General features: G+C 46.4%; 3 protein-coding genes across 6 annotated transcripts; all 3 read left to right on the top strand.

Annotated features, from left to right (window-relative positions):
• Positions 1-4,936: 4,936 nt before the first annotated feature.
• Positions 4,937-33,207, top strand: RAPGEF3 (Rap guanine nucleotide exchange factor 3). Of its 4 annotated transcripts, none has more exons than XM_064490918.1 (28): positions 4,937-5,164; positions 12,645-12,857; positions 18,236-18,289; positions 18,377-18,483; positions 18,676-18,797; positions 18,947-19,115; positions 19,739-19,823; positions 20,154-20,214; positions 20,309-20,385; positions 20,577-20,723; positions 21,232-21,344; positions 21,633-21,721; positions 21,995-22,073; positions 22,274-22,424; positions 22,503-22,585; positions 23,333-23,372; positions 25,967-26,048; positions 26,325-26,471; positions 28,393-28,490; positions 28,967-29,092; positions 29,185-29,366; positions 29,632-29,722; positions 29,863-29,913; positions 30,833-30,920; positions 31,261-31,325; positions 31,764-31,818; positions 31,920-31,991; positions 32,789-33,207. In XM_064490918.1, exons 2-28 carry the CDS (start codon positions 12,765-12,767, stop codon positions 32,905-32,907), a joined length of 2,646 nt encoding a protein of 881 aa, XP_064346988.1. In that variant the 5' UTR covers positions 4,937-5,164; positions 12,645-12,764; the 3' UTR covers positions 32,908-33,207. The 4 variants fall into 4 exon arrangements, with proteins under 4 accessions (XP_064346988.1, XP_064346989.1, XP_031318558.1 ...); XM_064490919.1 differs by lacking the exon at positions 4,937-5,164 and adding an exon at positions 6,260-6,277; XM_031462698.2 differs by lacking the exon at positions 4,937-5,164 and adding an exon at positions 11,816-12,168.
• A 9,330-nt stretch (positions 33,208-42,537) lies between these two features.
• Positions 42,538-58,173, top strand: ENDOU (endonuclease, poly(U) specific). The gene is made up of 10 exons (XM_010997473.3): positions 42,538-43,068; positions 47,727-47,849; positions 50,009-50,080; positions 50,569-50,703; positions 51,158-51,329; positions 51,714-51,913; positions 54,797-54,910; positions 55,528-55,634; positions 56,347-56,489; positions 57,061-58,173. Exons 1-10 carry the CDS (start codon positions 43,014-43,016, stop codon positions 57,179-57,181), a joined length of 1,242 nt encoding a protein of 413 aa, XP_010995775.2. The 5' UTR covers positions 42,538-43,013; the 3' UTR covers positions 57,182-58,173.
• A 4,646-nt stretch (positions 58,174-62,819) lies between these two features.
• Positions 62,820-92,026, top strand: RPAP3 (RNA polymerase II associated protein 3). The gene is made up of 17 exons (XM_010997474.3): positions 62,820-62,901; positions 65,607-65,790; positions 66,484-66,624; positions 67,855-67,977; positions 68,806-68,933; positions 72,827-72,948; positions 73,672-73,742; positions 74,919-75,044; positions 76,099-76,226; positions 79,298-79,419; positions 80,763-80,833; positions 80,951-81,052; positions 85,633-85,868; positions 86,891-87,077; positions 87,903-88,000; positions 88,456-88,556; positions 91,552-92,026. Exons 2-17 carry the CDS (start codon positions 65,638-65,640, stop codon positions 91,635-91,637), a joined length of 1,995 nt encoding a protein of 664 aa, XP_010995776.2. The 5' UTR covers positions 62,820-62,901; positions 65,607-65,637; the 3' UTR covers positions 91,638-92,026.
• The last annotated feature ends 32,517 nt before the right edge of the window (positions 92,027-124,543 follow it).

Below are 124,543 nucleotides of genomic sequence, written 5' to 3'. Positions count from 1 at the left end.
CTCATCGTCTAGTTGGGGAGGCCCAGCACACACTGGCACAAAGTAAGTAGCCAATATGCTTGTTTGTTTTGTTTTTTTGCTGCTGTAACAAACTACCACAGATCTAGTAGCTTAAAACAACACACATTTATTACCTTATGGTTCTGTAGGTCAGGTGTCCAAAAATGGAACTCAGTGGGCTAAAATCAGGAGGCTGGCAGGATGGCCTTCCTTTTGGAGGCTCGAGGGGGAAATCTGTTTCCTTGCCTTTTCCAGCTTCTAGAGCAACCCACATCCCTTGACTCCTGAGTGTCTTCCTTCTTCTTCAAAGCCAACAATCACATCACTCAGACCTCTGCCTCTGTTATGACATCTCCTCCTCTCTCACTAACTCTGCTGTGTTAACCTTCTTGTCCCTTAAAAGGACCCTTGTGATTAAGAACCTGGATAGTTTGAAATAATTTCCCCATCGCAAGGTCTTTAACTTAATCACATCGGCAAAATTCCTTTTTGCCATGTAAAGTAACATAGTCACAATTCTGGGCATCAAGACACTGACGTCTTGGGGGGCCGTTATTCTGCTACTACATCCCTCCACAGTGTAAACTCCATGAACAGAGACTGCCTCTTTCATTCACACCAACACATAGAAAAGTTCCTGGCACATAATATTCCTCAATAACCATTTGTCAAATAGTTTGTGAGTGAATGAAGGTAAGGATTAAATAACAATGAAGGGGATCACACACAAGAAATATAGGGGGCATAGTTGATTGCCCAGTGAGTGATGCAGACCACATTTGCTTCACTTCAGAATAGTCTGGGGAGCTTCTTTTAAACAAAGACCCCCCCCCCCAGACTCCACCCTTGGCTTATTAAATTTAAATCTTGGGAGTATATTTTTTAATGAGAAGTGATTTTAATGTAGTGAGCTCAGCATCCAGCCCTCCTTTGGGAGCCGCTGATGGAGAGACTTAGTGCTGGCCATTCAGGGGAGGGAGCGAGCCCTTTGGTCCAGAGTGTACTGCCATGGATGGCTTCAGAGCTGTCTGGTTCAGATGATACTCCAGGCAGTGGGAACAGCATGTGTGACAGCCCAGAAGGAAGAAATAACACGGCAGGTTTGGGAAACTGTAAGTAGTTTGTGGTCTGTCGGTGGAGTGATGGGTTTTGAGGTTTGTAATACTCTCAACATAACAGGCCTCACACGCTCTACTGAGAAGCCTTTTCCCCTCTCTGTGGAGCCAGGGGAGGGAAGTAGCAGTTCTGCGTCTTAGAAACGTGGCCAGGGTATTAGGGTGAGGGTGAACCTCCTAAGAAAAGATTAGAAAGCAGAGGAGTCATTTGGGCAAACCCTTCACCCAGTCTGTAGAACTGGGCAGCAGTGATGTCTACTTCAAAGTGTTGCAAGGAGGAGTCAGTGCTTAGAAGAGTGGCTTGTACATAGTAGGCACTTACTAAATGTTGGCAAGGATGGTTAGTAGCAACAGAACAGCTGCCACGGCAAGAGATGATGAGGGGTGTCTGGAAGGTGGCTGAGGCAGTGAGAATGGGAGAAGGGGGAACTGAGTCAGGAGTTATTTAAGCCATTTGAATCTTAACTCCAGGTAGCAATTAATTAGCTGGGCTGACAGAAAGGACGAGAGCAAGAATATTATGAGCGGACCTGTCAAGAGCACTGGAGAGGAGTGAACAAACTTGTTACGCTGAAGAATGAGGTTGTGCAAGAAAATAACGAGAGAGGATTATGTAACAGTCGCCTGGGCCCAGGCTCTACATGAAGGTTAAGAGCCAGCTGACACTTCTTCTGAGTCATGGAAGCAACATAGAACTGTTGGAGGGTTTTACACTCCGATGGGGTTACCACGTACTGTGTGACCCGGGCAGGTTTCCCCTAGCTCAGCAGAACTTTCTGCCAAGAGGAAAATATTCTGTATCTGCCCTCTCCAGAATGGCAGCTACCAGACACACGTGGCTATTGCATATTTGATATGCACCTAGTATGACTGAAGAACTGAATTTTTGATTGATTTTAATTTAAATAGCCACACGTGGCTAGTGGCTACCATATTAGACAGGGCAGGAACCGCTCAGAACCCCTGTTGTTCCACATACATAGCCCAAATGATGATAGAGCGTCTGCTTGTTGAGATATATTGAGATACTGCAGTTAGAGCACTCAATACAGTAATTCAACAAATTATTATTGCTGCTGTGGAAGTTACTGTTATTGTTATTGTTGAACAGTAGTAGCATGACATAAACTGTGTCTTAGGAGGATTATTTAGACTTCAGCCTTCAGATTAAATTTGATGGAAAAAGAAAATTGCAGAAGAGAAAGCATTCACAAGGGTATTTCAGTGGGGAGGTGGGGGATAATTAAGATCTTATCTGGAGAAAGGCCATGAGACGGGGAAAGAATGGAAGAGTTATGAAGCTGCAAAGCACACGAGTGTGGACCACACATGCTCGTCTTCCCCCATCAGCTTCCTCTGCAAGGTACTTTCAGAGGGAGCACTTTCATCCCAACCCAAGACAGACACTACTTTGCCCCCATCCCTAAGTCAGACAGCTGCCCTGCCTGCCTGTGGCAGAGACCACCAGTGCTCACCATTAGCATCTCTTCTGGCATATGACCTACTAAATTGGAACTTTGAACACTTCCCAGCTTCCTTGAAGTTAAACTGACACCATGAGATCGAGTTCTGAGCAACGGAATCAAAGCAGAAGCAATGTGTGCCAGTTCCTGACTGGACCCATAAAATCTCCTTTGCATCCTCCATTCCCTGTTCCCATTGTGTGATGACTGTAGAGGCCACAGGTTGAAGATGGCTGCACCACATGATGGAAAGAACCTGGGACCCTTGAATGAATGAATGAACAGACCCTCATAGGACTGTCATATGAATGAAAAATACGAGGGGAGGGTATAGCTCAGTGGTAGAGCAGATGCCTAGCATGCCTGAGGTCATGGGTTCGATCTCTAGTACATCAGTTAAATTAAAAATAACAATAATAAATAAATAAACTTAATCACCCCCCCAAAAAAACCCTTCAAAAACAAACAAACAAAAAAATGAAGAATACCTTTTATGCTAAGCCATTAAGATTTCAGGGTTGTTGCAGCTAACTCATTACCCTAATACACCATCCCTCATTCCATTTCAGGTCACATAAACGTGCCTTATATGGATAAACTGAACTACCAACCTCTCTCAAGTCACTTTTAAATTGGGCCCCATCAATATCAAGACAGACTCCTAACTCCCACCCATGGACATCTTGCCTCCTAAGACATTTCTTTCTCACTCCCGCAAAGTGGACACATTCCAGACTTACATCTCCTCCCACAATGTTACATCAAGGATACATACCCCTTCTGAGCTGTATGCCAACTGAGTGAATTTATTAGATGTGTCAGGGCTTCCGCCTCTCTGCTTCTTAATCCCCCCACAGATGTCCTTTGGGGTATATCCTTGCTGACTCCGGCTCCAGCCCCAAACCTAGGCACCATTTCTGATTCCTCCCCTCCCTTCACCCTCTACCTGCAATTCACCAGCGAGCACAGCTGGGTCTGCCCTGTTCCTTTGTCTCCATCCCCTGCCACCACCTGCGTCCATCCAGCCACCATCATCACCACCTGCCCACTTGCAACAGCTTCCTAACTGGTCTTCCTCTTCTCAGTCCTTCCCCTCCAATCCATTCTCCAGTCAGCAGCTGGAATGATCTCTTAAAAATAACAACCAGAATTCGGTACTCTCTTGCTTAAATCCCTCCAGTAGCTTCCACAGCAATTCGGGTAAATAAATCAGAGCCTTGCCAAATCCAACTAGTCTCACCTCTGCCCATTTCACTCCAGGCACTCTGGCCTTCTTTCTGTCCCTCGAAAGTGCCAAGCTTGTTCTTGCCTTGGTGTCTTAGTAACTTGGTGCCTGGAAAGCTCTTCTCTGAGTGCTCACAAGATTGGTGCCTCATCCTTTCAGTCTCAGCTCAAATGTTACCTCTTATCCTCCCTATCTAAAGCACAATCCCCCACTCGGGCTTCTGCCTTTCATAGCACTTATCACTATATGCAATTGTCTTACGTACCGTTTATCCTTTCCACCCACTCCGTTGCCATCCCATCGGGAGTATAACCTCCACGAGGGCAGGGGCTTTATCTGTATGGGACCAACTCCTCTCAGTTTGCCTGGGACTGTCCTGGTTTTACACTACAGGTCCAACGTTCCAGAAAAACCCTTAGTCTAAGGAAAACTCTGATGGTTGGTCACCCTATTGCCTGCCTTGATCACTTCTGTATTCTCAGTACCTAGTCTCATGCCAGGGGCATAGGTAGGAACTCAATAGGTATCTGTGTAGTAAATAAATAAATGGCTGGCTGTCCTAAAGAATTCTTCAATCCTGACTCTAGGGGGCAGCCTTCTCCAACCTTGTGCCTTGAGACCCAGCTCTGCCAGGTTGGACTAAAAATCTTGTGTGCACGAATTTAGGTGGTGAGTTCCGCGAGATTTCCGCTAGACTTTACGTGGTCCCTTGCCCACCCTCAGCCCTTGTGGAGTTCAAGGCAGCCCGAGGCTGTGTTTGACATGGAGCAGGATCCCTTGGCCCCAACTCACCTCAGCTTGCTCTCCTGCAGCTTCGTCTTCCTCTTGAGGTCAGGCTTAGAGACCACAGAGCAGAAAGGACTGTGCTAGAGACGAGGAGCAGGAGCAGGTGGCTCACTGTGGGGAGAAGCTGGCCCCACCATGAGCATCCCAGCTGCCCAGGCTGCAGGAAGTAATCCCAAGTTGAGGATCCAGAAACAGGGGGTCACCTTGGCCCCCCCAGTGCTGCTCCCTAGGACTGTGGCTGCCTTCTGCTCCTAGAAGGGGACATCTTCACTCCTTACAGCTAGAGTGAAACCACTCACAGTCTGGTTTCTCACCGAGACCTCACTTCCTCTGCCTGCCCACTGACAACCTGGAGGTCCACACAGAGGGCAGGATGCTGAGTGAGAAGATGCTGAGCGGAAGCAACAGGTCTTTGAACTCCAGGGCTAGATGAGCAGAGACAGCCAAGGGGGAGCGGGGGGAATGAGTGTGCACTCGCAGCTGCAGCAGCATTTAGAAGGGCACCAACAAGGGGCCTGCTCGCCTCTTCCAGTCCTCCGGCGACCTCCACCTCCTGATCTGAACCCTGACCACAGGTACTTATTCCAACTCTCTTTTCCTTCCCCTTTCACTGGGGGGTGGTTGCCGGGTGAGGGGAGAGAGAGGGAGACAGAGACAGAGAAAGACAAAGGCAGGAGTTAACCCTGCATGGACTGGAGCCTGGAGCTGTGGGGAGTGAGAACACCAGGGCTGAGAGGGCAGGAGGGAGGGCATTAAGTCTCCCTAAAGGACACAGCCTGCCACAGGGATTAATACACATTTGTCCTTTAGATTTGGGTTTGGAGCTTGAATTTACCAAATGAGAAAGTCACTATGGAGACCTGATCAGTACACGTGGGTGCCCCTCTAGCCCAGCTGTAAGGGAGCAGAGTGAAGTCAAGGGACCGGAAATAACACTGTCACCTGAGCTTAGTCCAGAGCGTGGGACCCACGCATAGCACCCTACAGAGGTGTCACATCTGAGGGCACTTCCTGGAGGAGGAAGAAGATGGACTAGAGACAGACTGAGGCTGGGTGAGGAATGGAGGTGGGTCAAGAGCTGGGTGGAAAGGTGTCAGAAGCAAAGACAGACCTGGGGAAGCCCCGAGGGAGGTGAAAGGACCCAGGGCAGGAGAAAGGGAGATGACTTTGCCTATTTAACTCAAGAAGCCTCTCCTGAGGGCCTTCGGTGCCCATGGCCCTGGCTGTGCCAGGCATGCAGCCTAGAGCAAAGCAGGGCCATGTCTGCCTGCTGGGGGCCCACCTTCTTCCAGAGGAGGAATCACTACTAAGAAACAGGCAATGTCAGTGAAATTTCTCATTTCTGGTGCAGTGAGTACCAGGGGTGTGGCAGGGAAATGGGGCCCTGAAGGAGGAACGGACACGGGCTGGGCTCTGTGGTGGGGAGAGGAACGGGGCTGGGGTCCCCGTCTGCTGAGGCCTGAGGAGCTGGGGCCTGGGGGTAAACAGAGATCAAGTCAGGATCCAGGCCAGACAAATCCTCCGTGGAATGAGAAGGGAAAGGCTGAGGTGGGCTCCATGCCTGCCCCTGCCTGCAGCAGGTTCAAGGGGAGTCTGCAGTCTTTCCATTTCTCTGGCAGTAAAGCTCCTTGAGGAGGCGGCGGAGGAGACGCAGAGGCCAAGAGCAGGAAGGACTTCCTGAGGCCCAGGTGGGAAGTCTGGGCAGCTGGGGGCTGCCTCTCCATCCTGGAGCCAAGGACTGATCCCAGGAGGGGAGGGCGTGGCCCGCCGCCCTCTCTGTCAGCCCTGCAGACTCCCCTCTCTTCTCTGTTACCCTCTCTGGACTCCATCTTGGCAACCTCCCCCAGGCTTTCACTGTGTCCTGTGTGGAGTAAGGAAATGGGCAGTGGGGCTGGTGCTAAGTCTTTGAGCTGTTGAGCTTCCTGTGGCCCCAGAACTTCCTCAGGGGGATTTGGGGGCAGGATTGGGGTCTGCTCTGATGCTGGGAAGGGGGTTCTCTGCCTGGCCTGCTTGCCTGATAACTCACAGCCTTGCCCTCTCCTCAGCCAGGGCTCTGGATCCAGACAGATCCCTCCCTCAGGCTCCTGCAGCCGCCCCTGCCAAGTCTCTAAAACATGAGGGTCAAATGGGTGCAGAGTTGGAGTCCTGAGCCCAAGCCAAGGGGCTGGGGTGGGTTGGAAGATGGGGGCCCTTGAGAGGAGGGTTGGGGGCAGGCTGGGAACATTGGGAGGAGGGATCATGAGTGGTGAGCCCCAGGGAGAGGCTGGGGAGCGGTGTAGGGTGGGGTGAAGGCAAGTGCAAGCTAGAGGTTCCAACAAGGGTGCAGGAGTGAGGGCAAAAGAGAGGTGCTCTGAGCCTGAGGGAAAGTGGGCACAAGGGGGCTGGGGCCACCATTTCAGAGCATCGACCACTCAAGGACAGATGCAGTGTCTCCTGGGTATTTGGAACACACACACACACACACACACACACACACACACACACACACACACACACACACACACACACACACACACACACACCCTCCTTGAGAAGCAGAAGCTGGAGGGAGGGAGCACCTCCTGCACGTTCACATGACACCAAACTTGCCTGGTAGGCAGGCCTGTTCCCCTCCCTTCAGCGCAGCTCCAGACCTGCCCCCGCCTTCCCTCCTGCTCTCCCTGACTCTCCTCCCCCTCTGGTCATCACCATCAGCACCACAGGCCTGTTCAGCGACCGTTTCCTTGCCCCTGACACACATGGGTAGCTTGACCACCAGCCAGAAGATTTTGCCTCCAGGAAAGTGTGGGGTCCACGCTCTGGCCTCAGTCAGCTGCCCGCTGGTCCCCAGCCCTGGCGAGCCTTCACGAACCGAACCTCCCTCCAGCTTGCCCGGCTCCCTGGAGCCCATTTCTCTTCTGCCTCCCAGCTTTCTCGCTGTCAAGTGGCCCATGAGTGACTGGCTGTGACCTGCTGGTCTCAGGAAGGTTTGGCTTTGTGCCCATCAGTGTTCCAGCTCCCTTCCTTGGCCCCCCACCCCAGGAATGGGCAGGGGAGGGGATGGGGGAACTGGATTGGAACCATCACCCTTGGGGCAAGGAGACTGGACAAGTGCCAGAGGACCTTAAACCTTCCAGAGCCAGGAGGCATAGCCCAGATGAAGGTACCTGGGCTCTCTTCTCAGCCCCTCTCTATTGTTGATAAAGCATCTCCATGGCCAATCTCAGGGATGCTGAGGGAGCCTGCCGCGGGCCAAGGTACCCAGACCCAGCACGTACCTCCTCTGGCCTCCAAGCTGGCCCTTTTCTGCAGTCCCATTGGAGCTGTTAGCTAAAATGTCCTCCAACCTTTCACTCCCATCCCACCAACCAACCTCAAAGGACATAGCTAAGCCTCGTGAGCAGGAAAAGGAGAAAAGAGTAGGAGACAAGGAAGCAGCCAGGACAGAGGGAGGGAGGGAGATGAAGCAAACTGTCCCAAAAATGAGCTGGAAAAGCAGCCCCTCTCCCTTCCACCTCGCCCTGGGTAAAGGCCCACAGCAGGCCCCAGCGGATTCCCCAGTGTCCCCATCCACCTCATTTCCACCCAGAATCATTAAGCACCTACTTCATGGCACGCACCGTGCTGGGCAGGGAGACCTGACCAGATTAGTGTGTTAGGGCGATAACAGAAAATTCCAGTAGGCTCTGTGGCCCTGGAGCCCAGTATCTGCCCAGTTTTAGATCTCCAGTTTCCAGCAGAATTCCTGGCAATTACAATAAATGCTGTGAAAAGAATTAAAGATTCTTGTGGCACTGCATAGGAAGGATGGAGGGACGCAAGGTTGAGAGTAGTGATCAGGGAGGCAGCACAAAATAGCAATTAAGGGTGTGAACTCTGTGCTCAGACTGCCTGAGTCTGGCATTACTACTTACTGGCTGTGTGACCTTGGTCAAGTTACTTCACCTCTCTGTTCTTCAGTGTCCTCACTTGTAAACAGTGATTGTTCTGAGGATGAAAAGCAGATGTCTACAAAGTAGTAAACAAAGTACCCTGCACATAGTAAGTGCCAGAAGAGACCACCATTGGGCTAGAGCGGTTTCGGTGGGGATGGGGCATAACGGGTGCATGCAAGAGGTTATCCATTGGTTGAATCGACCAGAATGGAGGCCGATTGGATGTGGGAGAAGGAGGGTTCTTGCTTAGGCAGTAGTGGGGCTCCTGGAGCTGAGAGAGGCAGGGCTGGAGGGGCAGCTGGGGTGGGAAGAGAGTTCCAGAGGTGCCCAGTGAGAGGCATCTGTAAAGGTCCAGGAAGCTGCGGGCACCACAAGCATAGAGCTCAGCAAAGAGGCCTAGGTGGGGGGAGTACAGCCCAGGGTCCCAGCTGGCCAGCCGAAAAGCCTGCCTTCCCCACGGACCCGCCTGGACTATTCCCTGGGGGCTTCTGTAGTCCCCTGCCACTTGCCTGAAGGGACTGGGGCAGGATTCCAGGAGGTTTAGGCCCTGGCAGAGTGCTCACTGCGTGTCACAGGGCCTGCGATTCAGCCTCCATCAATCTGTCCCTCCCCCTACCTCTGGAGCCTGTGCACCCAGGTGTGGGGGAGAAGACTCTGGATGGGGGCTTCTCCCCCTTTGCCCAGCATATTTGAGAGGCAGGGTTGAAGAGCAATAAGGCACATAGATTTGTAAGCAGCCTGGGAGAATCACCCACTGCGCCACACCTTCTTAGCTGTGGGACCTTGGGCATGTCAGTTAACCTTTCCATGTCTCCGCTTCCTCCTCTGCAAAATGGGATAACAATAATACCTATCTCATAGGATTGTTGTGATGATTAAGTCAGTGAATGTGTAACAAGTGTCAGAACAGGGCCTGCTGCATGTCAACTATTGTTATTATTTATCTGTTCTAACACACCTTTCAGGCATCTAAAGATAGTCAGGGGAGGGAAGAGGCTGCGCCAGGCCATGGCACAATTGTCCCTATGATGACTCACCAGCTGGCTTAAAGCATCTTCCTCCGACACACTGACACACTCCCCTAGTCCCCTGCCTGCTTCAGGCCTCAGCCTCCATCACATATCTACTGAGTGAGTAGTCATTCCACTGGCCAGTCCCTACCCAGGAATCCTCAGAAGGGAACACCTGCTCCATCATCTGCCTTGGTTGGAGGTGGGAGGCTTTGCCTCCAGTGATAAGAATGAGGTCAGTGGAAGGTCTAATCCCTATGGTCTCCCTTGGCTATGAGTGAACAGGTAATCACCCCAGGGCCTCTTCTCAGTCTCCCAGGAGAGGTGGAATGAGAAAGAGATGTGAAAAAAGAAAGGCAAGGAAAAGGTAGCGTTGAGGGGGGAACAGAGATGGGGGAATGTGGGTTTGGGACATTTTCATTTACACCAATTTGAATGACTTTCTTTGGATCCCTGCACCTCCCCACCCCCCACCAATTTCTCTTTCTGTAGCCCCCTCTCTTAGGCATATAGTCCAGATTAGAAAAATGAATATGATGTACACACAGTGCAGTGTAGCCTGGGGGTTAAGTGGAGCCAGGCAACCTGGGTTCCAGCCCCAGCTCTGTCATGGATGAGCTGTGTGACCTTGGCAAGCTACCTGATAACTCTGAGCCTCATTTTCACCATCTGTAAAATGGGAATGACAATAGGATTGCTTCATAGGGTAGCAGCAGAGATGAAATACCTGTGAAGCACTTGGAACAGTGCAAAGCACTTGCAGGTTATTGTGGCCTCTGGAAGGTCTACAGGGACATAGATGTCCTGCCTCACTCACTGGCTTCTTTTCCATCTGCCCAAAGTAGGGGCAGTATGACTAGGAAATGGGGGACCACTCTTTGACTCCACTGCCAATCTCTGGAAATTCCTCTGCAAGAAGTTCTAGATCAGGTCACTGGCACCAGGAACCTGAAATTTCAGCTCACTCCCTACCCTTACTCCAACTCCCCTTCAACTCTCTTCCCGGAGGACACCTGTGACCCCAGCCCTTTATCCCTTCTTCCGAATGCCCAGAACTTGAGTGGGTGGGTTTTGTCCTGGGGCCAAATACATTTTCAGCAACCCCACCCCCTCCCTAAGGGGGCATTTAAAACTCCATCATTGTTTCTCAAAGTGTGAAGCCAACAGGTAACCTTGGGACATTTGTTCAAAATGCAGATTTTCCAGTTCATGCCAATAGAACTGAATCTGAATGGTGGGGGGGAGATAGAACTTGCAATTTGATAAGCTCTGGGGAGGATTTTTTAAATACACATTAAAGTGGAGATTTTAATCAATTAAAGTCTCCCCAAGAAAATAATCATCGGTGGAAAATGGGAGCTGGCGTCCCAGAGCAGGCAGGATGGATTGGTGTAAATATATTTTCCTCGGTCCAGGCAGCCTCAGCCACATAAGGGAAAGCGACACAGATGGGGCAGAAAGGGAGTGAGTCCTAGAAAGCCAGAGGAGGGGCGTGAGACTCCTTCCAAAACCCTCAGTGACGTCCTGAGCAATTAAGAGGTGCCGGGGGAGTTGCTCCCAGGAGCTAAGGTCTCTCCGCCCTCTCAGAAGTGGGAGTGGGGCGACGACGGCGGCGCCGGGGCAACAGCGCGGTGGTGGGAACTGAGGCCCTGGAGGGCGATGGCCCTTTGAACAGAGCCTGCCTAGGATTCTGGAATCCCGGCTCGTCCGTCACCCGCCGGGGGCGTGGTCCTTCAACCCCCCTCCTCTGGAAGTTCTGCCACAACCCCAGCCCCCAGCATCCCGGGTCACCATCCTTCCTCTCCAGCCTCAATTTCCCCACCCGCGCTCGGTGTGTGTCGGGCGGGGAGAAGGGGCAGATGGGATGTGTGTCTGGGAGCACAGCGGTGGGAGGCTCGGCAGCGGGATTCCCCACGGGAAAGCAACCCAATCCCTGCCCCCGCCTTTTCGAGACCCTGAACCGAAACAGGAGGCAGGACGCCCCCAGCCGGGAAGCGGCCCCAGCCCGGATTTCCCTCCCGGGTGGGGCCGCAATGACTCACCCCCTTCCCCCTTCCCCTGGTTTCCTTGTTTGCATTTCTCCTCCCGGCCACGTGGCGACTGGTGCAGCCGCTCACCGCCCCTACCCCAATGCCCCTGCCGCCGCGGCCCCGGCACACACCCCAGGGCGGCTCCTGCCTGCCCATCTCACCCCGGGCCCGACTCCGCCCCCTGCCCGTGCCCGCCCCTTCCCTACCTTACAGCCTGGCGCCTCCTCCCCGCCCCCTCTGTGCGTCCCGGGAGGGGAAGGGGACGGGCCGCGCAGGGGGTGTGACAGCTCCCGCCCGGACCAGTGCCAGCTGCAGCCTCGCTTCAGAGCCCGGTGCCAGCTGGCTCTTTCGTCTGGGACGGAGGGGAGGCTCGGGGCGCCTTGTGGCTTGGGAGGGGGACGCCCCCAACCCCCCCAGCTCTCCCCTCACCCAAGAGGAGCCTCTGCATCCAGCCTGGCTCTGGCTGCCCTGGCAGCGGGTCCAGTTGGGAATTGGCCTGTTCATTTAGCCTGAGACTTGCAGCCCAGAAGCAGACGGGGGCTTGCTGGGGGGAAGGGAGTCCCCCCCACCCCCAGCCTTTTGCTAGAGCCTGCTCGGCTGTGCAAGCTGGAGAAGGAACATGAAGGTGGGTATGGTGGGGTCAAGGGGGAGGAGGAGCAGGGGAGGAAGCTGACACGCTGGGGGAGATGGGGTGGGAGAGAGAGGGTTGGTTGGTCAGGGATGAGGAAGGAAGGGGAAAGAAGGGTTTGAGCTGAAGCTGCATTTCTGGGTCATCCAGTGAGTCCCCAGCCTCATACTGGGAGTTGGTGGAGACTCCTGCAGGGACATGGGTGGTGGGGTGGGGCAGAGTTCCAAAGAAGTCCAGGAAGAAGGGCCTGATTTCTGGTGCACGAACCAGCCGGAGACCCCTGAGTGCGCCAGACCGGCAGGCCCCGGTGAAGGTCTTCCTGTCCCTCCCCCGGCTCCTGGCAGGGTTGCAGCACCTCCTCCTGACCAGTCCGGAGGACTCTAAGGAAGTGATTCTGCCTGGGGCAGTTGTGCCTTGGTCCAGCTGCCCCCGCCCCAGCCTCATGGCTGTCTGCTTTTCTCCTCACGTCATAGGTGGGCTGGCCAGGTGAGAGCCGCTGGCAGGTGGGCCTGGCTGTGGAGGACGGCTCAGCTCTGGGAGCACCGCCGGTGGGAGGCCTTCCGGACGTGGTGCCAGAGGGGACTCTGCTCAACATGGTCCTGAGGAGGATGCACCTGCCCCGAAGCTGCTCCTACCAGCTGCTGCTTGAGCACCAGCGTCCCAGCCGCATCCAGGGGCTTCGCTGGGTGAGTGTCTCTCCCCCGCCTGGGCCAGGGTCAGGCACTAGGGCTGGAGGGTGCCCTGGATGGGGAGAACGCGCATGCTGCTGGAGGCCCAGCTGCTCCGGGGGCATAGGGGATGCTGCTGGGGTGGACAGTGGGTCAGGCAGCGTGGCTGCAGTGTGTGGGTGGCTCACACAGCTGCACTATGTGTGCATGTGGTGCCCAAGTCCCCCCATTTGGGCACAGCGGGGAAGAAGAGAGGGATTTGTCATTTATCTGTTGCCTCTGTGTTCCTTGAGTTAGGTGCTTGTGTGTCCTCTAGGTCGGGGTGGGAGGCATGTATGAAATGCTGGGGGCCTGGTCAAGTGGGGGTTGGGGTAAGCTAGGTTACCGTTCTTTAAACATCACCGTGGCAACATTCCTCCTTACTAAGGACTGAACTGCGTGGGGTCTGCTTTTTGATCTTGAGGTGAGGTGGTCATGTGAACATTGCTTGGCATCTGGGTTTGGGGGCTCAGGGGAAGATTCTGAGAAGTTTGGAGACAGATGAATGAAGCTCCCTTTGACAGTGAAGAATCTCTCTGGAGCTGGAGGAATGAAGGAGAGAGAAAAGGGGAAAGGATGGTGGACGGTGGGGAGGAGAATTGTTGCAGGATCCCATCTGCGGAGAAGCTGTCCCCAACCACCCAGAATTAATAGGGTTTCTTCATCTGAGATTCAGTGTTGTCTATTAAGTGTGCTCACCTGGAGGGTGTGGGTAGGGGGCGGGCACTTGGACAAAGCAGTGGAGGGAAAGCAGGAGCAGGTGACAGACTTGGGAGAGCTCCTCTCTCATTGGCAAGTCCCTCTTTTTTAATTGAAGTACAGTCGGTTTACAATGTTGTGTCAGTTTCTGGTGTACAGCATAATGTTTCAGTCATCCATATACATACATATGTTCCTTTTCATATTCTTTTTCATTACGGGTTACCACAGGAGTTGAATATAGTTCCCTGCACTATATGGTAGAAACTTGTTTCAGCAAGTCCCTTTAGGTAGAATGACCACCACCTTCTGTCTCCTTCCTCTTACCTCACCCAACCACCATTTATATTTACCAAAATACGAAGCTGAGTTGAAAAAACTGAAATGATGGGGTCCTACTTGCAGTCGGGATTGAGGGGGAAATCTTGGTGTCAGTCCCCAGCTCTCCCTTAACCCCTCCCTCCCTAGACCTTCCTGACAAGGGGCCTTGTGGGCCTGGGTCCTGCTCCAGATGGCACTCTGGAGGGGACAGGGGAGCCACGTCCTTTCTGGACTTAGCTGTTGGCCCCCCCAGGTCACTGGCAGTAGCTACCACTTGGAGCCAGTGGGCTGGAACCCTCCCTCCCTCCTTCCCTCTCAGGCTATAATTACTTGTGCATTTCCTGTCCCCTTCCCAGCTCCTACAGGCAAGGTGGGGAGTGGGGGGAAGGTCAGGTGCCAGGACAATGAGGTCACTGGAGGATCCCCTGGGACCCAAAGTCTGGGAAGGGTGGAGGACGCCGCCAGGCTGTCTCCTGACTCCCTCATTCCCCCAGAATTGAAGGGGTGGTATGCATGGGGAGGCCCGAAGGGTGGGGGTGAGGGTTAGTGGAGTGCAAATGGGGCCAAAGGCACAGAAACAAGGCCCCTCCCTGCCAGGTATGTATGAGTAGGGGGCAAGCAAGGGATTGATGATTAGAGGGAGCTTAGATTTTTAGGGCTAGAGGCAGAGGCCACACCCTCTGCTGAGGACCATCTCTGGGGAGTGGGGTTGGGGTAGCTTCAGCCCATTGCATCTGGGTTTAAGAGACCCTGGGAACCTGAGAAGCTATACTTCTTACCCCTGGATGAAGCCTTTGGCCCAGGAGGGGCTTACACGAGGGAACAAGTGCCTGGCACAGTGTGTACACACAGGTTGAAGGGTGGATATTGTAAGGAGGTGAAGCCCAGGGTCCTCAGAGGACAGTGCTGGTAGTTATTCAGGCTATGCCCACTTCTTAGAAACCTGAGGGGAGAATCCATCACCCTTCTGAGGTGTAACGAGAGCACCGTCTGTTCCTGCTGGACCAGGACAAGAGAAAATGAAAGCAGCTTACAGCAGGAAGGCCTGAGGTTAGATCCAGAAAGGACTTACCAACCATGGCAAAGGTGTCGCAGGAATAGGATGGAAGAACATCTTTGGAAAACATGAGGGGGAGATGAAATCTTGTCTGGTGTCTGGGAGCCAACAGAGGGACCACTCTGTCTAGAGGCAGGTGCAAGATCAGGATGACCCCTGGTGGGTCCCACGAGCTCAGAGAAGCCTGGGATGCTTCTCTTGGAGCAATTGATTTTGGAGAGATGGCTCTATTCTCTAACTCAGAAAATGCTTTCATCCAACCTGTTCAAATAGTGGTGGTAGCTAATAGTTGTGCAGTTCTTATGTCCCAGGCACTATCATTACCTTTGTCATATCAGATAATCTCATCATCTCATTTTGTAGATGCAAAAGCAGTTGCACAGAGAGGCTGTGACAGGTCCAGGGTTACACAGCTGCTAAGGGAAAAGCTGGGCTTTGGTTCAAGTTCAAGAGTTCAAGTTCCTGGTGTACTTTCTCTTGCTGCAGATGGTAACACTGACACCCCAAAGCATCATCGCCACTCACTCAACCTTTCCCCATCTCACCACACACAGCCCTGGCCTGAGACCCTAGCTGTGGCCTAAGGGAACTGGTCTGACGGGTCCCCACGTGGCTATCTGGCTCTGTGCCTGCCCCTCCAGTGCGACTCTGACACTCAGTGACAGGGAGGGGTTGGGGCAGGCCATGGCACTGGTGCCAGGGAAGCTAGCTAGCTCCTCCTCTTCCACTCTGAGTCCTTCCTGTCCAGGCATGAGAGGAGGCGGTGGGCGAGGGCCTTCTCCTGCCCATACCAGCCCCTTCTTTCCAATCAAGAACCCCTCAGCTGACACTCGGGGTCATCAGATCAGGGACAGGGTCAGCTGGTAATGAGGAACTAAGATTTGAACCCCGGCATTTGGCTCTGGAGTTCACACACGTGACCACTGCCCCTGAATAGCACCTCCACCCAGATCCTGGGAGGTCCTGTGCACAGGAACATGGTAGGCACCCAGAGGGACTATGATAACAAACCTATGGAACTTTGTCTAACTCAATATTTTCGAAACTTCCTTGCCCATGGAACATTCCTAAGGGCAGAATCCGCTTCAACTATCTCTCCTTCCATGGCACACAGTGGGGGAAACAAGAGGCCATGGGGGATGGTAGGGCGAAGTGGCTAAGAGCATGGCTTTGGAATCAGACAGGCAGTGTGAATTCTGCTGTCCCTATTTACCCGCTCTCGAGGCAGGTTACATAACCTCTGAGCCTCCTTTTCTCTAGCTGTGAAATAAGAGACAAACGCCTACTTCAGGGGCAGCGTTGGTAGCAGGGTTATGCAGTAGGATCTTAACTTCCTAGCAGTTGTGTGCCCCTGGGCAAATTCATCGCTTGGGGCTCCCGTTTTCCTTGGCAAAATCAGAGGGATGCCTTTAGGTCCCTGCCTCAGCTCTGACGGGCCAGAGCCCCCAGCCTCTGGTCCTCGTGTACATCCCCTGGGGCAGGACAGGAAATGGTTTGAGCGAGGCCTGCAGATCTGAGATCTGGGTCGTGACCAGCCTGGCCACGTGACCGGGCACCTCCCCCCTCCTGGTGTGCCCTCCGGGTCAGAATAATACCAGGAAGGGAGTGTGTGCTGGAGCCTGGGTCTTGGGCACCAGAGGGAGTTGGGGCAGGGACTGGGGCCACTTGGGCATGCTGACATGAACAACAACAAGTCATTAGCACTCGGCACTGTTTGTTCCAACACAGGAGGCTGGCTGGGTAGCATTCCTGCCCTTCCTTCTTCCTTGGCTCCTCCTCCTCCTCCTCATTTCCTGTCGCTAAGTCTCCAGGGCTGTGCGTCTGGCATCAGGATGGGCCCCATGACCGGGGCAGGGATACCCTTGGGACACCTAGGGACTTCCGCCTGTGCTAGGCCGGGCGCCTACACACGCCAGACCTCAGGCCTCTGCGGGCACACAGTGGGAAAATGCTGAGACCAGGGCAGGGGGCTCTGGCCCCAGGCCTGGTCATACCCTAACCTCCCTGCCAGGTCCTCTTCAGAGTCCTGAGTGCAGGTGGGAAAGCAGCAGAGAGAGCGCAGTGACAAGGGGAAGGGAGAGGAACCGGGCAGGTGCGGTCAGTGGAGGGAGACCAGGAACATGAGCGCTTCTGGTAGGAACTTGAGCTTATCCGTGGCTGTCTGGCTGTCCCAGGCAGGTGTGTGACATGGGCATGTTGCCTCCGGACTTTCGTCTCCTCCTGAGTCAGAGAGAACAGACAGTGCCCGCTTTGCCTACTTCCCGTCCCAATCAGGTGAAATCACGGAGGTAGACACACTTTGTAGACTGTGAAGTGCCTGCCTTTGGGCGGGCCAGGAGAGGGTAGGGCACACAGGCCCCGGAGTCCTGGACGGCGCCATTGATGCCAAGGACAAGGAGACCTCATTAACCAGTGATTCTACATAAAGCCCGTCTTCCGGAGCCGTCCTGTGTGCTGCCAAGCCTGACTCACTCCTGCAGGGTGAGGGACTTGCGGCAGCGTCTCTGGGAGGAAAGGGGCCTTCCAGCAGGCAGCCTGCCCCCTGCTTCACGTTGAGTAAGGACAGCTAACGTGTACACACAACTCCATGCATGCGCCAGGCGGTGCTTTAAACATTCCATATCTATTAACTCACGTAATCCTTCCCAAAGCCTGACTTGGTATCATGAGCGTTTATAGATTTTCTAGCCATGTGTGAGAAGTTCAATCACACATTCAGGGTCACACTGTTAGTAAACAAAGGAGCAGGGATTTGAATCCAGGAGTCAGCTCTGGGGTTTGTGTTTTTAACTACCAGGCTGCACTGAGGCCCACAGAGGGAAGATTTGCCTGCAGTCCTGTGACTGGGGACAGAACCTGGCTTGGGAATCAGGCCTTGCAACCCCAGTCCTCCCTAGCCACTGGCTTCCTGACCTCTCACTGGCCTTATCCCATGTCCTTGTGCCCCTCAGCTCCGTCGTGCCCCTCCCCTGCACAGGGCGTTTACCTGGGGGCATGGGCACACCTGGCCCCTGAGTAGGAGGAGTGGGGAATCTCATCTGTGGGGGTGCAGCACTTGGGTCGGGAAGACAAGGGGCTGGTGATAGGGTGGCCAGGTGGGGATGGCGGGTGCCTGGTGTATGGGGGTCTGCTCAGTAGGTGAGTATTTGCTTGCTGAAAGAGTAGCTACCTGGATGCCTGGAGTCAGGGACTGGGCAGGGGGTGAGAGAGGTGGGGAGGGGGCGCAAGGGCTGGGTTTGAAGGCCTAGCACTAACGTGCAGACCCTCCCACTGCCCTCAGACGCCGCTCACCAGCAGCGAGGAGTCCCTGGATTTCAGCGTGAGCCTGGAGCAGGTACAGGCCATGAGGGGTGGAGTCGGGAGCGGGCAGTGCAGCCAGGGGTTCAAGGGCCCGAGCCAGCTGTGCTGCTCGCCGTCCTAGGCCTCCACGGAGCGGGTGCTCAGGGCTGGGAAGCAGCTGCATCGACATCTCCTGGCCAACTGCCCCAACCTCATCCGCGACCGGAAGTACCACCTCAGGCTCCACCGGTGAGTGGCGGCCTTGGCTGCTGCCTCGCCCACCCCCGCTGTTTTCTCCCCCTCTCGCTCTGTCCAGGCACGTGGGCCCAGCCCTGCTTCTAGCCTAGGAAGGTGCCTTTCCGTTGGAGAGTTCCTCTCTCTTCCCTCCACCCTCCTGCCGTTTGATTCTCCTTCCTCTTCCCTGTCCCCTTCACCTCCCAGGCAGTGCTGCTCAGGCCGGGAGCTGGTGGATGGGATCTTGGCCCTGGGGCTGGGGGTCCATTCCCGGAGCCAAGCCGTGGGAATCTGCCAGGTGCTGCTGGATGAAGGTGCCCTGTGTCATGGTGAGCCCGAGCCCTGGGTGGGTGCCCGGGGCTGGGCAGTCCTGGGGAGCAGGCTTCCAGGGATGGAGAGGGGGTGGGCATTGCAGGCCTCATACCCACATGGCCTCAATTTCCTCTCCTCCCCCCTCATCTGGGCCTCTGCCCCCCAGTGAAACACGACTGGGCCTTCCAGGACCGAGATACCCAATTCTACCGTTTCCCCGGGCCGGAGCCAGAGCCCGCGGGCACCCATGAGCTGGAGGAGGAGTTGGTCGAGGCTCTGGCCCTGCTCTCCCAGCGGGGGCCTGATGCCCTGCTCACCGTGGCACTTCGAAAGCCGTAAGTCGGGAGCCCTGCATCCCGCAACCCCGCTCTCAGACTCCGGGCTTTCTCAGCTTCGCCTCTGAGGGGATGATCCCTTACGTCTTGGTGGGGCGGGGTTAAGGACCCTGACTGGACCAGAAGAGGCCTGAGCGCTGGTCTGCATTCTGCCACAGACTTGCCTTGTGATCGTGAGCCTTCCTTCCCCTCCGAGCCTGGTCCTTCTACTGTGACTGAGGCTGGGGGGGCACACGGCCGCGGAGACCCTGCCCACTCTGAGATGCAACATGTGGCTGAGAGACGGTGGGATTTGAACTCTGCCAGCAGGCCTGGGTTCACATTCTAGTTCCATTGGCTAGTAGCTCAGTGACCTTGGGCCACTCTGTGCCAGCTTCGTCTTCTGTCAAAAGATAGCAATACCCACGTCATGGGGTTGTCGTGAGGGCGGAATGAAGTCATACATGTAAAGCACTTAAGCACGTGTCTGGCCCGCAGTGTGCACTCAGTAAAGGCTGGCCCGTTATTGAAAACAGTTGTTAGTGGGGCACCGGCAGGCCCAGGCCCAAGCTTGGTGTGTGCAGTGTGCGTTAGGCTGGGGCCCACAATTCATTATTTGCTTCCTGGCCCTCCTATACCCACAGCCCAGGTCAGCGCACAGATGAGGAGCTGGACCTCATCTTTGAGGAGCTGCTGCACATCAAGGCCGTGGCCCACCTCTCCAACTCGGTCAGTCCTCCTGCCCAGCCTTGCCCTCCCACTGCCCCCAGCCTCCCTTCCCTGTGACCCCTCCTGTGACCAGAAAACATTCCCCTCTCCTTCTGCTGTGGCTTGGAAACTTCAGTCTAGTTTCTTGCTGCCAGCCTCCTTGTCTGAAAATCCTTCTGCCTCTCTTTGTCCATTTCTTCCCCTTGCTTTGTCTTCTGCTGAATCCTAGGTCACCAGACCTGGCCACATCGCTGTCTCCTGAGCACTCGTGGCTTTGGACCTAACCTCACCCCTCACCTGGCCCCCTGCCCCTGGACTCGCCTCACTGACCCTCTGCTCCCTGCCCTGCAGGTGAAGCGGGAATTAGCCGCAGTTCTGCTCTTTGAACCGCACAGCAAGGCAGGGACCGTGTGTAAGTCAGGCGGGAGAGGAAGCTGGACATGGCGGAGGCCACAGGGGAGGAGTGGTGGGTGCCTGGGGGCATGTCTCATCTGTGCTTCTTTCAGTGTTCAGCCAAGGGGACAAGGGCACCTCGTGGTACATTATCTGGAAGGGATCTGTCAATGTGGTGACCCATGGCAAGGTCAGTCTTCCCTTACTCCCCAGCCCCCGGGCTGTGACTATTCTCTGGTCCTTGTCCTCACGGGCAGTGCCTTTAATGGACCCAAGGTCCATCTCCCAGGTCTCCTCCTGCCTTGGTGGTTCTACCCACCATGGGTCTGTCCCAGCGAGGGCTGGAGGCTGGGCTGGGCTGTGACTCAGGCCTGGGTGCAGGGGCTGGTGACCACACTGCACGAGGGAGATGACTTTGGACAGCTGGCTCTGGTGAATGACGCACCCCGGGCAGCCACCATCATCCTGCGAGAAGACAACTGTCATTTTCTCCGCGTGGACAAGCAGGACTTCAACCGTATCATCAAGGTGCTGTTGCCGGGGGTGGGGATGTGCAGGGGACATGGCAGGGACATGTCCCTGGAGAAATGGTGTGGGGCAAGGAGTAGGGACCAGGGAGAGCCTTTAAGGAGCAGGGAGAGGCCGGAGATGGAGAAGCTCAGGGATAGTGGCTGGAGGTGGGAGCCCAGCCCTGGGTGTGTGAGATGGTGCATAACGTGCTGAGGAGGTTCAGTGAGACTGGGAACCCCGGCTCCGGTGGGAGGCTGGGGATGGGGTTATAGAGGGGCGGGGGTCTAGGGTGTGAGGAGAGGCAGTGTAATGGAGAGTGGGCTCCATGGAGGGAGCCCTGGGAGGAATGGGAGTGGAGGGCAAATCCAAGGTCATGGGCATTGAATGGGGAGGGAGAAGGGCTGAGGGTCCTTGTGGGAACCTTGTGGAACTCAGGGTCTGGAATGGGGGAGGGAGAGGGAGAGACCCTAGAATGGAGAAAGGAGTGGTGGTGTGTGTTGAACACTGGCTGTGGCTTGTTCTCCAGGATGTGGAAGCAAAGACCATGAGGCTGGAAGAACATGGCAAAGTGGTGCTGGTGCTAGAGAGAAACTCTCAGGGTGCTGGCCCTTCTCGTCCCCCAACCCCAGGCAGGAACCGGTAACACACCCACCATGCTCCCTCTCCACACCGTCTCTCTCGCCCACATTCTCTTCTTCCGTTTCCCAGACTTTACTCTCTTCTCCGTGTCATACCCCTGCCCTCTGGCCACCTGGGGGTGGAGAGGCATCAGGCACTAAAATGCATCCCCTGAGTTGGTCCCCACTCTACACCAAGATGGAATAGGGCTGGCAAATAGGGAAGAGTGATATGATTGATTAGTGATGTCTGCCCCGGCTGTGTGAGGGCGAGTAGTGGCACAAGTGCTATGGATTGACTTTTTGCTAGGTATACGGTGATGTCTGGCACCCCAGAGAAGATCTTAGAACTGCTACTGGAGGCCATGCGGCCTGATTCCAGTGCTCATGATCCAACAGGTAGGGGCAGGAGACACCCTGCCTGTTCTCTGACTCATTGGGTGGTCAGTGCAGCCTGGAAGAGGGCCAGGCACCCCGCATCTGACCTCACTAGGGGCTGGATTGGTCTGTTTGGTCAGTTGGCAGGAAGTCCTCATTCCTGTGTTCTTGGCTTGGGTGGGGAGTGCTGTCACAGCTGGACTTCACTGGTCCTTTGCCCTGGGTTGTGCATAATCTGGTGCTCAGGAGACTTGACCACTGAAGCCCCTGCCTGTCCCCGTCCCTGCCCTACAGAGACATTCCTCAGCGACTTCCTCCTGACCCACACCGTCTTCATGCCCAGCACTCAGCTCTGCGCTGCCCTCCTGCACCAATATCCTTCCAGCTGTGGGGGTTAGAATGATGTGTGGAGTGGGGAGAAGGAACCCCTCGTAGCCTGGCTGAGTGAACCCTCCAGAGTACCTGCGTCATGCCAGGCCCAGCTTGTATGTGGGCCCTGGGCATCCTGCCCCTTTGCCTGAGCCATGATGGGTGGTCCAGTTGGATGCTGCGTTTCCCTTAACTGGTGCCCACCTTCCACGCGGAGCCCGCGGGAGGCAATGAGCAGGAGTGCAGCACCTATGTCTGCAACAAGAGGCAGCAGATCCTGCGGCTGGTCAGCCAGTGGGTGGCCCTGTACGGCCCCATGCTCCACACTGACCCTGTGGCCACCAGCTTTCTCCAGGTACCTGGAGGTGAGGCAGGGCTGGACTGGGCTGCCCGGGATGGACAGGAAGTCTCAGTGAATCTTGGCTCCTCCCAGAAACTGTCAGAGCTGGTGAGCAGGGACGCCCGGCTTAGCAACCTGCTGCGGGAGCAGTGGCCCGAGAGGCGGCGACACCACAGGTGATGCTTTGGCTCAAATTAACTTGTCACCTGCGGGACAGGCAGTGCAGCGGGGATGGAGAGCACTGACTGGGGTCAAGCACGTGGCTTAAATCCAGGCTGCACCCCTATAGCGGTGCCGCCCTGAGCCCGTTACCCCTTCAGGGCTTGGGCTCTAGTCTGTAAGGCTGGGAGCACACCTACCCGCCACAGCACCCGACGAGCGCAGGGCAGGGTGTGCCGTGCTCAGCTGCCTCGTCCTGCTCGCTGCAGTTAGTGTCCTCACCAGTCCCCAGCCACTCGCCCTCCAGTCACGCGTGCATCCAGGCTCAGGCAGCACAGTCATCCGTGTGTCATCCTTCTATCCCGGCACACCTGCCCTTCTCACTTCCGCCTGTTTGCTACGGAGCACCCTTGGCTCCTGCTAGCCCCCGGCCGGTTAGTTTCCTAGCGTTTACCTGGCCTCCCCAGGCCTTCCCGCCTTCCCAGGCTTCCCAGGGGGCAGCTGAGGTCCAGGCAGGGCTCACCTGCAGCCCGCCCGACCCGACACCGGGTCCCTGTCTCCCTGGAGCTCTTTTCCCTTTCCTGCTGGTCTGGGAGAATCAGAGAATCCAGGGGCCAGGTTTCAGGTTTAGCCGGTCTCTGGGACTCTGGTGAGGGCTGATGGGACCCATACCCTGGCACCTCTCTGCTCCTGACCCCAAATGTCATCCTGCCCGCAGGCGGCCCTGCCCTCCAATCTCACCTCCCTTCTCACTTACTCCACAGGTTGGAAAACGGCTGTGGGAACGCATCTCCTCAGATGAAGGTGTCCGCCCCAACGGGCTCCTCTCCCCTCTGCCGGGCCCTAGCTTCCCTGTCCGCAACTGCTCCTCCAGGGACTGCCTGGCCCCTCCTTTGGCCCCCACCCGAGGGGCTCTGCCTTGGAAGGCTCCCCACGCACAGGCACACCCTTGGGTCTGGGATAGGGGTTCACGGAGCAGGGGCTGCATGTGGTGCTGGGGCCAGGCCCTGCAGGGGAGACACAGACGACGTTGAAGGTCATTCCTCCACCCCTCCCCTCTACCCCACCCCAAGGGGCTTTGATTCCATCTGGGAGGTAATTCTTGCTCACAGGTAGAGCCAGCTAGCAGTTACCACCTAGTGGGAGGGGTGGTGCCTGGAGGCAGCCTCTGAAAGACCAGGGTTCCCAGAGTCCAGTGCAGGGCGCCCAGGGGAAGGCAGGCCCCCTCAGGAGTTGGGGGAGTCGGGGAAGAGTGCTACTCCCAGCAGTGGGGGAGGAGACAGAGATGTGACTGGAGCTGAGATCTGAGGAATGGTGGGGAAAGGACTGGGAAAACAGGTTGGGGCCGGTTGTGGGGAGTGCTGTGCTGGGCATAAAATTCCAATGCCTCACCTGGGCTTACTGGGTTCTCCGCGCCCAGCTGCCTCTCCCAGCTCGCTCTGCCCCCCTCCTCTGTGCAGCCCCCTTTTCTGCGGTAGGTGAAGCATGTTCCCTCATCTCTTGCTCTTAACTGTTGGCCCCTCCTATCTCCCTGTGAGAGTTCCTACCCTACCAGCTCCCCTCCAAGGTGTCCTCTCTGGTTTTCCTCCAAGCATTTTCCCAGTGGAATTATTTTCTTTGCTTATTTGTCTACTTGCTTATTGTCTGCTAGTGTCTGTCACGTCCCAGTAGAATGCCGGCTCCACCCATGGGGGGCCTTGACCTCCCCTGGCCTTTGGCTGACACTCAGGGACCAGAGTGGAAACACCCTCGCAGGCAGCACTGTCCCGGGTGCCGAGGATGTGGTGGGGGGCCGGACAGCCACCCTGGCCTTGAGGGGCTCACAGTGAAGCGAGGGACGGAGCTGCGGAACAATCTCTTGCTGTAGAGGGGCAAAGACAGATGGGTTTCTGGAGGCAGGAAGGGAAGGGCTGACGCAGGGTCAGGGTCGGAGAGGGAGAGCATCTTGGGGAGGTGACCGCTGATGCTGAGAGCACAGGGTGCGAGGGGGAGGGGCAGGTGTCGGGGGAAGGGAGCCTGCCTTCTTCACGGAGCCCTGGAGCAGCGGGGAGGTGGCAGGGGCCAGAGCGTGCAGGGCCCTGTGGGCCATGGTCAGGGCCTGGCCTTCGTCCTCAGAGTCCTGAAAGCCAGTGGAGGTGTTTGAGCTGAGGATTGACAGGATCGGATTTGTGTTTTGAATGGGTCGGCTGAGGATCCTGCCTGCACTTTGTCCAAAAGACAATGATGGCCTTGAAGCCGCGATAGGAAGCTTAATCTAGCTTTGGTCAGGCAGACTGGAGTGGGAGGGAGGGCGGCACCCAAGTGGTGAGGGTGGTGGAGAGTGGGGCCTTGTATGCTGATAAGGAGTGAGCTGACAGGGCAGGTGGACCTGGGGTTGGCCTGGGCTGGGGAAGGGGGCGCAAGGAGACCCCAGAACTAGAAGACAAGCTGTGGGGACACGGATGAGGTCGGGGGAGGCAGGAACCTTGAGCCCAGAATGACCGGAAGAGTCACCTGGGAGGTGGGCTGAGGAGAGCGGAGGGATGTGTTGAGTTTTCAGATGATGGAGGACAGGTATGGGAGGATCCAGGAGGCATTTGAGACCAGGGCTTGGAAGAGTTCAGTGCTGGTGATACGGTTTTGAGAGTCTTCCATATGCGGGGGGTGTGTGAGGCTGGGAGGAACTCTGAGAGGAGCTGAGAGATCTGGAAATCCCTGGAAGAACCGTGGAGCGGGAGTAGGAAGTAGGCTGGGGGAGTAGGAGGGAATAGGCGGTAGTCAGAGGAGCTGTGTGAAGGAGGCCTTCGGCCAGCAGAGGCTCCCCATCAGCCCTCTGGTGGGGCCACGGAGGAAGGGTTGTGGGGCGACAGGCAGCTGACACCACTGAGTGTTGGTGGACAAGAGTACAGGGTGGAGGGGCATGTTAGGATGCCCCTTAGGCCACTTAGCAGCTGTGTTGCTTTGGGCATGTTACTTAACTTCTCTGAGCCTCACTGATTTCATCTATAAAATGGGGATAATTATAACATTTTTGTCAAAGGGTTTTTGTGAATATTTAAATACTTAAAGTAAACATGCACTTAGTCTTACATGTAGCAAACAGCAAATGGTAGCCGGAGGAAAGAGGAAGAAAAAACCGGGGTCAACAGCTGAGGTGTGTTCTTATTAGAACAGCTGGGGACCTACTTGGCAGAGAGGGTGACACCCACGTAGAAGGGCACGGACTCAGGCCCTGCTCTGTCTCTTCTTCAGGAGCCCGGTCCCCAGCGCCTTACCTGGCCCAGGTTCCCATGGCAAGCAGAGCCTGTGGGTGGCATGTGTGCTGTGTGGGTCCCCTGTTCCTGCTGACAGAAGCCCCTCTCCGCCCCTGTGTGCTCTCTTCTGTGTCTCCTCTGGGCCTTACTTTCTCTTCCCCTCAGGCCCGGAACATGCCTGTTTGGCTCCCCAGCCAGGACGAACCCCTCCCCAGCAGCAACTGTGCCATTCGCGTTGGGGACAAAGGTTGGTGGTCCGAGCCAGCCTGGGCATAACTCGAACCGTGCTGTGCCTGGTCGAGGATGCCATGCTGGACTCCTTGGGGTCCCTGTTCCAGGCTTCCCCTCCCCTCGGCCCAGGGCCTTGCACCTGCTCTGGGCAGCAGACCCACCCAGGCTTCTCCTTAGTGCCCTTGCCTGCCTCCTTGGGACCCTCCCGCTGCTGCGGTCACTGCTGTGTCCCTCCGGGGGTGGGGAGACCAAGAAACCCCTTCCCACGGCTCAGCCCAGTCTTCCTTTCCAGTCCCCTATGACATCTGCCGGCCAGACCACTCGGTGTTGACCCTGCAGCTGCCTGTGACGGCCTCGGTGAGAGAGGTGATGGCGGCGTTGGCCCAGGAGGATGGCTGGACCAAGGGACAGGTGCTGGTGAAGGTCAACTCTGCAGGTGGTGAGTTGTGTCTCTGGGTCAGGGGGTCCCCAGGGATGGGCTCCCCTCAGAGCCATGCTCATCCCCCAAATTAAGATCATCATCATATTTATCAACATTGATGATGGTTAGTACTTATGTGAGGTTTATTACATCTCTTCAGAGTGCTTTGCATGTCCTGCTTAAGAGCATGAACTCTGCAGACTGCTGCCTGCATTAGACCCCAGCCTTTCAGTTCCCTATCTCTGTATCCTTGGGCAGGATGCTTAATCTCTCCATGCTCTGTTTCGTCATCTATAACATTGGTATGAAAAGGGTGCCTGCTTCGTAGAAGAACTGAGGATTCAGTGAATGAGTCTATTAACATGCTTAGAATGATGTCTGGCCCATGGTCAGCACTTCATAGGTGTTAGCTTCTGCTATTTTTACCCTGCTTATGTATTCAGTTAATCCTAACAGCAATCTTATGAGGTAGGTGCTTTTATCCTTTTCGGACAAGGAAACTGAAGCTCAAAGAGATTCAGCGATTTCCCCAAGCTCACACAGTGAAAACGTTGCTAGCCTTTGAATTTAGGTAGTCTTTGTTCATTTAGTCTGTAGACATCTTTGAGGGTCAGCTGGGGGCCAGCGGTGTGTTGGGAGCTAGAGGTACCGTGGCAGGTAAGATAGAGCAGCTTGATGGTTAAGAGCCCAGACTGTGGACTCCCAGACCTGAGTTGGAATCCTGGACCCACTGCTTACTAACTGTGTGATCCCAGGTGAAGTGTTTAACCTCTCTGAGCCTCTGTTTCCTCGTCTGTTGAATGAGCCCTATAACCCTACCTATCACACAGGGCTGCTGTGGCTGTTAAATGACACACTATGTGTAAAGCTCTGAGCATGGGACTTGACACAAAGTTGGTGCTCAGAATATGGCAGCCTAAGGATTAAGACCCACCTTTAGAGAACTTGGGATATTAAAATCCACAGTTGTCCATGGAGGTCACAGCCCAGGTCTGACAGCTGGAGCCCCGCGTAGACAAGAATTAGGGGCATCCAGAGAATAATGGCAAGGAGTGGCAGCCAGGAAAGCGAAGCCTCCTTCAGGAAGTGGGAAGAGAGGATGAGGTCACCTGCACCTGTGTACTGCTCTGGGAAACACTGCCCCCTCGTGGTCACTTGGCAAATTGCAGTTGCCGGAAGCCAGTGTTATATTGAGACCCTGTGTGCCAGGGACTGTTTAGAGCGCTGATGGTTTTGATCAACACCCATGTCGGTGAACAATATTTTATTACAAATTCCCTAATATGTGTATATTTGCTTATAGATCACATACACATATTCTTACCCGAATGTTATGTAATCATAAAGCAACACAAAACAGAAATGCAAAATAGGTGAGAAAAATCAATATAAATAGAAGAGCTAATATTTTTTCCTGGACACATGGATGGTCTTGTATACCTTACTTTGGAGGCTATGGGTTAGGGACTGGGGACTCAAACATGACTGAAAACACAGTCCCAATCCACCAGAGCTGATGAAAATCCACACAGAGACTTCTGTAGGGCACTTCCCAATGTTCAGATGGCTTGTGTATGTATCCTATACTGTTAGCCCCTATTTCTATAAATTATTTCTTTTGACTTATGAGTAGTCCAGGAAAATCTTCGGTCTCCACTTGACAAAGGCGGAAGCTGAGGCACAGGGTCCAGCCTTGCCCAGGGTCAGCCTGTCTCACTATGATCTATGATCCCCCTTTCATCGTCCTTGGGGTGCAGCTGTGTGTTTGTGGATGTGTGGGCATGTGCACCTGTGCATCTAGAACACCTGCCCGGGACTCCAACCCTGCTATTGGGAAAAAGGACCTTCCAGCCTCCCAAACAGTTCCTTCGCTCTGTCCCCAGTTGCTCCCTGGCCTCCCTTCCTTCCCCACCCAGTGCAGCCTGTGCTCTCTTTGCAGATGCCATTGGCCTGCAGCCAGATGCCCGTGGTGTGGCCACATCCCTGGGGCTCAACGAGCGGCTCTTTGTTGTCAACCCACAGGAAGTGCACAAGCTGGTAGGGACAGGCAGGGCGCCAGGGCTGGGGAGGAGCTGTGTTTTGGGAGCCGTAGGGGTGGGTGCTAGGGGAGGGTCACACAGAGAACAGATGGGGGCCTTGCTCTGGCTGCTGCTAGGCCTTAAGGGGGAAGAGGAAGGAGTGGGCCTCAGTTGATGGGAAGTCTCAAGGTGGGAATGAGGAGGGGAGAGCTGGTTGGGAGCTCTCAAGGGGGAAGAGGAAGACCTGCCCTCAGCAGGGGCTCCCCAGAGGACAGGAACCCTACAAGGAGGGGCCCCAGCCTTGGGGAGCTGTCAGGACCATGCCTCCTTGGGAAGCCCTGTCCTTCAGAGGCCGCTGCACTCCCTGCAGGTCCCCAGCCCAACCTGACACTCCTCCGACCAAGGACCCTGGGTCTTTGCCCGAAACTCTCTCCTCCCATCCTGTCCCTTTTCCTGGGATTCCCAGGCCTGCTCTGAGCACTCTCCCACCTGCAGACCCCACACCCTGAGCAGCTGGGGCCCACTGTGGGCTCTGCTGAGGGGCTGGACCTGGTGAGCACCAAGGACCTGGCGGGCCAGCTGACGGACCACGACTGGAACCTCTTCAACAGCATCCACCAGGTGCAGGGCAGGGCGGGGAGGGAGCAGGCGGGCGGGCGGGGTGGGGGAAGCCCAGCCGGCACATGCTGACCTTGCGTGCTGCCCCTGCCCAGGTGGAGCTGATCCACTACGTGCTGGGCCCCCAGCACCTGCGGGACGTCACCACTGCCAACCTGGAACGCTTCATGCGCCGCTTCAATGAGCTGCAGTACTGGGTGGCCACGGAGCTGTGTCTCTGCCCTGTGCCAGGCCTGCGGGCCCAGCTGCTCAGGAAGTTCATCAAGCTGGCGGCCCAGTGAGTGCCGGTGGGCTGGGTGGGGTGGGTGGCCCTCTGGAGGTCACCTTTGCTTAAACCCTGAGCCGTGCTCAGTATGTTGCCAAGTCTGCCATCCCCTTGCTTCCCTGGGTCCCCTGGAGCCTCCCCACCCTCTCCAGCCCCAGTCCCTGCAGGGGCAGTGCTGGCCTGGCCAGCTCCTGGGCCCCAGGCCTGGCTGTTGTCTGGGTGTGGGGCTCTGTGTGCAGCTGCTTCCTCTGAGGGTCTCTGGGTCTTCTGTTCACAGCCTCAAGGAGCAAAAGAATCTCAATTCCTTCTTTGCCATCATGTTTGGCCTCAGCAACTCGGCCATCAGCCGCCTGGCCCATACCTGGGAGGTGGGTGCGATCTATAGGGGCAGGCCAGGGCCTCCCCCAACCCAGTCCTGAATGAGGCCCCTGCCCATCCTGGGAGTCCTGGCTGGGGATGGGGCTCCCACCCCAGAGCAGTGACAGCCCCATCTGCCTCTCCTTCACAGCGGCTGCCCCACAAGGTCCGGAAGCTGTACTCGGCCCTGGAGAGGCTGCTGGTGAGTGCCCTGGCTCCTCCCTCCAGAAACCCTGATTCTGGAATTCCCAGCAGCCCCTCTACCTGTCCTCGGCCACTTCTGAGCTCTCTAACCTTGGGTCAGGGCCTGACTCCCTTTGGCCTATGAGTTTGGGCAGCTGGCAGAGGAACAAGATGTTTAGCACTATAGGGAGCGGTGCAGAGTATTATATCTCTCAGTGTGTGTGTATGTCGGGGGTGGGGGGGTGGCATCTGCTGTGACTCTGAGGTCCTGTGTGAGGGGCAGTGTCCGGCCCTGGGGGCTGAGATGCCAGGGGACCACCAGGGGGATGCTGGTTTCCAGCTGACCTGCCTCAGGGCTCAGGACGCAGGTGTTAACAGCAGCTCCCATGTGCACCAGGGCCTGTCTTGGCCCCTCAGGAAACTCAAGGAGCCGTGGCCCAGCCTAGGACCAAAGCTGAGGAGTTAAGGAGCTGAACCCTCCACTCCCAGGAATCACTGTGGGGTTGGAAGGCTTGCGGTATTCGGGAGAGAGCAGTGTGGGTGGGCCTTTACCAGCAAGGGCTCTTGAGAAAACAGTTCTCCTTGTGGGGCTCAAGAGATTCAAAGGGATTTGCCCACTAGGGAGAGAGAGACAGAAACAGGGGTAGGGACAGAAAAGAGAGTTTTCCATGAAACCTCAGGGCCCTGTGGTCATGGCTGTGAAGCGTCCTTGGGGGCCAACCGGAGGCTGCGAAGCCACGTCGTGCAGACTGGCAGTCACAGCTCCGGGCCCATCCGCTTGCCCCTGAGCCTGCGGGGATGGGATCTGGGGCCGAGAGGAAGCTGAACCCCAGGGGATGGGTGCAGGGCCTCTCCTCGGTGGGGTGGGGTGTGACGGCTCATGGTGGGTGAGGGTGTGCGGGACCCTCCCTCTCTCACTGTGGCCTCTTCCCTCTCAGGACCCCTCATGGAACCACCGAGTGTACCGACTGGCCCTCACCAAGCTGTCCCCTCCTGTCATCCCCTTCATGCCCCTTCTTCTCAAAGGTAAGAGCACCGGCACCCACCTCCTGCCTGCATCCCATCCATGCCCTGTGTGTTCCCCCAGCCCCACCGTCCCGACACCCAGGGGGCACGGAGATGGGTGAGGAGTGCGCAGGATAGAAGCAGAGTGAAGACATGCAGACAGATGGTGGTGATGTTAGGTGGTCTGTGATACGAGGCCTAAGACAGACAAGGAAGTTGCTCCAGGAGGTTAGCGGGGAGGAAGAGGGCCACGTGGGTAGGGCCAGGCCCACGCCTCCCTGCTATTGGCCCTTCCCCTTCCCTGGGCTCCTGGAAGGGGAAGGAGTTCGGGGACCTACAGGCCAAGCCCATCTCTCTGCAGACATGACCTTCATCCATGAGGGAAACCACACCCTGGTGGAGAATCTCATCAACTTTGAGAAGATGGTGAGTCCAAGGAGAGGAGGCGTCGGACACTGGAATGGGCTGGAGGGTAGGACTTTGGCCTTGGAAGGGGCAGAGGCTGGGAGATGCTCTGAAGTTGTTGTCAATAATATAAGTATGGATGATTCCTTTGAAGAAGGCCCTGCCTTACTGCACTGCCTGCCCTCGGAGGGCCTGGTCTCCACTGGGCAGTGTAGGGTGATGGCCTCAATGACCTCACCCTTCAACAGAGCCCCCTCTGGGCCTGTTCCCCTCTAAGCCCTCCCTGTCCTCTGTTCTTCCCACTGCCTGGTCCCCGCTGGGTCTGTGGGTGAGCTGGGGTGCAGCAGACATGACCCCGTGCCCTACAGCCAGCAGTCCCTAGGTGCATTTAGCCGCCCCACGGGCCACACCAGGGTCCCTTCCCTCGCCCCAGCTCTCACATCCTTGTGATGCCCGCAGAGAATGATGGCCAGAGCCGCGCGGATGCTGCACCACTGCCGAAGCCACAGCAATGGTGAGAGGGCGGGATCCCTGGGTAGGAGCCCCCGACAGATGTCCCCTCCGAGGCACCAGCTTGGCCCTGTCTCCCTGACTCCCACCTCTCACCCCACCCAGTGCCTCTGTCACCACTCAGAAGCCGAGTCTCCCACCTGCACGAGGACAGCCAGGCGACGAGGATTTCCACGTGTAAGTGCTGGCAAGTTAGTCACGGCTGGCATTTACAGGCACGTGCACACACACTGTGAGGCCGGTGGAATGTCAGCCCGACTGACAGATGGGCAGGCAGGCTGGAGCCTGGAGGGAACGTGCGGAGGCCTCACAGTTGGACAGAGCTGGGACCCAGGCGCTTTTAGTGCGGACCTGCGTTTTTTAATTGGCCTTCAGTTGCATGAAATGGAATTATCCACAGTTCATATCACACTGTCGTCATTGGCTCTTTATTTTAATCTATGTTTGTCTCTATTCTGATAGTGCGATGAACGCCCCTAGACTCAAGCCAAATATGCACACTGATAATAACTAAATTTCCCTGGTGGTATCCCCTCTCCTGTCCCCGTGCCCTTCCCTGCCCAGGGTAACCGCCACCCTGAATTTTGAGTTACTCATTTTCTTGTTTTTTAAAATAGCTTTATCATATATACACATATGTGATAAAATACATACACACACCTACATACATATATATCTTTAAAATACCTCATCTATATTATGACAGTGAAATATTCTTTTGTTCTGGTTGTTTTTGAACTTAGTCAAAGGGGTGTTACGCTGTACATGATCTTGGGGACCTGTTTTCTTCAGTCTGTGCTCTTAACCACTCTGCTGATCTGCCCCAGAGCGGGTGTCTTCTAGGCTGGCCGTGGGTGATGGCCGGTGGTGGCAGGCGGGGTGGCGGAGGATTGGAAGGCTTATGTCCTTCTGGAGGGGGAAGGGATGGGCTCTCCAAGTGCACGGCACCCTCCTGACCGCTCTCCCCCCGCCAGGCTCGGAGCAGTCCCTGATCACCCGGAGTCCAGGCAGCACCTGGGCTTCCATCCAGCAGCTGAAGGTCATCGACAACCAGCGGGAACTGTCCCGCCTGTCCCGGGAGCTGGAGCCGTGAGGAGGGGCCGGGCTGGAGCAGGCACTTGCCGCCAGGAAAGCCAAGGCGTGCCGGGCCGGGAGGCCCCCAGGCTGGCCAAGCCGGGCAGGGCGGTCCGCGGAGAGGACTTGAGGCCCTGGAGTGGGTGGCGTGGAGGCAGCTGTCCCCCGTGATGACTGGTGGCCAAGGAGGACCTCGGAATGGAAGGAGCCGGGGCCCAAGGCCAAGGAATGGGAGACAGAGGAGCCCTGGAGTGGGTGGGAGAGTGGGGCGCTCTCTCTGCATTCAATAGAGAGCTCTCCACAGCAGGCTTTTTCCAGATTCCGTGCCTGGTGGCTTTGTTGTCCTGCATCTCCGGGCCCCTGGGGTGTGTTTCCGGGGTGGACTGAGCGTCTGCATGTGTGTGGCCTGTGGGTGGCAGGGGCAGGCCGGCTGCCTGGGGAGGCGTGGGGGCCGCGCTGCTTTGCTCTGCACAGCTGTGAGATCAACAGCTGGGTGTGGTCCGGGCTGTTTGTCCGGGAGTTGTGGTCCCGGAGGAGCCTTCTTGTGACCCTAAGTGAGCAGAGGGGCTGTGTTCTCTGGCCAGCCCCGCGGGGTGTGGCAGGGAAGGTGAGCCCTGCCCCCCGCCCCATGTCCTTGGAGTCCCCTGACTAGCCTGATCTGAGCCCCCTGGTCCCAGGAGCTGCGGGAGCCTGGAGGCCCTGTGTGGGGCAGACCCAGTAGCCCTCAGCTCTCCATGGTGGTCTAAGAGGTCTCTCCTCCCACTCCCCCCACCCCACTCCACCTCCTGCCCCTCTGCCTGCAGCCTGAGTGGTGCTCTGAGAGGTGGCCAGTGATGGAGACACTGAGACAAAGGCTTTTGAGGGGAGCCCATCCATAGCTGAGGCCTGGCGGGCCTCCAGGAGTCAGATTTCTTCCTGGTGATGAAAACAGTCCCAGCAAACTCTGTCAGCATTGAGTCCTCTCTCCCCCGCCCCCTGGGAAGGGGCTGCTTTGAGGACCCCTCCTGCCTAGGGACCTCACTGGAGCAAGCTCCAGGTGGGGCCCGCCCTCCTCTCCACTGCCTGTGGCCCGGAGCCTGCCTGGGGGAGGGCTACTCACTGTCTGAGCTCAGGCGGGACCTCTGGGCCTTGGGGATGACCCAGAGTGGGTACTAAGCAGCAGGGCCCTGGGGCACGGGGAGGAAGTAGGCTCCCACCTGGCGGGGAGGAGGCAGCTGGTACATCTGCCGGGACTCAGGCTGAACAACCCCCGCCTCCCCTCCCCGCTGCACTGCCAGACCTCTCATCCCTGTGGTCGTGGACACGCATGCAGACTGCTTCCAGAAAGGGTCAGAACCCTGGGCAGGAGGCAGCCCCTCTGGGATTACACTTTAGGTTTCTAAGTGAATCTGAGCAAGTCGGGAACAGTTCTTTGCCTCCGTTTTTCCAACTGAAAGATGGGTGTGAGCATCTCAGGTCAGCTCTTAGTGACAGACAAGTCAAACTGCAGCTCCGCCTGTGGACACAGCTGCGGGCAGCCCTGTGTCCTCCGCCTGCCGGGGGCAGCATCGCCAGGGGGATGTCGGGGAGCCCACTCCCCCAGGGAGAGCCTGGGGTGGAGTGGACAGCACGGTCACCAAGCCAGTGCCCTTGCCCGTGGGTGGAGATGGAGGACCATGGGCATGGAAGCTTCCAGAGCTGAGCAATCATGACATGAGGTGTGGGCCTGGTGAGTCAGCACTTGCAGGGCCTTTCTTCTCTCCTAAACCTATTGTCTGCCAGGGTTTCAGCAAAGGCCTGCGCAGCCAGTCTGGCGACCCTTCTCCATCCTTCCAGGCCCAGGGCAAGACCAGCTCTGTGACGAGGAGCGGAAGCCTAGGGTGGTGGGGCAGGTGTCCTCCATCAGCATTTCTCCTTTTCTTCCCTGTGGGCACAGCCGTGTCCAGGAGGAGCCTGGGCAGCGCTGGAATCTCTTTCGCCTTGGACTGCCTGCTATCCTCCAGTGGCCTAAGTCTCTGGGGCTGGACACCTTTTGAGCAGGCTGGGAGAGGCCTTGGCAGGGGATCAGTGCCCAGGGCAGGCAGGGGCACACAGACTGGGAGACAGAGATCCCGGTGACGGGCCAGACCACCACCCAGGGAGAGGCTCCAGGTCACGGTGGCCTCTGGCTCTGGGGCTGTCACTTTCTGTCTCCCTGACTGCCCAGGCATGGGGCGGTGGGAGACAGGCACTCCTGGCCCTTCTGGAGCAGACCACCCAGCTAGGTAGATGGACACAGAGCAAGGCCATCAGAGGGGACCAGATACCACAGAGAGCAAGTTCAGAGAGTGGTGGATGCCTGGGGCCGCAGGGTCTCACTGCTTGCCCCCAAGCATTCAGGCCCACAGCTGCTCCATGTTGGAATGCAGGCTCACGGCTCCCCAGAGCCCTGCACACCGCCTGCCTGCTCAGCTCTGCCTCCCAGAATTGGGGTGCTTTCAGCTCACCACTGGTACAAGCCACCCGAGCATCAGCACGGCGGCTGGTGGCTGCGACGGTCTCTGACCGGGCCTTTGTTCTAGTTCCCCGCCTCCCTTCCAGGCACCTGTAGGCCAGAATATGAGTGCATTTTCCAAATTATGTCCTCAGACCCTGCCCCGTGCACAAAGTTCTGGGCTTCTCACACATGTGCCAAGGCCGTGAGCCAGACGTAAGCATCCTCTCAGGCCTGTCTCGTTGCTCTAGCCAATCCAGTCACCCGTCTCTGAGATTCTGGATTCCAAGCGCCGAGCCTAGCCCAGCCTGACAGGGCCCTGGAAGGGGTGGCTGCCATCTCCTCCCGGTGATGATGAAATGGATCTCTCTGAGAAACCAAGCCCGACTCCCCTGGGCTTTGAGAGCCCTTGATAGGGGGCCTTGATGGGGCCGGAGGGGGCTGCTACTTCTGCTGCTCAGTGGGACATCACAGCAGGAGCATGGGCTTAGGCACCCCCAGAAAAAGGAAGAAGGCTGGGCTCAGAGCTGAGGCCCACTTTTTGGGTGACAAAGTATGAGATTTTGATTGCTTGTGTGTGCTTAGATTCTGATCAGTATGGACCCCAGGCCAGAGAGCCGAACGCTGTGGCCTCGCCCAACCCCGCCTGCCACGCTGCTGTCCCCTGAGGAGGGCTCAGGGCCTTTTCTCCCTGGGGTGTCGGTTGTGGGCAGAGCTGTTTCCTGGTTGCTGAGTGGAGGAGAGTGCAGGCTTTCCTGGCACTCAGGGGACTCTAGCCGGCAGAGTGGTGGAGAGAGACTTTTTGCTGGGGCCATGGCAGTAGGACATTTTAAACTGACTCTCCCTCCCAGAAAAGCGCTCTGTAAACCAGAACTTGAGACAGTACAGGCTGGCAGCAGGGCAGCCCCTCCTGCGAGTGGGCGGCTTGTTGTGTGGGAGCCTCGGCCTCAGCAGCATGTGGGTTTGGGCAAGTCCCTTCCTCTCCCTGGGCCTCAGCTTCCTTATTTATAAATAGGGATTTAGACTAGAAGGGTTTGAGGTGTTTCCCCACAATTGGTGTTTATGACTTAGGCAGCTCAAGTTGTCAAACGGGGTGAAGCGGCCCAGACCCCTGTTGGTCATGAGGCTGCAGACCCCCTGAGCATCTTCCCAGTGGGAGCCCTCAGCCAGACTGCCCATGGGAGGGAAAGTCAGCTGCAAGCCAGTTTTGTTGGAAGCGTTCTCAGAGAATTCCCTGCCCGTAACAGCCTGCCTGAGTTCTAGTTGTCTGCAGAAGGCCCCTTTTACGTAGGGGCATAACTCGGGAGGATTCTAATGGTCAGGATTCTAATGAATGCTTCTAATGGTCACTTTCCAGGTAAGAACAGGAAAGGAAGAGCCCTGAGGCAACAGCATAAGGGGGGTTTTCATGACATGCGGTGAGGGGTAAGGTCCAGAGTATTGTGTAAGGAATACTGCAGGATCCCCAGGGTTAGAGTTGGAGGGTGAAGTGGGTAGCCAGGCCCACCTGCTGGGCTTCGCTGGGGCCAGGCCCTTCAGGACAAGCTGTGTGCGGGAGGGAGAGCCTGTGGGTCCAGGCTGGACTCTTGTAGCCTACAAAGGAGGCCGGCCTTCTCTGTCCCTCCTCTCTCTTGGTTCTTGGCTTCTGGGCCAGGCAGCTGCTGGCAATCACGTCCAACAGAGCCAAGGCCCAGGAGGCCAGAGCCATGATTGTTTCCACTGAAGCTCTTGGCTTCCCACAGAGCAAAGCTCAATGTCCTGGGCCGCAGCTGCACCCCCAGAAAATAGGTGGTCACCTTTGGCAACAAAACCAGGTAAGCTGGACGTTGTGACCCATTAAAGAGTCGTCCCTAAGACTTGAAAGTACTCAAAATGTATATTTTAAATTTATTTTTGGAATTATTATAGAAAATCACCTTATGGAGAGTTTAGATGAAAAAAATGGCCACCTTCTCACATCTCTGTTTTAAAGGTCATTTTTTTTTAAAAAGGAAGGACTTCCCTAACCATCCCATCCAAATTAAGTGTTTTGTGGCTCTATTTTTTTTTTTAACACACATTTGTCTGGTCTTGTTATGTACCAGATCCTGTTTTTAAGCTTTGCAAATATTAACTTATTCAATCCCACGACAACCTTGTAAGATATTCTGATTTGCTCAATTTGATAGTTATAGGGGAAACCGAGGCACAGAGAGGTCAGGGCACTTGCTCGAGCTTGTACATCTGGTGAGTGGCAGGACTGGGATTTAAACTCAGGCAGTCCGGCTCAGAACCAGTGGTCTCATCACGGTTTCTGCTGGCCCCAATCCTGGCTTTGGGTGCACTCTGAGCAACTCACCCCTGTATCCATTTTGCAGAGTTGAGCACATGTGCAGATGAATGAGAAAGGGGGGATCTGCCCATCATCCAACTACCTCTGTTAGGGAAATGACAGGCCAGCCAAGAAACAAGCACCACTCGCAGGGTTGGATTACTCAGATTTATTACACCGGCGGGCTCAGAGGGGCTTCTGCTCCGAAGTTCTGAGCACCTCCAAGACGTGTGCATGAGATTTTATAGGGTTAATTACAAGCTTGGGGTATTCAGCCAATAGGCATGGAACAGCTTTAGTAGCATCCTTATCACAAAAGCAGAGGCAGGGAGGCAGCAGACCGACATTCCAAGGCCAGATATGCCTCTCTGAAAATTTAGCTGGCTAGCAAAAAAAAATGAGCAGGGAATCAGCAAACCGACACTTATTAACTTAGATTTATGACTTAGCCCAGTAGAACTCAGATCAGTAATTCGACACTTGTTACACTTAGATTTACAAGTTAGGCCCAGCCCGGCTTTTCCGTCACACCTCAGCACAGTAATTATGATACTAGCTTGGAGCTCTCCAGACTGGGCTGGGAACTGCTCCTGCCAGTGCTGTCATCGTCTCATGAGGGCAGAAGAGCTGGCTGTGCCAACACACCTGGGGCGAGCGGTGGGCGAGGTGCCTCACCCCAGCGCCTGGTTCCTGGTCAGCCTCCGCCCGGCTCTCTGTCTTGATCTTGACCTTCCTTGCTACTCCCCTGCTGTCTCTGAGCCTCCTAATCGCTGTCTGCCTCTCTTATTCACTTCCCTTTGTTCCCATCTGGGCCTCCAGACCCTCTCCAAAGCCACTGGGGTTTGACGACATAAAATAGGAGTTTTATTTTATGATCACTCGCAGGCAGTGTAAAACATTTGCACAGCTGGCTAAAAGTGTCGGCAGGTGGTTATTTGAGATCTTCAAAAGCAGGATAAAGTTGCGTTATCTTTACCTGGTGGATTCAGAAGCTGCTGGAATCCTGAGATCTTGCCGATCCCTGCACTGGCTGCTCCTTTGCAGTGGTGGTGCCAAGGCGTGGTTTGGGGCTTTGGGTACCCCTGCTCCCCGCCCCAGGTTTTCATTGGTCCCAAATGCAAGTAGTGTTTGCTATGAAATCATGACTACAAAATGAATCCCTACTCCCTTGTCCATCCACTGTGCGTAAGCCCCCTGCCCCCTCCCACACGTACCAACTCCAGAGCCTCCAGGGCTCTTGAGGGGGTCCTTCTCATCTCTCTGTTTTGCTAATCATCATCCCTTGAGCCTTGATCACAAGTAGGGCTGGAAGGCTCAGTTTTCTTATTCATGCTTTTGCTCATTCACCGATGCTTTGAGGGTCCAGGCACAAGTTGACAGTTGTCTAACGCACACTGGCTGACAATACAAAGCAGTAGAGGGGACCCATGAGGTGGAGTCCCTATATTCAGGAATTTCAGAGGCCAGCTGGAGAAACGATCTGTATGGAAGAAAAGTTAAGTGGCAGTGCAAGGGTTAACCGACACTCCCTTGGCAGCAACATCTATCAGAGGTGGGTGTGATGTGTTTCAAAGGCACACAGGACAAGTGTCAAGAACTGAGTCCATAGGCAGGATTGGAGAAGGAAGTTAGGCTTTGCGGAAGGGGGAATTTGCCCTGGGCCTGGAGGATGAGTAGGGGATGGATAGCTGGCGAGTTGTGGGAGGGCATTTCAGGTAGGGGACCAGCTTGGGGCATGGCCAGCAGAACCAGAAGGACAGCCTGGGATTCTGTGATGAATGGGCTTGGCGGCAGGTCTGACTAATGCACCTAGGGCCGGTGGTGAGTGTGATGATGAATGTCAGGGATGCTCACAAACTCAAAAAAAAAGAAAAAAAAGCCTGGAGACCCAGTTGTAGTACACAGTACACGAACTGACATGGGAGAAAACCACACATGAGGCCGTTCTAAGACACATTCAGTAAGAGGTGGTTCACGAGTGATCAGCTGCAGGTGGCCATCCTGGGGTACTCCCTGGCCACAGCGGGTTGCAGTCTGGACACACAGCATCTTCAGGTGCCAGGGTCCTCTGGGTAAGAGACTCCAGGCCTCACCTGTGCTGGGCCAGCTGCAGAGCCCTTCCAGTCTCTGGTCCTGTGCTGAAGTGACCTGGCCTTGGTTTCAGAGAGTTCAAGGGTAGTGGAATAGGCTGGGCGAGGCGTATGTCCCCTTTCGTAGCCCCCTGGATCAGTCTCTCCCATAGCCTATTGGTCGTGACAGCCCTGACCACCTCGGTAGCCCAGAGATGAGTGTGGTCTGCTTCAAGCAGTGACCTAATTTTGGGGCTCCTCTGTCATCCAATGGGTTGGGTTCCAACGGGTTCTAAGAACAGCTTTCTAGCCCAGCCCGAACCCTGCCAGTCCAGTTACAGCACAACACCAGGCATATAATGAGCATCCATAAATCTTTGCTGCTGGAATCCCTGTTCCTCACACCACTGATGGCTGACGGCCACCCGGATCCCAGCCCAGACAGCTTCATTCTCTTCTCCACCCTCCAAGCCTCCACAGAGGCCACAGCTGCGCCTTCTCCTCACTTCCTGACGTGGGGGAGGCACCTCCGTTGGTGTTCTCATTGCGGGTGTACCATCCACAGGCACCTCTTGCCCTGCTCTCCCCACTCAGTCTCTGGAACCTGGCCTCCTGGGCCTCTCACCTTGCTGGCTGGCCCACACGGTGGCTCCTTGGGAAGAAGAACTTTCAATCAGGAGTGGAAAGCTGAGGTGAGGACCTAACTGGGGGAGAACTTGGCCAGGCCAGCCTGGAAGAGAAAGCTGTCTGAAATACAGTTTAATGTCTGTCTCTGTATACATATATATGTGCATCTAAGTTGATCTATGAGACATCTTTGTATGAATGTACAGCTGTATGTTCATATATTGGTTGAAAGGACTTTTTCTGACCAACCTGTTGACTGTTGTCCATGTCAGCATGCCTTGGGCTGTAGAGTCCTGGGGTTTGGGAATCAGATCTGGGAAGAGGGGGTGATGAGCATCCCCAAGAGGGTGAGATTCCTTGGCACCAGAGGCCTTCCTGGGGAGGCAGGGCGATGATTTAGGGTGGTTTAGGGCATGGCAGCATCATATGAGAACTGGAGCTGGGTGACCATGGAGGTCCCTTTAATTCCGATGAATCTGATTCCAGACCACTTTGCATAGCAACTGAGACATAATTAAGTGGTTGTTGATGCATTTTGAAAGTTGATGTTTTGGGGGTGATGTGGCGTCACTGCTCATTAGTACGGCCTCTGGTCACGGGGATCTGGGTTTGAAGCCCTGCTGCATACCTTGATAAACCTATGCTCCTGGGCACATCTCCTAACCTTTCTGTGCCTCAGTTTCCTCGTCTGTAAAATGAGAGTAACAATAGAGCCTGTTAAAGGTTGTAGTGAGAATGGGGGAGAGAGAGCATAGGAAGCTCTTCGTGGGTGACACACACACAGTAAGTGCTCCGTCCCTTGTTGGCCATTGTTGTTAAGATCGACCTTGTGGCTCTGGTTGGAGGCCCCTGTCTGGAATACTCGGGTCCTCTGATGACCCATCTGGCCCTATAAGGTCAGTTTCAACTGTCTCCCCAGCTCCCAGCCTTGATCCTGACCCATACCTCCCCTACCCGTGAAACTCCATCCCATAGTCAGTCCAGTGGGACATCAGGGCAACCCTGGCCAGAACACCCCCACTCTGATAGCTTTGACCTGGCCCAGAGTCTATCTAGCTGGGCCCCTGGAAGGGATAGAGCATTCAGTTCCAAACTCTGAGGCGCCATTACTTCGTGCTCGGGCCAGGGACACTCATTTATTCCCTAAAAGTATCAGAGTCCGAGATCTGTCCACATGCTGCCAATCCAGGGAGGATGAGGATTCTGCCTGGCAGTGGCTCAGCTGCCTGCCTTTGGGTTGTGCAAATGACACTTATGCAAACAAAGCAGCCATTTCGGCTCCTACTCCCTTTAGGGTTCCTTCCTGGAATAAAGGACGAGGCTTACTCTTCAGAGTGCTTCAGGTGTGAGCCCATGGCAAGGTGCCCTGTCTTTCCTCTCCTCCCTGAGGTCCCACGTTTGGTCTCCTGTCCACACAGCAAGCGGCTGGAGGAGTCTCCTTAACCCATCCCAACTGCCTGCCCTGGGGCATGGGTGGGAAGCTTGGAAATTGAAGTCTGAGGACTTAGAAGGCATCATTAGGCCCAACCCCACTATTGCAAAGATAACACTGAGGGCCAGAGAGAAGAAGAAAATGCCACTCTTAACGCTGATTGAGGAGGATGCGCTCCCCTGCGATGACTCTACTCCCAGAAAAAAATCACTACAGAGTGGTCTCAATTGTCATCAGTTTTGCCTTTTTTCTATGAGAATTTTCTTTTTTGAGAGGGCTGGAGATCTCCATGCAGGGCTCTTCCTAGAAAGGGTGTTTTATTTAGATTTGACCTTTACTAGGAGGGGACAGCGTGGCAGCCCCATGCTGCGGCACCTCTGCTCTGGGACCTGGGAAGATAGAGCCCTGAGCAGTTTCGCCCCTCTCTGGGGAGGGGTCCACGTGGGAGAGGATGGTAAGTAGGGGATGAAGGGAGGAGGGGGAGGCTGGGCCTTCTGGCTGCCTTTAAGAGGCCTCCTGCCCTCCCCGGCCTCATAAATCTGAACCTGTGAGATCCTGAGATGCTAACTCAGTAAGGGTTGGAGGCCCATTTGCATGGTGTTTCTAGGGTGATGTAGCTGCGTGCGGCTTGATGTGGTAAGAAAAGCACTTGTTTCTGAAACATGCTTCCCAGAGCTCTCCTTCCGATGACCCCAGTCCTGGCTTAAGCACGGACTGTCAAACATTTAATAATCCTCTTACTACGTTCCTCACACTGAGCCCCTGGAGCTCAAAGTTGGAGCCCGTTATAGTCCCTTGGAAGACTGGGCCAGCGGCTTCCCAGTAGGTGGATGTTTAGAGGGCGTCACCCAAAGATAAGCCCATGGACGCTCCTAGCCTGGTCAGAGAAGCCCCCAAAGCGACCCAAGGTGCTGTGCCTGCTTGCATGACCTATTTTCTAGCTCCAAACAGCTAGCATTACCTGTTCTGAACATCTGGCATTACCTGCCTGCTTAGTCACCTTGCCTCTGGCTTCCAACAGCTGTAGGGCCCCACCCTCTCCCCGTCTCCTTCCATCTGGGGTCCCTCCCTCTCCTTTTTTTCCCTGTAAGGATCTGGAGGCACCAGATCCACAAGTTCTGATGTCTTTAAAAGCATCAGCCTGGGCAGTAAGGCTCATTTGGGAGCTGTGACAGTCACCTGGAGTCTGGTGAAAGTCCAACAGCCAACCCCTTTCAGCCTCCAACTGGACACCATGAGGGCCTGTGTACCCCTGCTAGTGGCCATGCTCTGTGGCCTGGCCTGGGCTGGTAAGTTGCTACTGGTGGGGATGACAGGGCCCTGCATGAAGAAGCAGAGTTGGGGGACTTGGTAGAGGGGGAGGGTATCAAGACAAGGGAAGGCCAGCTCTGTCCAAAAGCCATGGACCCCTTAGACCTGGCCTGGTCTGGGGCAGGAGTTGCCTCTGGAGTGGACTGGGTCGTGTAAAGGGAGCTGCAAGGCTGATGGAATGATGCCCTGCAAGCCCTGTCTTGACACCTTGGAAGGCGAACCCTGAGCATCACTTAGCCGAACCTGACTTTTGATCTCACTGAGGTTTTGCTTTCTGGGGCTGCTGCTGGGCTGTGGGTTTGAACGTCTTGGCTGCCTGGGTCACTCCCTCCATGGTGAGTTGTCAGGGGTGGGACGTTTCTCTGGGTAAAGCCTTAGGAGGTGGGCAGGCTCAGGGGGAAATGGGAAGAGCCCTGACCAGGAGGGAGGCCACATGCTATCTGGGGCTGTACAAGTAAGTGGTCAGAGGAACTGGTCTTGTCTCACGTTAGAGGAACGAAAGCAGAGAAGGACCCAGGTACTAGCGGTGCAGGGGGTGGGACCTGCGGCTGAGGACAGGAGCACTTTCCTGTTTAACAGCTGGCAAGTGTTCACGCTGATGTGGTAATTGGTAGTTAGTAGGTGAGTGGGAAATGTACTAAGGGAGGGGGCTGAGCTGAGGGGTGGGGAGAATCCTCCTCTGCCCAGAGGAGAAAGAATCTGAGGTTGAAACCCATCCCAACCCCACCACGTCTTTCCTACATAGGACTGGTGCAAGCATTAAATAAGACAGCGCCTAAGAGGCACCCTACATGGCGTGGGATCTCAATGAATTGGGTCTTTGATTATGATTTTGAATATAAATATAAATAAATATTAAATAATTTATATTTATTTATAAATAAGTTACATAAAGATATTATTTATATAATATATATTTACATACCAAAATTTATAAATCATATGTATAATTTATATTTATATAATATACAAATATTTTTATATTTATATATAATTAATAGTAAATATTGATTATAATATATGATTAATACTTATTTATATAAAATAACTTATATAAATACAAAGTTTACTCTCAGAATCATTTCCAGTCAGGTTGTGGATAAGGAGACCCTAACGGGATTCCTGAATGGAGACCCTCTAGAGGGGAAAGCTGTTCCCAGGTCTCCCATGCTGGGATCCCCTGCTCTGACACCCACGGCAGAGCAGCCGGGAATCAGCTGTCTGAGCTCTGGGTGGTGGATGGTGAGGAAGGGTGCGAGAGCATCTAGCTCAGTGAGGAGTGGCTGTGGGGTGGGGGTGCCCCAGTCTCTGGAGAGGAGATCTACTGGAGACATTGGTCCCTGGGAGACATTCCTGAGGGCTGAGGCAACAGCGGCTTCAGAAGTACAGGTGGAGCCCTTGCCCCTGCGGTGGTGGGTCCTGCTGTGGGACTGACGGGGAGGTGAGGGTCTCCTGGGTGGTGGAAGGGTAGAGGCTTTGCTCTTGTCTCTGGTATTCCAGCATCTCTGTGCTTAGATGCAAAAATATGAAATGTACTGGAGAATCATTGCCAGCCTTGGGTCCTTTGTTGTTTCAAGTGAACTGAGGCAGGAATCTGCTCCTGGAAGTAAATCTTGGTTGACCAGATCTCCAAGGAAACAGTATCCGGGGAACCCAGAGAAGCACAGATGTAGGATCCTCCAACCACCTGAGGGGCTGAGTGCCGGTATATAGGGACACCCAGGCTTGGAACTGGGCCTTCTTGGTGGGCAATGCAGACAGGGTGTGGTGCTCTGGCATATTGAAGTCTTAGAATGTGCAGAGGAATTTAGCATTTTGTGAGGGAGTGGGAGGCTGCAGAGGGTGATAAGCTCTTTACCAGGGATGAATCTGTGTCTTGGAGAAGAAAGGCCAAAATGACTAAAGGCAGAAAGAGAGAGTCAGAGAGATGGGGCAGAGGGACAAAAGGTGGAGGGTTCCTGGAGCAGTGATTCAGATGCCTGGCTGTTGCTCCAGTGTTTGTGTGAATGGGAGGTGATGCGTGGGAGCGCTGGAGTGAGTAGTCAGGGCGACTAGGCAGCTGAGTGTCCCCAGAACAGCACGGGAAGTGCCTGCAAGGAAAAGTCCCTCTCGCTCCTCCCCTTCCCCTTCAAATCCCAAAGTCCTCTTGAGGCTGATCAGATTTACAGAGGTGTGAAGCATCCCGGCTTCGGGGTTCTTACTGAGGACAGAGTTCTTGAACAGAGATGAAAAAGTCCACTCAGGCAGGGCCAGTGGGGGTGTCCTCCTGACGCTACAGAGCTCACTATTCACTTGCAGCCTTTCTCAAGCAATGCCAGCTGCTGGAATGGAGTGAATTCCTTCCTTGGACTCTGCTGATCCATTACCAACGTTGCCCTGATTTCTCTCAATTCTCTCCCTTTGGATTCTGGGTGTACTGCCAGGCTGACTGAGCAGGCAGCTCACAGAGCCTTCCTTCTGGGCTGAAAACTTCTTAAGATCTTTGCCTTGGGGTTCCAAGGGAGCATCATTTAAGATGCAGGAGGAGTTCCTCTGGGCTGGAAGGGACAAGTGGCCTTGGGTCTGGTCTTTTTTAGGGACAGCCCACTGGATCTGCCTTCCTGGCCACACTGGAGGCATTTTACACAATGCGAAGTTGCCCCAGAACCTGGATTAATCCTGACTTGACACTTCTCTGATGTAAAGAACACAGACCCATAGAGATGGTGTCAGCCAGGAAGCTGTCAGCAACATAAATGTGCTGACACTCCAGCCCAAGGGATGGTTCAGATGAAACCAGGGAAGGAGTCAGCTAGATTAAGTATGTTGGCAGGAAAAGACTGCTCCAGCCAGTCTGGACACTTGCCACCTTGAAGATGGGCAGGAATATTGCCACCATTTATTTCTCCAACACTTACATGGTGCTACTATGTATCATGCACTCTACTAAGTGCTTTATAAACATTAATTCATTTAATTCTTATGACTAGTCCATGAGATGGGTTCCATCATTATCCCACTTTTACAGATAAGGAAACTGAGGCACAAAAGGTCAAATAACTTGCTCAAGATCACATGGCCAGGAAGCAGCAGAACCAGATTTCCAGCCTCAAGCATTTTGGTGCCAGAGTTCGAGCCCTTGACCTCTCTGCTGTGCCTCCTTCTGCACAGTATAAACCCTAATCCCAGAATCCAAACTCGTAACTAAACCCACATCCCTAACATCCACTTCCACCCCAGTCCAGGCTAAATCATAATGCTATTACCTCTGTGGAATCACAACCAGAACCAAACCCTAAATCTAATCAAAGGCAAAATTGTGATTTTTTTTTCTCCTTTCCTTGTCCTGACATGTTTCTCAACCCTGAATGTCATTTTAAATCTATTCCCCATTCCTCGCCCAAACAGCAACACAAAATTGTTACTTTCTCAGTAATTAATTCAAGCCCAAATCCTAACTGGAGCTCTTAATCTAAACCTAACTAACCCCAACTCTGGCCAAAATTAGGTTTCAGATTCTTCATTCACACAAATGCCAGTGTTAACTGTAAGTCTGACTCTGATCTTGACATTCTCCGTAACCCACGGCCTGACCCAGTACCCACTATTTCCAAACCCCAGGAACCTCAAATACAAACAAAGAGTCTGTTATCACCCTTTCAGCCCAGAGTGGAAGGAAAGGGCACCCAGCCAGCTGTTGCCCTGGCTTGCCTTCTCCACTGTCTTTGCTGTGGTGGGCCTGTTTTTTTTAGGAGTGATGGTGGGTTTGTACCATTTCTTTCAAAATTTGTTGTTATATGCCCCTTGCGCCAAAAGCTTGTTTCTGCAAGCCATTTGGCTGGAGTAAGGGATGTGGTCTGTGGTTGCATAACAGATCCTATTCCAAAGCCCAGTTCTCACTCACACCCACCTCATTCCCCATCCTGAGCTAAACTCATCCAAATGCATGCCCAGGACTAGAAGAAACAGAAAGATGGGACACAGTGGGAAAGGGGGTGCAGAGGAGAGCAAACGAAGGGGAGGGAAGAACAAAGAAGCAGAAGACGTAAAAGGGACAGGATGAGAGGCAGGGGATGGGACAGAGGAAGAGGGCAGGTGGGATCACTAGAGTGACAGTGATTCACCATCCTCTACAGGACAGGTGAATAGTGGCCTCTGGACCACACCTGGCCCACAGACCCCTCTCTTTGTTCTGTCCAAATATTTAAAAATTTGAAAAGTTTCACATAAAAATTAAGGCTTCTCTTGAAAAACTGGAGGCTCTGGCCACACAGCCTGCATCCCAATGTGGTAACAATTGACTGGAGCTGACAGCAGCTGCCAATTTCAGGCAGGGCATGGTTGTCAAGTTAGTCCCAGTTCCCACTTCTTTCTACTGCCTCCCTGCTTCTTGACTCATGTGTGTTACAAGTCTAGCCCCAGTAGCTTGTGACCCTGGTCTATATCATGAGCCTTGCAATAGTCAGTGGGTGGGGATGGTGGGCAGTGGGGGCGAGGCTCATGTTGTGCATGGGAGGCTGTGCACGTACAGCTCCCTGGCAGCTGGCAATGACCTTCCCTGCCAGATGGGGCCCCTGCTGGGAACCCTCCCGCAGAGGGTACTGTGATGAGAGGAGGATCTGCACAGAGCTGAATCTGTGACCTTTACTGCCCACAGACAGAACGGAATCATGCGCATCTCGCTGTTATGAGAAATTTGACCGGGACGCTGCCTGCCAGTGTGACCGCCGGTGTCCCCAGCACGGGGACTGCTGTGAAGACTATGAGTACCTGTGTATCGGTGAGGCTCCTTTTGGGTGAACGGTGTGGGAGGCATGGCAGGTAGGTCATGATCACAGCCAGCCTGCCTGAGGGGCTGCTGGCCAGGGTGTCCAGCTGTCCAGAGCAGGGTTCCAGACTGATGGCAGGGCTCCAAGGGCCTGAACGAGGACACTGACGGGCAGAGCCACTTTGGTCGCCACTTGTCCCAGGTATTCTCTGATGCCTCCAATGTAAAACCTCAACTTAAAATAGATGTCATTTCCCTGGAATGTCTGTCTAGGAACTATCAGGATGAGTAATATCTTGAAAGTTTAAGTCATCCCCAAAAAAGCGAAAAAGAAGAAAATATTATTTGAGCATATATTACATTACCAATTATTATTTGCCGAAGTATAAAAATGGCAGTGAACTTTCCCAACTTGAGTGCCACCAGGGAGCCTGCAAAGGGTCACAGTGACCATCACAATTCGCACCGCACTTCCTGGGGCGTGTGGACCAACCTGCCATCCTAAGGCCAGCGATCAAATGGGACATGCACCACCCTGGAAAGTCAGTTGTCCCTCTGTTACTCCAACCACACAGTTTTAAATGAATCATTTGAAAAACTTGTTTGGAATAATTTCCTTGTTTAAAGGCTTCCAAAGTTTTAGACTCCCAGATAGATGGTCTTCTGCTTTGTGACACAAAGCCTTGCCAAGTTCCCTGTCAAACTGTGTGCCTTGATTCCCAGTTTGGAAAACATAGTCACTGAAGCCATGGTGGACGATGGCCAGCAAGACCACTACACAAAGTTGTACAGGCTGTGCACTGCACAAAAGCCCCAGACTGAGAAGGCGAGTTAGACCAAAGTTGAATCTGTACCCGTCTCACTAAGCCATGTGTCTTGGTGAAGAGAAAGGAGTACCTTTTCCTAATTTGCCCAAGTGGTCCCTGCTGACCCAGTCACATGCCCTCAGAAGAAACGCTGATTCAATTTACACAAAACCATTCATACTAGCAGAAGTTCTGCTGATCAGGTCAGGGCAGGGAAACTCAGGCCCAGAACTCAGTGCCAGAATCAGAGCCCACCGCTCTTCTGCTACCCTCTGCCCCATTCAGCAGACATAGGAAGGCCTGTTCACCTGGGCTCATCAGGCTGGCATTTCAGGATAGAGCTGATATTCAGTCTAGGAGCCATTTCATCACTAATCTCTGATTTGCAACTCAGCATTCTTTTCCTATAGGAAAAATATTGTAAATGATGGTTGAGATTCTAGATCAGTTCACAAAAGTCTATGTAGTGTCAAATGCAGCTGAGTTAAGAACCTGTGGATTGTTAGCAGTTAGAACACAGGCTGGCAGAAAGCAAGTGACCAGAGGATGTTTGTTGACTGAATAAATAACCTGCCCCATGGTACCAATGGTGATAACATGATGCTATCCAGTGAACCCACTGACAGATGCTGACGCACTTTCTAATGGTGTTGTTTCTTTGTGAGAATTCGTTCTGCTCTGTGATGAGGAAGGAGCTGAGAGTCCCCAGGAGCGTTTCTTCCTCTCGCTCCCCACCCTCACTGCGCCCTTCTCCCCCCGTCCCCTCCCCGAGATGAGGCTGCAGTCACTCAGCACGCAGGAAAGGGAACAGGGCAGCAACAGGAATGTGCTTTTCTGAACACGCCTTCCACCCAAACACAGCCTTTGTGGCCACGGCCAAGTATAATTGTGAAGAAAGTAGGGCAGTTGGTATCTCAGGAAACAGTTCTATTCCACAAGGCCTGGGAGGAATTCACCCTTGACTCTGGGAGTCACTGTAGGTGAGGGACGTTCCTAAGAGAGGGCCTTGTCGTTTGGAGCCAGTCACATCTACCCATCTATAGGTTTACATTCAAGAAAAGTCATGCCAACCTCAGAGGGCCCACCTACTGCCCCTTCCCTTTTTATGGGTGAGCACGCCGAGTATCAGAAGGGTAAACGGCGAGGAAGCTCATCCCCAGGGATGTGCTTTCACTTTTTAGAACAGTTTTCAATCTCCCTCTGCCTCACATTTTCAGATTTTCCTCCTCCTTCACCTAGTTCACGGTACCCTCACACTGTTCCCACTGCACATGCTTGTCCCTGAGGCTTGGAGAGCTGACAACCAGAGACAAAGAGGAGGGACCCCTCGGGGATGTTTGGTGACTTGACTTCTCTGATCTGCAGCTGAAGAGGACTCCGAAGAGCCAGAGCGATTCTTGGAGCTGGAGGAAGAGACGGAGGGGGCCCCCGTGGGCAGTGAGTTGGCCTCCCCAAAGGGGAACCATCCGGCTAAGGGACTTGAGAGGGTGACAAGGAGGGGGCAGCCATGCTAGTGGCCACAGGCCCAGGCCTAGGCCAGATGAGCCCCAAATCCAGCACCTGGAGGTGGTCAAGAGGGGCTCGCTGGACTCTTAAGGCCTGGGTGGGAGGCAGCCCAAAGGCCTCTGCAGCCTGGGGAACAGGCAGGAAAGAGAGGCGAGAGGCAGAGGGAAGTGGAAGAGATTTTATTTTTAGAGTAAGGAGATTATAAAAACAACAGGCCAGAAAGTAGAGTTCAGCACCAGAAAGGACTTCCTGACCATGAAGGGTGTGCACCGATTAAGCTTGTTTGTTTTCCTTCCCTGGAGTTCTTTAATAGGAAGAGTCAGGAGAGCAAGGCTGATGGGGGGAGGTGGGGGGAACTCGCCCCGACAGAGCAACCCCTAGCAGTCTGCCCAGGACACACCTCCTCCGTGTCCCCGCAGACTTGTACTCGGCACCCAACTCCTGCCAGGGCCGCTGCCAGGAGGCCTTCCACAAGCACCACCCGTGCCACTGCAATGCCCGCTGCCAAGAGTTTGGGAACTGCTGTGAGGACTTCGAGAGCCTATGTGGCCACGGTCAGTCTCCTGCTCTTGTCGCTCCAGAGGCTGGGGAACTCTCTAGAGCAATAATTTCCTAAGTGTGGTCCCTGGACCAGCCACATCAGCATCATCTTGGAATTTATTAGACTTGGGAACTCTAGGGCTCACCCCAGACCCAATGACTCAGAAATCATGTGGGTGGGGACCCCTAGTCTGCTTTAACAACCCCTCCAGGCGATGGGAGAACTTCCCTAGGGGCAGAGGGCCGTGTGGATATTTTGTGGACATTCTGTGGGCAAGGCCATTGCTGATTTTTAAGGATCATTTAGGCCAGGCCCCTGCCATGCAATCACTAGGGTGCCTGATTGTAGCCTCTCTCCCCCGCTGCCGGATCCTGGAAGGTGCCCAGGAGGGGGTGCACACAGACAGCTGCCTGTCTCCTGGCCTCCTTCGGGCTCTGAGATACACCCCCCCCCCCAATTCCTCCCAGAGGGCTTCTCCCGCAGCAGTGATGCCATAACCAAGGAGGAGCTGCAGGGCATCTCTGAGAAGATCTACAGGGCAGATACCAACAAAGCCCAGAAGGAAGACATCGTTCTCAACAGCCAGAAATGTATCTCGCCCTCAGAGACCAGAGACCAAGTGGACTGCTCCCCAGAGCCGTGAGTTCCCTTCCCTCCTCTTCCTGCAAAGTCTCTCCCCAAGCTTTGCTTCTTTTGGGGTCCTCAATTCTTTTCTCCTCCAGGCAGGCAGGATCAAAAGGAGAGGGGAAAAATAGGTCTCCAGAGATAGATAAAGCCATCTTGAGGGACTGTGGGATCCTTTTGGGAGGGTTTCTGGGAGTGGCTGGACTGAGACTAGAACATACTTCCAAGAGATGACATGGCAGAAAAGAGTGACCTCATGCATTGTCCCCAAAAGTCTCTGAAGTCCCCACGCTTCCTCTGAACCCAACCCTCGCGTGCCAGCCCCTGCGTCTGGAAGTTCCTGGAGGGGTTTCTGCCGCACGTTCAGGCCCTTCACCAGCCTCCCTCCGCCTCCCCCAGGCTCTTCACATACGTCAATGAGAAGCTCTTCTCCAAGCCAACCTATGCAGCCTTCATCAACCTCCTCAACAACTACCAGCGGGACACGGGCCGCGGGGAGCACTTCACAGCCCAGCAGCTGGCCGAGCAGGACACCTTCCTCAGAGAGGTCATGAAGACGGCTGTCATGAAGGAGCTGTATGGCTTTCTCCATCAGCAGAGTGAGTGAGGCAGTGAGGCCTCCTCCCCCAGGCCCCGTGAGGAGGCAGTGCTGACTCGGACTCGGGTCTGCCTGCAGGGGGCCTGGAACCTCTGGAGGCTCCATGGTGGGCAGGTTAAGACAGCAGGTGGGGACCACGTGGAGGCCAGTGTACCTCTGGGAGTGAGCGGGAGGGGGCCAGAGAGGAGCCCAGAAGAGACCATGGGCCCAAGCAGGAGCTGAACAGCTTCCAAACCTCTGTCTGGTTTAGAAGTCACCCCATCTCTTTGACCTAATCTTAGCTGCCTCTTTTACTCCCCAACTCGCTGCTTCGGTCTCAGGGTTCTCTGCAGGCCATGAGTCACCCCACTGCCCCCCAGAACACTTCTCCGCCACCTCAGGTGATCTCAGAGTCAGCACCACTTTCCGGGCACGCAGAGTCCCTGATTCTGCCCCTTCCTCGGGTACTAAGTCCAGAAAGGAGGCGGGGCACACTCCACATTTTTGCTGGGGAAACAGCAACAGAAAATCAACAGAGGTTCATTGGGGGAAGTTCTACCGGGAAGGGTTCTGCTTGGAGTTGACTCCAGATAGAGATCATTTGAATCCGACCAAAAAAGGTTGGGGCCGCAGGACTTCTTGGCATGGGGTGTGTTTGTTAGTGTCCTCCAGATTCCTTTCCTGAACTCCAGGCAGCTGGGCCTTGGCTCGGGAGTGGCTCCAGCCAGGTCTTTCCTTGCTGGCCGTGGGATGGCAGCATTCCATCCTTGGGCAGCCCCGGTAAGAGTTTGTAGCATTGTTTTTAGGTAAAGCCGGGGACACACAAGCAATCCCTACAAAGAGGATGCGATCCTGTACTGCCCCCTGGTGTTCTTTTCGTAGTAAGCACACGAGAGGATCTTGGAGGCGGAGACTGAGCCCCAGTCCAGGCTGTCCGCTACCCACCCAGCCTACACCACTCTCCCTGTCCACATCCCCCTTATTCTTAAAGTTTGAGCTCACATCCCACCGCATTTATGAAACAGCCGCAGCTCACAGCTGGCTTTCAGCGCCTCTTCAGAGGTCAAGCGTTTGGGGTCTGGCCCCAAATAGCCTTGGGCCAGAGAGACTTCCTTTCACTTGTTAATGGTGCACGTGACTCTGGGCCACTAGACCCTCAGACCCTGTCAGAGCCTTATCTTTGAAATGGCATCTTGGGGGAATCAATGCATGCAAAACATTCAGTGGAAAGTCAGCACCGGGTAAGCGGGAGCCATTCAGACCGTGAAACTGCTGTTATTTCATGTATTTTCAGTCTTGTTTTCCAGTTGTGTTGTTATTTTTTTTAATTTGCATTCTTTTTTATTGACGTATAGTCAGTTTACAGTGTTGTGTCTGTTTCTGGTGTGCAGCATAATGTTTCAGTCATACATACAGATACGTATATCTAGTGTTTTAAATCCTTGAAAGAAGGAAAAAGGTCCAGTATCTCTTTTGTTCTGGGCAGTAAACCGTTGATATTTGATGGCTCCCTAATTCAGATCCCCAGCCCCGACCTTTCCCTTGGGTCCCAACGGCCTCTCCGACATGAGCTCTCCCTGGCTATCCATCTGGTCTCTACTCAGAACTTAGTGTAAAGAGAACTCACGGTTCCCGCCTTTTCCTCCAGACCTGTTCCTTCTTTGGTATTCCTCATCTCATAAATGACCCCATCATTCACCCAGTTGCTCAGGCCAAAAGCCCAGGAGTCATACTAGATTCTTTATCTTGCTGCTCCCCACCCACTTTTCCTCTACCAGGACCGTCCATCACTTCCATCTTCAAAATCTATCTGCGATCTGCCCACGTGTCCCCCTCCTCTGCGGCCGCCCCTGCAGTCCAGGCCACCACTGCCGACGTGGACAGAGCGTTAGCCTCAAAACTGGTCTCTCTGCTTCTGTTCATACACCTCACTGGCCTCTTTATGTACACAACCAGGATGATTCCTTAAAAACAATGCTCCTGTCACATAATTCCCTGCTTAAAACCCTTCAGTGGCTCTCCCACCACCAAGAAGCTGTAGTTAAGAGATCAGTCTCCGGAGCCAGATTGTACAGGCTCGAGTGCTACCTGTGTAGCTCGAGTGTCTACCTCTTATGAAGTGTGTAATTACGCGTGAGTTCTAGAACCTTTGTCTGCCTCAGTTTCCTCATCTCTAAACTGTGGGTAGTTAGTACCAACCTGCTGTGAAAACTCAGTGTGAGGATTGGAAGCACTTAAAATGGCGCTGGGCACATAAAATGTACTCATATATTTTTGTTATTATCACTGTTTGGCTGGGGTGGGTGGCTCACGTGACCCGGCCGCTGCCTGCTTCTTGGTCCTCCTCTCCTACTGCTGTCCCCTCCTGCTCACTGTGCTCCAGTCCCATGGGCTGTCAGCTCTTTGAACACCAAGCCGAAGGTGTCCTGGAGCCTCTGCACTTGCTGTTCCTTCTACGTGTTAGAATCTTTCCCCCTTGATCTTTGCATGGACGACTCCTTATCCTCCGGGTCCCTGATTAGTGCTACGTTCTCAGAGGGGCCTTTCTCATCTGCCTTTCTAGAAGAGCCCCCACCCTGTCCCCACCCCCAGCCATCATGGGACAATCTGCTTTATTTTCTTCATAGCACTTGTCTGAAATCATACTGTTTATTATTTGTCTCCTTCACTGGAATATAAACTGTAAAGACAAGGATCTTGTCCTTGGGATTCCCTGAACTCTCAGCCTTTAGATCTGGGCCTGGCCCAAAACAGGTGCCCCGTAGATAACTGTTGAACGAACAATTGAATACATTTGTTGGTTGAACCCACATGTCTCTTGTGCTGGAGCAGGTGGCCCTTCCTTGCTTCCCAGGGTCTGGCCCCGCCTTCTCCTCTCCTGAGTCCTCTGTGTGCCTCTCCCCAGACCGCTACAGCTCGGAACGAGAGTTTGTCAGCGACTTGAAGAACATGTGGTTTGGGCTGTATTCAAGAGGCAGTGAAGAGGGGGACTCAAGTGGCTTTGAACACGTCTTCTCAGGTGGGATTACTCTGCTTGGAAAGAAAGAGTTGCAGGGATGAAGAGGCACTGAAGAATCAGCAGCCAGGCCAGCTTGCGGTGGGAGGTGGGAGGTGGGGGGCACGTGTACCTTGGGGCCAAGAGGGAGGGGTCTGAGAGAGCCATTTTTGAGGAAGTTTCTTCTGGAGTATCTAAGGTAGAAAGATCACCAGATACTGGGGCTCCCAAGGGGCACATGTAGGAAGGGAGACGTGTTTGAGGCCATGGTTGCGTATCTCAATGGTCCTCTGCTTCTGGGCTTGACCCGCCGCTTCCCAAGAAGGCCATGCTCTTTCTCTGCACTGCCCCACTCCATAAAGCTCCCACCAAGGCTGGCTTGCTCCTAGGGAAATGGCTAGAGGAGCATCTCAGATTGGCCCAGCATCAGCTGGGAGAAGGAACTCTCCCAGGGCTGAAGCTGAAATGGGGTGGAGGCTTCTGAGGTGAGAGTTAGGGATGCGAGGGACTCTGGGAAATTGGGGCAAGGGGCTGAGCAGGTGAATATTCTCGGAGTCAGAGACTGGGCAGCCTTGGCACGGGAGCGGGGAAAGAGGTTGGAGGGGACGCCCAGATCACCTAAGCTGATCTCTTTATTACAGGAGAAGTCAAAAAAGGCAAGGTCACTGGCTTCCATAATTGGATCCGCTTTTACACACAGGAGAAGGCAGGCCTGGTTGACTATTACAGCCACATCTATGACGGGCCTGTGAGTACTGAGTGTCCCCACGGGCTGGAAAAGGCTTGTTAGGACCCAGACTTCCTCTCCTCATTCTGCATTCCAAACAGTCAGACTCGTCTCTCACTTTGACCCTCTTGGCAGCCTAATGGGGACTATAAATATGACGTTCCTGTCTGCTGGAGAGCGGGTTTAGCTGGCCAGGATGCTTCCAGTGAAGGTTCCAAACTGTAGGGGGCCAGAGGCAGAAGGCACTCTCTCTCAGTGGGAGAGTTGGGACAGGAGAGGATTCTCCAAGGGGAAAACAAAAGACGTGCAATTACCCATTGCCTGAGTTTCCTTAGAAGTTTCAGTCTGGCTAGTCTGAGTTAAACTTCTTACATTTTTATTAAAAAAGAAACCTTCACTGCCCTGGGCCTAGAAATAATTTGGGGGCAATACACTGTCCCTCTCTTCTACATGTGAGGGCCACGGGGAATAGTTATGTCCCCGCTCTCCGGCATCTGCCATCTGGATGCGGACTCTGGCCTCCTTGGGAGACACTTGCTGGTGGCTCCAGATGGAGGGTCTCAGCGGGAATCAGACACCTCAGCGGGGCAGACTGCTTCCTCTGTTGATTTAAAGAATCCAGCCTCCCCAGAAAGCTCACACAGGCCCCCACGGGCCCTCGACAAATCCTGGCCACCCCTCTGCCTGCCCTGTGGCACCCACCAGACCTCCCTCTGCTGCCCTCTCTCCGCAGTGGGATTCTTACCCCGATGTGCTGGCCATGCAGTTCAGCTGGGACGGCTACTACAAGCAAGTGGGCTCAGCTTTCATCGGCAGCAGCCCTGAGTTTGAGTTTGCGCTCTACTCCCTGTGCTTCATCGCCAGGCCAGGCAAAGTGTAAGTCCTGGTGGCTCAGAGGGCTTGGACAAATCACCGTTCTGGGCCTTGGTTTTCTCGCTTGGGACACAAGGCTGTTTGATTAGACGGTGGCCGCCAACCTTCATCTTAGCAGCAGAACCATCTCCTCCTCTTTCCCCTAAGGGCAATCTTCCACTGGACCTCAATACACAGTTAGAGATGGAGTTGCCCTGGGGCTCCAAGCCTCTCTCTTTGGCCCCGAGGCTGTTTGGGGGAACCTTGGAGCCCCAGAGGGTGCAGTCTGAAACCACTAGGCTTCATCTTCTCTACCATTTGAGGACTCTGGGTCCAAACACTTCTGAAACCCTAAGAAGACATTTCATTTCTGGGGGCTTCAGCTCTAGGATTGGATTTTAGAGTTTTACTTTGGGAAAGATGAGGACCAGTGTTCTTTAAGAAGACAGAAAATAAGACGATTTTGAAAGAGCCCCCTTAGAGGCCATTTAAGATGAGGTGCAGCCCTTCTGCATCAGTTGGACTTGATCCTTCCAGCCTGGGGACAGAGGTGGAGTGAAGCAGGTCCCTGTGATTTGGTGATCTTTCCCCACAGGTGCCAATTAAGCCTGGGCGGACATCCCTTGGCCATCCAGACCTACACCTGGGAGAAGTCAACCTATGGGAACGGCAAGAAGTACATCGCCACAGCCTACGTGGTGTCCTCCACCCAATAGAGCTTTGAGCCAGGAAGGGGCATGAGGGCAGTGAGGGCTCTTGTAGGACTGACGTGCTATCTGCTCTGGGCTGGAGGGCGAGGGCATGGAAGAGACAGGGAGGGATTCCCAAATCCAGAAATGCCCATATGGGAGAGAGAGAAAAGATACAAACTGGAGAAACAGTCAAATCTTCGGCCTCTAGCATTCTGGAAACAAGAGCCCAGACAGAAGCTGGGGACCCTTGATAGCTCTTTGCCCTGATGGGAGGTGGAACTGTGAATAAGCCTTTGACCTCTCCAGGCCTCGTGTTTCCTTTTAATGTAAACCGGTTTGTCCCATTTCCTCTTTTGGGGGTTGGTGAAGGGGCAAACCTGATGGTATTCTTACTGTGAAGGTGTTTTCAATTGTTCTTAGGAAGAACGGCTGACAGAAATTCCAGATGACTATAATGGCTGTTATTGTACACAGCTCTGCAAACTGCAATGCAGCCCTATGCTGGGGCCTCAAAGAAACCAGGCCATGGAGATCGAGGATGGGTATTTGGTCTTTTCTAGTGTCAGGTCCTCTCAGAACAGGGTCCGGGAGAACTCCAGCGCTGGGTGGAGAGGTTAATGGGTGGTGCAGTGAGTAGGCTGGAGAGGGAGTGGACTTCTCCAGGCCTGGGGTTTTCACAGTCAGCTCAGTAACTGCACCAAGAAGCCTGTAGATATTTAGTGCAGCTACAGAGCTGTGTTTTGATCCCAAATAGTTCGTGAAGGAGGTCTCCTCAGAGGAGGAAGATTCTGCATCAGAAGAAGAAAGGAACCTATAGCTGGGTGTCACTAATGTAATTATTTTAAGTCTTACTCAGCAGCCACAATTTGCATAAACTCTACAGCAGAAGACCAGGGAGACTGGGGCTCCCTATTCCAACCTCGATTATGCATTTCTTCCCTAACCCCATTGGGAATCAGATACTGTCCCACAGAGCAAGGCTTGAACTACGGTTTAGAGGATTTGAGTCTCCAATTAAAGTCATTTAAGAAAATAGGAAATGGGTCTCTTCTTTGTGTATGGCCCCCCTCGACTGTCTGTCTCCCTGCCCTTTCTGAGGAGCAGGGCTACGAGTGATGCTTCTGGCTTTCGTGGCTCTTCAGGATGACCTGGAGGACATGGTATCTCGGTAAAGTCCCCGAGGACTCCCCAGGTCTCTCTCGCTAAGATGGGGAGAAAATTTGTCCTGGTGGACTTGTAATGTGAAGAGTAGAAGGAGGGCCCTTGCAGCTTCTGGTTCCACACAGAGGGAGCTTGGAAGTCACTACTGCATCCTAAGAACAAGTAAAAACAGCAGATGGGAAAACCAACACTTCTTCTTGGATCTGTACGAGAGGAGGACACAGGCAAACTGCTGCCTGCAAGATTGGAAAGACAGGTGAATATAGGAAAACACAGCTTACTGCAACAGAGACACTCGAGCAGAAACCAGTGCTGGAGTAGGCAAACCTGAGCTGTAACTGATGTCTTGCTGGAGGCTCAGTGCAGTGCCTTTGAGAGTTAAAAACTCCACGGGGGTGAGGGGGAGGCTACAGCACAGTGGTAGATTGCATGCTTAGCATGCAAGAGGTCCTGGGTTCAATCCCCAGTACCTCCATTTAAATAAACAAACAAACAAACCTAATTACCTGCCCCCAACAACAAAAAAATAAATTAAAAAAAGATTAAAACAAAACAAAACAACTCAGGGGACCCAGTTATAGGGCACCTGCACAATATTGTGAGATTTACCTCCAGGAGCTCCACCAGGCTCCCACAGTAAATAAATGAGAGAAATTCCTTCAGCCTTCCAGCTCAGGTGTGAGAAAAAAAAACACTTTGAAATACTCCAGAGTATTCTGTCCTTCTTAACAATTCTTCTTAACAAAGTCTGCCCTCAAGGAAACTGGTTACCCAGAGCCTAACCGGCTAGGGTATTATCAGAGCCTAACTCTGACTGGGGGAGGGAAAGACTAACTCCAGCCAACCCCAACGCATCCTTTCCCCACAAAGGCGGAGAAAAGACCTGAGAAACACTTGTGCAGTTTACAGTACAGAGGCACAGGCCGACTAAAAGACAGACCTACAAAGGACTGTGGAGTGCTTTCCCACCCCTCACATCTCAGCACCCTATTACTAAAGGCCTATTTATAGCACTTCCTTTTACTGGTACATCATGTCTGGCTATCAAGAAAAAACTGTCATGTGAAAACTGGGTTTGCCTCTTGGTGGTTGTTGAGCCAAAAGACACAATGAAGCCAAAGATCGGGAGAAGGGAGGATTCATCACTAGAAGCAAGAAAGAACACCGGGATCTTTACCAAAGCAGTGTCTCCCCAAACAGCAAAACCGGGGATGCTTTAAGCTAAGGGCACATAAATATTCATGAAGGGGCTTGGGCGGTCGGCATAGCCCAGGCTTTAGTTGAGTGAAGTGAGAAAAGGGTTAGAAAAGGTTTACATCGTCATCCCTTAGGTTCCAGCTGATGTGGTGGTTGAGCGATTCAGGCCAGTCTTTACCATTGAAACGGAAAAACCGATTTATTATCTTTGCTATTCTTACTTTTCTCACCTGGTAACAGTCTTGTTTCTGCATTCTTTTGTTCCCTAAGATCATTAATTACTGAGACCTGTCCTGAGCATTGTGGCCAGGCTTAGACTAACAAAATGGCTCAGGCCCCAAATGGCTTCTCTTCTGTCAAGAAAGCCATGCCTGGGTCTCTTTATTTGGAGACCCCCTAACCTATCTGCGTACAAAATTACAAAACACACCAAAAGGCAAAACACACATTTTAAAGAGAGAGCACACAGGGAACTATATTCAACATCTCGTAGTAACTCATGGTTAAAAAGAATGTGAAAACAAATATATGTATGTTACTGTATGACTGAAGTATTGTGCTGTTCACCAGAAATTGACACAACACTGTAAACTGACTATACTTGAATAAAAATATATATAAAAAAATAAAGAGAGAGCAAATATCAGAACCAGACATGGCAGGAATGTTGGAATTATCATGAGGGACTTAAAACAACTATGGTTAACACGCTAAGGGCTCTACTGGATAAAGCAGACAGCGTGCAAAAAAAGACAGGCAATGTAAGCAAAGGGATGGAAACTCTAAGAAACAATTGTTGGGCTGAACCCCACAGGCCTGCAAGCCCTGTACTTGCCCAGACTTAAGGTGGAAGAAAGAGCCCAGAGTGAGCAACAGAGACATCAGTGGTTTAATAGACAGAAGGCGGTCTTACCCGCCTGAAGCAAGGTCCTGGAGTGACACCCACTGTGTGCAGCAGACACAGGGGACTGCCTACTGGCAGGACATGGCAGCAGTCTTCACTATGGAGGTGTGGGGGAGATAGGGAAGTTACCAGTTATAGAGAAAATGGGCGCCAGCACACTCCTCACCACCCATCTGATAAACTATCATAGTGGAGACATTCTGATCTAAAGTTAGAGCAATCACTAGCTGGGACTAGGGGAAGTAGACATTTATTGTTAGGCTCTATTATTAAGAGGGAAAGTCAGTCACGGGAGTAGGGTGTAGGTGAGGCAGGGACTTGTTGGGCAGGGGATGTACAGAGAAAAAGAGAACAGCCATCTTGGGTGGCCTGATCATACAACAACCGAAAAGAAATGCTAGAGATAAAAAGCACTATAACAGAAATGAAGAATACCTTTGACAGGCTTATTAGTAGAATGGACTGCTGAGAAAAGAATCTCTGAACGTGAGGATAGTTCAATAGAATCCTGAAAAACCAAAAGGCAAAGAGAACAAAGACTGAGGAAAATAGAACATAATTACCAAGTACCGTGGGACAATGATAAAAGGTGTAACAGATACATAATGGGAACACCAGGAGAAGAAAGAGCAAAAGGAACAGAAGAAATATTTGAAACAATAATGACTGAGAATTTCCCCAAATTAATGTAGGCTGTCCCTTGCTGGCTGTATGGGCAAATTTCTTAATTATTCAGGTCAGTATAATCATCAATGAAATGGGGATAATATCACCATTGTTGTGAGACAAGGAATGCAAAATAACATGCTTATTTCTTATAATTCTTTTGTCTTCCTTATACAAATTTTATTTTGCACTAGAGAGGCAGTTTACTTTCCCTGCTATCAACCTTAACCTTCATCTCCCAGTGCCCAGGTAGCCAAGTAGGACACACAGAGAGAGATGTAGCAGTTATTAAATTCCAGGGTCTGGACCTTAGCTTTGCAGGAGGGTGGGGCAGGAAATAACATCTGTTAAGCTCTTATTGTGTCCCAAGCTGTGCTAAGTAGGCCGTTAACATATATTTTCTTTCTCCAGTAGGTATTTTTATCTTCTCCATTTTAATTTTACCCTCAACAACTGAGGTTTAGCTTAAGACCTGGTGCCCAGATTACATTCAGATTACACTTTCATTAAGTGGCAGAATCAGCATTTCAGAATTCAACCTTTTCCCTCAGGTTACAGTGAGTCTGGAGTTCCAGCAGTATTGCCTCATTTATTCATTCATTTTTTTGATGGAGACCTATTAAGGCCTCTGATAGGTTACTAGTTGCCCCTCAGTATCTGTTCTCTTCCTCTCCTTCCTTATTTATTGAATTCTAAGTTTTTAGATGAGCACAGGACTGCCAAGAGTAAAAACCCTGCACCTCCCTTGCAGGGGGAAGGCTGCCGTTACAGGCATAGTTTTTTTGTAGGACAGTGGGAGTCTCAGGATTAGGTGATGGTGGCCATCAAGACCATTTGACTAACTCCTCTCACTTTGATTCTGTACTAAGCAACGGATTATTATGTGACTTGAGAGAGAGAGAGAGAAAGACATGAGAGGTATTTTTCCCCCATGCTCCCTAGGTGATTCCGAAGTTCAGCCAAGCTTGAAAACCACTAATCTGGATTTTTGGGCTAATGCTTGAGATCACAGAGCTGTTCAAATTGAAAGGTTTGTTTGTTTCTGTTTGTTTTCATGGGATTCAAAATTATTTTTGTTTTACAACTTTAGAGTTGCCATGAAAATAAAAGTTCACTCATACAGAAAGCAGAGGCACAAATATTAAAAGCTTCATATTCTTTTTTGTCTGTGGCCAGGACAAATCTAAGGACAGACCTTAATACCGACACACGTCCCAGAAAGACTCAGATAGATACAGTGAGAAAAGGGAACAGTTTACTTGCAAAGGTACAAGGCAGTCAGATTGAAGAACTGGTTTGCGAAATAAAAGTACTTAAAGGAAAACAAAACAAAACAAAACCAAACCCTGAAAAATTGCTAGAGTTACCAGTTTACATAGCCTGTTCATGGTAGAGAAACAGTAACTTTCTCACTTAAACTATCATACAAAGGATGTAAAATATCGTTACACACCAGCAAGGCAAACATTAGGGATAAAATTGAGGGTAATTCAAGGGAATATTGAACTCGTTATTATTTGGGGAATCAGAACAAGTCAGGATAATCCTGCAGTTTCTGGATTACCTAAATTTAGTCATCCTGGTAGCAGGCAAAGCGTCAGGTTTCGCTTTAAACATCACAGTCCATTCTCTAAGTTGGTTCTGTCGGGAGGAGGAGGGTGCAGGGCACCTGGCCTTCTGCGCACGCTCTGTCACCGCCCCAGGGGGTGGGGCGAGGGCACGCGTGGACTTGTGGGAAAGCCCAGGAAGGAGGGGCCCGGCGTGAGTTGCTGAGGGCCGGACGCGGCGCCGGCGGGGCTGGTGACGGCCTGGTGAGGTGAGTCGGCGTTAGCGTTGTCGCCGGCTGCAGCAGCGAGGAGGCTTTTGGGGTCGCCTGGCGCGGGGAAAGGGCGCAGCCATGAGTCCCGGCTGAGGCGGAGAGGGCGAAGGCAAGGGCGGGCGGCGGGGGCGCGGCGCGGCGCGGCCGTCTCCAGGGTAGCGGCGCACCCGGGGGCGCGTTCCGGGAGTGCTCGCCCGCGCGGCCCGGGCCTGGACGGTCTGTCTTGCTAACGGTCCCGCCATCCCGGCTGCCCCGGGCATTGGGCGTTTTGCAGTGGCCAGGACTGCAGATGCACCCTCGGGAGAAAACCTCGGTGGGGCCCGCCCCCTTTCGGCGTGGGTGTGCAATGCACGCCCACATATTGGGAATGAAAGTGATACCCCAGGCGCTGGAAGTTTCTGGTTGCCTGCCTGGATCCCTAGCTCCGTCTCAGGTTCCCTGGGAACAGAGAGGTGATGGGTGGAATGGAAAAGGTTTCTGCCCTCTACACTATCTCAGTGGCTTGCTGCGCTTTTATTCACATTTTTGAGTCCCCCGACAAAGTATTGTACTAGTTTTGTTTTTTAAATGAGATATACATATGCGATTAAACATAGGCACTGCCTGGAAGAGGCTTAAACTTAGTTTAGTTTCTGAGGCAAGGCGATGGGTCAGGAGCCCTATCTGGGGTTGCTAACATCTATTGCTCCTCCCAAACGAATCCCTTTTCTAATCTCTTCTATCTCTCCCATCCTAACACTGCGCCCCGCTACACTTAAGCTTTGAATCCCCTCCCACCTTTTGGAGGACCTTGTCCCATCACTCATCCCCTTTCCTGTATCTTCTTTTACCTTGTTTCTCCATCTCCACTCCATCCATACTCGTGAGCAGTTGTAGGTTATCGAAGACAAAATTACCAATCCCCATATAATCGCATTTACTCAGCACGATTTATTTCTGTCCTTAAAAAAACTCTTTAAAACTAAATATTAACTTTTATATGACTAAATAGAATGCACTTTATTTCCTCCATGTGACCTCTGTGGCTTTTGGCACTGCTACCCTGTCTTTTTGAACTCTTGAAAATTCTCTTCTGTGACAGTACTTTCTAAGGTTTCCTCCGGCTCTCTAGATGCAACTGCCTAGTTTTTACTGTGTTCTCATCTCTTCCTTGGTTTGTTCCCTAAGTATTAGTGTCTCCAGGCTTTCCCCCTCCCCTGCACTGTCATAGTAATTAAACATGTCCAAATCCCATGATTGTAGCTTCTACCTTTATGCTGGTGACACCCAAATTTATATTTCTAGTCTTCTGTTTAACTTCCTACTCTGTATGTCTTCCTGATGTCCCTTAAGAACTCAAATTCAACATATCCCAAACTGAAAAAAATCTGTCTTTACACTTGTCCTCCACTCTTGAAACCTCTTCCTTTGAAAATTGTGATTCTTGACTCAAAATGGCACCATGAATCTTACCAGGCTCCCAAACCAGAAGTCTAAGACATGATTTGAGTCCTTTTATGTTCCCAACTCCCTAGTATAATCAGTCATCATGTCCTTTTTATTTTACCTAATGTTTCTCATAGCTTTCAGAGTGTAGGTTGGATCTCGTGGTCTGGCGTTTCATGATCTGTCCCACATCCACCCGTTAGGCTTCTTTTCCATCATTCTCCCGCTTCGTCCCTTGTTCTGCTTGCCTACTCCACCATATTAATCATTTGGCTGACCCCCTTTGAAAGTTGGCTAAGTTGTAGGGGACTCTTTGCTTGAACCCACCACCCTGCCTTCTGATTTATGTCTGCCTTTGTGGTCAGTCCCATAGCATCTCTAGGTACCTCTAGAACAGTGGTTCTCAACCAGAGGGTATTATGATTCCCAGGGGACACTTGACAATGTCTGGAGTCACTTCTGGTTGTCACAGCCCAGAGAGAAGGGAGCCCAGTCAGTAGAGGCCAAGGATGCTGCCAGCCATCCTACAAGGCATGGGACAGCCCACCTACAACAAAGAATTATCTGGCCCAAAATGTCAGTAGTCCCAAGGTTAAGAAACCCTGCCTAGTGTAATATTTTGTTACTCAGTACTTTATTTTGTCTTCCTCTCTGCTAGAGAAGGGACCTTGTCTTTCTTGTTTTTGCATTGCCAAATCTTGATACAGGGCCTATCACATAGCAGAAGTTCAATAAATGTTGAAAGAAAAAGGAGTAAAGGAAATAACTAGGCTAAACTTGTAAACTCTAGAGATGAGCAGCCAGTCTGCTACCATAGGCTGCTTGCTAATTTCAGTGATTCCTTCCCACTGCCTTATGTTCATGTTACAATGTGGGGATGCCCAAACTTGTTTGTTTTGCATTTGTTTATTCAGGAAACGTTGTTTAACTCATTTTTATTTTTATTTTGTTTTATTGATTGACATTTAGTCACTTACAATGTGTCAATTTCTGGTGTACAGCATAGTGTCCCAGTCATGCATATACGTACATATATTTGTTTTCATATTTTTTTCATTAAAGGTTATTGCAAGATACTGAATATGATTCTCTGTGCCATACAGAAGAAATTTTTTGATTGACTCATTTTTAAAAGAATATGCTGGTATTTTCTTTGTTTTGCATCACTTTAGGCTCCCTTCCTTTAGTGTATCTTGGTCATTTATGAAGAGGTAAAAACCATTAATTAGTTAGGTTTCAAAAAAATAAACCAAATAATTCTGCTTAATTCTTTTCAGAGGTTGATTGATCAAAACTCTACAGGCCATAATGACTTCAACAAATAAAGCAATTGAATTACAACTGCAAGTGAAACAAAATGCAGAAGAGTTACAAGACTTTATGAGGGATTTAGAAAACTGGGAAAAAGATATTAAACAAAAGGATATGGAACTTAGAAGACAAAATGGTGTCACTGAAGAGGTAAATTTCTTAATTAAATCTCATAATTAAATTTCCACTTTAGCATCCAGCAAAACTACTTATTTTAAAGTAAAGCACCACCTTTAAAATGTTTTGTGGAAATACTGATTTGCTCTTTGCCAACATTTTGAAAAATTCTGCTTTTTAAAGTCTTTGTAGTAACTGTATTGACTATATTAAGACATTTTAAGTCTTAGTGAATAGTTACTGAAAGGAAGACCACGTGATAATTCTTAAGGTTAAAGAATAGCATCATAAAATATGTAGGTTTTACATATATGGTGCATATCATATATAATTATGCATTTAATGGTATATTAACGTACTGTACTGCCATAAAAACTTAGTTCCTAGGCTCAACCAAATATTTAAGACAGTGCATTCAAATATGGATAGCTTTTTCATACTATTTGTAATGATGTGGGGGCAGTTCAGTTTGCCATTGCACTGCTGCTAAATCATTGTACTAAGGCTGAAGATCAGGCAGTTTTTTAAGTTTGAATTGAGGATTGCAAATTAAGTGTATAGTTAAAATTTCTAGATAATAATTTTCTTATGACTGAACAATGTTCAGTATTTGTCAAAGATGAATTAAACTTTTCAAGCATAATTATAAATGAAATGGTAAATGATATTGTTACACAGAAAAGTAATAGAGCAGTCTCGAAACACTGTGTTGTTTTTCCTCCCTAGAATTTACCTCCTATTCGAAATGGGAATTTTAGGAAAAAGAAGAAGGGCAAAGTTAAAGAGTCATCTAAAAAAACCAAAGATGAAAACACAAAAAACAGAATAAAATCTTATGATTATGAGGCATGGGCAAAACTTGATGTGGTAAGTTGAATAAGTTGATCTAGTTATGTGCTTCTTAGTATTTGAGTAAAATTTTCTAGGAGTTAAGAGTCCTATGAATTAAATGAAAAATAATGTTGAGTTCTTAGGACCTGTGTCTTTTTCTTACAGACTATTTTGTGTGGAATAAAAACTAATATTGGCTTTAATGTTGGTAGGCTGGTGGTATTTTTTGAATCTTCATGCTAAAACACATAGCTAAATTTCAGTACATCATCTTGTAATGTTTATTCAGTGAAACTAAGCAGATCTTATTTTTAAATTTATCAACAAATTGTTTTTTCTTACATAGATTATTTAAAATAGTATATTATTTGCTCAATGCAGAAAGGATTTTGTTCATATAATAAGATTTTTTTGTATGAGCGTTAATAATCTCTTTAATGTTTACTGCTTTAAAATCTCTTACTAAAAATCATTCTTTAATCATATGTGCTAAAAAAAAAAGATTAAAAAAAAACACTGTTGGGTTCCATGAGATGATTTATTACCATAAAAAGAACATGTGAGTCAAGAGAGACTGGGAATTGCCGGACTAGCCTGTATGTATTTTCTTTGGGAGAGTCAGCTCTAGTTTGGAATACCCTGAGAGATGGTAGCATAGTCATTGAGAGCTCTCTGGAGGCAGTCTAGGGTTAGATCCTCTTTTGGCCGCTTACTAGCTGAGTGACCCCGAGCCAGTTAACTAACTTCTGTTTCTCAGTTCCTTCAAGTGAAATACATCTGCCTCATAGGTTGTTGTGAGAATCAGGAGTTAACTGTACTCTACAAGAAGTTCTTGTGTTTTAAAAATAAGAAAGAATAAAAAAAATAAAAATAAGAAAGAAGGTTTTTAGAAAAAAACCTGTTGTTTGCTATTACATACATTTGGAGTTATTTACAAACTTCCCTTATGTAAAGCCGTAATACTTCACTGCTAATAGTTTGTAATTTAGGGGTGCTTTGTAAATTCTGTTGACAGCTTATTTAATGAGTTCAGAGTCAGTTTCTCCATGTTGTATGGATCTTGGTTTTCTAAACAAGAGTACCTTTTTCTCTGGATATAATCTTAACAATGAGAGGTTATTTGGGTTGCTTTTATAGATGTCTAGGTTCTTAGATTGTAACAACTTTAGTTCTGTCGTGTACTTGTTTTGAGGGGGAGCTGTATCTTCCTTTTTGTTTTTAATGGTCATGTAATTATGAGCACTGTTCTCCAACTTCTGATTTCAGGACAGTATCCTTGATGAGCTTGACAAAGAAGAGAGCACCCATGATTCTGTGTCTCAAGAATCAGAGTCAGAAGAGGATGGGATTCATGTAGATTCACAAAAAGCTCTTGCTCTAAAAGAAAAGGTACTCTTTAGGTTAGCTGTTGGTTCCTTCAAGTAAGCAGGATGCATAGAAAATCATGGATCCCAAGATTTCCACAACATAGTTTAGGGGGTGTTCAAACATTAAGTTGTTACTGGCTAAATCTCTAGCAGGAGGCAGTGTGCGTAGTGATTAGGGGTATGTGTGCTGTGAAACTAGGTTACCTAGGTTCACATCCTGTGACAAGTTCTTTAAATTCCTGTATGTCCTCAGTTTTCTCAGCTGTAAAATTAATACTAAGATTAATATTATTACTAACCCTCAATGAGTTGTTGTGTTAATAAATGAATTATATATAAAGTGCTTGGAGTGTACAGAGAGTTGTTCCAGGGCTTTTAGTAATTTGAATTACTAATCAAATCAGCATGTGATTCTTGACATGAATGTTATATCCTACTCCTCTGTATCACTGGTCATCTTTGGTTGCTTCTTGGACCGTTCAACATCTCCCTGAGGGATGCCTCATTATTATAAAATTGGCTATATCACTTTTGAAAGAGGTGGCAGTCTTTTCAGATTAAAGTTTATGTTGATGCCTGTCTTTTATTACATTCCTGTGGGTTATTATTGTCAGAAGTATTTAATACTAGGAATTTTACTCATTTGCCAATCTGCCAGGACTCTTGGATTGTGCCCAAACTATGACAAGTGAATTTCAGCACTTGTAAAAAGTCCACTTTGCTAATTCTTTTTTCTTTCCTGTTAGCCTTGATCACATGGCTAATGAGATAGAAAGAGATGGATAATAATGAAAAAAAAATGGTTCTGGAATTTTGCGCTAGTAAATATCTGACGTGTATGCTTTTTCAGGGCAATAAATACTTCAGACAAGGAAAATATGATGAAGCGATTGAATGCTACACCAAAGGCATGGATGCTGATCCATATAATCCTGTGTTGCCCACAAACAGAGCGTCTGCATACTTTAGACTGAAAAAGTAAGGAATTTCCATAATGTGTGTGAATGTTTTTATGTGTGTATGGAGACTGGTTTTTTAGAAAAATGTTTCGTGATAAAATGTGTGGGAATGCTTGAAAAAGTATTACATTTCTTTTCAAGTATAAATTCTTATAACTCACTCCCTTTTATTGAATTCTTTTATTTAAGCCATTTTAAACATCCAGATGTGTGGGTTCTGTTCGTCGTGGGTTTTGTCCAGCAAAAGTCCCATGACGGAAGAATGAAATTTCTCAAGACTTTATCGGCTCGAGAGAGTGAGAAGGAGCCAGAGACTGACTCCCCGAGCTCCTCCAAAACTCTTGTATTTATTGAGAATAGTCAGAGCAAAGTGAAATAACGTCATAGGAATGAGTAAGGGGCATGGTGTATGTGCAGGGATGCAGGTCAGCAATTTCAGTTCGTGAAAAACAGAAACTTTATAATCTAAATTGAAATTTAGAGAGAAGGTTACAATATTGATAGTACAAACAGTTATTCTAAGCCTCAAACAATCATGAGCAAGGTTACATGTTCCAAATAATTGATAATGAAAACCCAGACCACCACAGAGTCTCTATACAATGGTCAGAAATCGTCTAAGCATGGGAAGCAGCCCAGCTGTTCCCAGCTAAGGGCTAAGTCGCAGTCTTCCGTGAGCAAGAGCAGCCTACGCTATCCATCTATGCCTGATAAGCAAAGCGTGTCCTGCCAGTCAGGGCAAGGGACGAGTGGATGAGTTATGGTTTTCCATAAGCACAAGCAGCCCTGAATCTATGACCTCGAACTGAGCAAAGCAAGCAAAGCATGTCTCTGCTTTTTACGGTGAGGAGACAGTTTGTAGCAGATTCCTGCTAGCAAAGCAGCTTCAAGGCAACTGAGCTAAGTTCCATAGATAAGGTGGTGACTGGTATTGAGACTTTAGTCTTTTGTGCTTTTGGGCATTTTGCTTTGAAGTAGCAGTATAATGACATATAGAAAGCATTGGTTTTGATTATACATTTCTTACGTATTTACATAAAGGTGAGAATACATAAGGGTGAGAATATGATTTGGTACAGCAATTATTACAATATCAAGGTTTGTTAACCCAGGTTTGTGCTCTCACACAGATGCTCAAACCATGCTTTTATAAGTTACTTTACTGAGGTGTTCCTCCTCTAAAAATTGAGTAATGAGGCTCTTTACCTAATTCACAGGAAAAAAAAACGGTAGCTGGGTAAACATTTTTAAAATTAATTTTCCTCCATTATTTTGAAAAATTTATCCACTATTTAACATAGAGAAGTTTTATTATAGTAAACTTAAAATATGTTCCAATTTTTGTTTAAGTCATACTGACCCTTTAAATACATACTTAATGTTGAAGAGCATAAATGTGTATGGTCTTATCCTAAGCAGGGAACTGACCTATCATAAGAATTTTTAAAAAAAGAGTACCATCAAGGAGGACATTCTTATTATTTAATTATTATTTGGAAATATGAATTATATTGGTGTCTGAGTTTTTACTATTTTATTTTTATTTTTTCATTGAAGTATAGTCGATTTACAATGTTGTGTTAATTTCTGGTGTACAGCATAGTGATTCATTTATACATATATTCCTTTTCATATTCTTTTTTGTTATAGGCCATTACAAGGTATTGAATATGGTTCCCTGTGCTATACAGTAGGACCTTGTTGTTTATCTACTTTATTATTTATTATAGTAGTAGTATCTACAAATATTTTAAATAGCATATTTAGGTCTTTGAAACTTATGCTGTTAATATCCAAATTAGGGCAATATTTATATTTTATAGTATTTGATATCTACAATATATGTGACAAAGAATAATTTTAAATAAATCTGCATGAACCCTCCCAACTTGGTTCAAACCAGAACATTATTATTTTTGAAGCTACCTTTTGATATTCTTTTGCATATCCTGACCATTGTAACCCTCCCAGTTAAACCGCTATCTTGAGTTATATATCATTCTTTTAAATTTTTTTCTTTTTTATTATTCTTTTGATTAAAAAAGTTCATTATATGTGTATATATCCCTAAGTAACATACTGTACAACTTTGCTTATTTTTGAGGCTTAAAAGTATATCATGGTAAATGTGGTCTTCTGTGGCTTGTCTATTTCTTTGAATAGTATATTTCTAAGATTTGTTCATATTTTGCATATAGCTGTAGATCTCTCATTTTCATTGTTATATACAGTTCCTTTTTAGGAGTATACCGTTACATATCCATTCTCCAGTTGCTGGATTGTTTTTTGGTTCCTTTCTTCCTTTTCATCCTTTCCTTCTCCCCTCCCCCTTCCTGCCTCCCATCCTCCTTCCCTTCTTATTTAACTATAGTGATACTGTGAAAACTTTTGTACATGTGTCTTGGTGCTGGGTCATAGGCTGTGCACATGTTCAACTTTAAATGTGTTGGTGACCAGTTGTTCTAAAGGTAGTTGTACGATTAGCAGTGTGTAAGAACACCTGTTCCATATCTTTACCAACACTGGTATAATTGGGCTTCTGAGTTTTCAATCTATGGAGTATAAAATGGTAATTCATTGTGGTCTTAGCATATTCTTATATATTTATTCACCACTTATTTAATTATTTTCTGTGAATTGCCTGTTTTGTCTTCTGGTCATTTTTCTGTTAGGCTGTTTTATTATTGCTTTTTTAGAGTTCTTTATTCTGGGTACAAATTCTTTAGTGTTTATTTATAGTAATTCTCTTCTCCCAATTTGTGGCTGATCTCCCTTTTCTTCTTTATGGAATCTTGATGATCAGAAATTCTTAATTTTAATGTGTTTCATTTATGGATTTTTTAAAATATGTTGGCACTTTTTAAAATATGATTTGTTAAAATAGTTTCTGTCTCTGCACTCATAATAGTCTCCTATATTTTCTTCTAAAACTTATGATTGTTCTTCACACTTAAGTCCTTTTATATATGCTGAAGGTAGAATTCCAATTTCATGTCGTTTCATATGAATAGCCCAGTTGTTCCAGCCCTATTTATTGACTGTCCATGCTTTCCCCATGGATTTGCAGTTACACCATTGTCATTTGTCAGGTTTGCATGGATCTCTTTCATCGATCTATTCCTTACATTGATCTGTTGTCTGTTACTATAATAACCACTCCACGCTATGTTTAATGGCTACAGTGTGGTATGAAGTCTTGATAATTGGTATAGGACATGTTCTCTTACCTTAGTATTCTGCAAGAATGTTGGATATTCTTGGACTTTTACTTAAAAGTACAAATTTTAGAAGCATCTTGTCAGATTCCTTGAAAAATTTTGATTACAATTGCACTGAATTTATAGATGAGTTTGGGGAGAATTATATTGTTTTGTTTTTGTGCCTTATGACAGATGAATGTGAAGTTGCTCTATTTAAGTCTTTAATGTCTTTGAAGACAGTCTTGCAATTTTCTGCTTATGGATCTTGTACATCTTTTGTTAGATTTATTTGTTTTTTGTTGCTGATCTGTAGTAAAGTAGCCACTTGGCTAAACTTTCATTATTTCTAACAATGTCTCTAGATTGTTTTGAGTTTTCTTGGTGGACCATCATATCATTTGCCAGTGTCTGTTTTGTTCCTTTCCACTCTAAAATTTTTAGCTGTTTTTCTTTCTTAGGGAACTGCATTGGCCAGAGCCTCGAGTACAGTGCTGAGAAAAAACATTGATAATGGGCATTCTTGTTCTTTGCTTTAAAGGGAGTACCATCAGGAATTACTGATTTTAGTGGGCTTAGTTAAATAAAAGGAGGTGGGAAACATGCCTTCAGTTGGGAAGTGAATCCCCTTTTCAGAGATTTCAGAAACAAATTTTGAAGTTTTGGTTTCACAAATGATTTTTATTAACTTCACTTTAATTTTTTTAAATTGCAGGTTTGCTGTTGCTGAGTCTGATTGTAATTTAGCAGTTGCCTTGAATAGAAGTTACACAAAGGCTTATGCAAGGCGAGGTGCTGCTCGATTTGCTTTGCAAAAATTAGAGGATGCCAAAAAAGGTATTAATATTTTCCAGGTCATCATTATCTAAAAAATTATTTAATAGTTTAATTTAACTGATACTATACAAAGAATACTAGATAATCACAGTTACCTTTAGAGATTTTTGTATATTGAATAAAACTCATTTTTGCAATTTAAAACATACCTTGATATTTTGGGAACAGAGCGCATTATTTGCCACCGATTAGATTTTGGTTCAGATTCTCAGTTGACCATGTATTAGCTGTGTGACCAGGGGAAGATTATGTGTCTTCTCTGATTTTTCAGTTTCTCATCTGTAAAATAGGAATTAAAACATCTTGTTGCTTATTGTAAGGCTAGAGGTAATACATGTAAGAGCTCTTAACACATTTTTGTTTATTTGTAAGTTCTAAGCCTTTTATTATTCCATGAAATTGGTCTGTGTAGTATAAATCACAAAATCTAAATAAAACTGTTGTCTGAAAGATTGTGCTCCTTCCTGGTGTGGTGAAGTATACCTTATGATAGCAAGTATCCTTCCTAGGACTCGTGGAAGAAGGTGATATGTCACAAGGATTCTGTCAAGGTTTGGGGGATGGAGGAAGTCCAGTAAGCATAATGTTAGTATTTCTTAGTTCCTCTTAATTTTGTTAAAGGATAGTTACCTATTTGTCATATGTAGCATATGATTATTGTTTTATAGAGGTTTCTCAATACCATGTATCTTTCGAATATTCTTTATCTTCTCTTTTACTCAGATTATGAAAAAGTGTTAGAACTGGAACCAGATAACTTTGAAGCTACAAATGAGCTAAGGAAAATTAATCAGGTAAATTGTAGTTATTTAAATTAAGTGCGTTATTTGTTACTTTGGTGTTTTTTTTTTTTTTTTTTTTTTGAGGGGAAAGGTAATTAGGTTTATTTATTTATTTTAATGGAGGTACTGGGGATTGAACACAGGACCACATGCGTGTTAAGCACGCACTGTGCCACTGAGCTATACCCTCTCTCCCAATTTATTACCTTTATTTGATAAAGGTTTTTGCATAGACTTTGTACTGTATATTATGTAATATAGATTTTTTTTCTAATTTTAATTCTTTATGCTATAAAGTTTTTTACTAAACACATTTATAAGCTAGAGGTGGTATAGTGATATTAAAAATTCTTAATTATTCATTATCTAAAAAGTTGTCTGAGATCTTTAGTACCACAGTTGCTTTACTTTTTCCCAGATGACAGAATTATTTTTTCTTTAACCCACTGGTTTTTCTTTTTTGGCTTGTGCTGTAATTTTTGTACCAAATTTTTGCTTATTTCTTTGATTTTGTAGTTTTTTAAACATGCTCTATCTTTATGGTTTATATGGCACAAAAATGCTGATTTGTTTTAACAGTAAAAAAAGTAGATATTAAATGTGAAATTTGCTGTCAAATGATATTGAACAGTTACACATTCCTTTCACTTTGCTGTTGAATCAGAATTATAATTATTTTGCCATCTGTTGAAACTTTGAGGAAAAAGTGACAATTAGGGAAAATCTGCTTTTAAATATTGCCATTACTTATTGCACATAAAATCTGTTGGTAAATATATCAACTTGATAATAATTGTGAACTATATTGTATATTTTTGTGTTTTGTCCTATGTCAAATAATGATGAATATTAAATTTGAGAGCTTTGGTGATGTGGTCTCAATTACTTTATTTTTGAAAATCATTCCTAGAACAGTGTAGAAATTCAGTAAATATTTGTTGAATAAATAAATGAACAACTATCTTTATGAATACTAATTATTTTAATTGGAATAAGATACACATTACTTTTTTTTTGCTTTTTATTTTAATAAGTAGAAAGACTTTGAATTAGAGTAAATAGTATTATTTTAATTATTTGAAATGTGGCAGGAATTCTAATATATTTGAATAATTTATTATTTTAAAGTCAAATATATATGCATTTTGCATTACTTGTTTTATTTTAGCTGACTGCTCTGTCTCCTAGGCTTTAACTTCCAAAGAAAACTCATATCCGAAGGAAGCTGACACAGTGATTAAGACAACTGAGGGAGAGAAAAAACAAATTGAAGAACAACAGAATAAACAACAGGCCATTTCAGAGAAAGATCGGGTAATCCAGAAGGATTCCAGCATATAATATATATGTTTTGCTGAGATTAATTGTAGTTTTTTGTGTTTCAGTTTTTTCTTTCCTAATGTTATATTAAACTTTTTCTTTAGTAGGAACTAAAATTAAATATACTAAAACCTTTGGTGCCTACTAATTAAAACTTTGAGTAATTGATGACTTAATACATAATTTAAAAAATGTATTGACGTTTAAGAAACAATTTTTGAACATTTTGATATATTTACATATAGTTAGTTATAAATTTAACACAGAAATAAATTATAATTTGTTCTTATTTACTTTTCATTAGTTCACACTGGACTATTTCTGATCAATATTTCTTTAGAAGTCTTGGGCTGGAATTTAACATATTTATAGCCTTTCATGGACCCACAGAGGATTCCTAATAAATATTTACGGAATGATTATTGATTGAATTATATCTGACTCTGATTATAAATAAATGCTACAATGAAATCTAGTATACATTCTAATACAGTTTAATTTATCTTATGTTTAGGCATTTTAATGTTACTAAAGAAGGAGTTATATGGTCTGGTACTCTGTTCTTTCACAAAAATTATTTGAGTTATGAAATTCTTTTGTATGGATTCTAATATAACTAAAGAGTGTAATATTTGGGCCTATATTTATTAAAATGTTTTTTTAAATTTAAGCTTTGTCCAATCTTTAATTAGTAAAACGGTTAATGCTGCAAAGTAATATAGTAGTATACTTTTTTTTTTGAGTACTGAAAGGAGAACATCATTATAAGAAACAACCCAAACTAACAGATTCTAAAACATGTATCATGAATTTTTTTTTTTGGTTGGAGGTATGGGGATGGAACCCAGGACCTCATGCATGCTTAGCATGTGCTTTACCACTGATCTATTTCCCTTCCCTTGTATCATGGATTTTTAACAATTAAAACATACTTTAATTACTGATACAATATTGATGAGTGTATTTGCAGTGTTTCTTCAGCTTTGAATTCAACTAATGTTTTTGCATATTTTAAAATTCTTATCCATACTTCTTTCCAAAATGATAGGGGAATGCATTTTTCAAAGAGGGGAAATATGAAAGAGCAATTGAATGCTATACTCGAGGGATGGCAGCAGATGGTGCTTATGCCCTTCTTCCAGCTAACAGAGCAATGGCGTATCTGAAGATTCAGAAGTAAGTATTGGTTACTTTCAATTCTTTTCAGAATGAAAATGAAATTTACCATAAATTGGCATTGTAGCTAAAGGGTGAGTTTGAATTTAATTCATTTCTCTTTGTTTACTTATTTATTTTTATTTTTTTAAATGGTGGTACTGGGATTGAACCAAGGACCTTCTGCATGTTAAGCATGTGCTCTACCATGGACCTTTACCCACCTCCTAATTCATTTATTCTTAAGCATTAAAGTTAGAGAGAGATTGTGTGTGTGTGTGTGTTATGTGTCGTACATATTCAGTAGATGTTAACTATTGTTAATATTTTTCCACTTTTAACGGCCTGGCATTACACAGTTTAACACCTCTTTAATTGCTTTATGTTATTCTGAATTAGTGATTTGAAAATTATTTTTAACCCCAGAACCCTTTGGGCAGAATCTTATGTGGAAGTGTATACCTATATAACAAAAGGGAGTTACTGTCATTAAAACTGCTGTTTGATTACGTATACAGCTACAGCTTGGTCCTGTGATACTAACCACATATTTCTGGATGGACTCAAGGGCTCCAAGCTGGATAATCAGCAGGATAATATCTGATGACAGAAACTGTCTCTTACATTTCTTTTTATCTATTGTTATATAATTATTTACACACTAGTAACAGAATTAAAAAATCCTATAACTATTACAGGTAGGGATTCTAAACTTTTTTGGTGCCAGAGACTGCTTTGGCTGCGTGGTGTACCTTTCTCAAGATAGTATGTTTAAATGCATAATTACACATTTAGGATTACAGAGGATACCAGCTATACTGAAATACAGTTTTAGAAATATTAAAATTTGTGGTATACTGGTATATTTACTTTTAAAAATTCACTCTGCAAAATGAGAAATTACATTTAAAAAACAGGCAAGTTAGACATTTTTTTAAAGAAATATTATTGTGAAAGTTTGAATAAAGCCACTAGAATTTGGGATGTTCTTTGACAAATCTTTCATATACTAATCAGTCAGTAAGTGTGGATAGAGAATGCCCAGAAAGCAGCACAGATGATTATGTTACCAGTGTGATAATATATGGCTTCACTCTGACATCTGAGTGGCTGCTAGGTGCAGAGGTGCCTGGTAGTTGACCAGCTGTGACATAGGAGTGTCTATAAACAGGGATGCTGTGATCACATGCAGATAAAATGCGGGTTAAATTACTACTGTATATCTGAAATAGTTGTGATATCTCAAAGATACCTGTAACAAATGTAATGTGATATGAAAATATCTGTAATTTTTATTGCTAACAAAGTCGTAGGTACTATGGTTTGTTACCTGCAGTTATAATTGAAAGGAAAGCTACATTTCATTGAAAGTTAATGAAAATAAGGATACAATATTTCTCCCATTCAAGTTTTCAGATCTCTCAAAGGATCTCAGGCTCAGAACCCCTGTCATAGAAGTAAATTTTGGTTTATATTTAACCTCATTGAAGCTAGCAGAAACAGTAAAGATGAATTATTTTGATTAGCCAGGGTAAAATCATTGCATATCTTGCTAACTTATGAAAATTTTGCATTTTGCTATTTAAGAATTGTATATGATTTAAAATTGTAAGGCCTAGATTTTTAGGTTTGACTAATGCCAAGAATAATTATATCCACATTTATGAGAGCGCTAATTTATTGTTAGTCTTATTGCTTTATTTGATAATGCCATAAATGTATTATAACAAGTTAACAGTATATTTTAAATTTAAAGAACTATATGACTCTTTTTTGTATCTTTTTCTACTGTGTCTTTTTGATTCACAGTTAATATCAGAAGTTTACTACGTGGTGACTGCTGTTAGATATTGTAGACTAGATGAGGAACAAGGGAAGGTGCAACTTTTCAAACAGGAGTTTAAATTGAACCAAGATCTAAAGGGGTTGTATGAGTTAGTAAGGTGAAAAAACAAGTCGAGTGTCCCAGTGCAGGTTCAAAGGCACGGGAGTGGGAACTTTCATGGTGCCTCCTGGGAAGGGCAGGTGGTCCATATGATGGCAGATATAAGGCTGGAGAGTCAGGCAGGCCCCTGACTTTGTGCTCTGCAGAGGAGCTTGACTTTATCCTGAGAAGTGTGGGAGCCATGCAGTATCTTGATGGGAGAATGGTATAATCAGACAAGCAAAAAATAAATTTTTTGTGTCATGGACATGCACACACACAAACGTAATCTTTCCCTCTCACTGAAAAATGAAGTAAATTCTTTTCATTATGAAACTTTTCAAACTTTTATGAAAGTAACATAATAAACTCTATGTACCAGATCATCTAGTTTTCACAAGCCATATACCTTTTTTGGTCATATTTGTTTCAGCTTTTGTTTCCCTTGAATTACTGTAAAGCATATCATGAGTATTATGGTATCTCATTCCTAAAGGATATTTCATCCATAACCACAATACCATTATTTGCCAAATAAATTCACAATAATTCATTAATGTCATTGTAATATATATGAGGATCTCACTTTTTTTCCTGTTCTTTGTTTTTTTAGATATTCTTAGCTTTTTGTTTTCGTAAAGCAATACCCAGTTAGGCTGAATTGATCATTAGTTGCATGGCTGAGTAGAATGTATGAGAAGTATCAGAAGATACGCTCTCACATATATAGTGAATTCTGGGTTTTGTGTGTGTTGTTTTCCTTAAGTGATGTATACTATGGGTAAGTATCAATGAAGTTTGGTTGGAAAGTTAATGCCAGAGGTAAGTGTTAGTGTAGTGCCTGTACGCAGTGAGAGGTAAAGGACAGGCACGCTGTCAGCAGTGGTGTGCTTTTGTCCGCGCTACTCATGTCTCATCATCATTGACTCCGTCCTACCAGCAGACTCATTCCTGACTTTCCTTTAATCTGATACCTTCTCCCTCCTTACCAGATGACTCCAAGATTTGATGAGAATGAAAAATTAAAAAAATAGATCTTTTACCCTCAAACACAGATTTGGGAGTTGGTAATTGAAATTTTATGCATGTTTTTAAATTTAGAACCTCAGTTTATATGAAGTTCTGTAAGCTGTGTTTTTCTACTTGGGAATGTTGTCATGTTTCATAGGTATGAAGAGGCTGAAAAAGACTGCACACAAGCTATTTTATTAGATGGCTCATATTCTAAAGCTTTTGCCAGAAGAGGAACTGCAAGAACATTTTTGGGAAAGTTAAATGAGGCCAAACAAGGTACGACTATTTTTGTAACAAGCGGCACTCCCTTATCCTGTTGAGACTCCCAAGTCATAGAAGCAGAGATTTGCATAGCCTTCCCACAGTTCAAGGATACAGAACTTAGAGATGTATGTTTTCTTTCACAGTTTAGGTTATGAATGAGTTTGCAGATCTGAAGGAATGCAACTTCCAAAGTGGGCCTGATTATCTTTTAATAGTATATAGTATAATCTGGCCAATTGCCAATCAAAATTATTGAAAAATTTGAATTATAGGTGAGAAAGGAAAAAGCAAGAAAAAGGCAAGAATGAAAAGAAAAGGAGGAGAATCAGCAACAAGGAGATGGAGGCTAGTGTAAGATCTGTAGTGATGCCCCCCCCCCTTTTTCTTACTGGTTATCGTTATTTTTTCATGATCTTTTAAGTATTTATTTTATTAGTCATTTTGAAGAACCAGATTATTTCTCTTGTGTTTTTTCTTTTTATTTATTTCTACCTTTATTTCCTTCCTTCAACTGTCTTTTGGTTTAATTTGCCTATTTTCTAACTTCTTGACTTTAATACTTACATAATTGATTTTCAGCCTTTGTTTTTTGATGTGTTCTTTTAAATCTGACAGTTTAAATCTGGCTTCAGCTGTAGACCATGCATTTTTTTTTTTATTATGGTAGAATAGTCATAACATAAAATTTACTCTTTCAACTCATGTTTAAGTGTACAGTTCAGTGGCCTTGAGTACATTCACACTGTTGTGAACCGTCACCACTATACATCTCCAGAACTTTTTCATCATTCTGTTCTGAACACTCCCCATTTGACAGTAACACTCTATTCCCCCTTCCCTCCAGCCCCTGGTAACCAGCATTCTTCCTTTTGTCTCTGAATCTGCCTGTTTGGGGTGCCTTCATATAAGAAGAATTACACAGTAGTTGTCCTTTTGTGTCTGGCTTATTTCATTTAGCATAATGTCTCTAAGGGTCATCCATGTTGTAGCATATATCAGAATTTGATTCCTTTTTAAGGTTGAATAATATTTCTTTAAATGGAATTCTCTTAGATTCTATCTTACATTTGTTGAATTGCGCTGTCGTTTGTTAACAGTGTGAGTTTTGGTAAGTTAGATGACCTCTAGGCCTCAGTTGTATCATCTGTGAAGTGGAGTTGTAGTGAGGGTTACATGGGAATTCATATAAAGCAACTAAAATAGCACTCGGTAAATGTTAGTTCTTGTTACTGTTCACCCGTTCCCTAGCATCCTGAGTAAAACTTCTTGAGATGAATATGGGGTTACTAACTAAATATAACATGTCTTGAACTCCAAAAAGTATTTTCACTAGTATATTTCTTAATTCATTTTAGATTTTGAAACTGTTTTACTTCTGGAACCTGGAAATAAGCAAGCAGTAACTGAACTTTCCAAAATTAAAAAGGTAATGTATTCTTTCCACCAAAATATGGTCTTGCTTTCTGAAACATAAACACATTTATTTGTTGCATAGTTAACTTGAGAATATTTTGATAATCATGATTACCAATTTATTTTCAAGGAATTAATTGAGAAAGGACACTGGGATGATGTCTTTCTTGATTCTACTCAAAGGCAAAACGTGATAAAACCCACTGATAATCCATCTCATCTTGGGTCAACTGTAAGTAAAGCCCTTTTTCTTTAATTTTTTTCCTTGTTGTTTTAATATCAGTATTAAGAGTTGGAAACAAACTGGAGCGAGGGATAAATTAGGAGTTTGGAATGAACAGATACATGCTACTTTATATAAAATAGATGAACAACAAGGGCCTGCTGTATAGCACAGGAAACTGTATTCATCATCTTGTAATAAGCAATAACAGAAAAGAATCTGAAAATTTATGTGTGTTTATATATACATAGGTATATATATGTATAACTGAATTGCTTTGTTGTACACCTGAAATTAACACTGTAAATCAACCAATAAAAAAATTAAAAAAAGAGTTGGAAACAAACTGTTGAATTGATAAACTCTTAAAAGAAATGTTGAAATTTCTTCCTAGGGCCATTTTTAGAATCTTTAAAAAATATTTCTTAGGAATACTGACGTAATAAAATTGGGGAAAATTGAGCTGTTCAGAGTTCTGGGATTACTTTTTAAAGTGACTTAATTTAACACTATAAATATTTCTATATATTTTCTGATTTTAAAGGAATTTGAAATAGTTTTGCATTTTGTAGTAATCAAATATTTTTTATTTCTGTTACTATTTTTATTTGAGATATCCTGTGTTGGGTTAGGTTGATCTAAAATTAGCACTTTTGCAAAAATCTGGTACAGGCATTCCTTGTTTTATTGTGCTTCGCAGGTACTGCGTTTTTTATAGATCAAAGATTTGTGGCAACTCTGTGTTGAGAAAGTCTGTTGGCACCATTTTTCCAATAGCATTTGCTTACTTAGTGTCTTTGTGTCACATTTTGCTAATTCTCACAATATTTCAAACTTCTTCATTAATATCATTCGTTATAGTGATCTGTAGTCAGTGATCTTTGTTAGTATTGCAGAAAAGATTATAACTTGCTAAAGGTTCAGAAGATGGTTAGCCTTTTTTTGCAATAAAGTATTTTTTAATTAAGGTATGTATTTTTTTTAAGAATGCTATTGCACACTTAATAGAAAACAGTATAGTGTAAACATAACTTTTTTTAAAACATAACTTTTATATTTACTGGGAAACCAAAAAATTTATGACTTGCTTTATTGCGATATTCACTTTATTGTGGTGGTCTGTAACCGAACCTGCAGTATCTGTGAGGTATGCCTGTACAGGCAAAACTGTCCTTAAAAGAGTATACACTGCACGCTGGTTTTGGTATGCATACTGTTTGTCATTAAGTCCGGCAAAGTCAGCTTTTTCCAGTAGTATTGGAACAGAAAGAGTAGCTGGTAAAATTCAGCAGTTTTATGCTGGAACCTTAAAATTGAATTATTTAAGGCAAATAAATATATAATGTGACTCAGTAGTAGTTTCTAACATTTACATAGTACTATATATAGAAATTATGAAAAATAAAATATATACAGAAAAGTACACAAGACAAATTAAGATTTAAAGAATAATTATGAAGTGAACACGCATGAAACCACCAACCCAGTCAGAAAAATTGAAAAGTATCAGCCTCCAGAATATCTCCCTGAGTGCCCCTCCCTGATCATGATCCTCTCCCTGCCCCCGGAAGTAACTGTTACCCCTGGATGATGCTTTGAGAAAAATAACAATTTTAGAAGGAAATCAGGGCAGGTATTTTTATTCTCTTTTTAGAAAAGAAGGAGGTGAGGGAAAGAAAGTGTTAAAAGTGTTTTGCGAAGTTTGTATTTCAAGTTAGTAGCAGATAGAGGAATTCTTAGTTTAGTACTTGTCTAGGGTTCTTATTCTGACTTTATTCCGGAGCTTTTCTGAGACAGCGCTTGTTTCACGTGCCAGGCATAAATCTAGTTGCTTTCGTACATTATATTCATTCTTTTACATCATATTCATTTTCTGTTACTCTGTTCTTTACAATAAAGGTAATTAAATGTTTAATTCAGTGTGATTTTAAACTTTTATGTCTTTGTAAAACTTTGTAACAAAAGTTAATTCAAAAGTTAAAAAAAAAGCGTTTGTCAGACTTCGCTGTTCATAATTATAAAGACATTGCCATGTCGTAGGTCAGATGTCTGCTTATATAATAACATCCCATGGCCAGTACACCTGAAACAGCTTTTATAAGTCTGTGGGATTCTCATCTCCCTCACTTTAAAAATCAACTTATGTTAATAGCTGTGAAAATGCAGCATAACTTTGAATCTTTTGTGGCTGGATCTCAAAACAAAATAAAACACCTCCATCAGTTAAGAGATCCATTTTGAAACTGATCCAACATAAACAAAATCGCTGTCCTAGTGGGAAGGGGAAAAAATTGCTGTTTATTTTTGTAATAGGTCTCCATTTTAAAAAAGTGGACATTATTTAAAAAAAACAGAAGCTGCAGTTTGGTATGATGCGTTTAAGAGTCGGTTTGAACCCCACTTCATAAACTTTAAAATCTTAGGCAAGTCAGCTAATCCCTGTGTGATTCTTACTTTTTCTACTTAAATTGAGAATAACTTCCAGGTTAGTTGGGATGAAAGGAAATGATGTCCATTAATGCTAAGACAGTTTCAGGTGAAAAAAATGTTAATTTCCTTTTCAGCCACATATACGTGAGACCACCTAGTCACTGACGAAAGTGGCCAGGACATAAAGGGAGGCCCAGGAAGTTGAGAGAAAGTCCTGGGGTTCCTTTATTCAAGTGAGAGGCTAGGCCTATATCCCATGTTCAAGGACTGGCAGCCCAGGGGGATCTTCTCTAGAAAGAGTACAGGAGAGCAGTAATGGAGATCGGCTGGGGCCTGGGTTTCCCAGATAGGGTGGTAGTACCTGGAAGTTTTTCCTGATCTCTTAGTCTCTGCTAAAATATTTTATTTTGTATTATTTATTTTCATTTTCCTGTTTTCCCGTATCAAAATTTCGCCTTTTTACTTGATCCTTCTCCTTCTCTTTCTCCCTTTCTGTTTATTCTGTGTTTATTTTTACTGAAGTATAGTTGATTTACAGTGTTAATTTCTGTTGTACAGCAGAGTGGTTCATTTATACACATATATATTCCTTTTCATATTCTTTTTGTTTATTATTTCTCTTTTCTTTTTCTTGAAATGGTCATAATAGAGAGCTAAATAAAATGTTATGCTTCAAAATCTTAATTTAAAGGAAGAGATGAATTGATCCTTTCATATTTTCTTACATCTTTCTGTAGTGGTATCTTTTGTGTTTTACTCCTGTTACCAGTGTGCAGTCATTCCCCATCCCTCCCAGCCACTATCAGTAGCATTGAGCAGCTCTCAGTACCCTCTGGTCTACCCTTAACAGAGGTCATCTGTTAGGAAGTTCATTACTTAGGATCATGTTTACACATCTGTTGTCAAAGAAAGGATTTGGTTTTAAATGGGACTGCATTGATATAATTCAGTAATTATAGTTTTTTTTATATTCTATAACACTATTTTTTTTTTTAACACTAACACATGTCTGTTCTTGGTCAATGTCTTGATAGAAAACTATTACTGGTAATATTTCTCAGCAAAGCGAAAGTTAGCTTAACATGGTTATCCTTTAAGATAGAACTGCTAACAAGATTCTGTTAACAAATTTTTAATAGCTTTTTTATTTGCATTCATCCAGTAACACTTAGTTGTCACCATTAGGTCTTATCTTAGCTATGCTAATAGAATATGTGGTTTTAACATTGAGTTTAGTATATAGGTCAAAATTTTTAATATTTACAACTTTTTGATATAAAATTTAGCTGTATAGTTGGAATGAACACTTAAGAGTATACTGAAGGAAGTTTCTTATTAAAAATAAAAGAGTATGTATGACATGTAAACTTAGGAAGAAATTGAAAATGTTTGACACCTGTAATGATTTGAAATAAATAGTGAATGCTATTTTATTAAATTAAAAACCATTATTATGGTCAACTAGTTACCAACTTTGTGAATATTATTTGGCGAATCTTTAATCCCGGGCTGGTTTTATCCAGCTGCTAGATATGTGGAGGATACACTTAGGTTTTAATGTTAGTCTCTTTCATACAGAATGCTGGTTATTGTCTGGCCTTGTTCTGCTTGCCTTCAGTTAGCCCACGATACTGCTGTCAGTTTGGTCATGTTTTCTCTTGGCTTTATTGCCTCTAGGATAAACTCCAAACGCCTTGACATGGCACACAAGTCCCTTTGTAAGCTGTCAGCAGTCTTTCAGGCCTTGTCTCCATTACTCTTCCCTTTGCACCCGCCCCACTGGACTTTACATCTTTCCTCTGGCGGTGCTGTACCCTTCCACACTGCCACTCCTGTGACCTCTTCAGTGAAGCTCCCCTGCTGTCATTTTTTTATCTTGTTTCCTCTGTGTTCTTTAAGCATTTTGTGCCTTCATCTTTTATAGTGTATCCCATTGCCTTGTAATTATTTATCTATGCATCTTCTTTCCCCCATTTAGACCTACTTAGGACAGGTGCCATGAATCTTCTTATTCTTTGTATTCTCAGGCAGTATGACTCCAAATTGAATTTACTTATACTGGGATGTTGGCTGTAAGAACACTGTAACCTTTTAATTTGTGACCTGAAAATTGGAAACATTTGTATGTTGATGTAAAGAATTGATTTTAATTGTTTTAGAAACCACTCAAGAAGGTTATTATTGAAGAAACTGGTAATTTGATACAGACTATCGATGGGCCGGATAGCACTGCTGCTGCTCCAGAGCGCACTCCTGTTAGTGGAGCAAACGTACTAGCAGCTGCAGGCGCTGCCAGTAAGAAGGGCTCCAGCCAAGAGGACCTCGTGCCCACAAGTGATACTCCAAAAGCAAAAGTATTGAAAATAGAAGAAATCAGTGATACTTCAGCTCTGGAGTAAGTAGAAATCGTCTTTTTCATAATCATCTAGAATGGTAATAATTCCATTAGAAAATTGGTATTACTGATGAGACTTCTAGTTTGTTCTTATCACTGTAATTGAACAATCCAGCTTCACATTCTAGTTTTTTTTCCCTTTCTTTTTACTTAGCCATAAGGGATTTTGCTGAAGGAATGATCACTAATCCTTTACCATAGTTAGGGATTTAGAGATGACAAGAGCAAGTATCTTGAACAAATTGATTTAATGCATTTTCTTTTCCAGAACTCCGGTAAATATGTTTCACTTAGTGAATGAGAATGTTTAGTTTTTTAAAAGGAAGTTACATGAACAGTGTAGAATTTAGGCATTATCATTTTTCTAGCTGTTAATACTAAGATTATTTGTGGGCTTTTAAAATTTTGTTTGGAATTTAAAAAATAGTCATGCATTTCCCTAATGATGAGAATATGAAAGATATGGATTAATTGTTTACTTTGGGGTATTGAAACTTTATTCCTATATTCTTGCATTGCTACTCAACAGTCCCATTAAAAGGGTTTTTTTAGCTTTGAATTTTAGTAGTTCTGTTTAGAGTGATAGTATATAGATTGTAGGAAAACTCTTTTAAATAGGCAATTTTTTTTTTTAAAGGAGGAAGCATTTCTTCCTTCTTGGAACATCTTTCTTGAAACTGGTAATTCAGATAATTCAGAGTGGAAGGCTGTGTTGTGAATAAATGTGAGGTCATAACGCAGTATATAGAAATTGTTTCTCAAAAGGTGGCCAGGCTGTTAGCCCAACTGATGAGAATAGTCATTACATAGCTAGCCTGTGAAAATTTGTGAAAGGGCAGTCTGTCTTGCCAAAAATACACATATATTATCAGCTGAAAGAATTTACTACTTGCAGAGTATAAATAGACTATATAGTATTAATAAAGTCAGAAATTAAAAAAGTCTCTATTGATGTTTCCTTATATAAACTTTGACTATTTGTGGTTCTTTTTTGATTATTTGATGCCTCTAAAATATTTCAGACCTCAAGTCAATTTGAAAAAGGATGTATGTCAGTCTTACAGTGAGAAGATTTCTGTAGAAGTAGACAAAACACCTGCTCAGTTTATCAGGACTGTTATTCCTCCAGTTCCTGCAAACTCATTTCAGCTTGAATCTGATTTCAGACAACTGAAAAATTCTCCAGATATGCTATATCAGTATTTGAAGGTAAGAGGGAGGAAGCTAGTAGTTCTATTGTAAGTAAAAAATCAAAGAACTTCTTTTGTCACTATATAATTCTAGTGTCGTATTTGTTTTTTGTATAAAATGATTGTAGACAATGCCCTTCTCTTATCCCTTGCCTGATACATATATCTCTTTGATCAGACCACTTTAAATATTTGCAATATGGGACCCTTTGGAAATAGGTTCTGTGTTAAGTTATTAGAAAACAGAATTTAATCTAATTTCAAATATTATGACCTAAACTTAATTATTCATCCCTTCAGGATGAGGAAAGAAGCTAAAATACACTGAGTGCCTTCTGTGTGCAAAGCAATGCTTGCAATATTTAGTCAGTCATTCTTCTGAAAATGAGCTTTTATTTGCTCAAGAAAAAGAATCAAATCATATGAAATTTACCAAATAATGGATTTTTTAGCATTGTCTATTTCAAGTGTACTTACAGTAACAATCTCTTATAATTATGCAGTATATAATGTTTCCAAATATATTATATCATTCTATTTTTAAACTCTCTAATTCTTTTTATTGCTCCTTAAGGGCTCTTTCACGTTGTCTGTTTCTCTTGGGTGGTATACATCTCTCCATGAGACTTTCCTCTGACTTGAACAGAGCAATTATCTTATGGTGCCTCTAACTTCCATTCTTCAATCAGAGTTACATTTCAGTGTGACTCCATTATTATTATTTAAGTACTAGTGCATAGTAGTTATTCTTTACAATAGTCACCTAAGAATTATTATATAAATAATTTGTGATTTTGGAATAGTGCCATAGTTTAATTTTCTAACTCTCTCTATTTTTCCCAAGCAAATTGAGCCATCCTTGTATCCCAAGTTGTTTCAGAAAAATCTAGATCCACATGTATTCAACCAAATCATTAAAATTCTGCATGACTTTTACATTGAGTAAGTAAGTTTAGTTATACTTCATATTGTAATGCTCAGCTATTTCTAGTGATTTGGGAGATCTATTCTTTTTGCTGTCATATTAATACCTCTTATATAGAAAAATTGGCTCTCTAGTAAAGTTTACTGTTGCTGAAGTTGTAAAGAAATGACAATTACAAACAATAAAAGGTGAAATGATCAGGAGGAAAAGGACTTAGAAGTTTTTTTTAGAGAAAGAGTATGGAAGTGAAAAGTATCATAGAAGGTTAATAACATCTGTTTGCCATTCCTCACATTTAAGAATGATTTAATTTTTTCAGTGGACTTACAAAACCCTTCATTTGAGCCCTTAAAATATAGACAGTGTATAGGGGAAAGTGATAAATGAAGACCTTACATAGAAACCTTATTTTAGTAAATAATTAAATGAGCTACTTTTAATTGATCACTTGTTTTTATTTGGATTATTTCAGGAAGGAAAAGCCATCACTAATTTTTGAAATCTTACAAAAACTTTCTGAACTAAAAAGGTTTGATATGGCAGTGATGTTTATGTCAGAACCTGAGAAAAAAAGTAAGTTTTGTGAAGAAAGTTTTTTTATATCTTTTTATTCTTGTGTGTTCCTTTATTTATTCAACAAATGATAGCAAATATTTATTGAATGTTAATTATGTACAAGGTACACACAGTTAAGTTTAAATAATTATAATTAAGCTAATTAAATTGAATTATAATTAAATTAAGTAAAGTTAAACAGTTTTATCCTGACAGTAGCATTGTGAGGTATAGGTATCATTGCCATTTTCCTTTACAAAGGAGGAAACTCAGGCACACAGAGCTAAGGAACCTGACCAAGGTTACATAGGTAGGAAGTCAGACCCAGAATTTAAACTGAGGCAGTCTAGGCTTATGATCTGGGCTCTTCTACTTGAAAGTGCGGTCATGGTGTAACGGTTGAGTTCCTGGAATGGTGGACATATACAGAGTCCCTGCCACAGGCGCATGTAACTGGGCGTGGGTGCATGGAAGGTGTCCTCCATTCTTTAAGAGCTGATTTCCTTGAGTTTGTTTGATTTAAGCTGAATTCTCAAAAAAGTGCAGGAGTTAGATGAAGAGGGTATGTGCAGAGGCAAGAGAGCAAATTGAGCTCAGAAAATTAAAAGGAGTGCCATGTGGCTGGATTGTAGAGTTAGGGGGTAAAGAAAGGCAGGTGATGAGCCTGAAGAATTAGATCCTTTACTTAATTCTACATCACAATCTTTGGCATAAAATGTCAATTTTGGGGAACCCTAATTTAAGTAAAATCAAACTTTGGAGAAACTTCCATTATAGTTGATCTTTGAACAATGTGGGGGTTAGGGGTGCCAACCCTTCGCACAGTCGAAAGTCCATGTACAATTTTACAGTCAGTCCTCGTACACGAGGTTCCGCATCCACGGATTCAGCCAACCATGGATCATGTAGCAGCTTTTACTATTGAAAAATACCTGCTGTAAGTGAGTCTGTGGGGTTCAAACCCGTGTTATACAAAGGTCAGCTGTACTCAGAGTTTTAGGCTATACTCTAGTTTTAGGAAGAAAAGAAAAATCATTAGAATGCAGGCATACCAGTTTTTTAGTTTTAAAAATAGCAACAGCTCAGTATATGATTTTCAGATACCTTCTGGACTAAGTATACTTTGGGCTCCTGTTTCTTCTGTTTTTAGTGGTGACACTGAGTCTGAATCATTAAGAAAAACACTCTTTGTTATACTTAGGGAAGTGGATCTGTAATTTAGAGAGATTCTTAATAGGATTAAACCAGAAGAAGTTTCTGCTTTGTCTTTAATCAGAAACAGTCCCTGAAATTCCCTGAAAATACTACTTTCTTTTTTGTTTGTTTGTTTTTGTTTTGGTTTTTTTTTTCCTAGGCAGAGGAGGTAATTAGATTTATTTTATTTTTTTTTAATAGAGGTACTGGGGATTGAACCCAGGACCTTGCACATGCTAAGCATGTACTCTACCACTGAGCTATACCCTCCCCCTGTCTTTCTTACTACTCTTCTGATCTCATCTTCTATTACTTTTTTCAGTTATTCTGCCCCATCGCACTGACTTTGTGTGTTTTTTTAATATAAAAAACTGCTAATCTCATTGTAGCCTCAGGGGTCTTGCGTTTGACTGTTCCCTTAGCCTGGAATATCCTCCCACATGTCCTCCCCCTGCCTCTTCCTCTTTCCACCTAATAGTGTCCACTCAGAGACACCTTTCCTCCCCTGGCCTAGTCAGAGTAACTGCCCACCTCCCCTCCCTTTTCTCCCTCTGTCTTCTTACCCTGCAGTAGTTTTCTTCCTAATATGTAACTCGTTGACAATATTTTATGTATTTGTTTATTATTTCTCTCTCCCTGATAGAATGAAAGCTCCCTAACAGCAGGAACTTTGCCTTGTTCTTTAGGCCTCAGGGCGTAGAACAGTGCTTAGTAATAATAACCTCTTAGTGTAAGTGCACTGATTGAATGGACTTCCTGCCACTGTGCTGTGATAATTTCAGGTTACTCAAAGAGTGTGAGTTGGTCCTGCCCACTGGCCTGCCAACAGTTCTGTCTTGGTTGGGTCACCACTGTCTGCTAAGTTAAACATGGGAAGCAAGAATGGTTCCTGGCATGTAACTACGTATTCAGTAAATAGGAGCTGCTGTTGTCTTTTATTATTGCCATTATTGTTAACAACTGGTAGCTAATTTTAATGTTGAGGAACAGATGAACTGTAACAGTGTTTTCCAAAGTGTTGAATGTAGACCATTCAGTAGTATGAAAGATAAAGATTTTAAATGACTCACGGGCAAATCTTTTTTTAACTTTTGATAATTACGTATTTTATTACATATTATAAAAATGTGTACCTCACCTATCAAACATGATTTTGTGGATATTGCTAACTTTCAATTTATAGTAGTGATGTAAAATTTTCTTTTAAAATAAAATAATTTAGGGGAGGAGAGTATAGCTAAATGGTAGAGTGCATGCTTAGCATGCACAAGGTCCTGGGTTCAATCCCTGGTACCTCCACTAAGAATAATAACTAAGTAAACCTAATTACCTCCCCCCACCAAATATAAATAAATAAAATAAAATGATTTAAGTTTGGAAAACAGTTCATTGAAATATTACATAAATAAAACTACACTTGTTACATAGGACAAAAATCTTAAAGGTAGTGCACAATGAATCATGTTTAATCTGCAAAGTTAATGTTCTTGTGGATGTAGGGGACATTTTCTTACTGCTAAAGCAAAATATTCTGGTAAGAAACATCATTGGATTGTTGTATAACTTTCTGTTCTCAGGTTGGCTTTTTAAATATCTAAATTAGAATTGGTAAATAATCCTAATGATTGCTTTACAGTGTAAAAAGTATTTAGCACGCTGATTGCGATATCACCCGAGTCTGGGTAACAGTTGTGTTTTCTCAGGGGCACCCAAGCCACAGTGGGGGGTCAACGTGTTAACAGATTTGATTACTCCCTTTAATTTTTGTTTTACTTAGTTTTTAAAAATAGGGGTTAAAATGAATTTTTTTCTTTTTCAGTTGCACATGTGTTATTCAATCATATAGACAAATCAGGATTGAATGATAATTCTGTTGAAGAACTCAAGAAAAGATATGGTGGTTGATTTCCATTTTTACTGAAATTATTGTCTTTGACTTTCATATGTTAAGTTTTTTTTCTATGAAAATAGTGTTGTTTTGCTTTTTAAGAAAATGAAATCATATAGGAAAAGGACTGTCTTTGGATATAAGTTAACTGTAAAGTGAATTGTGATTTAACTAGTGAGAAATATACTTAAGTGAACTATTTATAAGTCCTTTTCTGAAAATAAAAATACAAATTATGAAGTATGCTTGTAAAGATCAGTGTTTTATTCTGTAAGTCATTTTAAATGTTAAGTTTAGATACATTCTTTAATGCCCCATAAGTTACATTATTTTTATATTTTCATGAATTTTTATAACCATATTGATAAGGTTGCTTCATTAGCATACAAATAAAGTTATATTTGTATCACTGCTTTGGTTTCCTGATCTGTAGAATGGGTATACTAATTGTTTCTACCTCATGGGAAGATTGTGAAGATAAAAGGAATGAGACATTTTTGTGTTTGGGACAGGGCCATATATAAGTACATATCAAGTTACTATTGTTATTATTACAATGATGACTTCCTATAATTTGTTGGAATAAAGTACAGTGTTTAGGAAATGTCACGTTGTTACCTTACTGCAAAATAACACAGTGGTAAATAGAGTAATTTTGTATCAAACGACCTGAGTATATATATATCTGCTGTACTTTAACTTGCTTGTGCCTCTGGACACATTGCTCAACTTCTGTAAACTTCAACTTCCTCTTACTTAAAATTAGAATTATATTAAATACCCACCTCAAAGGGTCTTGGAAAGGTTAAGTGTGCTAATTCATGTAAGCATTTAATACAGTGCCTGTTACATGGTTCTTGGTTATTTTATTAATAATAATAGTGATATAATTAACATAAAGTCACAGAAGCAGAACTTTTCCAAGTGATTTCTTTCTAGAAATCTAGTTCTTCACTGGTAATAGTATCTAACTTGATAGCAACATTTAAATCATAACTTTTTTTGCACTCTTGATAGAAGCACCATACCTGCCATGTATTATTAGCTTCCTCCCTGTCCTTTTTTAATTTGCACTGAGTTCAGTAAATTGATAAGAGTATACCCAAGTTCTCACCATTTCATAATTTGTGTTAATGCATTTAAGAAAGATTTTACTCCCAGCCAGCAGATCTATTATCTGTGTTAACAGAAGGCATTTCTGAACACAGTACCAAAGCTCAGTTTACCTTTTTACAATTCTTCCTTAATGTTTGATCTTTATCAGTGTTCTGTTTAAAGTAACATTAAAAATTTTAATGTTAGTGAAAATTTTGTTTGATTCATTCATTGTTCAGTGTAACAAATATTTGTTGAGTGTACGTATAATGCCAGGCACTGGTAGGCACTGGAAATACCAACTATGATCAAAGTAAATGTGGATTCTGCCTTCATAAAGTCTAAAATGCATTGGGAGGTACAGATAAACAGATGCAGTGTGATAAATGCTATGACAGGTAACACCAAGGGATCATGGGAAACAGCAGATGCAAAATACAAGCTATGTTTTGAGAAACTACTTTGGAGCATGGAGTGAGCTGGATGGTGGTAAGAAACAAAGCTGGGGGAGAGAAAGCAGGGTCAGAATCATAGAGGAAGGACGTTAAGACTTTTTCCTGAGGGTCCTGGGATCTAGTGATGGTTTATATAGAAGCCTGACCGTTAGGTTTGCATTTTATAAAGCTTACTTTGGACTACTGTGGGAAGAACAGTTGCATGGGACACTGGAATTAGGGAAATTGAGGCAAGAGATTATGGTATCCTGAAACAGAGTGCTAGCCAAGGATGGAGAGAAGTGACCAGAGTGGAGAAATACTCAGGAAGTAAGCTAGGCAAGACTTGGCCACGGATTCAGGGTCACCACGTTCAGGGCTTACCTCCAACGAGCACGCATCCACATTGTAGCCTATGTGAATGGCACCTCTGGAACATAAACTAGTGCTTCCTGATTTGTGCAACCTGCTGATCCTGTGGACTAGACATTGGAGGTGGTGGCCAAGTTGAGAAGCAGAAGAAAAGTGTTAAGGACCATGCCCAGATTTATTCCCTTAGGGCAGTGGTTCCATTCACTGAAACAGACCACAGCAGGTGATGCAAATGTGAAGGTAGAAGGTTTGTTGGGATGGGTGAGAGATGGAAAACTTCAATTTTGGATCTCTTGGATTCTGATCCATTGGGTCATCTAAGTAGATTCGGGCTGGTAATTTGAGTTTGAATTAGAAGCATTTTGATAGTAGAGCCTCAGGATTGGTTGAGATTACCTGAGATGTGTAGAAATAAGAGGAAAGGGTGACTAGGACAGAATCCTGAGTAACACCCACATTTTTAAGAGTTGCAAGTGAGAGTCCCTGAGGCTTAAGCTTTGTTAATTTATGGGTAAATTTGGCTCTCTTTTTTCAGTCCACACAACTGAATTGTATGGGTGTTTAGCAAGCATCTCTTCCTTTGCAACACCGGAAGTTTTGGATGCTCAATCCTTACATGTTAAGTATCAAATTTCCGATCAACTGAAAGTCTGCTTTGTTTTCAGTTTTCAGTTTTATTAGGTAGAATTGTTACAATTTGACTGCACATATACAATACACTGCATGAAAATACATATACACAATATACTGCACATATAGCCTGTGCATTTTTAGAGCTTCATCTGTCTGGTATTTATTTTCATTTTGTAGGTCAGGGTTACTGGAACTAGACCTGAAGAGATTGTTTACTCTCTTGCCTGGTCCACCTCCTTTCCTGAGAGTGAGAGCTCAGCCTGGCCTCAGAACCCACATCCTTCCATCTTTCCTGTCACTTTACATCCTAATATTCTCCATCTTCTGTGGCTCCTCCATTGACTGTAAGCAAGACCAGATTTCCCTCTTAGAGGAATGATCCTTTGACCCTGCCACCGTCCTCTCTGTCTCTTACTTCTAGCAGTCATCTGTGGCTACATGGTGGTGAAGCCAGTGATTTTTCCCTCAGTTCCCCACCCACCCCCAATAGCATTTGACCTGGTTGAATAGCTTGGTCTTGGAGACATTTTGCTCTCTTGGTTCCCTCTTTTTCTCCTTTTCATTTTTATGTCTTCCATGTCAAGTCCTTAGCCTTCACCTCTCCCCTAAGAGCTGGCTGCTCAGAGAGCTTCCACCACCAACTCCCATGGTTGCTGTCCTTTTCCCCAAGTGCTAGTCTTTTTCCCCGCCGGCCACTCCGTAGCCTTAACTCCTTGGTGTGCTGTTGCTGGCTAGAACCCAGCATTTTTTTTTTAATTGAGTTATAGTCAGTTTACAATGTTGTATCAGTTTCTGGTGTACAGCACAGTTTTTCAGTCATACATGAGTATTTATATATTTGTAGAACTCAGCATTTTAATAGCTCGTCACCCTCACACTCCAGCAGCCCCATTCTCGCCATCTCTCATGACTTCCCTGTTTCAATGGGGCCATTGTTGGTTTGGACACAAACTCAAACCTTAGCATTATTTTTGACCCCTATGTCTTTTTCCCTAACCCCTTTGCCCAAAAAGTCCAGTGAACTTTGCCCCTGCAGTGTCACACCTCATACCTGGAGGATGGCAGTGACCCCGAGGAGTCCCTCGCTATGGGACTTGATCCACCTGCATGCCTCCACCAGCTGAATCTGCCTTCCATGTTGTCCTGTCACCCCTGCACATAACCTTCAGGACAACTTGCTCCTAGTGGGGCAGGGATGGGCTTCTTTTGAACTAAATATTGGATCACACAGTTTGACAAAGGTCTTTGATTTATGGCTTTAATATCAAATTCAGGAACTGTATACCAGGCACTATGCTAGATGATAAAAAATTCAAAAATGAAAGCCACAGCCTCTGTCTTCAAGGATCTCAGAGCCTAGTTGGGGAAGCAGATGAGAATCATCAATTTCCCCTTGAAGCATGAGGATGGATAGCTTCACCTTAACTCAGCCCTAACATCAGCCCATCAAGTCTAAGGCATTTAACAAGATGAGTGACATCTTTTACTTTTATATAGCAGGCCGTGTGCTCTTCTAATTCTAACCTGGTAGTGGCGAGGAGTCAGAATTCCTTACACCCCTCCTCTGAAGATGGCTGTCCTATTTGAGCACCTCAAGTCTCTGGAAGCCTTCATTAGCTGATGCTTACTGCGGAGTTTAAAATTAAGGAAACAGCCCCTGAGTAGCTGTAGTTAATAAATGTTCATCTGCCATGTATGCCCCACTGGACGCAACTCTCATGGGGACTGTGGTTAACAGTGCAGCGGGCCAGCAGAGGGCCTGGGCCTCTTTGTTCTCCTGGGCCCTTTCTATCCCAGGACCCAGGACTGTGGGCAGCTTATCTAAGAAGACGACACTCCCTCAGTTTGTGTTGACTTCTCTGATCACAACCAGCCAGCTGGACACATGGGAGGTGGGAGACGGTCAATTTCCTCTTCTGGCTGATGGACTCAGTGCTGTGCTATTGTGGTGACTGGTGCCACGTTGACAGCGGGACCGAGAGTGATGAAAGGCTCGGTGGAGGGGTTTGATGGGTGATTCTGGAGCTACAGATGTGGGGAGCAGACAGGGAAGGTTGTGTGGAGGAGATGGGGTCTGCTCAGGCCTAGAGGGACGGGGGGATCTGGGTGGGTGGAAGAGAGGTGACGACATTCTAATGGCTGCAAGTTGCAGACAGAAAGCAAAATGACAAGTTGGGAACCGGTGTGACAGCAGCTCCCTAATGGCACAGCAAAACCCAGTCCTGTTCACTCAGGAGAGGCTGCAGGAAAAACAGTAGTGGACTTGCCGTTTGCTGTGTCTCCTGCAGGATTTTATATTTTATATAATGATACTGCAGCATTTAAACTTCATGTTTTTGAAATATCAGCTGGAGAGGTCAGAGAAAAAAAGTCAAAGGGAACAAATAGGCATGCAACTGACATGGATAAAGCTAAATGTTTAGGCCTCATTAGAATCCTTTTGTTAAATATCTCTTTGGGGATTAGTGTAAATGGGGAAGGTATGTCTGAGTTCTAGCAATCTAGTTTAATTTACTTCTTACTGCTTGCTTTACAGACTGACATTTAAAACCATCAACTTGAACACATTGATGAAGACCTAAGGCTAATGGTGGGGGAAAATGTGCTTTCATTAAAACCAGGGCCATCCCTTGGGTGGTGTGGGGCAGATGAAATCGGGATAAAATGAGCAGATTAATAAAGGTTGGGGATAGAAATAAGAACTATTGAAGAGTATGTAAAAATGTCATCAATCATAAAAGCTTCTCAACTGCTCATAAGTTTCTGAAACACATCAAACGCTCTTCCAACCCCTGTCTGGTTGTCTCTCACTAATGAGCCTTTGACTGCAGTTGCTTCCTGTCTCAGGATGGAGGCTGGTTTGCAGAGAGCAGGGCACAGAGCAGGCGCTGGGTAAATGCACCCCGAATGGAAGGCTGGTGGGGCTCCAGTCACTGCTGTGAATTGTCCACGAACACCAGGCAAAAATGATTCCAAATTAATCTGATTTTACAAAAGGAGAATTTAAAAACAAACAGTCATTTGTGTAGCCAGAGTAGTGGGAACGCATGAGGGTAGATGAGTCAGTCATTCCACTGATCGTGCAGCAGAATGGAATTTGCAGTACTGTTTAGACAAAATCTGGAATTTTGTCCTAAAGAATCAGGACCATAACAGAAGATAGCGTTTTCATCACAACAATATGCTCTGTGTTGTATAGTTTTCTTCACACTCAGTTGGTTCTATTTGACCCTTGAAACGGTCCAGTGAGATATTTAGGGCAACTCAGGTTAAATTACTTGCCCAAAGGCATGCGAATCGGGATGTAACTCAGAAGTCGGTACTGGTTCCAGAAACCTCTATCAGGTCTCCTCTCATGGAGTCCAGTCATGATGTAGACTTTACTGGGTCAACTTTCATGCCACAAACCATCGAGTGTGGATTCAATGGGAACTAGAATTTGTCTGCGTATCAGTGGGATGTAAACACGCAATGTGTTTTCAAGAGATTGCTTTCCACAGCACATTACTTGGCTCATAAGAGGAAGTTTATAAATGTGTGCTGAATAAATGAATGAATGAAACCAAGCACTACAGATTCAGATGAAGAACCCAGACGCTGAGCCTTTTAAGTTTGGCTCAAAACACTTGCCTGAACATTCAGGACCTTTTCATCCCCCACGGGGTTTATTGCAATTCTTTTACAGGATTGTGTTCAGAGAGCACCTACTCTCCAAACATTTATTTTTTGAATACTAAATGAGTGTGGAAAGGGAATAGGAATTTTGTGTCTTATGAACTCTTTTATTGGTCATGACAGTTCAAACAGGCTTAATGAAACCCTAGCTACCATTTGTACGCACTCTGTTGTGCGCTGGGTGCTGTTCCAGGGCTTTGCATTTATCATCTCCCTTAATCCTAAAAACAGGCTCAGAGAGATAGGCTGTCTTGTGAAGCTGGGAGCCAAACAGAAGTTAGTCTGACTTAGACACTCATCCCCTTCTTTCTACGCTGCAGTCACTGCTGAGCGATCTTCCTGATGACACAAAGGCAGGATGGGGAGAGGCAGCCTGGCAGCTGGCGTTCTTTGGTGTTACTGCCACCCACCGGACTTTCAGAAAATAGCACGTGCATGGCAGAAAGCATACCTATGGGAATCGAAATGAAAAGGAATTTTATTTTCTTATTTTTAAATTTAGTTTTTGTTTGTGGAGGTAATATTGGTTTATAACATGATGTAAGTTTCATGTGTACAACTTCTACTTCTATATACACTACAGTGTGCTCACCACCAAAACTTCAGTTTTTATCTGTCACTATACAGTTGATCCCTTTTACCCATTTTGCTCTGCCCCACCTTCCTTCCGCTCTGGTAACTACTACTCTGTTCTCTGTATCTAGGTATTTGTTTTTATTTGGTTTGGGTCATTCATTTATTTTTAAAATTTGTTTCTGTATTCCACATATGAGTGAAATCATAACTATTTGTCTTCCTCCACCTAACATAATTCATTTAGCCTAATATCAGCAAAGTCCATCCATGTTGTTGTAAATGGCAAGATTTCATCCTTTTTATGACTGAGTAATATTCCACTGTGTATATAAACCACATCATCTTTATCCATTCATCCAAAAACCTAAGTGATGGGCATTTAGGTTGTTTCCATATCTTGGCTGTTATAAATTATGCTGCAATGAACATAGAGAGGTGCATATATCTTTTTGAATTAATGTTTTCATTTTTTTTTCAGATAAATATCCAGGAGGGGAATTACTGGATCATAGGGTAGTTCTATTTTTAATTTTTTGAGGAACCTCCATACTGTTCTCCATAGTGGCTGCAAAAATTTACATTCCCACCAACAGTGTCTGAGGGCTCCCTTTTCTCCACATCCTCTCCAATACTTATTATTTCTTGCCTTTTTGATAACAGCCATTCTCATAAATGTGAGGTGATATCTCATTGTGGTTTTGATTTTCATTTCCCTAAAAATTAGTGATGTTGAACATCTTTACAATAAAAGTGAATTTTGATGCTTTAGCAAGACATTGGCTTTTCAGAATCCATAGAAGTCTCCTGCCAGTGTGTCCAGCAGAGGTGACAGTATAATCTTAGATCGTGTTGTCCAATATGGAAACCTGGGAGGATGATATGGTGAAAGGAGGGAGTGTGGCCAAGATTGTTCTTTGGTCAGTCAACCAACAGACTGATCCTAGAGGCCTCCTCAGTGCTGTCACGTGGTTGTTGGCTTGGGTAGTTGGTGCACAGGAAAGGACATTTGTGTTTATTTGGGCCTTGTTATGAGCCATTGAATCCACCGATCTGACCTTAGTTGCCCGACATGCCTGGGAGTGTGTGGTCATGCAGGGAGGCTGTGAGGTCACTGGGACAGTGTCCAGAAAGGAGCACATCCTGAAGTCAGTGCCTGGCCGTGACTGTGTCCGAAGGTCCCCCTTCCTAGACCAAGCAGGGCTCCCTTTTCCAGTTTCACAAGGTCTTGCTAGGGACCTTTAGGGTGCATGTGAGGGAATTCTTCCTCCCCTCAGTACATTAGTGCATGGGACCTGCATCTAAAATAAATATCAGACTGGACTTTGAAGAGGAGAGGACGTCACAAAAATGCTGTCATTAAGAAGTGTGCAGAAATGTCTGTCCTTCCTTGGGACCGAAAGAGGGGAGGCGCGTAGTATATGCGTGCATGTGTTTGGTGGGAAATGGCTGAGTCTGTATCTGATACTTGCCTGTTTTAACTACCACATCCAGACATACCTGTTTCTCTTCTACATTTACTGCCTCCCAGTTCCATCATCAATAAATTGTTTTGATATTTACTTTATGGAGTCCATTTAAGTAATAAAATTTAGTGATTTGCTATTTATTCTCCCTGGAATAACTGAATATGCGTGTTCTGTAACATCAGAGCAAAAACTATAACAATAATGACGTAAAGGCAGATTGTGAATTTTGGTAAAGAAGCTCTGTGGCAAAAGGCTGTCGATGAAAATTTAATCAGTCATCCTAAGAAAGAAATGGAAAATTTTATTCAAGCCAAATTTGAGGATTACAACCTGGGAAGAGCATCTCAGAAAGCTCCGAGAACTGTTCCACCCCTTAGAAGTCCAGGCACAGTTATGTAAGTTCTTTGAGACAGAGGGCTGTACATTGGATGACATATTATTGACAGTTTACACAGTCCAGATCTGAGCATCATCGTGGCCCCTTTCAAGGTCAAGAAGGAATGTTATCTTTTAAGAAGCTGTCTTGCTGATGCTAGGAGAATGTTGCTCTTCATGGTTGAGCAGGTATTTCTGCTGATGGGGGAGGTTTGGTCGATGCACAATGCAGATACACAGTGCATGACGGGGGGAGAGAGGAGGCCAAAGGCAGAGAAATTTTTTTTTGTTTAAATTTTTCTTGTCTTGCCATGAAATATGAATTTTATTTCACAGGGCCAAGCTGAGACCAAGAACTTGTCCTAGTTGTATGGTCTTTAGTTTGATATCCCAAAGATTACATCATGTTCCATCTCTCTTTTCTACTCTTTGTGCCAAGTCCTTTGTGAGTGCTAAACATCCTCGAATTCTTTGTGCTTAGTTACTGCTCATCGGGCAGGTGGTGGTTTAGTAGGATGGCAAGAGGACCAAAGGAAAGCAGTCATCCGTTTATCCCCTTGCAATAAACAGAGACCACTGGCATGCCAGTCTATTTCTCCTGCCCTGATTTAGCGCCAAGATCCTACTATCCAAGAGTCAGTGCAGTGTTGTCCCGAGAGTCTGGCAGGGGTGGAAGCTCTGCTGGGTTATAGACTTGATCTTGTCCTCGGCCCTGGCCCTGATGAAACAGCCACCGAGGAGTGCCAGAGGGCCCCTGGCCGGATACATCTCCCCACTGGCTCACTGCAGTGCCTGGAAAACCTATTCTAGACATCTTGCAGACACAGTTTTACCTTGACCTAGACATTAGTATCATTTGAATTTGAGCTAATTGGTCCATGAGCAGAGATAATTTTATCTGATAAAAACCTTACCATCCTCATGCCTTCCTTGGAGAAGAGGATTCTGAAAAAATCCACAGGCAGGCCTTGGGAGACCAGAGCCAAGGTGAAGTTTAGGGTAATCCAGAAGTGAAAAGGGTGATCTAACTGGGGAAACGGAAGAGAAGAAAAAGGGGAGGGGCCTGTCCACATCCCATAGGCTCAGAGCTTTGTCTGAGTGGGGCCTAGAGAAGCTGAAGTCCCAGGCTCACAGCTTGACCTGAGTATCCGTGGGTCTCCAGGGTGAATGTTCTGAGTCGGTTCAGTGCCAGGCACTCCTAACTTACAGTTCTGATTATTGTTACCTTAGTAACAGCTAGACTAAGCTGAGGGGTGAGGTGCAGTAGGACGCTGTAAGGCGGCCCCCGCCTGCCTCCAGCTTTACTGCAAACCAAACAGCAAGACTGTCAGAACCACCCCCCCCGCCCAAGATGCAGACTCCAGAGAGCACCAGACTCAAGTTGACTTATGTAGTCCCTCCAGCTCTCCAGTTCTAGGGGACCATCCATCACTTTGATGCCCCCAAACATAGTCTGAGACACCTCCCTGAGTCTCTGGAAGACACCAGCCTTCTACTGGGTCCCAGCAACACCCCACCCAGGGAATGTGCACAGGTGCACAAGTCCATTCTGACTGCTCCCCGTCCGCTTTTTTGCTGGACAGCTGCCCCAGGCTTCCCTGCCACGGCCATCTCACAGCCTCTTCTCCGGCTTCCACTCCTTTCCAGGCCAGCTTAACCCCAGGTGTGGGCACAAGCCTCTCCGTTAGCGTTCTAGAGTAACCGAGCAGGACCCTGTGGTGCCTTCCAGGGTCAGACCCCCTCCCCATGTCCTCTGCTCTAGCTCCTCTCTGAAATACCTAGATAATAATGTCTTGTGTATATTTCCTGAGCTTTTCAGATGCTTACAACCACCACCAAAGGGAAGAAATTAGCTACTTGATGATGGAGCACGTGGCCCCCAGACCTCCTGGCGCCTAGGGGTTGATAGTGTTGACCGCCCTGTTACCTCCACATCAGCCAATCAGAGGACTGTGCATGAGCTGTTCACCTCCACATCAGCCAATCAGAGGATTGTGCATGCGCTGATCACATACCCTGCGCCCCCTCCCTCACCCAGCCTTTCAGTATGCTTTGCTGAAGCCCTTCAGGGAGTTTGGGGTTTTCTTGGGCATGAGCCACCTCAAACACCTTGCTTGGCCCTGTGATAAACCTTTCTGTGCTCCACACTCCGACATTGCAGTGTTTTTGGCCTAATGGTGCATTGGGCACAGGATCTTGGCTTCAGTAACACAAACACAGGTGATACTAGAAGGTGGAGTTTAACAAAATGTTACCAAGTACTTGAGGATGCCATCAGCATGACGGACCAGAAAAGAGAACAGGTGTCCCTGCTCCTGGAGTCCACCGCTGCTTTGCACGGGCGTCCCTTCTCCACTACCAGCTGCCCAGGCCAGCTACCCTCTTCTCACAGCCTCTGCGGCCGGCCACTGCTCTCCGCCAAGACGGGCTTTACATTTGAAGGCTCAGCCTCTCAGCCTGCAGCCTCTGCACTTGCTCGTGGATTACTCCTGCTTTGGGGACCTCCCTGAAAGAGTGAGTATGACCTACTTTAGATCTGCTTGACTAAAACCCAAACTGTGTTTCCAGAACAATGGGAGAATCTTCCCAAAGGAAAAAGAAATTTCAGGAAACACGTAAGAATGCAGAAAACGCTTGTTGAGTCCTCAAGTGTTGGCTTTAATTTTGTTTGTTTGTTTTGCGTCTGTTACATTGTGCACCTGCGATTGGCTTTGTCCTTTTGGCTCACCGTAGCACCTTTTTTTTTCCATCCAAGAGAGTTTGATTTGGATAATTAGTCAGTAAGCCAGTCAGAAAGCCAAAACTGGGCGAGTAGACCATGGAGACCCCAGTCTGCAGTCTGAAATGCTGCAGTCAGGCTGCACGGGTGTTGCTACTTCATTTTTCACCACACGTAATCTGTCATTGCTTTCACTAGAGCAAAGCAGAACAAAGTTTTCACTAACTGACCACGTGACAACATTAACTACCAGGGAATATTGAATCTAGACCTGGTAGACATTCAGCAAAAGAGAAAATCATATAAGCGAATGTGGCTCCCTAGATGAACCTGGAAGATAGTTTTTTTTTCTCCTTTTAAATTTATTTATTTTTATTGAAGTCTAGTTGATTTACAATATTGTGTTAGTTTCAGGTGTGCAGCAAAGGGAGTCAATTTATATATATGTATATATAATTTTTCAGATTCTTTTCCATTATAGGTTATTATAAGCTATTGAATATTATTCCCTATCATACAGTAAATCTTTGTTGCTCATCTATTTTATATATAATGGTGTGTATCTGTTAATCCCATACTTCTAATTCCCTGCCTTCCCCTTTTAACTGTAAGTTTGTTTTCTATGTCTGAGTCTGTTTCTGTTTTGTGAACAGATTCACTTGTATTACTTTTTAGATATCACACATAGGAGATATCATATATTTGTCCTTCTCTGTCTAATTTACTTCACTTAATATGATATCCTCTAGATCAATCCTTGTTGCTGCAAATGGCAATATTTCATTCTTTTTATGGCTCAGTAATATTCCATTGTGTGTGTGTGTGTGTGTGTGTGTGTGTGTGTGTATTTACCACATCTTCTTCATCCAGTCATCTGTTGATAAACATTTAGGTTGCTTCTATGTCTTAGCCATTGTAAACAATGCTCTCTATGAACATTGGGGTGCATGTATCTTTCCAAATTAGGAGTTTTAAGAGAGTTATAACATTACCTGAACTAGCTACAAATAATCTGAATTCGGGACTAAGATTTTCAATGCTTTAGTGATTAATAATGATTATAATTATATTGTCCTTAACATTTGTTAAAAAGAAAGCAAAGAGTTTCATTTTTGTGTATTAATTACTTTTCATAGATCTGCTTTTTACTTGGAGTTGTAGTCTTATTTTTCTAAGGGCTGCATTACTACCTTTGATCCAGGAGATGGCAGTGTACTTTTCAGTTTGGGACTTGGATGTGAAATCTAAGTGGATGAGAAATTCATTGGATATGAAGGCAAGTTCATGAGCCCAATCTACCTCCCATAAGCTGTCATGTACAATAGGGTGGTGCATTGTAAAATCCATGATGTAATGTGTTCATTGATCCATCACATTAAAATATTAATAAAAAATCAAAGCTGAAAAATAGGAATGGGATCATATAAATTCATGAAATTAATCTACTTATTTTTATTAATCAAATAGTGAACACAATACTGTACTGGATATTCAGTGGGTAAAAGAGAAATAGAAAAAGCCATTATTGCTTTAAAAAGCTTAAAACCTAGATGTGGATTCCCAAGGCTAATAAAAATGAAACAGAAGACAGTTAGTTACATGTTAAGTGATTTAGGATTTAGGAGAAAGGAGAGATTACTGTGGTCTAACATCAGCAAGGAGACTTCTCAGAGGGAGGTGTTAATTTAAAGGATGGGAAGGGACTTCTGGATAAAGAGTGTGGGTTAAGCACCATCAGTGTCCCCCTCTCCTCAGATCCTACTGAAATAATAGTAAAGGATTACAAATAAATAAATCAAAAACAGTAAAAAGAAAACAACAGGGCATTAGGAAATAAGATATCAACACATTTTGGAAAGATGAAGGTGGAGAGAGTTATAAATAGGACTTGCATAAAGGAGCATAAGAAAGGTCTTTATCAAGTTGAGGAAAGTGCATTTTTCTTTTTTAATTGAAGTATAGTCAGTTACATGTGTCAATTTCTGGTATACAGCAGAAAGTGCCTTTAAATTCTATTTTTCTGAGAGTTTTTTAAAAATCAAGAATGGGTGTTAAGTTTTTTCAATTTGTTTTTAGTTTTCAGGCGTTTAATTATGAAGTCTTGGCATGGATTTCTTTGGGTTTATGCTGTTCGCGGTTTGCTCAGCTTCTTGAATTTTTAGGTCTTTTTCTCCTGGGAAGTTTGGGACGTTTTCAGCCATTATTTCTCTGAGTACTTTTTTTTAGCTCTGCCACTTTTCTCTTTGCCTTGTGAAGACTCAAATTACATGAACGTTAAATCTTTTTTTATTTTTTATTTAAAAAACCCCACAGATCCTTGAGACTGTTTTTTGGGTCTCTCTTCACTTTTTTCAGATTGAGTCATTTCTAATGTTTGATTTTTCAGTTCACTGTTTCTCTCCTGTGTTTTCTCCTTCTGCTGTTAAGCTCATCCACTGAGATTTTTTATTTCAGTTATATTTTTCAGTTCCAAAATTTCCCTTTGGTTTTTCTTTATATGTCCTATTTCCTATTTTTTTTATTTGCTTGAAGAATATTTATAATTGCTTGTTGAAGCATTTTTCGTGGTTGCTTTAAAATATTTGTCAGGTCATGTTAGCATCTCTGTCAAATTGGTGTCAGCTCTATTGTCTTGTTCATTCAGTTTGAGTGTTTCCTATTTCTTTGTATAATGAATTATTTTATTGAAACCTGGACATTTATGTATTGTGTATGAGATTCTGAATCTTATTTAATCCTTACTTAAAAAAAAACGGATTTAATCAGACACTTACCTGGCAGCGGGGGAGGGGGCACCACCACCCTGTTACTGTCAGGTGGAGGTTCTCCACTTGAGGCGGGAATCCCATAAAAAGACTGGCAGGACCCCTAAGCAGGGCCGTTGCTCTCCTTCCACTAGCGTCCGGTTCCCTGGCCCAGAGGCTGTATCTCACTTTTTGCTTCTAAAGCGGCTTACACCTAGAATTCTATTGGTTCCCTGAGCTCATTTTCCTTCACTCCTGATTGGTTATTACTCTCACTTCTGATTGGTTAGTACTCTCACTTCTGATTGGTTAGTACTCCCACTTCTGATTGGTCCACTTCCCTAACTTCTGATTGGCCCATTTGTACTTCATTTGCGTGGAGCTCACTCCTGATTGGTCTGTTTCTATAAAGCTTGTTCCTGGTTGGTCAACTTCTGTTGTACTCTATTTGCATATGATGTTGCAAAGTGTAAAACTGGCATCCTATAAAAGGCCTGTGTAACCCTCTAGACGGGGTCCAGAGCTTGAAGTGTTAACTGTTTTGGGCCAGCTGGTGTAATAAACCTGAGTTCTCCAACTGTCCGAGTGCTGCATGGTTTCTCGCCTGGATCCCGGTTGCTGTCACAACTGAGCTCTAACACCGAGCTGTAACACATTTTTCACAACACACTCAGCCTTCTAAGTGGTGGGGGTGAAGGTGAGGAGTCCTCCTTATATATGTGTGGGGGTGGAGTCCACAGATGCTGTGCTGAGAGCCGTCTTTTTACTGCGGAGTGGTGGTGGAAGTCCTGATTCTCCATCAGTCCTCCTCTGACACCATCCCAGTGCAGGGTGGGATGGGCCCCTCAGTTCTACTGGGTGGAATAGTCCACTTGCCTCCTGTGGTCTCCATTAATACCGTAAAGGGTTGGGGTATTTGTTACTGGCCAGTGGCGATAAAATTCCTGTCTCCCTACTCGACCTTTCCTCCCCTTTGGATGTTAGAGCTCCTCCTTGGAGCCTTATGAGGGTGGGAATCCAGGCTTCCTTCTTGGCTTTTGCTGGTGTGGATGAGAGAGGGGCCATGGATTTTTCTGAGGTGCTTGCCTGCAGGAGAAACGTTACTATCTGAGAGTTTCCGTCTCACTTGGCTGTTCCTTTCCTGGTCCTTTGGTTGGAGAGAGCAGGCTTTGAGGGGAGGGTTTGCTCTGTGCCCACTGGTGTTCCTGGCCTCTGCAGCTCCACGCACGGGATATATGAGGCAAAAAGCAAGCCCAGGCAGGGGCTTCACCACTGTGTTCTCACGAAAGTCCCAAGTCGACCTGCCGCCTTCTCTTTATTTTTCAGTCTCCTTATATTTGATTTATAAATAATGTCTGGGGTTTTTAATCATACTTAACAGGAGAAATAAGGGAGAGACACCTACCAATAATTGTTTTAAATACTGTCTGTGCTTTCAAACTTAATCTCATCCAGAAGCTCAAGTTGCAGTCTGTGCATCAGGCTTGGTTACTTACTTTCCCTCATTTCCCACAGTCGGTTTTCTGTTTTGAATATTGAAACGTATTCAAACCCTCTCCTCTCTGTCTTCACTTCCACCAGCCAAGACCACACCAGCGTCTGCTTCCTAGGCTGCTACAGTTGGGAGCAACTGGTCTTCCTGCTTCCATTCTCGTCTGTACGCAGTTGTTAGAGTGAACTCTGAAAACCATAAGTCACTTCATGTCCCTACCCCAATGAAGAGCTTCCAAATGGTTTTCCATTGCACTTTGAATGAGATATGAATTCCTTATGCTAGTCTATGAAGTTCCGCAACAACCTCTCCCCTTCCTATGTTTCCAGGCTCCTTTCCTCCACGCCTCTCATAAGTCAAAATGCCGTCAGTCACCAGACTTAACCTCATATTTCTGTCTTCGGGACTTCTCTCTCGTACCTGCCTCAGGGTGTGTACCTGCTGTTGCAAAGCCCCGAGTGCTCCCTCCCAGACCTTCACAGGTTGCTCTGGTCATGTGGATTCCAGCTTAAACATCACCTCCTCCAGGAAGCCTTCCCCACCACCTTCCTTCCCCAAGTAATTTTCTGTATCAACACCTTGTTTAACTTTCTCCAACGCATTTTATCCCTAGTATTTTCTGGTATATGCATAGATGAACTAGCCAGCAGCTGTTTTCTTCCTCTGAGATATAAACTCCATGAGATCAGGGTCCTTGCCTATCTTGTTTACTGAGATTCACTGGGGGCACAGTATCAAAATATTTTTTATTGAATAGATGACTGTAATCAACTCCCAGTGAGCTAATCATGTACAAGGGATTATGTTGGGTGCAAGACAGTATTTCACATCTGACGTATCACTGAATCTGAGCACTGACGTTTTGTTGTAAACATCTTTGTCACTTCCTAGAAAGGAGGAAACGGAGGCTTGAGGAGATCCAGTACTTCCCCCGAAGTTAATGAATTTGACTCCACCAACATTTACTGAGCTTTACACGCCAGGCACAGTGCGTGACACCAGGGATACAGACGTGGAAAAAGCATGGCTTTAGCTGTCTAACTGCTCACCGTCTGGGGTGGGAGACAGAGGACAAACCGCTAACTGTACTACAATGTGATGTGGGAATAAACTGTGACAAGCCTTATTCTGTAGGTGGGAACAAAACATCAGGAGAGAGAGAATTATGTGGCAAATTTAGCTGGATGGATGGATGAAGATTTTGAAAAGCTTTACAGAGTAGATGGCGTTTGAGCGAGGCCCGCCAAGATGAATAGGCTTCTGCCAGGTGCAGAAAGGGTGATAAGAGCTTTCCAGACAGAGAGAAGAGGGGCTGGGGAAGCAGAGGGGCTTCCCCAGCCCCTCTGGGGAAGTGCACATCCTGGCTGGCTGGCTGTTTGAGAGCCGACTAGACTTTTCAGCATTAAAGTGATTCTGGCGTAAAAACTGAATGAGTGGACTTTCATTTTTTTCTGAGTTAATGAATTTCTGATCTAGCTCCAAGAATCAATAAGAGTGTGCTTTGTCTAAAAATTTTACTTCCAAAGCTTTATGTGGATTTTCCTCGTCTATTTGAGTGAACTATGGTTGCACCACGTAGAAATGGGGATGGGGCATGGTAAACTCATAGAAGCCCTGATTGGCTTGTTCTGCAGGCTTGGTACAGGGTGATGGGCTGCAGTTAGGAAAAGGCTCTCTTACCCTCTGCCAACATGACTACGTAGTGTGAAATCCTTGAACTAGAAAATTCTTTGCCTTGGATTCAACCAGCGTAACCCTAACTCTAACCCTTCCCGGTTGGAACACAAATATAATTGGGAAGAGAAACACATAAAACTTACTGGACATCAGCATTGTCATGAGATGTCCCACTGTGCCAGCCAGTGTCCGTAGGGAACCCAAGGGATGGCTGTAGGGGAAGGATGGGAATGCTGGGTACTGGACATATGCCTGGGACAGAGCCAGGTGCTCTGGTGTGTTTTGCATTTTAATTTTCTCAACACTCTTCTCTTAAGTTGACAGACTGACCTGCTGAGGCACATAGAGGCAGGGTGGTGTGACTGAGGTCACCTGCTAACAGTAGTAAAACTGGAATTCAAAACCAGTTCTGCTTCTAAAGCTACATCACCTCTCTACAGCTGCCTCTTGCCGGACGGTCACACAGAGATGGGGTGGTGCTGAGCATGGTAGGAAAAAAATCAAAGTTCAGTGTGTTCGCAGCCACACTTGGGGCTGGTCCTGAGAAGAATCCCTGCCTCTGAAACCAGCTATTGTCCTGTTGCCCTTTCCTCTGTGCTGTATCTACTTATGGCACTTGGAGGGGCAGAAGCATCATCTGGATAGGCTGATCAGATTCTTGGCCAGATAAGAATGTGCAGATAACTATTTCAGGTGGCCTGCTTGCTTGCTTCCTGTGGCTTGGAGATCATCAGCAAGGCTTTTTTTTTTTTTTTTTTAATCAGGTGACATATCACAGACGAGAACCACAGTGTGAAGGAAGGCAAACCGTGAGTCAGGCAAACGGTCTCAGGTACCGACTGGCTTGAGTCCGTTGTCCCCCATCCTTGGGGAGGCTGGTGTGATTCTTCACCAAGTTCCCTTCCTGCTCATACTCGGGGCCCTTGGGAGCAGCAAGCATAGCTCTTTGGATTCTGTCCCCCGGAAATGAGGACCACACTCCACAGGGGAGTGGCATCCTCTGATATGTTGTGAGCACTTTGTCCTCCAGAGATCGAAGAGGATTGTACGTGTAGCCAAAAAAGGAAGCTGTTGTGGAGACTGTGAATAGGGGCACCACACACACACACACACAGACAACCCCCACCCCCCCAGCAATGACACGCCCATCTCCCACTCCTTGTATTACAGGCCTGCAACAAAATACAAAAGGCTTTGATTTGCGGTTCTCCATTTTGCACCAGTCAGGCCTGCAGGGGGCAGCGGAGGTGGGAGGAGGAAGGCTTTGCATCCCGGGTCCGTGCAGGACACACCGTTCGGTGCCTTCTTCCTCAGAGCTGGAAGCTGGGTGTTCGTTCTTTCACTCCGTTATGCATCAAGCGTTTTCTTCAGTGACTATTATGTGCACCTTGAGCGCATCTCTAAGTGCTGTAGATTCAGTGATGAAGGAGACAATGTTGGCTCTTTATTGTACTGATAGTAAAACCTTGCTTCCAGCATCAGGTTGACTGTCCTTGTGCATTTCGCTCTGGCCACACAAGCCTCCTTTTTGTTTTTTGAAAACCCCTTAAGCTATTGCCTGGGACTTTCTTCCCTCCTCATCCTGAAAGTCAAAGGTCACCTCCTAAGAGGTCTTCCCACTCAGGCTGAAGTTACTCTCTCTCCCTCCTGGCCACACACCTGCTCTGGTCATTCTGTAGCCAGCATATCCTCTTCGTTTATTGCAATCTTAGCATTTAGCACTACCTGATTTATCTTTTTCATTTATTAGTTACTCGTTTTTTGCCTGTTTTCAAAACCTCTAGAATGTTAGCTTCTTGCAAATGGGACCTTGCCTGTTCTACTCCCAGCACATAGCTTAGTGATCATTCAGTAAATACTTGCAAATGAATGAATGACACCTTGACTGCCTTTGTGTTTACAGTCTGGAGCGGCGGCGCTACATTGGAACGTAGGCCCAGGAGCCAGACAGCTCAGGGCTAATGACCCAAAGTCTCAGAACTTCAGATTCTTCCATCTTTAAAAAGGTGGGGGAGGGGATAGCTCAGTGGTAGAGTGCAATGCTTAGCATGCACAAGGTCCTGGGTTCAATCCCCAGTACCTCCTTTAAAGAAACAAATAAAGCTAATTATCACCCCCACCCCCGTCCAAAGATCTCCCCGCCTCAAACAAAAAGGAGATAATAACAGCACTTACTTCACACAGTTGATGTGGGTATACAGTGAGACAGTTCATCTAAAGTGTTTGGCACTGTGTTTGCAGCATAGTCAGTGGCCATAAGTGTTGCATTTTATTACTGTGGGGAGCAAATCTAATGAGAACACAATCAAATGTAAAGAAGGCAATAAAATGTGAGAAATGGGGCGAGAGGGGAGGTAGAGAGCAGGCTGCTTCAGTGACATCGAGGGGGAGACCTGTTTCCGGCAGACTTCCTTGAGGAGCCACGTCCATCCAGTTATGCCCACGACCCAAATCAACAACCCATTTTGAAAGAGAGATGTTAGTGATGAGGGTTCTCACTGGCATCCTAGTACCCGAAGGATCACACCTAAGCTCTCCTCCACGCACCTACAGCCCGAGAACCGGACTGTTCATTTCAGTGGAGGCAGCAGCCCCAAAGCAGTGAGCACGCTGGGGCTAGCGGTGCCGATGAGCGACTTCATAATGTGGTGTGGCTGAGATCACTTTCTCTCATTTGGAGCCTGAGTCACGTATTGGAAGAAACATGCTAGCCCTTTATCTGCTGTCAGTTCAGATTTCATGCTTCCTCCCGTGTGCTCTATCTAAATTAAATCTCCACTCCACTGGGGAGCCTTCTGGCTTTCAGCTCCTATTTCTGAAACAGTCGTCAAGACTTGGATTTCCAGAAAAAGGGGGCCCCCGGGCTCCTGCTGTGATCTGGGCTCCCCCAGGCTCTGCCTGCTCTGCGGACTCAGCCAGACCACAGTGGCTCTGAGGGTTCAGTGGCTCTGAGGCTCTCTTCCTGCCACTGGGAAATTGTTCAGCCAGTGACACCAGTGGTGTCTTAAAGCCAAGCCCTCGTCCACCAGCAATTCCAGGACCTCTGCCACAGGCTCTGAAGCCAGAGTTCCAAGGACAGTGTTGAGGTACTGCCTTCCCTGGCTCTCTTTTGGAGGAGTAAGTAGATTTCCACAAAGAATGACCCGTAATAGCCGTTGGAGATCTCGGGGTGGTGGGTAGTGGATATGGGAGCTCAGATGTATGTGCTGGACTGAGATGTTGCCAAAGGCTAGCTGTTAATAGTCCTGCATCCTGTTGCTATTTTCAGTAACATGTGCACAGAGCTGGGGTGGAGTGGAGGGTAACTGATGGTGCTTTTTGACTGACTATAGTTACTAGTTAGTGGAAGTTGCCCAGTGTGTTTTACAATTTCTGGGTTCGTTGTGTTGCCCACGTCATACCTTTAGTTTGACTTTTCTTTTTGCTGCAGAACACTCTTTAGTAGTTTATACAGAGAGAGAACGTGGGTGGTTAAAAAAAAAAAACTATTAGTTTTGTGTATTTAAAGTCTGTATAAGTAAAACAAAAAGACAACCTACAGAATGGGAGAAAATATTTGCAAATGATGCAGCTGACAAGGGCTTAATTTCCAGAATATATAAACAGCTCATACAACTCAGTAACAAAAAACAAACAACACAATCCAAAAATGGGCAGGAGACTTAAACAAGCAGTTCTCCAATGAAGACATACAAATGGCCAATAGGCATGTGAAAAAATGTTCAATATCGCTAATTACCAGAGAAATGCAAATGAAAACTACAATAAGGTATTAACTCACCAGTCAGAATAGCCATCATTAAAAAGTCCACAAATGATAAATGCTGGAGAGGGTGTGCAGAAAAGGGATCCCTCCTACGCTGCTGTTGGTAATGTAGTTTGGTGCAGCCATTATGGAAAACAGCCTGGAGATTCCTTAAAAAGCTAAAAATAAACTTACCCTATGATCCAGCAATCCCACTCCTGGGCGTATATCTGGAGGAAACTCTAACTCAAAAAGATACATGAACCCCAATGTTCATAGCAGCACTATTTACAGTAGCCAAGACATGGAAGCAACCTAAATGTCCATCGACAGATGACTGGATAAAGAAGTTATGGTATACATACACAATGGAATACTACTCAGTCATAAAAAAGAATAAAATAATGCCATTTGCAGCAACATGGATGGACCTGGAGGTTGTCATACTAAGTGAAGTAAGCCAGAAAGAGAAAGAAAAATACCATATGACATCACTTATATGTGGAATCTGAAAAAAATGACACAAATGAACTTATTTACAAAACAGAAACAGACTCACAGACATAGAAAACAAATTTATTACCAAGGGGGAGAGGTGGGCAGTGGAGGGATAAATTAGGAGTTTGGGATTAGCAGATACTAACTACTACCTATAAAATAGATAAAGAACAAGGTTCTACTGTACAGCACAGGGAAGATATTCAATATCTTGTAATGGCCTATAATAAAAAAGAATGTGAAAAGAAATCTATATGTATATGTGAAACACTATGCTGTACACTAGAAATTAACAATACACTTTAAACTATACTTCAATAAATTTTTTAAAAAAGTATTTATTTTGCCCTTACTCTTTAATGATCACTTCACAGCATATATAGTTTTTATTATATTTTCTTTCAGCACTTTGAAATACTGTTCTGTTGTCTTCTGGCATCTATTGTTGCTGCTGAAAAAATTGAGCCTTGATTATATTCTGGAGACAAAGGGGAGCCTTTAGAGGGAATTGGGCTCAGATGTAATCTGATGAGTCTGCTTTTAGGAAATTGGTCTGGGCACAGTGTGCAAGATAGTTATATTAATTTTAATTGCAGAGTTGTAGACAACAGTGTATTGAATGAAAAACCATAACATACAAATATTTTATTTACAAAACCATAACTCTGACATTATATTGTGGCAGAAGAATATATTAAGATACTAACAGATTTTCTTTTCTCCCTGAATTTCCTTCTGTCTCTTGTATTTAAACAATTATTTGGTTCTGTGCTCCTTGCCATAGGGAAGCGGATGGGGTAGAAATATGTAAGTGTGGGAATCTTCTTGACTTTTGTTTTGAAAAGTTTAAACTCCAAGGAACAGGGAAAGGATTCTGAAGAATAGATAAAAGTTCCTGGCCAGAAACTGAAGAGAGGTGTGATGTCTCAAAGACTAGAAAAGATAAATCTCTGTCCTGCCCCATGGTGGGCAGAGAGGTTGGGAGGTGGTGAGAACAGAGAGAATGTGAACCCCACCTCCCAATCAAAGCCCACAGTCAGAGCCTCGCAGAGGCAGCCAGGCTCCCGGATGCTCGGAACCAGGAAGATGTGGTCCTTGGCAGCCCCGCAAAGGCTGGGACCTCATGTCACTGCAGCATCAGTGGGACCTCAGCTGCACCCAATGTGAGCAGACAATACAGTCAGCAGAGGGAACCCTGCCCTTCAACAACCAGGCACTGGGTCAGATTCCAGGGTTGAGGCTGGGTAGGAAACCTACACTTTTCCTGTGTGTCTGCTGTGCTCTCGCACTACCACCTCACTCACGACACTGCTGACACCAGATGTGCGTCTATTTCCACCCCCACTGCCCCCTACATCAAGCAGTTTCTCTGATACCAGCTGGGTGTCCTACAATTTAACTGACTTCTGTAGACATAGCGTCAGATCCTGCAGGTTAAGGGTTCAGTCCCAGGATACTGCCCTCCATCCGCTCAGATGCCAATCGCAAGCAGTCAGTCCCCAGGTCACCCATGACTGTTGTCCAATTTGGCTACCAATCAGAAGTCCCCACGACTTCCTCCCATTGGATCTGAATATTGTTTGAGCTGCTCACAGAACTCAGGGAAATACTTATGTTTAGCTGTTTATTAGATAATAAAGGATATGATAAAGGATATAAATGAACATCCAGATGAAGAGGTCCAGGGGGTGAGGTCCGGGAGGGTCCAGAGCACAGGAGCTTCCTGCCCTGTGGAGCTGGAGTCAGGGTGTGTCACCCTTCCAGTACGTGGCGTGGATGTGTTCACTAGTCTGGAAGCTCTCCGAACTCCATACTTTGGGACACAGACATGATCAATTACCAATTTCATTTCCAGCCTCTCTTCCCTCTCTGAGGAATGAAGGGGTAGGGCTGAAAATTCCAAGCTTCTAATCATGGCTTGGTCTTTCTGGTGACCAGCCCCCATCCAGGAGCGCCTCCCCACCCCAGTCACCTCATTGGAACAAAAGACACTGCTATCACTTAGAAAGTTCCAAGGGATTTAGAAACTCTGTGTCAGAAACCAGGGTCAAAGACCAAATGTGAGGGCAACAGATGCTCCTAGTTCTCTTCACATGCCTATTGGCCATTCGTATGTCTTCACTGGAGAATTGCTTGTTTAGGTCTTCTGCGCATTTTTGGACTGGGTTGTTTGTTTTTTTTCTTATTAAGTTGTATGAGCTGTTTATATCTTCTGGAGATTAAGCCCTTGTCAGTCTCATCTTTTGCAAATATTTTCTCCCATTCTGTAGGTTGTCTTTTTGTTTTGCTTATGGTTTCCTTTGCTGTGCAAAAGCTGATAGGTTTAATCAGGTTCCACTTGTTTATTTTTGCTTTTATTTCTATTGCTTGGGTAGATTGCCCTAGGAGAAGCTCCAGTGCTCTTATCAGGTAGGAAATTACGAGTTTTAGGAGCGCTGTGCCAGGACCAGGGACAGAGACCAACACGCATTTTTTTCAATTATCTCATTGTGGTGGTGTGTCTCAAGGGGAGGGTCGAGAAGTAGAGCTTCCACTATCCCAGGAGAAGGAGGATTGAAAATAGACACTAAGCTGACTTATAAAAAAGAAAGTTATAATTTTTGGCCCTAGGGCAAAGGGACTGAGATTCATGCCTGCTACAAGGTTAATTTAGCTATAGGAACAAATATTAGTTTACGTGGCTATTTGAGTATCTGAGAGAGGCAGCTTTCTATAATTGTCCATTTGCAAATCTGGGTGGGGAGTTTAGACCCTTGACCCCAGGCTGGTGGAAAGAGTCCTGGGCTTAGAGGAGAAGCCCTACCTTACTGTCCCTACACTGCCTCCACCAGCCCTGTGACTTTGGACTAAGGTTGCCATGTAAATGCAGGACACTCAGTTAAATATGAATTTTAGACAACAAATAATGCTTGGTACATACTAATACTAAAACATTATTTGTTATTATCTGGAATCCAAACTTACCTGAGTATCCTGTGTTTTCTTCCCCTTAGTCTGGCAAATGTCCTTTGGGCAGGTCATGTAACCTCTTGGACATCTTCATCTGAAAGACAAGAGTGACGTCTACTTCAGAGTTCTGTGCTTAGGATCAAGTGGGATCATGGCAGTGGGGTGGGGAAAGATTTCCTCAACCCTTTTAGGATCCCTGGCTGAGTATGAAAATTAAGCTGAAAAAGACAGATTAACAAGAGAAAATCATACAAATTAATGTAAGTTTCACGTGACACCGGAGGCTTCATAAGGAGATGAAGACCTGAAGAAACAGCTAAACTGAGTATTTTCATGCTGGGTTTGATGAAGAGTGGACAGTTGTGGACAGTCCTAGTCAATGACTAGGAGCTGGGTAGAGTAAACTGGGGAAGCTTAGCAAGACCTACCGGTTAGGACTTTTCTTGGCGTCCCTTAGTCTTCAGAGATAAGGATGCTCCTTTCTTCCAGGTCAAGGGAGGGCACGCCTCACATGAGGGTTTTTATGAAATGTTTCAGGGGGAAAAGATGGGGAGAAGGTCAAAGTGACTTTCTTGCTTCTTTGGTTTTCTCCTATTGCTTCAGCTTAAAATACTTAATAGACCAAGTTGCCATATTTGGGGGTGGTGTGTCCTGAACCCCATCATTACTAATGGTTGGAATGATTTAGAATCTGTAGTCCTATACACTCCCAGAATAGCTCTATAAAAGTTAAGTCTGTGTGGAGTAAGACAAATTCAAGTTTTAATTCTACTTAATAGATGGGTATTCTTGGATATCTGTAAAATGGGCTAATAATAGTATCTACCTCATAGCATACTTCAGAGGCTTCAGTGAGTTAATCGATGCAAGGTGCTTGGCCCTGAGTGTGGTACATTGTAAGTGCTCAATAAATAATACTTAGTTACCTCTGCAGTTCTGCAAATACGATGTCATATTATCAAAGTGAATCGAGGAGACTTGGAAATGAGTCCTCGAGCAGAGAATGACTTATTGAGTGCTGTCTCTGCTCTAAGTGCTGAGGGGCACAATCTTTTCTTTCCTGTTAGTCTTCAGAAGGGGACAGAAATTGCCAAATTTAGAAGGGGGAGAAATTTACAAAAATTTTCTGAGCATGTTAAGAGAAAAAGATAACAGCTTTGTGAGCATTTTTGAAGAGTAAAAAATTTCCCTGAATCTCAGCCCATTGTGTAAACTCTGAAGAAATCAACAGCCGATGCCTACATTTCCCCCCAGGCAAAAACATCCCTCATATACAAACAGTGGATTCATTGCAGCTTTAGATGTATCACCAGCCGGAGGCTACAACTCTTCCTGTTTGAAAGAAACAGACCCAATCTGGGTCACAGCATTAGTGAAGGGTGAGCTGGCCCTGCTGGATTTCTTCAGATCCCTGAGCGCAGAGGGAAGGGAAAAAAAAAGAAAGAATTAATCACAGAGCCTGTCAGGGTAGTTTCAGGTGGGGCTCTGATACCTTTTAATACAGGAAAACGTTAAGATGTGACCCCCTAGAAAGGCAGAAAGAGCAGCTAAGTATTAGTGGCAACAGAATCGGTTTTAAACAGTTTTTTGGAGCTTGTTTAAGAAATGTCAGTATTTGTTTTGCTGCATCTCATGTACTCAGTGGTGACTTTTCAGGGACCTCAGAGATTTAGTGGAAAAGTGAACTGACAAGCAAGGGACTGAAGCCATCAGACCCTGCAGCCATCAGATAAACGGAAAACCCAGCGGTGCCCCCAGCCCTTCTCTGTGGCCCCTGAGCCCGCCTTGACTTGAGGTGCAGCGTTCTTATGACGCTCTCTCTTTCAGTCTTTCTCTCTGGTGTTTTCTTTACCAAGCTTTTCTATCCTAAAGCTTTCACGATCCAATCTCTGTGTTGCTCCCTTGTAAAGTCACTTTTAACATTTGGTAGGTTTAATTGCTGAAATAAATGTGCTTTCTCCCCGAACTGATGTGCTGGGATGTGGAGTGGAGTGGAAAAGTGAGTATCTGTTTATGGCACTTGAAGAGCGATAAACAGATTTACATCAATCAAGCTGCCTAGTCTGAACTGACATATAAGATGCCCCTGGGGAATGACTGATTTTTGGCTTTTTTTTTTTTTCACTTGAAGTACTTGTCATTTCTTTTCATTTCATTTTTCTCCAGATGCAATCAAGACACGTTGGTGAATATAAAATGCACAAGTCAAACATTTCTTTAAAAAGCAACTGCTTTGAAACTATAACCCCACAAGTCAGATGCATTTTCTCACCCTATGAGAAACGTTCACTAGTGCAGAAGCCTTATTATGTAAGCCAGTCTGCGTGTACAGTGGTAAACAATTCCTTAATACCATCTGTCTGATAATGAAAGTCTTACAGGTTGAAAAATAAATTATGCTTTCTGTAAAAAGTATATATTTCCTTCCTTTCTTACTTATGGTTCCTGTAGCTCAAAATCCAGGGTTGTCTGCATAAATTAGTTGGGATTTTTCAGTGAACCTCTTCGGATGACCTGGTTGTTCCCGAGCCTCTTCCAGTTGGTTCTTGTCTCATTTTCTCTTTCTTTTTACCAGAAAAATCATTTATAAAATTTATCATGTGTTGACTGTTTCCCACTGTAGGCTCTCTGTGGTCTGGAATTTGGGGAGATGTGAATTAAGCAGTGGGAGTGGCAGCCTGTGGAATTAACCAGGCCCACGTGGTTGAGCGGGTTGATGCAACCATAGCAGTGGTCTTCATCACTCCCTCTCTCCACTTCTGTGTTCTGCCCCTGCCACCTCCTCCCACCGTCCCCAGGACTTTAGACAAAGTCAGTAGAAAGAGCATGAACTTTGGCTTCAGACAGACCTGTCTTTGAATCCTGCCACCTCCTAAGCTGTGAGACTGGTGAGGCACCGGGTCCTCTTGGTCAGGGTCTTGTCAGCTGGAACATGAGCTGGGTGACCCTGTGCCCCGCCTTGTCTGGGCCAGTCTTGGTTTAGGCTTGTGTCCTGGCATCCTTATTAATAACGTCTCCTTTCACTGTCCCGTATCCTGAGTTGATTATACGGTGACCCTAAAAATGAGGATAATGCTTATCTTCCGTTGTGGTGAGAACGGCACTTTAAGTGTCTACTGTAGTGTCTGGCATATAGGTCCTCCAGATGGCACCTTTCATTATTGGTCGTGATAAAAGAAATTTTCACAGATTGAGATATAGGGAAGTCATTCTGGCTTATACACGAGTTAAAGTTTATGCTAACATAATAGCCTGTTTGTGGCCTATCAAACATATACTGTACATCTGCTTTAATTATTAAAGAAAAGGGCACATTGATTAGAAGTAAAAAATATCCATGTTAAAAATAAAGATTAAATGTCCCTCTTCCTGGGACACCAATGCTGGTCCTCCCTTGATGATAAGATTCACTTCCCAGATACCAAGGCCATACTGATTTGCCATTTACATGCTGGTCTATATATATATATATTTTTTTTTTTTTTGAAAGCTTGAAGAAATGTACCCCTGACTTGTCAATGTTTCTTTGTTCTGACGAGACAAGACGTATGCTGGAAGCCAGGCCTCTTTGGAGCAGTGCCTTGGAGTCATCTGGGAGGTGGGCTTCCGGGCTAGTTCTCAGTTTGGCTCAAATAAAACTCTTTCCTAATCTTATTATTGATTGTTTGTTGATTACTTATGTCAACAGCAGTCATGATTTGAAAAGATGCTTCCACCTGCTCTAAGTGGTTTCCTTGGTGTGGGGAGTCTGAGAACTGAGAAGTTCATTTCTGTTTTACACGCTTGAATCCATTTAGGTTTTATGCTTTGTTTTAGAAATGGAATTAACTCCCACCTAGGTTTTGTAGGCTCTCAGCTAACTGTAAGTCTCCCCAAATAAATTCACCAATGTCACAAGCAGGAATGATCAGTTTAGGTTGGAAAAGAGAAGAGAAATTAGGCACAATTTATTTCATTTTTAATGGGAAAAAAGTCCTGTTGAAAACAAAAACAAAACAAATCAAGCATTCCAGGGGAAGTAGAATTAATCACAGGCAGAGATTGCTTTCTGAAAAGTAATTCTCCTGAATGAGCTCTTTGGGGAGAGGTTGAATGCTGAACAGCCTGGTAACAAAATTCAGAGGGCAGAGGTCCTCGGGAAGATGCTTGGTGTATCTTAGTAGAAATGAGGGGGGTCCAAGTGATGCCCAAGGTGATACATCCTATGTGAGAAATTCTTTTTGTTTGTTTGTTTTGAAGTATAGTCAGTTTACAAAGTTGTGTCGATTTCTGGTGTACAGCATAATGTTTCAGTCATACATGTACGTATGTATGTTCCTTTTCATATTCTTTTTCATTATAGGTTACTACAAGATATTGAATGTAGTTCTCTGTGCTATACAGAAGAAACTTTTTTTTCTACTTTATATTTAGTAGTTAATATTTGCAAATCTTGAACTCCCAATGTATTCCTTCCCACCCTTCTTCCCTTCTGTAACATAAGTTTGTTTACTATGTCTGTGAGTCTGTTCCTGCTTTGTAGATAAGTTCACAGTGTCTTCTTTTTTCTTTTTCTTTTTTAGATTCCACATGGGTGATATCATATGATATTTGTCTTTCTCTTTCTGGCTTACTTCACTTAGAATGACGATCTCCAGGTCCATCCACGCTGCTGCAAATGGCATTATTTTATCCTTTTTTATGGCCGAGTATTCCCTTGTATAAATATACCACAGCTTCTTTATCTAGTCATCTGCCGATGGACATTTAGACCATTTTCATGTCTTGGCTATTGTATAAAGTACTGCTATGAACATTGGGGTGTGTGAGGAATTCTCTATAGGGGAAATGGCAGAGGAGTTTATGGGAAAAGAAGTTTGTTAGGGAGAAAACCAAGGGTTGGACCCATCTGTGTCTTTCCTTGAGTCATGAACCAGCCTCCAGACATAATACCTGCACACAGTTATGTCCCAGACCCTGAAAGAGGCCATGGTAACATGGGGAGGTGACATGAGCTCCCTGCCTTGAGGATCACAGACTAGAGAGGAGAGACTTGAACATGGCCGCCCGCTGTACTGCGGTGAAAGTGTGTCGGGTAGTCAGGGTGGGCTGACTGCTGCGACAAATAGCCCCAAAGCCCCCACCGACTCACCACAGAGACCTTTGTTGCTGTCTTGTGTTAGAGTAGCGAAGTGTTGGGCAGGCCATCCTCACACGGCTCCCATGATCTCCACGGCCTTAGAGTCCTCTTCCCGATCCTCTGCACACAGTCTTCAGATGGAGGAAAGAGGAAACTGGGATGTTGCACGGAAAGGCTTTTGGGGCCAGGTTTGGAAGTGGTGCCCACAAGCCGCTTGTCATAGCTTAGGCACATGGGCCCACGTGATACCGTGGTTGGGTCGCCACTTTCTGGTGACATTTCTACACTGTGGAAGAGAAGCATTAGTCTCTGAACAGCCAGCTGTCTCTGGGACTTCTGCCTGGAGGAGGAATGTAATAGGCGCTTAGAAGAGAGAGAGATGAAAGCGCTCAGCTCTGAACTGTGGAAAGTCGTGGCTTGTGACTTTAGGCGTGGCTGCAGGGAGGCCAATTACAAGGCTGCTGGGATAGGTTGGGTGTGAAAGAATGAGGTGTTGGTGACCATGAGAGTCGTGAAAGAGACACTGTGTGTAGGACCAGGTGCGTCACAGGGACTAAGGAGAGGGAGGTCCCCTTGGCCTCTCCTCCCTCTTTCTGCCTCTCCCTGAGGCAGAAAACAGCTTGTGTTTCATTGACCTCTGGTTTGTCCACACTTTCATTTTTTAAAATGTATTTATGCAAGGTCATGGAAAAAAAGCTGAAAAATTCAAATTCTACTCTGTTCTTTTTTTTTTTTTGGTGGGGGGAGGTAATTAGGTTTATCTATTTATTCATTTATTTATTTTTAACGGAGGTACTGATAATTGAACCCAGGACCTTGTGCGTGCTGAGCATGCGCTCTGCCACTGAGCTACACCCTCCCCCTCTCCACTCTGTGTTCTTTTATTAGACAGTAGCGGGTACATGTTAATACTATTTGCTTTACGCGTTTTGACTAGTTGGCTTCACTATTTTCATTTCTTGCTCCAGGTATTACCTGTTAGGAGCAGCACGCCATGGGGCAGGGTAGGCTTGACGGCATCGCTGTGAGAGGGGGCGCCACTGAGCGGCATCATTGGACTAAGCTTTCAGCTCAGCGTGACAGCCAAAGGAGGGAAAGCGTATTTCAATGCATGCTTGGATATAAATATGAACAGCCCACTACATCGCAGAATTTTGTAGTCATGTATCAGCTGGTTTTCAGGGCGGCTTGGGAGAGGTCAGCCGTGCACCCCGCGGGCCGGTCCAGAGAAAGAAGCGAAGTCACTGGGTGAAGAATGGCTGGTGTGAGCTCCTTGTGGTAGAAACCTTCCTCTTCTGTGAGACCATAGCCACGGACCTCACAACTCAGGTTTCCCTATTGTCAACACCTTATGTTACTGTGGTATATTTGCCACAACTAGTGAACTGAGATTTACATAATCAGTTACTGTCTACATTTATCCAGATTTCCATAGTTTTTGTCTATTGTCCTTTTACTGTTTTAGGAGGCCACCCAGGATACCACATTATGCTTAGTGATCGTATCTCCTTAGGCTCCTCAAGACTGTGATTTAAGTTTCTCAGACTTTCCTCAGTTTCGATGACCTTGACAGCTGTGAGGAGCACTGGTCAAATACTGGTCAGGTACTTTGTAGGCTGTCCCTCAACTTACATTTTTCTGACGTTCTTCTCATGCAGAGCTGCAATCTTCATATGTTTTAAATTAACTTACAAAGGCTGTGTCTAAACATATCTACTTTGTCTGTAGCTGTGGCTCCTGGCGTTTTAGCTTACAATTTTATAGTAGCTCTTGGTGATAGAAACGTGCCTGTCTTCTAAGAGAGATTTAAAGTATTTCTCAGAATAAATATGACCATCAACTGGGAAGGAGACTGTTAAAAGGAGAGTTTAGTTTCTTTCCTAAGATGTATTATTGGTAGCAACTGTTTTATGTTTAAAAACCTCCCTCCTCAGGCAGAAAAATGGAACCACAGCAGTCAAGGTAGAACATTATGCTTATCACCTTCTGGGCTGAAATGATTGGGCTGTAACCTGAATGTGATGAAAACTTCAAAGATGAAGGAGTTGTCAGAAGTGTAACTTGTTAGAGCGTGGAGGGAAGACGGAAAGGCATCCGAGAGGATCTCATGGCAACTCTGCTCGCTCCAGGTGTCCTGGAGACGTGACAGATGTGCTGCCGAGGCAGGGCTGCGGGCTGTGGAGTGTTTCCTTGGTGCGGCCCTGGGTGTCCCTGGAAGGAGCTGGGCTCCTCCCCTACCTCCTGGTGGAGGAAAGGGGGCAGGAAGTCTGGAGACTGGCTTGTTTTCTTAGTGAAGCCGACCAAAGCTAGGCAGAGATCAGAAGCCAGAAGTAAACAGTACGTTAAAGTTCAAGGTGTCCAAGAGAGAAAAATCATTTCCTTTCTGCTGTGTGTATTTACAGAGAAGCGGCATGTTGGATTTGAGTGTTAATTTAAAACCAGTGTTACTTATCAACGGCTTATTGATTTTTTCAGTTGATTTTAATGTTTTATTCTTTTCTTCTTCCAGTTTTTATTGATATATAATTGACATACAGAATTGTATAAGTTTTAAGGTGTACAGCATAATGATCTGGCTTATACACATCATGAAATGATTACCACAATAAATTTAATGAGCAGCCATCACTTCACAGATGCAAAGTAAAAGGAAAAGCATTTTTTTCCTTGTGTTGAGAACTGTTAGGATTTACTCTCTTGACCACTTTCATATCTAACATACAGCAGTGCTGATTATGTTAACCATGTTACATATCACATCCCTAGAATTTATTTATCTTATTTTGTTTATTCATTTATTCAAACTCATACTTCTCTTTTTTTTAAATCGAAGTATAGTTGATTAACAATGTTATGTTAATTTCTGGTGTACAACATACTGATTTATTTATACGCATATATATATATTCCTTTTCATATTCTTTTTCATTATAGACCATTACAAGGTATTGAATATAATTCCCTGTGCTATAGAGTAGGACCTTGCTGTTTGTCCATTTTCTATATAGTAGTTAGTATCTACAAATCCTAAACTCCCAATTTGTCCCTCCCTATCACTTTTCCCCTTGGTAACCATAAGTTTGTTTTCTGTGTCTGCAAACTCACACTTCTTGGGTATCTACCATGTGCCAGAAAATAGGCTTGATTCTAAAGATCTAAAGACGAATAAGACAGATTGTTTTATCTTCCAAACTCAAAACCCCAGGGGGAACAGCCATTTAAACAAATACATTTAATACAGAAATATAAGCGCTAATAGATGTATGTACAAAACACTAGGAGGAACCGTGCTAAGACCAGCTCAGTGAAGCTGGGGGAGGTTTGTTTCATAGCAGAGATGAGATTTGAGTTGAT

Source organism: Camelus dromedarius, chromosome 11 (genome assembly GCF_036321535.1).
Source record: "Camelus dromedarius isolate mCamDro1 chromosome 11, mCamDro1.pat, whole genome shotgun sequence".
Taxonomy (NCBI): Eukaryota; Metazoa; Chordata; class Mammalia; order Artiodactyla; family Camelidae; genus Camelus; species Camelus dromedarius.
This window is presented reverse-complemented; position numbering and strand designations above follow the sequence as displayed.

Excerpts from the sequence above, each read along its gene's own strand:
- ENDOU (XM_010997473.3), top strand. The coding sequence starts at position 43,014 with ATGAGGGCCTGTGTACCCCTGCTAGTGGCCATGCTCTGTGGCCTGGCC. Across the intron at positions 43,069-47,726 it reads CTGTGGCCTGGCCTGGGCTG|ACAGAACGGAATCATGCGCA; the intron begins GTAAGTTGCTAC and ends TACTGCCCACAG. Across the intron at positions 55,635-56,346 it reads GCCACATCTATGACGGGCCT|TGGGATTCTTACCCCGATGT; the intron begins GTGAGTACTGAG and ends CTCTCTCCGCAG.
- RAPGEF3 (XM_031462698.2), top strand. Across the intron at positions 18,290-18,376 it reads TCAGCGTGAGCCTGGAGCAG|GCCTCCACGGAGCGGGTGCT; the intron begins GTACAGGCCATG and ends TCGCCGTCCTAG. Across the intron at positions 29,914-30,832 it reads CGGCCCTGGAGAGGCTGCTG|GACCCCTCATGGAACCACCG; the intron begins GTGAGTGCCCTG and ends CTTCCCTCTCAG.
- RPAP3 (XM_010997474.3), top strand. The coding sequence starts at position 65,638 with ATGACTTCAACAAATAAAGCAATTGAATTACAACTGCAAGTGAAACAA. Across the intron at positions 68,934-72,826 it reads GCATACTTTAGACTGAAAAA|GTTTGCTGTTGCTGAGTCTG; the intron begins GTAAGGAATTTC and ends TTTAAATTGCAG. Across the intron at positions 72,949-73,671 it reads ATTAGAGGATGCCAAAAAAG|ATTATGAAAAAGTGTTAGAA; the intron begins GTATTAATATTT and ends TCTTTTACTCAG.